Raw genomic sequence first — 144,179 nt, forward strand, 5'->3', positions numbered from 1 at the left:
TATACAGACGTTTTAAACACTTTTATTATGTGTGATGTTAGTGCAACTGGCCTATAATTTTTTGCCAAGGCTTTACTCCCCCCCTTGTGCAACGGAGCTATATCTGCAGATTTAAGTGCTGCTGGTATGTCCCCTGTATCCAGGCTCTTTCTCCAAATTACGCTGAGTGCTCTCGCTACTGGTACTTTACATTTCTTTATGAATATTGAATTCCATGAGTCAGGCCCAGGAGCTGAGTGGATAGGCATATTGTCAATTTCTCTTTCAAAGTCTTCCGAGTTTGTGGTAATATCCGGTATATTATCTGCAGCTTGAATGTCATTCATAAAGATGCTGTCTGGGTCATCAACTTTCATGTTGTTTATTGGTGTGCTAAACATAGCCTCATACTGGCTTCTTAGAATTTCACTAATCTCTTTGTTATCCTCTGTGTACGTACCTTCATTTGTAATTAACGGTCCAATACTGGTCGAGGTTTTGGATTTTGATTTTGCGTATGTGAAAAAATATTTCGGATTTTTCCTTATCTCTTGTATAGCTTTCTGTTCCAATTCCATTTCCTCAGACTCATATGATCGCTTCAACGTTTGTTCTATTTCTTCGATCTCCCTGCTTAGGCTTATTTTCCTTGCTTGTGATAGTTGTGTCTGCCGAAGCATTTCCGTTATTTTTTTCCTTCTCCTGTACAGTTGTCTGTGTTCTCTTTCTTGAGTGGTCCTCTTTCTGCCCCTCCTCACAGGCATGTGCTTCAAGCAGACCTTGTAAGCTTCAGCTGTCAGTTGAGCTATTCCCTGTGTGGGAGTTTTGTCGCTTAAGACCGTCTCCCATTGAATGGTTGCAAGGTCTACATTTATTTTTTCCCAGTCGATCCTCTTATTGTTAAAATTGAATTGATTGAATATTCCTTCTCACTTGTTGGGTCTCTTAGACCTACTACCGTTATTTATGCTAGTTCGCACTTCAATGAGCTTATGGACTGAGTATGAAGTATCTGAGATTGTGATGTCTCTGATTAGTTCATCATTGTTTGTGAACTAATGATGAACAAGAAAACAAGTCTAGAAAACTAGAAAACAACAAAAACACACTAGAAAACAAGTCTAGTGTGTTTTCGTTCCTAGTTGGTTCTGTAATCTGTTGATTGAGCGAGAATTTGTCACAGAATCTCAAAAGTTCTCTGACCTGTGGTTGGTTATTTCCCGGGTCATTCCCTGCTATGATATTTGTGTTTGCCATTTTCCATCTTAGACTCGGTAAATTGAAATCTCCAAGGAAGATTAACTTTTTTGCTGGCCTGGCAAGCGACCTGGCACACACTGCAACGAAGGCTGAGCATTGGCCGTGAGCGCACAAACCACACTCAAATGTTTATACAGTGTGACCTCACTCGAACGAGGCGTAGGCGTTATATGAGGCGAGGCCGATTCGTTTCACTGCGGAATTCGTTCTACCCGTCAGCCCCAGGCTGTCCCTCCCCTTCATGTGAAAAAACCAAAGGTCCTACATCCACTATCAACAAAACAAAAAATCACAGAAAATCTATTTATTATGTATTTATCATTTTGAACATGGCACATGATAGAACAATCAATTGTAAACAATTCCATATTAAAATCAAAACTATGTGACTGTTATTGGTGGCTGCAAATATGATGTATTGGCCAGGATTTCCATAAGCCAACTGTATCAGTCTACATAAATATTCATAAACAATTCATTTATTATGAAGTCTTCATTTTCACTATGGCATTTGATAGAACAATCACTTACAAACAATTTGGATTAAAAATTCTACATATATGAGCATTATTGAATCCAAAAAAGCAAAATCACATAATTTTCTCAACAAACTGAAGAGGAGGGGTGGTTGGCGGGCCGCCGGTGGTAGGGGGAGGAGGGTCAGGGCCGGCCGCTGGTAGTCAGGTGCGGGAGGGGAGGGGAGGGGGGGGGGGGTTGTAGCATGTTGGCGGTATAGGAGTGGGGGGGGGGTTGTAGCATGTTGGCGGTATAGGAGTGGGGGGGGGAAGGGTGGCAGCCAGACTGACAGGCCTTGGGCCAGACCAGGCCTCAGGCCAGGCCTCAGGCCAGACCTAAGGCCAGGCCTTGAACCCAGACCTCGACGAAACTCGACCCAATGTTGACTGCATAGAGGCTAGCCGCCTCCTTACCCCTCCCTCCCACCCCAATACATCCCCTCACCACTGACCCCACACATTATTATGAATTCTTCATTTTGACTACGGAATATGGTAGAGCGATGCATTACAAACCACTGAAATGGTAAAATTTTCTCTCCTAATTTTGTCAAAAGCAGCAAGTGAGCTTAGTATCGAGGCAGGCACGTGCTGTAGCAGTCAGCTGGTGTCTCTACTCACCCTCCTTCTCTGACGCCTTTCCACCCCCTAATACATCCTCTCACCACTGACACCACAATTTATTATAAATTGTTCATTTTGACTATGGAATATGATAGAGCTTTGTGTTGCAAACAACTGAAATGGTAACATTTTCTCAGCTAATTTGGTGAAAAGCAGACAGTGAGTGAACTATCGAGGTGGAGCATGGAGGTGCCAGCAACGTGTTGCCATTTACATGATAACTCGAGCCAGAGCTCTCCACTGACACAACCTGCCTCCCCTGACACCACTGTTACTCCATCTTCCCTGACAACTTCCACCACTGACACAACCAGCCTCCCCTGACACCACTATTACTCCAGCTTCCCTGACAACTTACACCACTGACAACCTGCCTTCCATGAGAATAACTTACACCACCTGCCCCCCCTAACAATAAACCCTAACTACTGACACCACTTGCCCCCCCTGACAACAACTCTCACCAATGACCCTTGATACCATTTTATCATCCTTCAACCATTTATCCCTAGAAACAATGGGTAAGCATAATAAAACACTGTATAACTGTTTACACTTTGGCGAATCATAGATGATGACAGCCACCTCCGACGCTCAGTCTCGGTGACTGCTTGGATGAACAATCTTCGCTTAATCAAACATTTGTATGTTCCACTGAACATTTAGTACCTAATTCAATTTGTTCGGATCTTCTGGGAATTCGCTAGAACGGGGTTCGTTAGTGAGGATGAACTGTACTCTTTTCAGCTTTCTAACCTCAATTTTCATGCTACGTCATTCATTTTGCTATCAAACTGTTCACAATATAAAGGGGCACATTTAAAACCAGTCCCATAATATTCGGACAATAAATGGGATTTTTAAAAATGCATTAATTGATGATGGCATTACCTTCATCAGGGACTCAGCGTGTTTTGGTTTTATGATGTCGATACCCTCATCAGGCCGCGAAACCCCTGATATTATTAGTTGGTTTTTGTTAACCCTTGGGCTGCTCTCTTGCGATTTTAGCCTGCAACACGTCTTATAAAAGTGTTCATGTGTGTTTCCTGATCATGGGAAAAATAGAAAATAATTTGTGACATATTTTGACCACAATAGGGCGAGGAAGTCTGGCAAAAGTGAGGCGTTGACAGAGTAATCATCAGAGGCGGTCAGCTCCACCCGAGCTGTCAGGCGGGAGTTGCCACAAAAATATTATTACTTAATTATTTCAATGTCTGATTTTTTTTTCTGTTTTTTTTCGAGTAATATTATTCAATAGTGTGTAGTGTGATATATTTATATAATAAAATGTGATCCATCGCTATACTCAAAAAGTATTGTGAGCATATTAGTGATTCAATTACAGTACATCCTCACTCTAACGAACCCTACTCTAAAGCATTCCCGGATAATCCGAACAAATTGCATTTGGCGCTAAATGTTCAGGAGAACATACAAAAATTTATTTGTGTTGTTCCACTGATGGTGATGACCTAGGCTGGTATGGCAGGGCTGTGAGAGCTGTGTACTGTACACACTCTCCACATCGTTCACTTCAATATCTGTATCACTAGTATCAGACACCTGTCTTAGGTCTTTTTCCAGATTTGAGTTATCAAAATCACTGGCATGCTCATCTTCAAGGAATATGCCCTGTACAGTATTTCAACATCAGAGAGTGTTTTCTCAAAAACATGGCCAACTAGAGACTGGGAGCTCAATATGGATACATACAAAATGGTTGCTACCTTGAATATGAGCTTGCCCACAACCGTGGGGAATGCTGGGAATTTTTTTCAAGCTGGCAAACACCTCAGGAATCCATCTTGTACCCAAGTTTTGAACCCTACAATATACCTACGAGTGCCTTAACCACTGTGATGCGCCGAGTTTATTGTGACATTCCCTGTGCACATGAAATCAAGTGTTCCCCAAAAAATGTTTTTTTTAACCCTGAACATGTCTATGTAAAAATAAATACAAAATTCCACTTACTTCGGCTGTGGGGACGTGGACAAGGTGCGCTGTGACGTCATCACGGCTGGTCGCCCGTACCAGAAACTCCCAGAAACAAGCGTGCAGGCCATTCAAGCATTGAGAGTTGCCACAAATATATTTTCAATTATTTGTTCTATGTATTTCCAATGCGGTTTTATTAGTTTTTTTATTGTATATGATGCATATTTTTGTTATTTACAATATGTATACAACAGAACGTTCATAATGTTCCATGGAACTGTGATACTGTGTGTCAGTAATGTATCCACAATGTTTATTGTTGCAATATTACTTGCTAAAAATTCACTAAGATTACAATATGTATAGTTTCACACACTATTTACACACTAACACACTGTATTACACAATCAGTACTTCGGAAGTGAGTAATAATCAATGAAGTAGTCCATGGTACAAAGCGCGACTTTGCTCTCGTTGCACCAGGTACAGATAGATTTTCGCTGTTTCTTTGTTCTGTGTGCTTGCAAATAACTCACTCACGTACATCCTTGGCTTTAGTACTTGTAAGTGGTATGTAGCCAAGCTCGTAATGCGTAAGGTAGTCTTGAAAATATCGCTTTGTAAGGTCCCTGACTGGAAGATTCAGTCATTTATAGCAAGTGTCAGTCAATCTAGAAGAGATTGAGCCATTCTGGAAGAGATTCAGCTAATCTTGAAAATATCTATGGAAAACACCACCATGGAAACCGCTAACACTGTTCATCTATGCTACTTGTATCAGATGCATCATCACTGAACCCAGAAAACGATTCATCTATGTATCACCTATATAAATTGGAGATGGCATAGGTGGACATGGGTGGCGTTCACAGCTACAACTGGATACGCTCACTGTATCATCCTAATAGGTGTGGTATCACTTGCATCCGACCTTTGTGTTAGGTCCTTATTGCGCCTAGCTTCATCAATATCATGACCCTTATGTTCTTCAGGCTATAAGGTCTGAATTTTTCAACATCTTTCAAATTTTCAGCGATCTTTCAACACTGCGTCGGACAGGTGTTTGGGAGCCAGAGGGGCGTGCACTACCCCATGGTTACTCACTCAATACTAACCCAGCGAGCAGCCGTAGGACATTCTGGTAATTTTTTTCAAAGAAAGCTGCCTCTCACTGGGGGGTCCCAAGAGTTCATTTTGTATCCAACCTACCACGAGCGTGTTTTGACCATGTACAAAAAAAAAAACTTTTGTCGGTGGGGACAGTTATTGGCGAAAAGCATTTGTCGTTTGGCACAGTGCAGTGGTTAAGGTGTTATGCGCACCCCTTGATCGAGCGAAATTAGGCGCTAATGCATTTCAGAGGGTTAATACACTCAACAAAACTGGTTAATAATACCATGACTAATACAATCAACATCACTGGGTAATGCCAATATGATGAATACACTCACCATCACTGGGTAATGAAAACACCAAGAATAACCCTTGTGTGGCTCCGGGCTATTTAGCATTTGTCACCCACAGGCGCATACCAAAAAAAAAAAAAAAATTTTTCTTCCTAACCTGTTAAGTCGTGTTCCCTGACCATGAGAACAAAAAATTCAGTTGAACTTACCGACGACGTAATTGAGCCGACAAGATGGGCGATGACGTCACACCATGCATGATCGCTCATGCACGGTGTGTCCCAGAGGCGTCGCGCGCGGTCTTCAAGCAGCCAGAGTTGCCACGAATTTATTTTCGCGGCATTATTTACAGTGTTTAGGCCTATTTTATTAGCAATATTAGTCACAATTGTGTTGCACATAATGTTACATCACAGTCATTGTCAATAAATGTTACATACATCGAGTATACACATGTGCACACAAATGTTTTCCATTATGCCATTATATTATGTATCACAATGTTCATTATTATATGTACACACAAGCATGCACTATGTACAGGCTTTTGCACTATTATTGCACATTTAGAATTCTTAGAGAGAGTGGTAGTCGTTGAAGCAGTCGACAGCACACAATGGAACTGCACACGCTTCACACCATGTTTGCACCACTTTACGTTTCTGTACTCTCCTTTTTGTTGTTTTACATACTGGGCATTCACGTTGGCCTATTGCACGCTTTCCAGCTGGTGGCAAATGTTTTAGTCTGTGTTGCTGAAAGGCCTCCATGTGAGCAAGCCTGGGTGTAGCAGCATGCTGCAACACTGGGTTCATGATTGGTCTTTGCATGCCAGGGACATCTTTACCAAACTTTGCTAATAACTGTGTTGCAAGTGTAAAAGCAAACGCACGGAAACTAGGTTTACGTCCAGTTTTCACCAGATACATATTATAGCAGTTCAACATGCTCATGTCAACATGACGGAAAAAATCTTTTTTCGTCCATTTCAATGTTTTCCGCACACACTCGATAGTGCCAACCATCATGTTAGCCTTATCAATCAAACGCATGTTGATATTACAGTATAGTCAAGAACACAATCTGGCTTATATACTGGTTCTTTCGTTACACAGTTCACCTTGCCACTGTTCAACATTGTACCCTCATGAATGGTTGTCAGCATGTTCACTTCTCTCTTGTCTTTCCACCGAACCGAGAGTATTTGATCACATTTCCGTAACTGGCACTCACCAACTGAGAGTCTACCGTCAAACACTGGCATTTCCCTCCTTCGTGCCTTTACTGTGCCAACCAATCCAGTTCTATTTTCAACCAAAAACTTAGTTAGCAATGGACTTGTATAGTAATTATCTGTGTATAAGATGTGGCCCTTGTTCATCCATGGTGCCATCAGTGACTTCACCACACTACCCGAGAAACCATGTTCGTCGTTACCGGGAATGTCTACATCACTAGCTGAATACAGAATCATGTGTAACACATATCCTGTTTCACAGTCACACAGTACAAAGAATTTCAATCCAAATCTGTTTCGTTTGGAGGGAATATACTGCTTGAATGAAACATATCCTTTGAAAAGCACAAGGGATTCGTCAATCACCAGCTTCTGTGCTGGTACGTAAAAATCTCTGAACTTATCAATCACTTCATTCATATAGTGCATCACTCGCCAAAGTCTATCATCCTCTGTCCGGTCCTCATTACATGCAAAATGCAGATACCTGAGGAGTATCTGAAACCTATCTCGGGATATATATTTCAGTAAGAAAGGTGTTGGAATAGTCAGATCTTTGCTCCAGTAATCTGTGATAGCGTGTTTGACACAGTGCTTCATCAACATACATATTGCTAAAACACATACATTTCACCTACATTGGTGGTTTTCCAATGTTGCAATCATGAAAATTCTGTTATCTCTCTTCTAATGAGATGAGCCGCATGAAGGTTCGTTTGGTGTACAATATATTCCATGAGCGGCTCATCATAGAATGCTGTAAAATAAAATAGGATATGAGTGTAAAATTCACTCATATCCTCTCCATTATCAGGAAAAAGCTCGGTAATCCCATCTTTATTGTCAAAGGCAGGAATTCGAGGAATAAAACCAGCACCATCACTCCACACTAGTACACCTGGTGTCCTGCGAGACGCAACAGGGCACGACGGCGAGGAAGTGATGTACACAGCGGACCAGGAGCTGAAGCCCGTTTACGCACAGTACGGCCGCTACGTGCACATAAGGTGGAAGCACGTGAACATCACCACACTACACAGTACCCCATAAAAGGTTGATGCATAAGCTGGAGAAACAGGCAGGAGTAACTGGTAGCGCGCTCCAGTGGATAAGGGAGTACCTAAACAATAGAAAGCAGAGAGTTACAGTGAGGGGTGAGACCTCAGACTGGCGTGAAGTCACCAGTGGAGTCCCACAGGGCTCTGTACTTGGACCTATCCTGTTTCTGATATACGTAAATGATCTCCCAAAGGGTATAGACTCATTCCTCTCAATGTTTGCTGACGACGCCAAAATTATGAGAAGGATTAAGACAGAGGAGGACAGTTTGAGGCTTCAAGAAGACCTGGACAAGCTGCAGGAATGGTCGAACAAATGGCTGTTAGAGTTTAACCCAAGCAAATGTAATGTAATGAAGATAGGGGTAGGAAGCAGGAAACCAGATACAAGGTACCATTTGGGAGATGAAATACTTCAAGAGTCAGAGAGAAAGACCTGGGGGTTGATATCACGCCAGACCTGTCCCCTGAAGCTCATATCAAGAGGATAACATCAGCAGCATATGCCAGGTTGGCTAACATAAGAACGGCCTTTAGAAACTTGTGTAAGGAATCTTTCAGAACATTATATACCGCATATGTCAGACCAATCCTGGAGTATGCGGCTCCAGCATGGAGTCCATATCTAGTCAAGCATAAGACTAAAATGGAAAAGGTTCAAAGGTTTGCCACCAGACTAGTACCCGAGCTGAGAGGTATTAGCTACGAGGAGAGACTACGGGAATTAAACCTCACTTCGTTGGAAGACAGAAGAGTTAGGGGGGACATGGTCACCACATTCAAGATTCTCAAGGGAATCGACAGGGTTGATAAAGACAGGCTGTTTAACACAAGGGGCACACGCACTAGGGGACACAGGTGGAAACTGAGTGCCCAAATGAGCCACAGATATATTAGAAAGAACTTTTTTAGTGTCAGAGTGGTTGACAAATGGAATGCATTAGGAAGTGATATGGTGGAGGCTGACTCCATACACAGTTTCAAGTGTAGATATGATAGAGCCCAATAGGCTCAGGAACCTGTACACCTGTTGATTGACAGTTGAGAGGCGGGACCAAAGAGCCAGAGCTCATCCCCCGCAAGCACAACTAGGTGAGTACACTACCCGAGAACATCACCATCACTACACTACTCTTGGTGCCTCGGCGGCGTGTTCCATGCGGCGGCGCTTGGCTGGGCGAGACACTGCTGACGTAACAAATTCTTGCCCAGTAACACCACTGGTACTGGCACCAGGCTCGGTAACACTATGTTCTGATTCCACTTCACTAAAACCAGAAAAAGAGTCACCTTCCTCTGACTTGTTACCGAAAATATCCTCAGACTCTAAATAATCACATGAACTGTGTGGTCGAGGGTGAATTGGAGTAGACACTGGGCTAAGTGGTATGGGTGAGCATACAGTATAGGCCTCGCCATGGGAGGCGGCTGTATCTCATTTTCACTGTCAGTGCTACTATCATCGGTCAATTGTGTGTAGTCTTTATCAATATCAGTTATCAAAATTACTTTCCTCACCATCAGAAAATAATTCACTGGTTATTTGCTCTTGGACGAGTGATTGCGTGGTGCGCGCCCGATAAGCGTTCGGCCGTGCGCTCGACATGGTGGCTGCTGGGTAACTGATGCCTCCCACGCGATGGTAGCGTGAGCTGGATTTTTTTTTCCAAAATGGTGTCTGTTTACTATAACCCCTAAGCAGCGTATGGGAGTCCCCTCTACCCGCGGGCCTTTCAAATCTTGCGCGGTACTCCAATGCATCATATGATGTGGAGCACAAGTTACTGCAAGTCACTTAACCCATCATATGATGTGTTGCGCACTTAAAGGGTTAATACGCTCAGCATCACTAGTTAATGGCAACATAATAAATATACTTACCATCACTAGTTAATAACAATATGATACACACACACACACTGGTAGTACAGTAAGAATAAAACTGTCCTTACCATCATTAATGGGCAGAAGTTGTGTCTGCTATCGTCCTTGGGAGCCGAGCAGAGATGGAAGCAGTATTACCTATTAGGCAAAATAAAACAAATTTAAGGTTTCTATGACTAAATTTTTCCCACCAAAACATAGTACATTTTTAGAAAAATTTAATAATATTTTTTAGGTATTGTACTTTGAGCAAAAGTAAGGAGAGTGGGCAGGAGTAAGGAGGGTGGGCAGGAGTATGGAGGGTGGGCAGGAGTAAGGAGGGTGGGCAGGAGTAAGGAGGGTGGGCAGGAGTATGGAGGGTGGGCAGGAGTAAGGAGGGTGGGCAGGAGTAAGGAGGGTGGGCAGGAGTATGGAGGGTGGGCAGGAGTAAGGAGGGTGGGCAGGAGTAAGGAGGGTGGGCAGGAGTATGGAGGGTGGGCAGGAGTAAGGAGGGTGGGCAGGAGTATGGAGGGTGGGCAGGAGTAAGGAGGGTGGGCAGGAGTAAGGAGGGTGTGCAGGAGTAAGGAGGGGGGGCAGGAGTAAGGAGGGTAGGCAGGAGTAAGGAGGGTGGGCAGGAGTAAGGAGGGTGGGCAGGAGTAAGGAGGGTGGGCAGGAGTAAAGAGGGTGGACAGGAGTATGGAGGGTGGGCAGGAGTAAGGAGGGTGGGGCAGGAAAGGGGAAGGGGTATGGGCGGGTTCTCGGCTGCCTCCCCTCCCTCTCTAACAGCCTACGTAATACAAACCATGTGCATTAACCTGTAAATGCTGTAAATGGGGGCTGGGCCAAAAATATTTGAATTATGTGAAAATTAATATTAAATGTTAGACAAATCTCCAACTTATTGGCATAAGCATCATGCAAGTTTCATCCCAATATTTTCAAAAATATATTTTAGACAATTTTTTTTGAAAAGGAGAACATTTTGTTGATAAGGAGAACAGCTCCTATTAACTGGAACTGAGGGATAATGCAGTAATAAAGGGATGCAAGCACTTGTACAATGTACAAAGAAGAAGAATAGTAGCAAGAAGTATCGACAAAGTGGAGATGCAGCTGGTGCCTGTATAGCATTGCTGAGTAATACATCATAATACCAATAATAATGAGTATGTTATCATGCTCTACTTTGTTAAATATCATAAAAATGTATTGCCTAATGTTAATATCTGTTACTGTCACCAATATCCAAAAAATATATATATTTTTTATCTCCTTTGTTTATTATCTCATTTTGATGTAACCTCTACATCCTGGAGAGTGCATACCCATCCCTAACTATGTCAAGATAGAATGAAATTGGTCACCCAATAAATCAGTCACAACTGGCAGAACTTGGGACTTTGAATTTTTTTTGACTGAGTTTTTCACAGATTTCAAATTCTATTTTCTTTGTCTCTTTAGGCGGTTTTGATGATCAGGGCTTTATCACTTTTATAAAGTACAGTAGCACCTCGATTAACGAGCGACTGTATCTAAGATCATTTCGAGTAACGAGTGAGCCACTCACAGCAAATTTGTCTCTATTGACGAGCTTCACCTCTATTAACGAGCAAAACCACATGGTGCTTCCTAGCGTCTCGCGGGTTCTCACAAATTCTCGGACGCCTCCGACACCAGTGTTGTTGTTGTATCGCGCATGACAAGCATCCCTCTGCATTTATTTGCGCTTTTCTTTCGGTATTTTGTGGTTTTGTGACAACAATTTGTAACGCAAGATGTCGCCAAAGAAGCTGCTTGTTAAAGATAGTCTTGTCAAGAGGAAGAAACACACAATTACTATGGATTTGAAGAAGGAAATTATAGCAAAGCATGAGCGTGGTGTCTGTGTGGCTGATCTCACAAGGGAGTATGGCAGATCCTCATCAACAATTTGCACCATTAGTAAGGGGATGAGGAGGTAAGGGAGGATGCTGCCTCTTCCAGTGAGATCAGTGAAGTGTTGGGAATGTTTGAAAAGGTAACCGCATTCTTGGAAAAGCTGCCCTGATAAAGCAGTGACAACCTTGTGTGTGAACATGTTTAATGACAATTTGCTGACTCGTTTTAGGAACATCCTAAAACAAAGACAAGAGCAATTGTCAATAGATACGTTCTTTGGAAAAGTAGAGAAAAGAAGAGCCAGTGATAGTGAACCACAATCCGGTCCCAGTGGGGAGAAATTCCCGAGAGAGCCCCCCTGATTCAGAGGTGGATTCTCCTTCCACACCATAACCCCTCTCCTCCTTCCCACCTCCCCATCGTCTCATTCAAGCAAGCAACGACTCTTCATAAGGTAAACATGAAAATAGTACAACAAAACATTCATAAATACATGTGCAGTATTATATTTACATTATAAAATGTCATACAAGTATGGATATTTTTGTGAGTGGAACGGATTAAATTTATTTCCTTTATTTTATATGGGGAAATTTGTTTCTAAAGACGAGTTTCCACATAACGAGCTCGGTGCCAGAAAGGGTTAAACTCGTTAATCGAGGTGCCACTATATACATTTTTATCCCCTAAATCATTATAATTTTCCCTATACAGTATTTAGCTGTTTTTTTTTTTTTGGGGGGGGGGGGGGGTATTTTTTCTTGACATCATTCCAACACATATTGACCTACAACTTTCACATATTCGAGTACGAATGCCAAACAACGTTTATTAAAACATATAAGTAAATTAATGAATTAGAACTACCTTATTCATTGTCGATAACTTTAACTTCAGTTATCTCTAAAACTTTGAGTCAGCTTCAAAAAATTCCGTTTCTGACCGATTCTCACCATTTTTACAAATAATGTGCACAGTTGTCTGTTCTACAATCCTATTAGAATAATATTTTAAATAAAACAAATTGTAACAGTCATTTGATAACTTGTAACATGTACATTAAATTTTGAGTATGCCTATAAAATAAGCACAGGTCATGTCAACGCATTGGGCCTGGATGAGATGGCTGGCACCATGTGCTTCTCCTCTTCCTGGGGTAAAAACGTCGGGTTCACGCGCGATGGATTTTCACGATAAATTTGAACAATTTTTACTGTTTGAACTCATTTAACCCTTAAATGGCGCATAGCTATATACCATTTGACACCCACAGGCGCATACCAAAAAAAAAAAAAAAAAATTATTTTTTCTTCCTAACCTGTTAATTTGTGTTCACTGATCACGGTAAAAATAATAAAAAAATTGTAAGTGGCATATATTGCCCACTATAGGGCGGGGAAGTGTGGCAAAAATCAGGCGCTGACTGAGCGTGCGTCCCAGGCGGTCTGTTGATCGCCAGCTGTCAGGCCAGAGTTTCCACAAAGAGATAATTACCTAATTATTTCAATGTCTCTGATTGATTTTTCGTAGTTTTTTTGCTGTAATATTATTCAATAGTGTGTAGTGTGATATATTTATATAATAAAATGAGTGAATCATCGCTGTACTCAAAAATATGGTGTGCATATTGTTGACTCAATTATGTTCATCAAACAGTGAACAAATACTTTGTCGGTTATTACACTATATACACAGGTTATATATAAGTATCTGCATGTTTTGTTCACCATGACAAACCACTAAGTTGGTATGCTGAGTGGCAGTGGCAGGCAGTGACTGGCTGCCACTGGCTGCCACTCCCTCCCTCACCTCACCTCACCTGACTTGCCACCATTCTCCACCCACCATACTGTTTTTGCTTTTATATACAGACGTTATATATAAGTATTTACATGTTTTGTTCACCATAACTGTACATCTAAGTTTGTATGGTGAGTAAAGTCACAGAGACATAGCTTCTCACACAGTCAGCTGGTGGCGGCCGCCCTCAAGGCCAGACGCACTAATATTTGTCCTACAACAACACTGTGTGGTGTTATTACGCTATATATACACACATTATATATAAATATCTACCAGTTTTATTCACCATACTTGTACAAGTAAACTGGTATGGTGCCCAAAGACCATCGTGGTCATCAGTAAACAACATGATAAGTCCTGCAGACGACGCTCCACCCTCACCAAAATGGCGGCTCCCAACCTCCTACTCTCGCTGTTATCTCACACTATACACACGTTACATATAAGTATCTACATTTGTGGTCATAGCGAACCACTAAGCTGGTATGGTGAGTGCAGTCAATAAAAGGTGGCCACACACACTCAAAAGACAACGCCACCATCCTCCCTCCATGGCGCACAGCGCCAAATATCACCACAATCTTGCTATTATCAGAACCCTGGTCAGTTTTATCACTGTCTGGGGTCTTCTGTAATATCATCGCTACATAATAGCATGAACAAGTATATTATGGCATTTTTAGGCGATGCTGTGGTCACAAGCTGAACAGCAGTGTTGTGAGTTCATGCTGCGTGCGTCAGGCTTGGTAGCTGACTCAATACTGAGGCCCCCTAACACCCGGGAGTTTGGCCCACGATTTTTTTTTAAAATGGCGTCTGTTTACAAGAGCCCTGATGAAGGTCTGGTGAACCCCGTGTATCCGCGGGCCGTTTAAATCTTGCGTAGTACTCCAAAGCATCATATGATGCGATGCGCAATTGAAGGGTTAATCTGTCAAGATGTCTCAGAGCAGCATTCATGGTATTAAAGGTATAAAACAAAAGAGAAAATATTTGTCAATTGATTAGAAAGTTGACTTGATAGAGAAAGTAGGGCATGGATACTCTGTCACTCGACTCGCCCAAGAATTCAACATCGGTAAAGCTACAGTTTGTGATATAAAAAAGCAGAAGGATAATATTAAGAAATTCTTTGCTCAAACTGATACAATAGGCAACAGAAAAAATTGAGGCCTGCTAAGTATACGGATTTGGACTCGTCTGTATTTAAATGGTTTACACAGCATGGTACGAAAGGAATTGCTGTTTCAGTTGATTCTATTAGAAATGCAGCTGAAAGACTTGCTGTAAAGTTAAACATAGACAATTTCAAGGCTAGCATTGAATAAGTATGTCGATTTAAAGAGAGGTATGGCATCATTAACAAGAAAATTTGTGGCGATGCATTAAGTGCAGATGTTGGAAGTGCTAATGCATATAAGCATAAACTTTCTCAGCACATGATATCTAATAATCTAAGCTGGTTTTAAGTGTACAATGCAGATGTAACAGGCTTTAACTGGAAATGACTTCAAAGAAACACTTTGGCCTTCAGGCTTGAGAAGAGTATTCCTGGTTGCAAGATAAAGAAGGAAAGAATTTCAGCATTATTGTGCTCTAACGCAGATGGCAGTCACCAAACAAAGTACGCAATTGTTGGGAAATCTGCCAACCTCAGAGCACTGAAAAACTGCATGAACAGATTACCTGTCATCTACTACAACACAAAAAATGCCTGGTTCACACAGATTATTTTTGAAGATTGGTTCCAGAATCACTTGTAAAGAAGTAAAAAAAGCAGCAGATGTAGAATTCAGAGTGTAGAATTCATCCTACTGAGGTAAAGGTAATGCTGTTGACTGATAATGCCTCAGCTCACCCCATTGCTAAATTAACATCGCCTGATGGCAAAATAACATGTATGGCTTTACCACCAAACACTACATCTGTAATACAGCCCATGGATTAAGGGCTTATCAATGCTCTCAAAAGGCTTTATAAAAGAGCTATGAATTCAGATATGGAAGTTCTGCTCTCTGAGGAAGACGAGATGCTTAAACACTGCACTGCGCAACGCGCTTGTAGGCGCTCGACGGGTGGTGCGTAACACACCTCAGGGATCTTATAGGTATAGCGTATGATTCAAAACTCCCGCGGATACATGGGGGTCACATCAGCTTCCTCAGGGCTCTTTTGTAAACAGATGTCATTTAAAAAAAAAATCGTGGGCAACATTCCTGGGTGTAAGAGCCTCAGTATTGAGTGAGCAACCAAGGCTGGCGCACGCAGCATGAGCTCACAGCACTGCTGTTCAGCTTGTGACCACAGCATCGCCGAATAATGTCAAAATATATATGTAACTGGTATTATTTAGCCATGATAGTATTACAGAAGAGCCTGAGTGTGATAATGACTGTGTACAATGTTCAAATGTCAGTGAATCAATGCTCTTCAAGATGTTCACAGCGCTAGCCACAGCACCACAGCATTATTTCGTCCATCTAGGAATCTTCAAACGACTTCATACGTTCCTTTACAAAATAAATGTGTGATCGATTATTCATTTACAGGATTTAGTGACCAGGATTGTGGTGATAATTAGCGCTGTGTGTAGTATTGTGGGAGGTGGAATTTTGGTGAGGGAGGGAGGGAATCGAGGTAGCGTCAGTATGTGGCAGCCACTCTTGTTTTGCTCACCATACTAGCTTAGTGGTTCACTATTGTGAACACAAATGTAGATACTTATAATAAATAAATAAACGTTTATTTAGGTAAGGTACATACAAGAGATTTTACAAAGTTTGTTGGATTAATAGATAGAGCTAGTACATACAATGCCTAAAGCCACTATTACGCAAAGCGTTTTGGGCAGGAAAAACATTAATGACTAAAGCTTAATACTAATGGGTATAAAGAATAAAATGTGTTGAGAACAAATAAAAATAGAGATAAAAGAGGGGGAACATGGCTGAAAAAGCAGCACAAATACAATTACAAATTATTACAGACAATTACAGACAAACAGCTTTGTTTTAAAAAAACCAGCGTTGAATGTAATGAAACGCCATTTTCTGGGTGAGACCCGGAGGCTCCCCGGAGCTTTACCGGCTGATATGCTAATGTCAGACTTTGGCATCAGTCATGTGTATGGAGTTCTAGGGCCTACCGGGGACCACGAGCCAGAACCTGGCCCCCTCAGAGAGGCAAGGGGAGCAATGGCCTATAGAAACCCCCGTGTGGTTGGAAGCATTCTATGTCTGCCATCGACTGGGTCAAGCATCCAGAAAGGCAAGCATTCCAAAACAAACCCCTATTCTGGTGAAAATTGCTACCTAAAGCCGAACTAGTGGATAGAACTCTTCAACAGAAAACAAGGAAACTAGTATGACGTCATACGTCACCGCGCCGCTGTCTGCGCAGCTCCCCCCTCCCCGGGAGGGGGAAGGGGGAGCCCCAGACCTCCCACGCCGGCTATCCACCCATCAGTTCTGAGGCTGGATGTCAAAACACACGAAAAACGCCGACCGGAGGGAGGGAGGGTTGCCGGGGAGCCTCCGGGTCTCACCCAGAAAATGGCGTTTCATTACATTCAACGCTGCTTTTCTGGGGGGAGCCCTGTCGGCTCCCCGGAGCTAACTACACACAGAGGAAGGTCAAGGGACAGAACCGGGAGGCGGACACCACGCACCCCCCAAAGAGGCGAGACAACCGGCAGCAAACGCCAACCCAAGGCACCACAGCCCCGAAAATCCCAGGAACAACACGAGAACCATGAGCAGCAAGGCCCCTGCACGAACACCAAAAATCCATGCCCGAAAGACCGCAAGGCCACGTCACCCAGATGGCAGCGAGAGCAGCGAAGCCACGAACGCCACAGGCATGAGTGAAGAACACAGGCAGCTTAGCCGCAAGAACACGGCTGACCACCCGGGACACTATCACCCACGAACCAGGAAGAACAGAACCGGATCAACGCAAAACGCGCTCCGGACCCAAACGCCGTGGCACGCAAACAACAGCGAAGGGCCGCCACTGAACACAAAAACGACACACCCCCGGCCCGACCAACGAAGCACCAACAAACCCTGGACCCCTCCAGAATGCAGCAGCCCCACCCCGCGCCAGAAAAGATGGAGACTGCTGCCACCAAACAACCAAAACGCTAAAACTGAAGGAGCAAGAAAACTCAGCGACGCGACCCCCAGAGGCAAAGGCCCAAAGGAAAGAGCCGACGAAAAAACACACCGGAACCGAAGGGGCACTACCAACCGAGGAGAAGACAGAGCACGCTGACCAGAGACCAGGATGGTGCAAGCGGCGCACGAACAGGCCGGAGGTGAAACGACGCACAAGACAGCTGACTAACGGTGCAGAAGCAACACCAAGACCGAAAGCAAGCTGAAGCGGCTCTGCCCGCGCTGCACGAAAAGAGGCGACAGTATGTGGCAAGACGACGGCCCCCAACCCCCACCAGAAAACCAAGCCGAGAGTAAACCAAGCTAACAAGAGTAACCACCTAAGAAGGGACAGGAAAAGGAAGGACCGCCAAAATACCCCATACTGCCGCCAAGAGAAGCACGCAGGTGGGACACCTACCACGAAGCCACCCGACCACCAACCGGAGGTGAGACCGCAAGGCAGAACATAAGCAGCCCCGACAAGGCCCCTCCGAGCCCAGGAAAAAGGCGGAGCCGCGGGAAGACCTCGGGCGCGACCACCGAAACCCAGGCGGCACAAGGAGATGGAACGTCTGCCGAACAGAAAAACTCCCCAAAGCATGCAAGCCCGCCAGGAGTTCAGAAACGACGGGTCCGACGCGAGACATCGCAAGACCCCCCAAAAAAAACAACCGGCAGGGCAAGCTAGGAAACCAAAGAAGGCGGAAGGGTCGCCGCCAGAACAGTACCCGAACCAAGGGGTACGAACAACTGCAATAGACCGAGACAAAGAAGCACATCACAGGACACAGGCTGACCAACGCCTAAGAACACACGCAGAACATCCCTGCTGCAGAGGAAGCAGGAAGAAAGAGCAGAAGCACAAAAACCCCAGGAGAACCACCAGGGGTGGACAATCAGGCAGGGACAGAAAAAAAACCACGCAATCCCCAGGCACAAAACGGCAGCAAAGTGCCACTCCACAACCGGACACAGGAACAAGGACACGCCACCGTGAAACACGGTACCAATGCACACGTGCAGCAGCAGCAACAGGCACCACTGCAACATGTAAATAGCAACTCCCTTCTGCAAAGGCAGAGAACGGAGCAGGCAGACCCCAGACAGGGCCAACGGAGACACAACAAAACCCTGCAGGCCCAGAAACCTGCACCAGGCGACCGACGGCGGAGAAACCCCGCTCGATACCTGCTGGATGAGGTACTGGGAGCTCTTTTACACCTGAAGCCCGGCCCAAGGCCAGGCTAGACCGGCCAGAGGGTGGCCCACCAGGCAGCTGCTAGGAGCAGTCCACCGGCCCACATACCCCCACAACCAGGACGGGCCGGAACTGCCATACGAAAACAGGCTAGTGCGCCCTGGAAGTCCACGGACGAACCAGCAAGAAGGCTTATGCTTGCAAGTAGGTCGTGTAACAAGCACAGACCTCTGATGGTAATACAGTGTTCCTCAAATGTGCCAATAGCACCACTACACTCCACTGGTACTATCCCGCAAGTTCTACCAGATAGGGGGGACCCAAGAGCCAGAGCTCAAAACCTGCAAGCACAGCCAGGAGCCTTACCAGGTGAGTACAGAACCAACCCTACAACCCCCACACCTCACAACATTAAAAAAGGAGGGTCCCCTGAATGACTCCAGCATGGGTTGGACACGCACATAAGGGGGACAGGAAGGGTTGAAAAAGGGACAGTCACTGGTGTGCGAACGGTCTCAGTCGTACAAAAATATACCTAAATAAAGACAGGTATATAAACAACTCTGCATCCAGCGCCCGGCCAAAAGACGCCAGACCGCAGAAACTCACCTGGCGAACGGTGGCACGAACTTGACACGACTCAACCGTGCCCAGAAGAACCAGGGAGCACCGCCAGGTGAAGACGCCAGAGCCGGACCCCGCCGGACCCGCAGGAGAGCAGGGAGAGGCGAAGGAGGCGGTCCACACCCATGACACAGGGAAAACCGCGGTGTCCTCCCCACAACTGGGAACCAGGACACCCCTGGCGCGAAGGGGCACATACCGCAGCCAGGGAGAAGAACGAGAGGCGAAGCACTGTAGCAAAAAGGGCGCAAAACACCAGCACTGAAACACCGCCCAGACCAAAACAAACTCCACGGCGCATGCGCATAACACGCTGGCCGAACCGCACACCCTCTCTGTGGGAAGACGCCAGCCAGGACTACTGCACGAGAAAAGTAGCCAAAAGAGGAAGCAGGAACAATAAAACCGGCCAAAGAAGCAAAGAGCGCAAAAAGGAACCCAACCGGGCGACAAGCAGCCCAACCGGGCGACAAGCAGCCCAACCGGGCGACAAGCAGCCCAACCGGGCGACAAGCAGCCCAACCGGGCGACAAGCAGCCCAACCGGGCGACAAGTAGCCCAACAGGGCGACAAGTAGCCCAACAGGGCAACAAGTAGCCCAACAGGGCGACAAGTAGCCCAACAGGGCGACAAGGAAGAGGAGCCGACAGACGTTCCAATAATGCGGGAAGTAGCGAAAAACCTTCCCGTACCCTCGAGAACACAGAAGCCAACACTAGTCCCGAAGGCACACGCAGGCGCACCCGAGATCAGAAGTCACGCAGAACCCCATCGAACGGGGAAACATGACAAAAACACCATCCCAAAAAGGGGTGGGAGGAAACATCCACCCACAGGACGGAACCAACCGACTCAAAGGCCAAGGAACCGAGCCCGGGGAGGGGCCGACGCCCAACAGCATGTACGGCGAGTGGGGAGGAAAGACCCCACTCCGCGTAACCACAAGCCCCGCCTAGAGGGGGATAAAAAAAACCCACGGGGTCCAACGGGGCCAAGGCCCCCCAAGTCAGCCCCTCCCCAGCCCCGGGAACCAACACGACAGGCCCCGGGGCCGAGCCGTTCCCCCAAAGCCCCGGCCGTACCAGAAAACCGGGGTAGCCGTGAAAACACTAAGGAAGGGAGCCCACTGGCAGATTCATACAACACGGCTGGAGGAACAGGCTCAAATGCCCCCGTCACTACCCCGGAAGGGGAATTCCCCGAGACTGCCCGAGTCTCAACACCACCAAAAACCCCGCCCCGAACCTACAGATGGTAAGGAACCGGACGCAGGCAGGAAGGGTGATCCAGGGGAAAGACAAGGGGGCGTGGATGGAACCGAAGCAACCAACACCCCCATGTCCCAAAACGAACTACAACGGGGCAGCCCCGGGGCTCCCGGGGAGGAAACCACGAGAACGTTGCCACCACCAAGGCTTAAGTGCAACGCCCCTGCTGCCCGCACCCGCTTCGTTAGCACAACCGGGTAACCAAGCCACAACGAGCAACCAAACTCGCAGGACTCCGGGTCGAAGGTGTCACCGACCCCACAGGCAGCAGACGGAGGCAAAACAGAGAGTCACCCAGAGACAAAGGGCGAGAGCAACCCTCAAACTCGCTGGAAGCGAGGGGGGGACTCTGGGGTCACATCCATCGGACCCGCGCGCCCCCAGGGGTTTCCCAGGGTCCCGAGCGTTTACTATAAGAGGACTCGCGCTCAGGTAATCCCAGGCAGGGTACTGCTAACCGGCACCCAAAGCTACCAAACAACTTTCTAAGAGCTGAACCCCTGGGACGTGTAAACTCACGGGGACCTAGCAGGGGGTACCACCAGAAAATACTCAGAACACAAGGGACACAAGGGGCAAGAACGAAGGCAGACCCCCCCCCCCACCAGGTAGATAAAGAAAAAGAAAACCCCGCAAGAGGACAGCGTACCCAAGCGGAACAGAGCCGGCCGCTATGATTGGTAAAGACAAGCTGCACAGCACCCTGCGCCCCTACCAGTGCAAACTGCCCCCTACCCTAAGGCGAACAAGGGAGACAGAACACTCGAGCACACAAAGAGTGGCCGAAAACCAAGCAGTAAACGGCCAAGCAGGGGTAGGACCCAAGGAACTTGTGGAAGGTGGCCCCAAGGGCAGTACTTACAGGGCACCTAGGGAAGGGAACCCTAGGCGCATGCAGCCCGAGTACTGGAGAATCACTCCCGGCTCACGCACCACCTAGAAAACAGACACCACACTCTAGGTACAGTGCTGAAACAACCACTGGAGCCGGAGCACATAACCGTTGCCTATAGCATCAGCCGAAGAACTGATGGGTGGATAGTCGGCGTGGGAGGTCTGGGGCTCCCCCTTCCCCCTCCCGGGGAGGGGGGAGCTGCGCAGACAGCGGAGCGGCGACGTGTGACGTCACACTAGTTTGCTTGTTTTTCTGTTGCGAAGTTTTATCCACTAGTTCGGCTTTTGGTAGCAATTTTAACCAGAATAGGGGTTTGTTTTGAGGCGCTTACCTTTCTGGGTGCCTGTTCCGGTCGATGGCAGACATAGAATGCTTCCAACCACATGGGGGTTTCTATAGGCCATTGCTCCCCTTGCCTCTCTGAGGGGGCCAGGTTCTGACTGTGGTCCCCGGTAGGCCTTAGAACGCCATACACATGACTGATGCCAAAGTTTGACATTAGCATATCAGCCTGGTAAAGCTCCGGGGAGCCGACGGGGCTCCCCCCAGAAATGACAGGTTGGATAACAAGAACTTTTTACACTAGAGATGCTATACCGATGATACATTTCAAAACGCTTGTGCTCTCTAGAGTGGAGTACTGCTGCACAATGACAGCCCCTTTCAAAGCTGGAAAAATTGCTGACCTGGAGAGCATGCAGAGATCCTTTACTGCTAGAATCCACTCAGTAAAACATCTAAATTACTAGGAACGACTAAAGAGCCTAAATCTGTACTCTCATGAGCGCAGGCGGGAGAGATACATAATAATCTACACGTGGAAAATAATTGAGGGGCTGGTCCCAAACCTGCACACAGAAATAACATCACATGAGACCAGAAGACATGGCAGGATGTGCAGAATACCCTGTTGAAAAGCAGAGGTGCAACAGGTACTCTGAGAGAGAACTCTATCAACATCAGAGGCCCGAGACTGTTCAACACGCTTCCACTACACATAAGGGGCATAACTGGCAGACCTCCTCACAGTGTTCAAGAGAGAACTGGATAAGCACCTCCAAAGGATACCTGATCAACCAGGCTGTGACTCATATGTCAGGCTGCGAGCAGCCGCGTCTAAATGCCTGGTTGATCATTCCAGCAACCAGGAGGCCTGGTCGACGACCGGGCCGCGGGGACGCTAAGCCCCGGAAGCACCTCAAGGTAACCTCAAGGAGGTCTGACCTGAGGCCTAATCTGAGGCCTAATCTGAGGTCTGGTCTGAGGTCTGGCTTGAGGTCTGACTTGAGGCCTGATCTTTGGCCTGGGCTGAGATCTGGCCTGGGCTGAGATCTGGCCTGAGAACTGGCCTGAGGCCTGGCCTGAGGCCTGGCCTGAGGCCTGGCCTGAGGCCTGGCCTGAGGCCTGGCCTGAGGCCTGGCCTAAGGTCTGGCCTGAGGCCTGGTCTGAGGTCTGGCCCGAAGCCTCGTCTGAGGTTTGGCCTGGTCTGGTCTGCCCCGAGGCCTGGCCTGGGGCATGGCCAGAGGTCTGGCCTGAGGCCTGGTCTGAGGTCTGGCCTGAGGCCTGGCCTGAGGCCTGGTCTGAGGTCTGGCCTGCTTGATGGGGTTCTGGGAGTTCTTCTACTCCCCATGGGGACTACTATGGGGAGCCGGTCGGCCGAGTGGACAGCACACTGGACTTGTGATCCTGTCATCCTGGGTTCGATCCCAGGCGCCGGCAAGAAACAATGGGCAGAGTTTCTTTCACCCTATGCCCCTGTTACCTAGCAGTAAAACAGGTAGGTCAGCTGTCACGGGCTGCTTCCTGGAGGTGGAGGCCTGGTCGAGGACTGGGCCGCAGGAACACTAAAAAAAAAAAGCCCCGAAATCATCTCAAAATAACCTCAAGATAATACGACATGGTTGCTACCTTGAATATGAGCCTGGCCATGACTGTGGGGAATGCTGGGAATTTTTTTCAATCTGGCAAACACCTCAGGAATCCATCTTGTACCTAAGTCAACACCGCGTTGGACAGGTGTTTGGGAGCCAGAGGCGCGTGTGCCACCCATTGTTGCTCACTTAGTACTAACCCAGCCAGCAGCCCTACGACATTCTGGGAATTTTTTTCCAAGATGGCTGCCTCTCACAGTAGGTCCTAAGAGTCCATTTTGTACCCAACCTACCGCGAGCGTGCTTCGACCGTATACGAAGAAATAAAAAATACTTTTGTCAGTTGGCGCAGTAAATGGCGAATGGCATTTGTCGTTTGGCACAGTGCAGTGGTTAAGGTGTTATGCACACCCCTGATTGAGCAAAATTATGCGCTATTTGCATTTCAGAGGGTTAATACACTCAACATAACTGGGTAATAACACCGTGATTAACCCTTAAACTGCACAACACGTCATATGATGTGTTGAGTAACTTGCTATATATTGGGCAAATGATGTGATGGAATACCGCACAAGATTTGAATGGCCATCGGGGTAGGGGGGGCCCCCATATGCTGATGAGGGGCTATAGTAAACCAGCTGCCATTTTGTAAAAAAAAAAACCAGCTCACGCTACCAATGCATGGGAGGCCCCAATTACCCAGCGGTCACCATGGCGAACGCATGGCCAAATGCCTCCTGAGCACGCACCACGCAATCACTTACTCAAGAGCAAATAACTAGTGAATTATTTTCTGATGGTGAGGAAAGTGATTTTTGATGACTCTGACATTGATAAGGACTACAGACAATTGACCGATGATAGTAGCACAGACAGTGAATATGAGATACAGTACAGTCTCCTCCCATGGCGAGGCCTACATGCTCACCCGTGCCTCCTCGCTCAGTGTCTACTCCAATTCACCCACGACCACACAGTTCTTGTGCTTATTTAGAGTACGAGGATATTTTGGGCGACGAGTCAGAGGAAGGTGACTCATTTTCTGGTTTTAGTGAAGTGGATTCAGAGCATAGTGTTACCGTGCCTGTTGCTAGTACCAGTGGTGATACCGGGCGAGAATTTGTCGCGTCAGCAGCGTCTCGCCCAGCCAAGCGCTGCAGTATGGCACCACATGAGGAACCAAGACCCTCATGTTCACATGATTTCACCTCACGTTCACATAGCGGCCGTACTTTGTGTAGACGGGCTACAGCTCCTGGTCCATGGTGTGCAACGCTTCCTCGCTGTCGTGCCACTGTTGCGCCTCGCAGGACCCCAGGTGTCCTTGTGTGGAGTGATAGTGACGATTTTATTCCTCTAATTCCTGCCTTTGACAATAAAGAAGTTGGGATTACAGACCTTTTCCCTGATAATGGTGAGGACATGTGTGACATGGATTACTTTAGAGCATTTTATGATGAGCCGCTCATGGAATATAATGTACACCAAATGAACCTTCATGCGACTCATCTCATTGGAAAAGAGATAACAGAATATTCACGATTGCAGCATTGGAAAAACACTACTGTAGGTGAAATGTATGTATTTTTGCCAATATGTATGTTGATGAAACATTGTGTCAAACACGCTATCACAGATTATTGGAGCAAAGACCAGACTATTCCAACACCTTTCTTCGGGAAATATGTCCTGAGACAGGTTTCAGATACTCCTCAGGTGTCTTCATTTTGCAAGTAATGAGGACCGGACAGAGGATGATAGATTTTGGAGAGTCAGACACTATATGAATGAAGTGACTGGAAAGTTCAGAGATTTCTACGTACCAGCACAGAAGCTGGTGATTGACGATTCCCTTGTGGTTTTCAGAGGACGTGTTGCATTCAAGCAGTATATTCCCTCCAAACGCAACAGATTTGGATTGAAATTCTTTGTTCTTTGTGACTGTGAAACAGGATACGTGTTACACACGATTCTGTATTCTGCTAGCGATGTAGACATTCCCGGTAACGACCAACATGGTTTCTCAGGTAGTGTGGTGAAGTCACTGATGGTACCATGGATGAACAAGGGCCACATTTTATACACGGATAACTGCTATACAAGTCCCTTGCCAGCTAGGTTCTTGATTTAAAATAGAACTGGATTGTTTGGTACAGTAAAGCCAAGAAGAAGGGAAATGCCAGTGTTTGACAATAAACTTGAAGTTTATGACTGCCAGCTAAGAAAAAGTGATCAAATACTCTCAGTTACGTGGAAAGACAAAAGAGAAGTGAACTTGCTGACAACCGTTCGTGATGGTACAATGATGAACAGTGGCAAGGTGAACTGAGTAATGCAAGAACCAGTATATAAGCCAGATTGTGTTCTTGACTATAATATCAACATGCGTTTGGTTGATAAATCTGACATGATGGTGGGCACTGTCGAGTGAGTGCGGAAAACATTGAAGTGGACGAAAAAAGTGTTTTTCCGTCTTGTTGACATAAGCATGCTGAATAGCTATAATATGTATCTGGTGAAAACTTGACGTAAACCAAGTTTTCGTTCGTTTGCTTTTACACTTGGGACACAGTTATTAGCAAAGTTTGGCAAAGATGTTCCTGGCATACAAAGACCCATCATGAACCCAGTGTTGCAGCATGCTGCTACACCCAGGCACGCTCACATGGAGGTCATTCAAGCACACAGACTAAAACATTTGCCACCAGCTGGAAAGCATGCAATAGGCAAGCGTGATTGCTTAGTTTGTAGAACAAAAAAAAAAGAGATCAGAAACGTAAACATGTGCAAACATGGTGTGAAGCGTGTGCAGTTCCATTATGTGCTGTCAACTGCTTCAATGCCTACCACTCTCTCCAAGACTTCTTAAATGTGCAATAATATTACAAAAACCTGTAAATAGTGTGTGCATGTGTGTAAATATAATAATGAACAATGTGAATACATATTATATTGGCATAATGGGAAAATATTTTTGTGCGCATGTGTATACTCAATGTATGCAACATTTATTACCATTGAACATGAAGTAACATTATATGCAACACAATTAGTGAATATTTGATATAAAGCTATTCACAATTGTAGGCCTAATAAAAAAGGTGGCGGCTCAGCTATATTACCGAGATACATTTATCTGCAACAGTGTCATTTGTGATAGAGATGACTACTGTGAATATACTTTTGCTCAGTTTACAATTAAATCCCTTAAATCCTCCTTGACTATTGGAACCATCTATACATTTCCCAATACTAACATAGCTTCATTCTCAGATAACTAAGGAATCTTATTATAAACAACAATCTCAACAAAAACCATTCATTCTTGGAGGAGACTTCAATATTGACCTGGGTCAGCAAAATTGCTCTCAAGTTTACTATTTCTTTAACAGCATGAACTCCTGTATGCTAATCCCCACAATCACCAAACCTACCCGAGTCACTCAAACATCAGCCACTACCTTGGACCACATATAAACAAACATAACAGTTCCCCTTGTATCTGGTATAATTTACGACAGAATAACTGACCACTATCCTACCTTTCTCATAGCAAACATGGACATAACACCACCAAAAAGCAAGAAACTTACATTCAGGTTACACAGTGAATCAGCTTTAGGCAATCATACTAATGCACTTCACAATATTAACTGAGATTCTGAATTTAATAATTCTCAGGATATAAATTCATTAGCTAACCTCTTCCTCTCCAAAACTCTAAGCCTCTACAACCTTCATTGTTCCCTTCTTACCAAGCAAGTAACTGACAAAAGATTAAACAATCCATGGCTCACAAGTGGCATTCTCAACTCAATCAACAAGAAACATGAATATGAAAAGAAACTTAGGATTGGCCTAGTTACAAAGGAAGTAGTTAAAAGGTGCTCATCAATGCTTACCAGTGTCATAAGAAAGGCAAAACTTTCATATTATGTGAATAGATTCAATGAAGCAAAAGGCAACATGAAAAGCACATGGAAAACTATCTCTAGTATCCTAGGAACTAAACAATACTCACATAACCAAATAAAACTCTATAAGGATGGGTATACACCGTCAGCTGATTTATAAATGGCAAATGAATTTAATAGCTTCTTTTCATCGGTTGATGTTAATCTTGCTAGAAAAATCACACAGACTCAGACACATATTACCACATATCTCTCAGGCAGATATCCAAACTCTCTTCTCCTTTCACCAGTCAGCCCGGCAGATGTTGTGTCCATCATACAATCACTGAAAACCAGGGCAGGGAACACCAGTGAAATTCCGTCTATTGTATACAAGAGCGCCTCCCATGCCCTTGCGCCACCCATACCTATACTGTTCAACAAATCCATAGAGGGTCATACCTTCCCTGATATCATTAAAAAAGCAAGAGTAACGCCAGTCCATAAAGGAGGCAATCTGGCGGACATAAACAATTATAGACCAATATCAAATCTACCCATTCTATCAAAAATATTTTAAAAAATTATCTACAAACAGCTCTATTCCTACCTCCTAAAATTCGACATACTCAGCCCTGTCAGTTTGGCTTCCGGTCCCAAAAGAGCACCAATGATGCAATCATTAGTCTCCTTGACGTAATCTACTCAGCCCTTGACAAAAATGAGTTTCCGATCGGACTCTTCATTGACCTAAAAAAAGACTTTGATACTGTTAATCACAACTACCTCCTACTTAAAGTCCAGCATTATGGAATCCGAGGCCTTGCCCTCGACTATATCCGATCCTATCTTAGTGACAGACACCAGTGTGTAACCTTCAATGATACAACCTCTTCCACTCTACCAATAACCGTTGGAGTGCCACAGGGCAGCATCTTGGGACCTCTTCTATTTCTTATATATATCAATGATCTGCCTAATGTCTCTAATATTCTTAAACAAATATTGTTTGCTGATAATACTTTCCTCATCTATTCAGACCCCAACCCACATACACTAAATATTGTTGTGAATAATGAATTAAAAAAGTCCACTTATGAATGTCAACTAACAAACTAACACTAAACATAGAAAAGACCTACTACATCTTATTTGGAAGCAAATCATCGAATGTAATTCAGCTACAGATAGACAACATTAATTAACATCAGTAATAAAAATGGAAAGTTTCTTGGCCTATTCCTAGACAAGAGACTGAACTTCAGCACCCAAATTCAACACATAACTAAGAAAGTCTCTAAAATAGTTGGTATACTCTCCAAAATCAGATATTATGTTCCTAATTCTACTTTCCTCTCAATATATTATGCACTAATCTATCCCTATCTTAATTATAGTATCTGTGCATGGGGTCTACCGCTGCAAACCACCTTAAGCCCATCATCAACCAGCAAAAATTGCTATCAGAATAATAACAAACTCTGCTTTCAGACAACCCTCGGCTCCCTAGTTTAAATCCCTTAACTTGCTAAATATTTAATCCCTCCACACATTCTCTTGTATCAACTACATTTACAAAACCCTGTTCTTAAATGCAAACCATGCTCTGAAACTCTCCCTGGACAGATGTAATAGGACCCATTACCACCACACCAGAAATAAATATATCTTTGATATCCAAGGGTCAAACTTAATCTGTGTAAACACTCTATGCAAATTAAGGGACTTAGTCTTTGGAACTCACTCCCTAGTGAATTGAAAAGCTGTCAAACTTTTGCCTCATTCAAAAAAAAAATATCAAATTTCATCTTCGTAGTTTCCTACACTGAGCTTTAAATTTGCTCTGTATCTAGTGTTAACCAATCTCCCAATCTTTATGTACTTAATCCAAACAACTTTATCATTGTGTTCATTGCTGTCTTCTTTTATGTTCTAGCCATTAGCTGTATTGTGCCTACTAATTTTTGTTAAACTACCATTCAAGCTGTCATTGCAATCAATCTGAGCTACCTATGTATTCTAATATACCTACAATTTTCTCTCATCTTTTATTTTTTTCTTGCTATGTAACTGTTATCATTTTTATAAATTTTGCACGTATTTACCTACTTAAAATTTTCTTAGTTTAAGGACCTGCCCGAAACGCTGCGTGTACTAGTGGCTTTACAAGAATGTAATTATTATGCTATGTATCCTCACAATCCCAATGTACATTCTTGTATATATATATATATGTATATATATATATATATATATATATATATATATATATATATATATATATATATATATATATATATATATATATATATATATATATATATATATATATATATATATATATATATATATGACCGAAAAAGTAAGATTAATAATTCTAACTCGAATTTTCTCAATCTTTCGTACATTTCTTTTCACTGTTGGAGGTAAATCAAAAATCAATTCTCCAAAATTCATTTTTATTTCTAGTCTGACGCGACACAAGCGCGTTTCGTAAAACTTATTACATTTTCAAAGACTTTAGTTTACAAATACACAACTGAATAGAACTTACGCATCTCCGATTTTATATCTACATTTGAGTGAGGTGGAAGGGGTGATGTGGCATTAATCAACACAAGACAGAACAAGAGGTGGCATTAATAGGGTATTAATTTCATCAACACAAGACAGAACAAGGGGTGGCATTAATAGGGTATTAATTTCATCAACACAAGACAGAACACGAAACAATGGGTATTGAATAGAAGTGTTTGTAGAAAGCCTATTGGTCCATATTTCTTGATGCTTCTATATTGGAGCGGAGTCTTGAGGTGGGTAGAATATAGTTGTGCAATAATTGGCTGTTGATTGCTGGTGTTGACTTCTTGATGTGTAGTGCCTCGCAAACGTCAAGCCGCCTGCTATCGCTGTATCTATCGATGATTTCTGTGTTGTTTACTAGGATTTCTCTGGCGATGGTTTGGTTGTGGGAAGAGATTATATGTTCCTTAATGGAGCCCTGTTGCTTATGCATCGTTAAACGCCTAGAAAGAGATGTTTTTGTCTTGCCTATATACTGGGTTTTTTGGAGCTTACAGTCCCCAAGAGGGCATTTGAAGGCATAGACGACGTTAGTCTCTTTTAAAGCGTTCTGTTTTGTGTCTGGAGAGTTTCTCATGAGTAGGCTGGCCGTTTTTCTGGTTTTATTGTAAATCGTCAGTTGTATCCTCTGATTTTTGTCTGTAGGGATAACGTTTCTATTAACAATATCTTTCAGGACCCTTTCCTCCGTTTTATGAGCTGTGGAAAAGAAGTTCCTGTAAAATAGTCTAATAGGGGGTATAGGTGTTGTGTTAGTTGTCTCTTCAGAGGTTGCATGGCGTTTCACTTTCCTTCTTATGATCTCTTCGACGAAACCATTGGAGAAGCCGTTGTTGCCATGACCTGCCTTACCCTACAGAGTTCTTTGTCGACTTGCTTCCATTCTGAGCTGTGGCTGAGAGCACGGTCGACATATGCGTTAACAACACTCCTCTTGTACCTGTCTTGGCAGTCGCTGTTGGCATTTAGGCACATTCCTATGTTCGTTTCCTTAGTGTAGACTGCAGTGTGGAAACCTCCGCTCTTTTCCATGACTGTTACATCTAGAAAGGGCAGCTTCCCATCCTTTTCCATCTCGTAAGTGAAACGCAGCACGGAACTCTGCTCAAATGCCTCCTTCAGCTCCTGCAGATGTCTGACATCAGGTACCTGTGTAAAAATGTCGTCAACATACCTACAGTATATGGCCGGTTTCAAGTTCATGTCGACTAAGACTTTTTGCTCGATGGTACCCATGTAGAAGTTTGCAAACAGGACACCTAGGGGAGAACCCATGGCGACCCCATCTACTTGCTTATACATGTGCCCATCCGGGCTCAAGAAGGGTGCCTCTTTAGTACAAGCTTGGAGTAGTTTCCTCAGAATATTTTCTGGTATGTCAAGAGGAGTACAGGCTGGATCACGATACACTCTGTCGGCTATCATTCCGATTGTCTCGTCCACAGGTACGTTGGTAAACCGCGATTCTACGTCCAACAAGGCTCTTATCCCTGTGGCCCGTGTGCCCCGCAGTAAGTCAAGAAATTCCTTTGGAGACTTCAGGCTGAAGGCGCAAGAAACATAAGGAGTCAGCAGGTCGTTGAGTCGCTTCGCCAGTCGGTACGTGGGTGTGGGTATCTGGCTAATGATTGGCCAAAGTGGGTTTCAGGCTTGTGTGTCTTGACATTTCCATACGCATATCCAGGTTTATATTCCCCAATGATCTTTGGCAGGTGGAGTCCGGATTTCTTGGCAACATGTATAAGCAAGTAGATGGGGTCGCCATGGGTTCTCCCCTAGGTGTCCTGTTTGCAACCTTCTACATGGGTACCATCGAGCAAAAAGTCTTAGTCGACATGAACTTGAAACCGGCCATATACTGCAGGTATGTTGACGACATTTTTACACAGGTACCTGATGTCAGACATCTGCAGGAGCTGAAGGAGGCATTTGAGCAGAGTTCCGTGCTGCGTTTCACTTACGAGATGGAAAAGGATGGGAAGCTGCCCTTTCTAGATGTATCAGTCATGGAAAAGAGCGGAGGTTTCCACACTGCAGTCTACACTAAGGAAACGAACATAGGAATGTGCCTAAATGCCAACAGCGACTGCCCAGACAGGTACAAGAGGAGTGTTGTTAACGCATATGTCGACCGTGCTCTCAGCCACAGCTCAGAATGGAAGCAAGTCGACGAAGAACTCTGAAGGGTAAGGCAGGTCCTAGTCAACAACGGCTTCTCCAATGGTTTCGTCGAAGACATCATAAGAAGGAAAGTGAAAAGCCATGCAACCTCTGAAGAGACAACTAACACAACACCTATACCCCCTATTAGACTATTTTACAGGAACTTCTTTTCCACAGCTCATAAAACGGAGGAAAGGGTCTTGAAAGATATTGTTAATAGAAACGTTATCCCTACAGACAAAAATCAGAGGATACAATTGACGATTTACTATAAAACTAGAAAAACGGCCAGCCTACTCATGAGAAACTCTCCAGACACAAAACAGAACGCTTTAAAAGAGACTAACGTCGTCTATGCCTTCAAATGCCCTCTTGGGACTGTAAGCTCCAAAAAACCCAGTATATAGGCAAGACAACAACATCTCTTTCTAGGCGTTTAACGATGCATAAGCAACAGGGCTCCATTAAGGAACATATAATCTCTTCCCACAACCAAACCATCGCCAGAGAAATCCTAGTAAACAACACAGAAATCATCGATAGATACAGCGATAGCAGGCGGCTTGACGTCTGCGAGGCACTACACATCAAGAAGTCAACACCAGCAATCAACAGCCAATTAATGCACAACTATATTCTACCCACCTCAAGACTCCGCTCCAATATAGAAGCATCAAGAAAAATATGGACCAATAGGCTTTCTACAATCACTTCCATTCAATACCCATTGTTTCGTGTTCTGTCTTGTGTTGATGAAATTAATACCATATTAATGCCACCTCACCCCATCCACCTCACTCAAATGTAGATATAAACAAATCGAAGATGTGTAAGTTCTATTCAGTTGTGTATGTGTAAACTAAAGTCTTTGAAAATGTAATAAGTTTTACGAAACGCGCTCAAGTGTCGCGTCAGACTAGAAATAAAAATGAATTTTGGAGAATTGATTTTTGAATTACCACCAACAGTGAAAAGAAACGTACGAAAGATCGAGAAAATTCGTGTTATAATTATTAGTCTTACTTTTTCGGTCATATTTAATAATATATGTCTACAGAAAAGACTGCTACCAAAATATACTAATATTAAAACGCACGACCCAGCAGCAAGGAATCAAGCTTTCACGATAAAATATCGCCAGGATCTGATTCGTGATCAGATATACAAGGCAGAAAATAAAATCAAAGACAACAAAACGCAACTTCTTCATGCTACAAACGAATGGAGAAATAGCAACATCGACGAAAGTCTCCGTATCCGCATTGAACAACACCTCGACATCCTCACAGACCGACATCACCTCAGCACTGAAACAAGGATTATCAAGAAACTAACAACGTTATATGGAGGACCTATGGCAATTCCACGACCAAGAGATGGCTTCCTGAACCTTGCAGGAATTAACCTCACTGAGGACCAAGTCACTCTCCTAAATTTGGGTATAAATTGTCACGTTATGTCCAGACCGAGTGAGATGGCCCGGAAAGTGGAGTTTGAAATTCTGTTGGACGACATATTCCACCTCGAGACACAAAAGAAGGTCACTACCAAAGATACCTTACAAGCAGAACTTATTGCGGAAGGAGGAAAGAGTCGAGGCAACTACAGAAGCACCATACTGTCCCCCGAGCTCAAAGCGGCAGCTAAAAGCCTTCGTGAGAACAAGGAGATAGTTGTCAGGAGAGGTGACAAGTCGCCAATATATGTCATTCTTAAAAAAGACGAATATCTGGCGAAAATGAACCTCATACTCTCTGACCAAACTAAATTCCAAAGGGTAACGAAGGACACTACAGCCGAATTGAAAGCAAAGGTCAACAAACTGATCGAAACTGTGAACGCCAAGAAATCCGGACTCCACCTGCCAAAGATTATTGGGGAATATAAACCTGGATATGCGTATGGAAATGTCAAGACACACAAGCCTGGAAACCCACTTCGGCCAATCATCAGCCAGATACCCACACCCACGTACAGACTGGCGAAGCGACTCAACGGCCTGCTGACTCCTTATGTCCCTTGCGCCTTCAGCGTGAAGTCTCCAAAGGAATTTGTTGACTTACTGCGGGGCACACGGGCCACAGGGATAAGAGCCTCGTTGGACGTAGAATCACTGTTTACCAACGTACCTGTGGACGAGACAATCGGGATGATAGCCGACAGAGTGTATCGTGATCCGGCCTGTACTCCTCTTGACATACCAGAAAATATTCTAAGGAAACTACTCCAAGCTTGTACTAAAGAGGCACCCTTCTTGAGCCCGGATGGGCACATGTATAAGCAAGTAGATGGGGTCGCCATGGGTTCTCCCCTAGGTGTCCTGTTTGCAAACTTCTACATGGGTACCATCGAGCAAAAAGTCTTAGTCGACATGAACTTGAAACCGGCCATATACTGCAGGTATGTTGATGATATTTATATACAGGTACCTGATGTCAGACATCTGCAGGAGCTGAAGGAGGCATTTGAGCAGAGTTCCGTGCTGCGTTTCACTTATGAGATGGAAAATGATGGGAAGCTGCCCTTTCTAGATGTAACAGTCATGGAAAAGAGCGGAGGTTTCCACACTGCAGTCTACACTAAGGAAACGAGCATAGGAATGTGCCTAAATGCCAACAGCGACTGCCCAGACAGGTACAAGAGGAGTGTTATTAACGCTTATGTCGACCGTGCTCTCAGCCACAGCTCAGAATTGAAGCAAGTCGACGAAGAACTCTGTAGGGAAAGGCAGGTCATAGTCAATAACGGCTTCCCCAATGGTTTCGTCGAAGACATCATAAGAAGAAAAGTGAAACGCCATGCAACCTCTGAAGAGACAACTAACACAACACCTATACCCCCTATTAGACTATTTTACAGGAACTTCTTTTCCACAGCTCATAAAACGGAGGAAAGGGTCCTGAAAGATATTGTTAATAGAAACGTTATCCCTTCAGACAAAAATCAGAGGACACAACTGACGATTTACTATAAAATCAGAAAAACGGCAAGCCTACTCATGAGAAACTCTCCAGACAGAAAGCAGAACGCTTTAAAAGAGACCAACGTCGTCTATGCCTTCAAATGCCCTCTTGGGGACTGTAAGCTCCAAAAAACCCAGTATATAGGCAAGACAACAACATCTTTTTCTAGGCGTTTAACGATGCATAAGCAACAGGTCTCCATTAAGGAACATATAATCTCTTCCCACAACCAAACCATCGCCAGTGAAATCCTAGTAAACAACACAGAAATCATCGATAGATACAGCGATAGCAGGCGGCTTGACGTCTGCGAGACACTACACATCAAGAAGTCAACACCAGCAATCAACAGCCAATTAATGCACATCTATATTCTACCCACCTCAAGACTCCGCTCCAATATAGAAGCATCAAGAAATATGGACCAATAGGCTTTCTACAATCACTTCCATTCAATACACATTGTTTCGTGTTCTGTCTTGTGTTTAGGAATTTAATACCCTATTAATACCACCTCACCCCATCCACCTCACTCAAATGTAGATATAAACAAATCGGAGATATGTAAGTTCTATTCAGTTGTGTATGTGTAAAGTCTTTGAAAATGTAATAAGTTTTACGAAACGCGCTTAAGTGTCGCGTCAGACAAGAAATAAAAATAAATTTTGGAGAATTGATTTTTTAATTACCACCAACAGTGAAAAGAAACGTACGAAAGATCGAGAAAATTCGCGTTAGAATTATTAATCTTACTTTTTCGGTCATATTTAATATATATATATATATATATATATATATATATATATATATATATATATATATATATATATATATATATATATATATATATATATATATATATATATATATATGAGACGCGAACAAGCCTGAATGGTCCCCAGGACAATATGCAACTGAAAACTCACACCCCAGAAGTGACTCGAACCCATACTCCCAGAAGCAACGCAACTGGTATGTACAAGACGCCTTAATCCACTTGACCATCACGACCGGACATAATGAGGTGATAGCCGAGGCTATTTGAATCACCCCACCGCCGGCACTCGGATAGTTATCTTGGGCATAGCATTTTACCAAATCACCTCATTCTTTGGGGCACACGTGAGGAACACAAATGCGAACAAGCCTGAATGGTCCCCAGGACAATATGCAACTGAAAACTCACACCCCAGAAGTGACTCGAACCCATACTCCCAGAAGCAACGCAACTGGTATGTACAAGACGCCTTAATCCACTTGACCATCACGACCGGACATAATGAGGTGATAGCCGAGGCTATTTGAATCACCCCACCGCCGGCACTCGGATAGTTATCTTGGGCATAGCATTTTACCAAATCACCTCATTCTTTGGGGCACACGTAAGGAACACAAATGCGAACAAGCCTGAATGGTCCCCAGGACAATATGCAACTGAAAACTCACACCCCAGAAGTGACTCGAACCCATACTCCCAGAAGCAACGCAACTGGTATGTACAAGACGCCTTAATCCACTTGACCATCACGACCGGACATAATGAGGTGATAGCCGAGGCTATTTGAATCACCCCACCGCCGGCACTCGGATAGTTATCTTGGGCATAGCATTTTACCAAATCACCTCATTCTTTGAATGAGGTGATTTGGTAGATTTACGAAAGATTGAGAAAATTCGTGTTAGAATTATTAATCTTACTTTTTCGGTCATATTTAATAATATATGTCTACAGGAAAGACTGCTACCAAAATATACTAATATATATATATATATATATATATATATATATATATATATATATATATATATATATATATATATATATATATATATATATATTGTGACGATAATCTCTTTCAAGAGAGATTGAGCCCGCTCTTCCCTACTTTAAGTTACCCCAAAGACACAAGTATAAGATGCTACATTCAAGATACGTCACCAGTAGCACAAAACGTTTTGACCAGGAGGCAAAACGTATTCAAGATCCCCCCACTCCACACACCCTCCTCACGCCGGCTCGTCATCAAACCAGCTAACTACCCTTCACCAGCTTGCCTACTTCTGATTGGCGACTCGCCAGCTGCGCACCTGCACACAGCACCTCAGCGCCCTCTACACGAATCGACGTCTGAGCCTGACCAGCTATCCACTTCAGAATATTCCTTGTGCTCTTAAGGTTGACACCTCTCTGGCATACTCGCTCATTATCTCGTATACGAAGGGAGGTTTCAGCCATAGCCGATATTTTCAGCACCATTTTAACATTGTATTTTGTATTTCACATTGTCTTTGTTTTTTCTTTATAATTGAACTGTAATTTAACTTCCGGAGATTTGTCTTTAGTTTCATTTATGTTTAAAGTAAATATATTAAAGTTTCATTGTTCATATTTTGTGTTTTACATGTTCCTCCCTCTAACTTACCACAGACAACATGCAAGCAGTCTATATTTTTGTTTAAAGTGTGACCAGGCTTTGACACCTGCCATTGGAGGACTGCCGAACATCAACACTCCAACACTTTCTTGTCATAATATATATATATATATATATATTTATATATATATATATATATATATATATATATATATATATATATATATATATATATATATATATATATATATATATATATATTGTGACGGTAAAGTGTTGATGTTCGGCAGTCCTCCAATGCCAGGTGGCAATGCCTTGTCACACACTTACAGAAAAAAAAAGAGACTACTTGCCTGTTTGTCTGTGGTAAGGTAATGGGAAGACACACAAAACACAAAATATAAACAATGAAATTTTAATTACTTTAGAAAACAAGATATGAACAAAGACAATCCTTTGGCTTATGTAAAATTCAAAACAATTCAACAAACAAAACAACATGAATAATTAATAGGTGTGAAATTTACTCTAAAACAAAATAAAGTGCAAGACAATAATAATATTAATCAGGTGCTGAGAATACTGGCTTGAGCTGCCACCTCCCTTAGTACACGACAGCCAGAGAGAGATGTCAACTTCTAAGAGCACAGAGATATTCTGAGGAGTACGGCGTGAGCTGGCCCAGACGTCGACTCAGGTAGAGGGCGTGAGTGCAGGTGCAGGTGCAGCGATACACCAGCCAATCAGGAGCAGGCAGGCGGAGAATGGGTAGTTTGCTCGCTGACGACGGGCGGAGCTGGCGTGTCGGGTGGTACAAGGTACGCTTTGCTTCCTGGGAAAAACGTTTTGTGATACTGGTGGACGTATCTTCAATATAGTATCTTGTACTTGTAGAATGACGTGAATGATATAGGAAAGAGCAGGCTCAATCTCTCTTGAAAGAGATTATCGTCACAACTCTCCCCCGAAGCCTGCGGTTCCGGAAGAAGTTACGTCTTCATGTGGTAGAGTGATAGGTGTAGCTGCCTCTACTTCATAGACTCTGGAGAGGGCGTCGGCTATGATGTTGTCAGAACCCTTGATGTAGAAATCTCCAGGTTGAATTTCTGCAGATATCAAGCCCATCGTAGAAGACGTTGAGTGTGGAATTGGGCTTGCTGCAGGAAGTGTATGGTGTTGTGGTCCGTGTTGATGGTGGTAGACCGAGCACTTTTCAGGTATTGTTTGAAGTGCTGCAAGTTCAGGACGATGAGTAGCTCCCTGTCGATTGTGCTGTAGTTCCCTGTAGCTGTGGTCGCTAACAGGTATATTCTCCTCGCCTCGTTGCTGTATTAGGTCACCCCCGATGCCGGTACCACTCGCGTCGACATGGAGGATGAAAGGCTTGGTGATATCTGACGAAGTGAGAATAAGATTAGAATATGGCAAAGGAGCACTATTATGGTCCTGAAAATGGTTATAAAGATCAGGGAGGATTTCCGAATTGGAAAGCGCTGACTCAGTGTCAGTGCTTTCGGGAGGAGAAGCAGGGAAGGTCTCACTGTGGATGTATGGACTTTTAAAGGAAGAATATGTTATCAATACAGTGTTATACAATACCGTTATATAGCTTCAGGAGGTTGACGTGGCACAACTGGGTCTTCCGCCGCCTATCTGGAGTCTCTAGAACGTAGTTGTGGTTGTTTCTGCACTCCTTGATGCGGTAGGGTCCTGAAAACCTGTTTTGCAAGGGAGAACCTGGGATAGGGAAATAGGCCAGCACGAAGTCTCCCGGTTTAAATTTCCTTACTTTGCTGTTCTGGTCGTAATGAGTCTTCATCCTCTGCTGTGCTTTCAATAGATTATCGTTAGCAAAGTTATGCACCTTCTCTAGAATGTGTTGTAGGTTTTGAAGAAACTGGGGCACACTCTGATGCTCACTGAAGGTGGCATCACGTAGAGAGTCTTTAAAAGCTTTAAGAGGAGTACGGCACTTACGTCCGTAGAGCATCTCATAAGGAGATACTCCTAGAGACTCATTGGGAAGACTTCTAAATATACACATTATTAAATCTATTTGCTTATCCCAATCCTTAGAGGTTTCATTGCAAAACTTCTTCAGGAGTGATTTAATAGTCTGATGACTACGCTCAAGAGAACCCTGTGAAGCAGGATGATAGGGGCTGGACAATACCTGTGTGATGTTGAACTCTTCCAGTGTCCTCTTGAAGAGATCACTGGTGAAGTTGGTGCCACAGTCCCTCTAAACCTCCCTTGGAAATCCATACTGAGTGAAGATCTTCAATAAGTGTTTCACCACCGTAGCAGCCGTAATGTTCTTTACTGGAACTGCTATGGGGAATCTGGTGGTAGGACACAGGATGGTTAGTATATAGGCGTTGCCAGAACTGGTCCGAAGTAAAGGACCAACACAGTCTATAATAAGTCTGTAGAAAGGTTTCGCAGGCTCCTGGATGGGTGTCAGTGGTACTCTGGGGGATAGAGATGTTCGGTTTACCTGCCATCTGACATGTATGACACTGTTTGACGTACTGTTTGACGCTATTTACCATACCTGGCCAGTAGTAGTCTTGACGGATTCCGTGGTAGGTCTTGTTAAATCCATAGTGCGAGAGTGCTCCGTGGGCCAGGTGTAGAATAGTGGGCCGCAGGCTAGCAGGAATCACTAATTGTTCTACGTTGGCCCAATCGTCCTCCTCCTTCAGTTTACTGGGTCTGTATCTGTGGTAGAGCAACTCGTTCTCTAGAAAGAACCCAGGAATACTGCCAGGTTGAGTCTCAGCCTGGAAGAATAATGGTGTCAAGGTAAGATCTTCCCTCTGTAACTTACGGAACTCCAACGTGGTCAGATTCGGGGGTAGTTTCTGAGGGTCTTGAGGGACAGCGGTAGCAGTAGAGTCAGCTGGCTGTGGTCGTGCAGCTTGTGCACGGGTGGTCACTAAAACCGGAGGAGAAACTTCATCACTCTCTTGAACCTTTGCTGGAACATACTCAAAGATGGGATTATCCATTACAGAGGTACACACCTGGGGTTTGTCCATGACGATCAGGTTGGTCGGTTGCAGGTCTTCTGCCAAGTCGTTGCCCAGGAGAAGTTGCACTCCAGGCATGGGAAAAGGCTTTTCCCTGATGGCGACTTGGACTTCACCGGTCACGAAGGGACAATCTAGGTGGACTCTGGCGAGTGGATAAGGAGTGGTAGCAGTGAGGTCAGTGATGAAGACGGTTTCTCCGGTGTAGGCGATATTGGGCACAGCTGATTTCAAAAGGATTGATTGAAGAGCCGCTGTGTCCCTCAAGATCTTCAGTTTGAAACGTCCCTCCGGATCTGAACCGTTGGTAGAGACAGTTCCAGGATACAGGTGTTTACTGAAGAGAGATAGATCATTAACATGAACACCAATATTCATCACAGGCTTACCGGACTTAGGAGGAGTCTGTTTGGGTTTAGTGGATTCAGTATTACCTTTGTATTGAGACTTACCACATTTATCTATGGTATGTCCATAGAGTCTACAACACTTACAGTACAATTGTGAGCCAGCTTGATCGGTACTCACTTTCTCGTAACTGTACCAAGACTTCTTACTGGAAGGTGGTTCTGGTGTCAGCCGGTGGATGAGGCTGTAAGTGTCAGCCGACTTAGCACACTTTAGGTAGTCGGTCTCTTCTTTATCTGCTAAATATAAACGGACAGGAGGAGGCACACGCCTCAAGAATTCTTCAACTAGCATGAGGTTGACGAGTTCTGCAAAGGTAGAGACATGTGCTGCTTCCAGCCATTTCATAAAATATCTCCTTTTGGTATTAGCAAATTCGAGAAAGGTAGTGGTACTTGCCTTCAGGTGGTCACGGAATTTTCTTCGATAGCTTTCGGTGGAGAGAAGGTAGGCGTCCAACACTGCTTGTTTCAGAGTCTGGTAGTCATTCTCAGACGCCAAAGTACTGAGTGTAACTGCAGCTCTACCTGTGAGATGTACTCTGAGAAGGGTAGCCCATTGGTTGGCAGGCCAACTAAGTTGATTAGCAAGGGTCTCAAAGGTGGTAAAAAATACGTCGACTTCTGTCTCTACAAATGGTGGCATTAACTTACTTGCATGTGAGATATTGAAACTTACAGGAAGACTGGCGGTAGCTTGCTGGCGTTGAGCGAGGTGTGTAGTTTCCAACGCGAATTCTTGTTGACGACATTCCATAGCCAGAGCTGCTTGTTGTTTGTCATGTTCGCGTTGCATCTCCAGGTTGCGTTGTTTTGCTTCAAGCTGTACTCTTTCACGCTCACGGAGTATTGCAATTTCACGTTCTTGTTCTTCTTTCCTCAAGGTAGCTTCTCGTTCTTTTATTTGTAGGGCTTCTTTTTGTTGTTCTCGTTTGATCTTGGCAAGCTCTAGTTTGAGTTTCATCGTTGCCAAATCAGGTTTATCTGCAATAGAGTAAGTTTCGTGAGTTTCAGAGTCAATCGTACCTTGCTCTAAGAGATAATCCAGTAACAGGTTATGCAGTTCATTTTTGTTGGCTCCATGGGGAACATTTAGTCGATACTCATGTGCAAGAGTTTGTAATTCGGTCCTTTTGGCATGACTTAAGTTCCCTATTTCACCTGCTGGATCTGCACGGAAAGCTTGGAGACGAAACATGGTGAAATTAGCAAATAAATGTACAACGAATATACTGTTGTGATATGGTGAATGTCAGAAACAGGACAACTTGGCAACTGGTACCTAGCCTGTGGAATTGTTAACAATTAATGTTAATTTCAAGATGGTAAATGATTAATAAATCAAGATCGCAGGAAATCTTGTACCCGGTACTCAATGTAAGAGGATAAGGGCAAGAAAATCCTACTAAGTAAGCGAAACTGAGTTTCTAAAACAAATGAAACATTTAATTGCCTCAAAAGAGAATTAGGTAGTCCAAGAATGTAGGCAAAGACTTGCTGAGGCTTGCTGAGTCTCTATAGGACATAAGCAAGTTTTTCCCACTGAAATGAAATATGATACTTACAGAATTAGCGAACTTTTGTGCTCTGAAAAAAGAAAGCTAATTCCCTACCTAGGTAAATGTCATCATCTCTGACCGACGTGTAGGGGTGCGAGGTGTCAACTTGTGACGAGAACTGCTGCTGAGGTCCCAATTCAGCAACTAAAGTTCGTGCTAGAGGAACTATGGCCCTCTTTATCCTTCTACCGTCGGATTGCAGAAGATTAGGTGCTCTTGACCCGGGGACAGACCACAGTACCAGGGTACCAATATGATGATCTGCCGAAAATATGAGAAATATCCTAGGGACAAAAGATGGTAAACACGAGTAATAACACGGAGGGAGAGATGACCAATTAAGAGAATGACTGAGGCCTACAGTCACCACGTAATCCAAAGTTGTCTCACCTTCACCATATGCTACTCTCGGAATGCACAATACACACAGCACCATATGAAAATAAAATTAAATATTGAAAATAGTAAAAAACTACTGTACCAAAGCCAAGTACGCTTACCACAAATTTACGGTCTGGTACTAGTACCTGAGTGAAGCTCCTTGGACAGGCCCCCATGAAATGTGACGGTAAAGTGTTGGAGTGTTGATGTTCGGCAGTACTCCAATGGCAGGTGGCAATGCCTTGTCAAACTTACAGAAAAAAAAGAGACTGCTTGCCTGTTTGTCTGTGGTAAGGTAATGGGAAGACACACAAAACACAAAATATAAACAATGAAATTTTAATTACTTTAGAAAACAAGATATGAACAAAGACAATCCCTTGGCTTACGTAAAATTCAAAACAAGTCAACAAACAAAACAACATGAATAATTAATAGGTGTGAAATTTACTCTAAAACAAAATGAAGTGCAAGACAATAATAATATTAATCAGGTGCTGAGAATACTGGCTTGAGCTGCCACCTCCCTTAGTACACGACAGCCAGGGCTTAGTCTACCAGAGAGAGATGTCAACTTCTAAGAGCACAGAGATATTCTGAGGAGTACGGCGTGAGCTGGCCCAGACGTTGACTCAGGTAGAGGGCGTGAGTGCAGGTGCAGGTGCGGCGATACACCAGCCAATCAGGAGCAGGCAGGCGGAGAATGGGTAGTTTGCTCGTTGACGACGGGCTTAGCCGGCGTGTCGGGTGGTGCAAGGTACGCTTTGCTTCCTGGGCAAAACATTTTGTGATACTGGTGGACGTATCTTCAATATAGTATCTTGTACTTGTAGAATGACATGAATGATATAGGAAAGAGCAGGCTTAATCTCTCTTGAAAGAGATTATCGTCACTATTTATATATATATATATATATATATATATATATATATATATATATATATATATATATATATATATATATATATATATATATATATATATATATATATATATATATATATATATATATATATATATATATATATATATATATACCTGCAACCCTGAGAGATTCAGCAGGAATACACGATCCTGCTTTCACTGAATGTTCAAATCAGTGGAATGTTCTTGCAGCCCCAGCAACCATTATAGAGCCAACAAAACAACACAAACAGTCCGGCTGGGACCACCCTCTAGTGGAAAAAGTAGCTGATGCCATGCTAAGCGTCGCAACATCAGACAAGGAGAAAGCCCGCCTCAGAGCAGTGGGTGCCCCCCATGCAGGAGACTTCCTCCTGGCAGTACCCATGTCTGCAATGGGCACGCGCCTAGATCCAGAATCCCTTCGTGTAGCAGTGGCCCTCCGCCTTGGTGCCCCAATTCACACTGAATACAAGTGTATTTGCAACAGGGTGGAAGCAGACCAATACGGACTGCATGGGTTGCATTGCGGAAGCACAAAGGGCTGGCATGCAAGACACAACGAGGTCAATGACATCATCAAGAGAAGCCTCGTCTCAGCTGGGTGCCCAGCGGAGAGAGAACCTCGCATCCTAGGGGTCCAAAACCCGGATTTCCTAGCACTTCGCCCTGATGGCATCACCATATACTCATGGAAGGAGGGTAGACAGTTGGTGTGGGACTACACATGTGTATCCACCCTGGCTGACACCTATGTACACTTCGGAGCTGATCAAGCAGGTGGGGCGGCCAACCACAGGGAAACAGCAAAATCACTCAAGTACAGGCGACTGGAAGGTCAATACCTCTTTGTTCCCATAGCGTCTGAGACGCATGGCCCCTGGGGCAAGAGTGCCTTGGGATTTCTCAAGGAATTGGGGTCCAAGCTCATTGACGTCACCAGAGACCCAAGGGCTTCCAGTTTTTTATTTCAGCGTCTCAGTGTGGCGATCCAGAGGGGAAATGCTTGCTGCGTCCTCGGTTCCTGTCCAGAAGCGGAGGAGCTTCAAGAGATCCATAACCTTTAGGCATTTGTCTTGTATGTTTTGTAACCTTTAAATACACAATAAAGGAAAAAAAAAAAGGGAAGGGGGTGGTAGGAGAAAAGCACACAGAAACTGTATTGGAGGGGACCCACATTCCCTCCAATGCGTTATGTGTGGTTTCCTCCGAGGCTATGGGTCCCCCTTCTTCCAGCCAGAGGTGGTACTCCCTTCCCTATTTGAAAAAAAAAAAAAAAAAAAAAAAAAAAAAAAAAATATATATATATATATATATATATATATATATATATATATATATATATATATATATATATATATATATATGGTTCGAGGCTCACTCGGAAGAGATGACACTTGTCATCGAAGGGAAGAGAAACGCCTTGGCAACCTACAAAGCCTGCCCAAGTCAGCGCAACTTACAGATCCTTCGGGCCTTCCGCTGCAAAGTGCAGCAGAGCGCCAGGCGATGTGCCAACAACTATTGGCTCCAGCTCTGCTCCCAGATACAGACTGCAGCGGATACAGGCAATGTAAGGGGAATGTATTACGACATCTCGGCCCAATCTAGAGGAAGACCACTTCTCTGAAATCTGCCACTGGCGAGGTGATTAAGGACCAGACACTGCAGCTGAAGCGCTGGGTCGAGCACTACTCTGAGCTATACGCCAGGGACAATGTGGTCCCGAAGACGCCCTAAGCGCAATTGAGTGTCTGCCTGTGTTAATGGAGCTCAACAGCGAACCGACCCTCGAAGAACTCAGCGATGTCCTAGACTCCCTTGCTTCTGGTAAAGCTCCTGGCAAAGATGGCATTCCTGCTGAGACCTTGAAGTGCTGCAGAGGTAGCCTGCTCATGGAGCTGCATGAAATTCTCTGCCTCTGCTGGGAAGAAGGAGAGGTGCCACAGGACATGAGGGATGCCAACATCGTCACACTGTATAAGAATAAAGGTGACAGGGGCGACTGCAACAACTACCGTGGAATCTCCCTCCTCAGTATTGTCAGAAAGCTGTTTGCTCGAGTCGCATTGAAGAGGCTCCAAGTACTTGCAGAGAGAGTCTATCCAGAATCACAATGCGGATTCAGAGCTGGCAGGTCCACCATCGACATGGTCTTTTCCCTCAGACAACTGCAGGAGAAATGCAGGGAACAGAAGCAGCCACTCTTCGTAGCCTTCATAGATCTGACGAAGGCCTTCGACCTCGTCAGCAGGGATGGCCTGTTCAAGATCCTCCCCAAGATCGGATGCCCACCCAGGCTCCTCAGCATCATCAGATCTTTCCATGAGAACATGAGGGGCACCGTGGTCTTTGATGGCCTAACATCAGACGCCTTTGACATCCGAAGTGGAGTAAAGCAGGGCTGCGTACTGGCTCCAACCCTATTCGGGATTTTCTTCGCAGTTATGCTGCGGCACGCCTTCGGATCTGTCACGGAAGGCATTTACCTCCGGACCAGGTCGGATGGAAAACTCTTTAACCTCGCCAGGCTGAGAGCGAAGACGAAGGTTCGGCTGAGGTGTCTGCGCGACTTCCTTTTTGCCGATGATGCAGCAGTCACTGCCCACCCAGCTGAAGACCTCCAACGGCTCATAACCCGCTTCAGCGAGGCCTCTAAGGCTTTCGGACTCACCATCAGTCTGAAGAAAACGCAAGTCATGGGACAAGGAGTGGACTCCCCACCTGACATCGGCATCTCTGATTCCAAACTGGAAGTCGTTCACGACTTCGTGTACCTGGGCTCCACAATCTCTGACTCCCTCTCTCTTGAAACGGAGCTAAACAAACGCATCGGTAAGGCATCTACTACCATGTCCAGACTGACAAAGAGAGTGTGGGCCAACAATTGGCTAACTGAGCATACTAAGATTCAGGTTTACAGATCCTGTGTCCTGAGCACTCTCCTTTATGGCAGTGAGTCTTGGACACTCCGCGCCCGTCAGGAAAGACAGCTGAATGCCTACCACATGCGCTGCCTTAGACACATCTTGGACATCACCTGGCAGGATAAGGTGACAAACAACAACGTCTTGGGGAGAGCAAGAATCACCAGCATGTACACAATGCTGAAACAGAGACGAATGCGCTGGCTCGGACACGTTGTGCGAATGGGCGACGGCAGGATCCCCAAGGATCTCCTGTACGGAGAGCTGATGCAGGGAAAGCGTCCAACAGGCAAGCCCCAGCTACGGTACAAAGACGTATGCAAAAGGGACCTGAAAGCCATGGACGTCGATCTTGCTATATGGGAGACACTGGCTGCAGACCGTTCAGCCTGGAGGCAGTCTGTTCAAAGAGGTCTCTCCAAGTTCGAGGAGTCACTTGCGAAGGAATCGGAGGCAAAGAGACAGAGAAGGAAAGCCGGTAGCCGGGAAGACAGACCAGAATCGGACTTCGTTTGTGCTAGGTGTGGGATGGACTGCCACTCTCGGATTGGCCTCAACAGTCACACCAGACGCTGCACCAGGATTGACAACTAGGGCGCAACTCCATAGTCTCCCGAGACTGAAGGATGCCTACTACTACAGAGAACTAATAACTCGTGAAACGTTTAGGTTGGGAAAATGTTATAAATTATCTTTAAATAGGATTAATCGTAGCAGTAATTAAATTTCCAGCAACCTTAGGTTTCCCTTTGTTTAAGGCATTATCATTAAACATCAGCATTGTTAATTAACATGCTTAATGAGCTCAATATAGCTCACCTGTTAATTAACGTAATAATTGAGTTCTTTATTGTTCCCCATGCGAATACGAGCTCAATATTGCTCGCCATGATAATTGAACGCTACAATACTCCATCTCGTTGATTCGAGTTCAATATAACTCACCCTGTTAACTGTTAACGAGTTCAATATAACTCACCCTGTTAACATGCTTAATGAGCTCAATATAGCTCACATGTTAACGAGCTCAATATAGCTCACCCTGTTAACTCTGTTAACGAGCTCAATATAGCTCACCCTGTTAACTCTGTTAACGAGCTCAATATAGCTCACCCTGTTAACTCTGTTAACGAGCTCAATATAGCTCACCCTGTTAACTCTGTTAACGAGCTCAATATAGCTCACCCTGTTAACATGCTTAATGAGCTCAATATAGCTCACCATGTTATGGAGCTCAATATAGCTCACCCTGTTAATTCTGTTAACGAGCTCAATATAGCTCACCATGTTAACGAGCTCAATATAGCTCACCCTGTTAATTCTGTTAACGAGCTCAATATAGCTCACCCAGTTAACGATCTCAATATAGCTCGCCCTGTTAACTGTTAACGAGCTCAATATAGCTCACTCTGTTAACTGTTAATGAGCTCAATATAGCTCACAAAGTTAACGAGCTCAATATAGCTCACTTTGTTAACGAGCTCAATATAGCTCAACCTGTTCACGAGCTCAATACAGCTCCTAATGTTAATTTGAGTACATTATTGCTCACAATTTAGCTAGAGTAACTTCACTAAGAATTAGGGAGTTATCACAATTAGCTTAGTCCTCTACTTAGATAGATTTGAAATTTAAACCATTTATTTAGGTAGGTTTAGGGACTTTAGTTAGTGTCAACTGAGTACTAGCCTAGTCTGCACTCACAATTAATTACAGTTGACTATACTTATAGAGACTGATTTAATAAACTCAATTTTCATTTAAAGGTTGAGGATGTATTAATGAGTTTAAAGTGTCAAGCCTATGAGCTGCAATGCAATTAGCTCATAATTCAGAATGACTAGGCTACTAATCTCACTGTCGACTCAGAATCTTCCTTGATTTTAATGAATAAATCTTTTCAGTTATCTAATATTACACTATTTTAGCTAGTTAGCAACTTAGTTATACCATCAGTCAGAATGACTACTGCACGGCAGTACATATTAAATCAAATTTCCTCATTTGATTTTTGGGGTGATCATGATGCTGCGTGATGTTATTGTCTAGTAACTCAATAGTTACAAGTCACAGTGACCTTGCTGTAGTGTCATAGTCTCCTTGATCTTGAATGACCCAATAATACTTTACTGTATAATAATGTAGAATACAACTTATACAATAATGTTATCAGTTCTTAGGAATTTTTTCTGAGTTTACCTACAATTCAGCAACTACAAAATACACCATTACATGTCACTGCGACCCTAGTTGTTGAGTTTATTGTAAGCTTTAGAGAGTTCCTGATTGCAGATAACTTAATCATTTAATATTTCAATGTTTAATTCTTAATTTGTTTGTATAGGCTATCAACAATAACATTATTTCATCTAGAGTATCTATGAGTTTGCAAAACTTTAATACTTAGTAACATAAACGTTACATGTCATAGCGACACCAGTCACAGAGTACATTGTAGGCTTTATTAGTCATTAACTTTAGATGATTCACAATAACATGTGCCATTCAACATGAATTTCTTTACAAAACTCAAATTTCTTGTATGTCCTTGACAATTACGGGACATCCGTTATGTGTGTACTAACATACTAACATTAATACTAACTTCGGGATAGGTATGTCAGAACTCAACATTGCACTGCGACCCGAGAAATCTCCCCCCGGAGTTATGTTGGAGATTTCCAACACTAATACACTACTATTGTATTATAATAAATCATTATTATTATATACTAACTACAGTAGTCACTAAATTTACTAACAGTAGTGTTAACATAAACTAACCATTGTATCTGCGTATTAATGCTAGAATTCTTACGAAATAGAGCACCAACATTGCGTCAGATAATGTCTAGTTAAACACATTTATTACCAATGTGTTAGAGAATTGATTGTGGTTCTCTAAAATCATCAGTATTCCGTGTGATAATTATTTACGGATAACATAACTCCCAATAATTCTAAATCGAGAGTTTTTAGTTACAATTGTTATCAAGTAATAGTTTTTCTGTCACGCGTGAATGCCATGGAGAAAACTGAAATCTTCTCCATTTCCAATTTACCACCATAAGACGAGAAAGCGATAATATTTAAATCCCTAGATTCACAACCCAGTCCTTATTAAAGTATTTCAACCACAATTGCACGAAATAGTAGTATTCGTGATTAATAATTTCTATGGTGAATGCGAGACGCGGGTTGGGGAAGGCGGAGACGCCATTGTGCAGCGAGCGTTCTTAGAGAGAGGAAGGTCTTGGCGTCGGATTGGCGAAACACGTGGCGTTGGGGAGTTATCAGCAAGAATTACACTGATACCCAACTAATACCGAATAATTATTCTTCCACGTGCTCCATAGTGCTCCACCAATCAATAACGCGTCGAGAATTAAGCCAAAACCCACAAACACTTGTACAACGCCGTGAAAGTCTGGGACTGGCAGACGCGATATCGGCAGACTTCAGTAGTTACTGCGCTCATGTTAAGTATAGTTTCTTTCTTGATGCATCATTTAAGATTGTATATTTCGTGAGCAATCTGTCGTTATATAGTAAGACGACCCCAAATCCAACGTTAGTACCGCATTAATGTTTATTTTCTATTTTCATGAATATTGAGAATAAAGTAGCCTAGTCCAATGCTACTTAATATCCTTTAAATTACAGCTCGTATGTGAGGAGTCGACGAGCCGTTAACTACATTCGTGTTATTCACCTCTAAGGGCTTCTATGTGGAGATCCTGAGATCACGAGGACGAATCACGAACGATGTCATAGAAATCGTCTTAAAGCTAAGACTTTTTTTGTATACATTTAATTCTTCCATTTTATTGTTATACAAATTTGCAAGATTATCATATTGAATATTCTTACCATATCTTATTATTGGAAATTTATGTGTTTACTTAGATGATTGCTCTTTAATTTAATAATCATTAATATTCACTATTTGAGTTTACACATTTGACTCTATAACATTTTAGGTCATAATATTATTTACTCAACAATGAACTAGTGACGAACCACACTAGTTCCTAGACGTATATGAAGTTCTAGCAATACCCCCCCCCCCCCCCCCCCCCCGCCAATGTAGGTGTTTGAGGCTCTGACTTTAGTTAATTAATCATACAGTCCATTATTTATTTAAGTGATTATTCTTTCTAATACTTATCCATAGACACTGGTTCTTCAGTGTGTTTTCTAATGATCACTTTTTATTAGTTTCCCTCTTTTCTCAAAAGTGGGTGGTCCTTCGTTATTAAATTAAATAAGCAAGTAATTAAATAATTGAGTCAAGCCCCAGATATCCCATAACTATACCCTAATCTGTGAGCTGTAGTTGACACCATACCCCAACTCGTGAGCTGTAGTTGACCCCATACCCCAACTCGTGAGCTGTAGTTGACCCCATACCCCAACCCTTGAGCTGTAGTTGACCCCATACCCCAACTCGTGACCTGTAGTTGACTCCAAACCCCAACTCGTGAGCTGTAGTTGACCCCAACCCGTGAGCTGTAGTTGACCCCATACCCCAACTCGTGAGCTGTAGTTGACCCCATACCCCAACCCGTGAGCTAAAGTTGACCCCATACACCAATCTGTGAGCTGTAGTTGACCCCATACCCCAACCCATGAGCTGTAGTTGACCCCATACCCCAACTCGTGAGCTGTAGTTGACCCCATACCCCAACCCGTGAGCTGTAGTTGACCCCATACCCCAACCCGTGAGCTAAAGTTGACCCCATACACCAATCTGTGAGCTGTAGTTGACCCCATACCCCAACCCGTGAGCTGTAGTTGACCCCATACCCAACCCGTGAGCTAAAGTTGACCCAATACACCAATCTGTGAGCTGTAGTTGACCCCATACCCCAACCCATGAGCTGTAGTTGACCCCATACACCAACTCATGAGCTGTAGTTGACCCCATACCCCAACCCGTGACCTGTAGTTGACCCCATACCCCAACTCGTGAGCTGTAGTTAACCCCATACCCCAATCAGTGAGCTGTAGTTGACCCCATACACCAATCTGTGAGCTGTAGTCGACCCCATACCTCAACCCATGAGCTGTAGTTGACCCCATACCCCAACCCGTGAGCTGTAGTTGACCCCATACCCCAACCTGTGAGCTGTAGTTGACCCCATACACCAACCAGTGAGATGGAGTTGACCCCATACCCCAACTCGTGAGCTATAGTTGACCCCATACACCAATTTGTGAGCTGTAGTTGACCCCATACTCCAACCCGTGAGATGTAGTTGACCCCATACCCCAACCCGTGAGCTGTAGTTGACCCCATACACCAACCCGTGAGCTGTAGTGTACCCCAAACCTTGAGCTGTACTTGACCCCATACCCCACCCCGTAAGCTAAAATTGACCCCATACCCCAACCCGTGAGCTAAAGATGACCCCATACCCCAATCTGTGACCTGAAGTTGACACCATACCCCAACCCATGAGCTGTAGTTGACCCCATACCCCAACCCGTGAGCTGTAGTTGACCCCATACCCCAACTCGTGAGCTGTAGTTGACCACATACCCCAACCCGTGAGCTGTAGTTGACCCCATACCCCAACCCGTGAGCTAAAGTTGACCCCATACACCAATCTGTGAGCTGTTGTTGACCCCATACCCCAACCCGTGAGCTGTAGTTGACCCCATACCCAACCCGTGAGCTAAAGTTGACCCAATACACCAATCTGTGAGCTGTAGTTGACCCCATACCCCAACCCATGAGCTGTAGTTGACCCCATACACCAACCCATGAGCTGTAGTTGACCCCATACCCCAACCCGTGACCTGTAGTTGACCCCATACCCCAACTCGTGAGCTGTAGTTGACCCCATACCCCAATCAGTGAGCTGTAGTTGACCCCATACACCAATCAGTGAGCTGTAGTTGACCCCATACCCCAACTCGTGAGCTGTAGTTGACCCCATACCCCAATCTGTGAGCTGTAGTTGACCCCATACCCCAACCCGTGAGCTATAGTTGACCCCATACCCCAATCTGTGAGCTGTAGTTGACCCCATACCCCCAACTCGTGAGCTGTAGTTGACCCCATACACCAATCTGTGAGCTGTAGTCGACCCCATACTTCAACCCATGAGCTGTAGTTGACCCCATACCCCAACCCGTGAGCTGTAGTTGACCCCATACCCCAACCTGTGAGCTGTAGTTGACCCCATACCCCAACCCGTGAGCTGGAGTTGATCCCATACCCCAACTCGTGAGCTATAGTTGACCCCATACACCAATTTGTGAGCTGTAGTTGACCCCATACTCCAACCCGTGAGATGTAGTTGACCCCATACCCCTACCCGTGAGCTGTAGTTGACCCCATACACCAACCCGTGAGCTGTAGTGTACCCCAAACCTTGAGCTGTACTTGACCCCATTCCCCACCCCGTAAGCTGAAGTTGACCCCATAACCCAACCCGTGAGCTAAAGATGACCCCATACCCCAATCTGTGAGCTGAAGTTGACCCCATACCCCAACCCGTTAGCTGTAGTTGACCCCATACCCCAACCCGTGAGCTGTAGCTGACCCCATACCCGAATCTGTGAGCTGTAGTTGACCCCATACCCCATCCCATGAGCTCTAGTTGACCCCATACCCCAACCCGTGAGCTATAGTTGACCCCATACCCCAACCTGTGAGCTGTAGTTGACCCCATACCCCAACCTGTGAGCTGTACTTGACCCCATACCCCAACCCGTGAGCTGTAGATGACCCCATACCACAACCTGTGACTGTAGTTGACCCCATACCCTAACCCATGAGCTGTAGTTGACCCCATACCCCAACACGTGAGCTGTAGTTGACCCCATACCCCAACCCGTGAGCTGAAGATGACCCCATACCCCAACCTGTTGCTGTATTTGACCCCATATCCCAACCCGTGAGCTGCAGATGACCCCATACCCCAACCTGTGACTGTAGTTGACCCCATACCCCAACCCGTGAGCTGTAGTTGACCCCATACCCCAACCTGTGACTGTTGGTGACCCCATACCCCAACCTGTGAGCTATAGATGACCCCATACCCCAACCCGTGAGCTGTAGTTGACCCCATACAGCAACCCGTGAGCTGTAGTTGACCCCATACCCCAACTCGTGAGCTGTACTTGACCCCATACCCCAACCCATGAGCTAAAGTTTACCCAATACACCAATCTGTGAGCTGTAGTTTACCCCATACCCCAACCCATGAGCTGTAGTTGACCCCATACCCCAACCCGTGAGCTGTAGTTGACCCCATACCCCAACTCGTGAGCTGTAGTTGACCCCATACCCCAACTCGTGAGCCGTAGTTGACCCCATACCCCAACCCTTGAGCTGTAGTTGACCCCATACCCCAACTCGTGACCTGTAGTTGACCCCAAACCCCAACTCGTGAGCTGTAGTTGACCCCAACCCGTGAGCTGTAGTTGACCCCATACACCCAACCCGTGAGCTGTAGTTGACCCCATACCCCAACTCGTGAGCTGTAGTTGACCCCATACCCCAACCCGTGAGCTGTAGTTGACCCCATACCCCAACCCGTGAGCTAAAGTTGACCCCATACACCAATCTGTGAGCTGTAGTTGACCCCATACCCCAACCCGTGAGCTGTAGTTGACCCCATACCCAACCCGTGAGCTAAAGTTGACCCAATACACCAATCTGTGAGCTGTAGTTGACCCCATACCCCAACCCATGAGCTGTAGTTGACCCCATACACCAACCCATGAGCTGTAGTTGACCCCATACCCCAACCCGTGACCTGTAGTTGACCCCATACCCCAACTCGTGAGCTGTAGTTGACCCCATACCCCAATCTGTGAGCTGTAGTTGACCCCATACCCCAACCCGTGAGCTATAGTTGACCCCATACCCCAATCTGTGAGCTGTAGTTGACCCCATACCCCCAACTCGTCAGCTGAAGTTGACCCCATACACCAATCTGTGAGCTGTAGTCGACCCCATACCTCAACCCATGAGCTGTAGTTGACCCCATACCCCAACCCGTGAGCTGTAGTTGACCCCATACCCCAACCTGTGAGCTGTAGTTGACCCCATACCCCAACCCGTGAGCTGGAGTTGACCCCATACCCCAACTCGTGAGCTATAGTTGACCCCATACACCAATTTGTGAGCTGTAGTTGACCCCATACTCCAACCCGTGAGATGTAGTTGACCCCATACCCCAACCCGTGAGCTGTAGTTGACCCCATACACCAACCCGTGAGCTGTACTGTACCCCAAACGTTGAGCTGTACTTGACCCCATACCCCACCCCGTAAGCTGAAGTTGACCCCATACCCCAACCCGTGAGCTAAAGATGACCCCATACTCCAATCTGTGAGCTGAAGTTGGCCCCATACCCCAACCCATGAGCTGTAGTTGACCCCATACCCCAACCCGTGAGCTGTAGTTGACCCCATATCCCAACTCGTGAGCTGTAGTTGACCCCATACCCCAACCCGTGAGCTGTAGTTGTCCCCATACCCCAACCCGTGAGCTAAAGTTGACCCCATACACCAATCTGTGAGCTGTAGTTGACCCCATACCCCAACCCGTGAGCTGTAGTTGACCCCATACCCAACCCGTGAGCTAAAGTTGACCCAATACACCAATCTGTGAGCTGTAGTTGACCCCATACCCAAACCCATGAGCTGTAGTTGACCCCATACACCAACCCATGAGCTGTAGTTGACCCCATACCCCAACCCGTGACCTGTAGTTGACCCCATACCCCAACTCGTGAGCTGTAGTTGACCCCATACCCCAATCAGTGAGCTGTAGTTGACCCCATACACGAATCTGTGAGCTGTAGTTTGAGTCCATACCCCAACTCGTGAGCTGTAGTTGACCCCATACCCCAATCTGTGAGCTGTAGTTGACCCCATACCCCAACCCGTGAGCTATAGTTGACCCCATACCCCAATCTGTGAGCTGTAGTTGACCCCATACCCCCAACTCGTGAGCTGTAGTTGACCCCATACACCAATCTGTGAGCTGTAGTCGACCCCATACCTCAACCCATGAGCTGTAGTTGACCCCATACCCCAACCCGTGAGCTGTAGTTGACCCCATACCCCAACCTGTGAGCTGTAGTTGACCCCATACCCCAACCCGTGAGCTGGAGTTGACCCCATACCCCAACTCGTGAGCTATAGTTGACCCCATACACCAATTTGTGAGCTGTAGTTGACCCCATACTCCAACCCGTGAGATGTAGTTGACCCCATACCCAACCCGTGAGCTGTAGTTGACCCCATACACCAACCCGTGAGCTGTAGTGTACCCCAAACCTTGAGCTGTACTTGACCCCATACCCCACCCCGTAAGCTGAAGTTGACCCCATAACCCAACCCGTGAGCTAAAGATGACCCCATACCCCAATCTGTGAGCTGAAGTTGACCCCATACCCCAACCCGTGAGCTGTAGTTGACCCCATACCCCAACCCGTGAGCTGTAGCTGACCCCATACCCGAATCTGTGAGCTGTAGTTGACCCCATACCCCATCCCATGAGCTCTATAGTTGACCCCATACCCCAACCCGTGAGCTATAGTTGACCCCATACCCCAACCTGTGAGCTGTAGTTGACCCCATACCCCAACCTGTGAGCTGTACTTGACCCCATACCCCAACCCGTGAGCTGTAGATGACCCCATACCACAACCTGTGACTGTAGTTGACCCCATACCCTAACCCATGAGCTGTAGTTGACCCCATACCCCAACACGTGAGCTGTAGTTGACCCCATACCCCAACCCGTGAGCTGTAGATGACCCCATACCCCAACCTGTTGCTGTATTTGACCCCCATATCCCAACCCGTGAGCTGCAGATGACCCCATACCCCAACCTGTGACTGTAGTTGACCCCATACCCCAACCCGTGAGCTGTAGTTGACCCCATACCCCAACCTGTGACTGTTGGTGACCCCATACCCCAACCTGGGAGCTATAGATGACCCCATACCCCAACCCGTGAGCTGTAGTTGACCCCATACCCCAACCCGTGAGCTGTAGTTGACCCCATACCCCAACTCGTGAGCTGTAGTTGACCCCATACCCCAACCCTTGAGCTGTAGTTGACCCCATACCCCAACTCGTGACCTGTAGTTGACCCCAAACCCCAACTCGTGAGCTGTAGTTGACCCCAACCCGTGAGCTGTAGTTGACCCCATACACCCAACCCGTGAGCTGTAGTTGACCCCATACCCCAACTCGTGAGCTGTAGTTGACCTCATACCCCAACCCGTGAGCTGTAGTTGACCCCATACCCCAACCCGTGAGCTAAAGTTGACCCCATACACCAATCTGTGAGCTGTAGTTGACCCCATACCCCAACCCGTGAGCTGTAGTTGACCCCATGCCCAACCCGTGAGCTAAAGTTGACCCAATACACCAATCTGTGAGCTGTAGTTGACCCCATACCCCAACCCATGAGCTGTAGTTGACCCCATACACCAACCCATGAGCTGTAGTTGACCCCATACCCCAACCCGTGACCTGTAGTTGACCCCATACCCCAACTCGTGAGCTGTAGTTGACCCCATACCCCAATCAGTGAGCTGTAGTTGACCCCATACACCAATCTGTGAGATGTAGTTGACCCCATACCCCAACTCGTGAGCTGTAGTTGACCCCATACCCCAATCTGTGAGCTGTAGTTGACCCCATACCCCAACCCGTGAGCTATAGTTGACCCCATACCCCTATCTGTGAGCTGTAGTTGACCCCATACCCCCAACTCGTGAGCTGTAGTTGACCCCATACACCAATCTGTGAGCTGTAGTCGACCCCATACCTCAACCCATGAGCTGTAGTTGACCCCATACCCCAACCCGTGAGCTGTAGTTGACCCCATACCCCAACCTGTGAGCTGTAGTTGACCCCATACCCCAACCCGTGAGCTGGAGTTGACCCCATACCCCAACTCGTGAGCTATAGTTGACCCCATACACCAATTTGTGAGCTGTAGTTGACCCCATACTCCAACCCGTGAGATGTAGTTGACCCCATACCCCAACCCGTGAGCTGTAGTTGACCCCATACACCAACCCGTGAGCTGTAGTGTACCCCAAACGTTGAGCTGTACTTGACCCCATACCCCACCCCGTAAGCTGAAGTTGACCCCATACCCCAACCCGTGAGCTAAAGATGACCCCATACCCCAATCTGTGAGCTGAAGTTGGCCCCATACCCCAACCCATGAGCTGTAGTTGACCCCATACCCCAACCCGTGAGCTGTAGTTGACCCCATACCCCAACTCGTGAGCTGTAGTTGACCCCATACCCCAACCCGTGAGCTAAAGTTGACCCCATACACCAATCTGTGAGCTGTAGTTGACCCCATACCCCAACCCGTGAGCTGTAGTTGACCCCATACCCAACCCGTGAGCTAAAGTTGACCCAATACACCAATCTGTGAGCTGTAGTTGACCCCATACCCAAACCCATGAGCTGTAGTTGACCCCATACACCAACCCATGAGCTGTAGTTGACCCCATACCCCAACCCGTGACCTGTAGTTGACCCCATACCCCAACTCGTGAGCTGTAGTTGACCCCATACCCCAATCAGTGAGCTGTAGTTGACCCCATACACCAATCTGTGAGCTGTAGTTGACCCCATTCCCCAACTCGTGAGCTGTAGTTGACCCCATACCCCAATCTGTGAGCTGTAGTTGACCCCATACCCCAACCCGTGAGCTATAGTTGACCCCATACCCCAATCTGTGAGCTGTAGTTGACCCCATACCCCCAACTCGTGAGCTGTAGTTGACCCCATACACCAATCTGTGGGCTGTAGTCGACCCCATACCTCAACCCATGAGCTATAGTTGACCCCATACCCCAACCCGTGAGCTGTAGTTGACCCCATACCCCAACCTGTGAGCTGTAGTTGACCCCATACCCCAACCCGTGAGCTGGAGTTGACCCCCATACCCCAACTCGTGAGCTATAGTTGACCCCATACACCAATTTGTGAGCTGTAGTTGACCCCATACTCCAACCCGTTAGATGTAGTTGACCCCATACCCAACCCGTGAGCTGTAGTTGACCCCATACACCAACCCGTGAGCTGTAGTGTACCCCAAACCTTGAGCTGTACTTGACCCCATACCCCACCCCGTAAGCTGAAGTTGACCCCATAACCCAACCCGTGAGCTAAAGATGACCCCATACCCCAATCTGTGAGCTGAAGTTAACCCCATACCCCAACCCGTGAGCTGTAGTTGACCCCATACCCCAACCCGTGAGCTGTAGCTGACCCCATACCCGAATCTGTGAGCTGTAGTTGACCCCATACCCCATCCCATGAGCTCTAGTTGACCCCATACCCCAACCCGTGAGCTATAGTTGACCCCATACCCCAAACCTGTGAGCTGTAGTTGACCCCATACCCCAACCTGTGAGCTGTACTTGACCCCATACCCCAACCCGTGAGCTGTAGATGACCCCATACCATAACCTGTGACTGTAGTTGACCCCATACCCTAACCCATGAGCTGTAGTTGACCCCATACCCCCAACACGTGAGCTGTAGTTGACCGCATACCCCAACCCGTGAGCTGTAGATGACCCCATACCCCAACCTGTTGCTGTATTTGACCCCATATCCCAACCCGTGAGCTGCAGATGACCCCATACCCCAACCTGTGACTGTAGTTGACCCCATACCCCAACCCGTGAGCTGTAGTTGACCCCATACCCCAACCTGTGACTGTTGGTGACCCCATACCCCAACCTGTGAGCAATAGATGACCCCATACCCCAACCCGTGAGCTGTAGTTGACCCCATACCCCAACCCGTGAGCTGTAGTTGACCCCATACCCCAACTCGTGAGCTGTACTTGACCCCATACCCCAACCCGTGAGCTAAAGTTTACCCAATACACCAATCTGTGAGCTGTAGTTGACCCCATACCCCAACCAATGAGCTGTAGTTGACCCCATACCCTAACCCGTGAGCTGTAGTTGACCCCATACCCCAACTCGTGAGCTGTAGTTGACCCCATACCCCAACTCGTGAGCTGTAGTTGACCCCATACCCCAACCCTTGAGCTGTAGTTGACCCCATACCCCAACTCGTGACCTGTAGTTGTCCCCAAATCCCAACTCGTGAGCTGTAGTTGACCCCAACCCGTGAGCTGTAGTTGACCCCATACACCCAACCCGTGAGCTGTAGTTGACCCCATACCCCAACTCGCGAGCTGTAGTTGACCCAATACCCCAACCCGTGAGCTGTAGTTGACCCCATACCCCAACCCGTGAGCTAAAGTTGACCCCATACACCAATCTGTGAGCTGTAGTTGACCCCATACCCCAACCCGTGAGCTGTAGTTGACCCCATACCCAACCCGTGAGCTAAAGTTGACCCAATACACCAATCTGTGAGCTGTAGTTGACCCCATACCCCAACCCATGAGCTGTAGTGGACCCCATACACCAACCCATGAGCTGTAGTTGACCCCATACCCCAACCCTTGACCTGTAGTTGACCCCATACCCCAACTCGTGAGCTGTAGTTGACCCCATACCCCAATCAGTGAGCTGTAGTTGACCCCATACACCAATCTGTGAGCTGTAGTTGACCCCATACCCCAACTCGTGAGCTGTAGTTCACCCCATACCCCAATATGTGAGCTGTAGTTGACCCCATACCCCAACCCGTGAGCTATAGTTGACCCCATACCCCAATCTGTGAGCTGTAGTTGACCCCATACCCCAACCCATGAGCTGTAGTTGACCCCATACACCAACCCATGAGCTGTAGTTGACCCCATACCCCAGCCCGTGACCTGTAGTTGACCCCATACTCCAACTCGTGAGCTGTAGTTGACCCCATACCCCAATCAGTGAGCTGTAGTTGACCCCATACACCAATCTGTGAGCTGTAGTTGACCCCATACCCCAACTCGTCAGCTGTAGTTGACCCCATACCCCCAATCTGTGAGCTGTAGTTGACCCCATACCCCAACCCGTGAGCTATAGTTGACCCCATACCCCAATCTGTGAGCTGTAGTTGACCCCATTCCCCCAACTCGTGAGCTGTAGTTGACCCCATACACCAATCTGTGAGCTGTAGTCGACCCCATACCTCAACCCATGAGCTGTAGTTGACCCCATACCCCAACCCGTGAGCTGTAGTTGACCCCATACCCCAACCTGTGAGCTGTAGTTGACCCCATACCCCAACCCGTGAGCTGGAGTTGACCCCATACCCCAACTCGTGAGCTATAGTTGACCCCATACACCAATTTGTGAGCTGTAGTTGACCCCATACTCCAACCCGTGAGATGTAGTTGACCCCATACCCCAACCCGTGAGCTGTAGTTGACCCCATACACCAACCCGTGAGCTGTAGTGTACCCCAAAACTTGAGCTGTACTTGACCCCATACCCCACCCCGTAAGCTGAAGTTGACCCCATACCCCAACCCGTGAGCTAAAGATGACCCCATTCCCCAATCTGTGAGCTGAAGTTGACCCCATACCCCAACCCGTGAGCTGTAGTTGAGCCCATACCCCAACCCGTGAGCTGTAGCTGACCCCATACCCGAATCTGTGAGCTGTAGTTGACCCCATACCCCATCCCATGAGCTATAGTTGACCCCATACCCCAACCCGTGAGCTATGGTTGACCCCATACCCCAACCTGTGACCTGTAGTTGACCCCATACCCCAACCTGTGAGCTGTACTTGACCCCATACCCCAACCCGTGAGCTGTAGATGACCCCATACCACAACCTGTGACTGTAGTTGACCCCATACCCTAACCCATGAGCTGTAGTTGACCCCATACCCCAACACGTGAGCTGTAGTTGACCCCATACCCCAACCCGTGAGCTGTAGATGACCCCATACCCCAACCTGTTGCTGTATTTGACCCCATATCCCAACCCGTGAGCTGCAGATGACCCCATACCCCAACCTGTGACTGTAGTTGACCCCATACCCCAACCCGTGAGCTGTAGTTGACCCCATACCCCAACCTGTGACTGTTGGTGACCCCATACCCCAACCTGTGAGCTATAGATGACCCCATACCCCAACCCGTGAGCTGTAGTTGACCCCATACCCCAACCCGTGAGCTGTAGTTGACCCCATACCCCAACTCGTGAGCTGTACTTGACCCCATACCCCAACCCGTGAGCTAAAGTTTACCCAATACACCAATCTGTGAGCTGTAGTTGACCCCATACCCCAACCCATGAGCTGTAGTTGACCCCATACCCCAACCTGTGAGCTGTAGTTGACCCCATACCCCAACTCGTGAGCTGTAGTTGACCCCATACCCCAACTCGTGAGCTGTAGTTGACCCCATATTCCAACCCTTGAGCTGTAGTTGACCCCATACCCCAACTCGTGACCTGTAGTTGACCCCAAACCCCAACTCGTGAGCTGTAGTTGACCCCAACCCATGAGCTGTAGTTGACCCCATACACCCAACCCGTGAGCTGTAGTTGACCCCATACTGTTACGAACCCGGATCCAGCGTCCGAGCCTGGAGCAGTGACAACCACGCCATCTGTGGGTCAGCTCCCGAAACCCCCGCCAAACGGACGACGACACCTAGTGAGGACAGCGTGTACTGGCCTCGAGGACCAGTTTCCAGTCTGGTTCAGCGCTCAACACCGCCGCCACTGACCTCTGGTGAGGTGGTGCTCCGACGACAGCGCCATCTATGGACTGGATACGTCAGGTGTTTGTGCCCGAGCCCGTAAGTGAGATGTATTAGTGTCCCGGTTATTGATGACGTGTCTGCTTACAGAGCCGACCTGGGACCACTGTGATGGAAGTGGAGTCAGTCTACCCGAGGCAGCCAGTCTCCATACAGTGAAGTTTGCTGCAGCTGTTGTGACGTCGTTCCCACGGAAGAACACTGTGGTGTGTTAGCCTGCCAGTGGAGTGGCAGTGAAAGGATTTACCCGGGACCGACTGTTGGAGACGATATTCCACTGGGGTATTGAGGACAGGAGAGTGATTTGTGATATCACACGAGACTCCTGTCTAGGGCATACCCATAATATCGTTCGTGGAGTGGCCGTACCAGCCTTGGTGGCTCAGTACCTGCCAGCAGACCAGCTGGACGTGTGGTTGACGGCCTCCACGACGGTGCCCCCAGTGGACCTGTGTTTTGGCTGACCTGTGGCCAGGGTAGGCTCGGCATTCTCAGAGGACACGTCTTGAGGCCACAAAGAAAGCACCGCGGACTCAGCACCTAGCTTCTTGATCCAGAGTCTTCAGCGGAAGACTACATTGTGAAGAATCCCCTTGTCAAGTGTTAATACCCCTCCCCCTTGTGTACTCTTTTATTCTATATATTTAATCGGTGATGGTGAACATTATAATATTAAGTTCTTAACTTTCTTTCCCTACTCCCTTTTAAGTTACTTGCGTCACGGATCTCATCCCTTGATAGCCACTACTGGCTCGGAAACGGATACATATATCTTCCTCTAACAACATCAGAGAAAGGACCCCGTTGCGTCCCGAGAGGGCCGTAACACATACCCCAACTCGTGAGCTGTAGTTGACCCAATACCCCAACCCGTGAGCTGTAGTTGACCCCATACCCCACCCCGTGAGCTAAAGTTGACCCCATACACCAATCTGTGAGCTGTAGTTGACCCCATACCCAAACCCGTGAGCTGTAGTTGACCCCATACCCAACCCGTGAGCTAAAGTTGACCCAATACACCAATCTGTGAGCTGTAGTTGACCCCATACCCCAACCCTTGACCTGTAGTTGACCCCATACCCCAACTCGTGAGCTGTAGTTGACCCCATACCCCAATCAGTGAGCTGTAGTTGACCCCATACACCAATCTGTGAGCTGTAGTTGACCCCATACCCCAACTCGTGAGCTGTAGTTGACCCCATACCCCAATATGTGAGCTGTAGTTGACCCCATACCCCAACCCGTGAGCTATAGTTGACCCCATACCCCAATCTGTGAGCTGTAGTTGACCCCATACCCCCAACTCGTGAGCTGTAGTTGACCCCATACACCAATCTGTGAGCTGTAGTCGACCCCATACCTCAACCCATGAGCTGTAGTTGACCCCATACCCCAACCCGTGAGCTGTAGTTGACCCCATACCCCAATCCATGAGCTGTAGTTGACCCCATACGCCAACCTGTGAGCTGTAGTTGACCCCATACCCCAACCTGTTTGCTGTAGTTGACCCCATACCCCAACCCGTGAGCTGTAGTTGACCCCATACCCCAACTCGTGAGCTATAGTTGACCCCATACACCAATTTGTGAGCTGCAGTTGACCCCATACTCCAAACCGTGAGCTGTAGTTGACCCCATACCCCAACCCGTGAGCTGTAGTTGACCCCATACACCAACCCGTGAGCTGTAGTGTACCCCAAACCTTGAGCTGTACTTGACCCCATGTTGACCCAATACCCCAACCCGTGAGCTGTAGCTGACCCCATACCCGAACCTGTGAGCTGTAGTTGACCACAAACCCCATCCCATGAGCTATAGTTGACCCCATACCCCAACCCGTGAGCTATAGTTGACCCCATACCCCAACCTGTGAGCTGTAGTTGACCCCATACCCCAACCTGTGAGCTGTACTTGACCCCATACCCCAACCCGTGAGCTGTAGATGACCCCATTCCACAACCTGTGACTGTAGTTGACCCCATACCCTAACCCATGAGCTGTAGTTGACCCCATACCCCAACACGTGAGCTGTAGTTGACCCCATACCCCAACCCGTGAGCTGTAGATGATCCCATACCCCAACCTGTTGCTGTATTTGACCCCATATCCCAACCCGTGAGCTGCAGATGACCCCATACCCCAACCTGTGACTGTAGTTGACCCCATACCCCAAACCGTGAGCTGTAGTTGACCCCATACCCCAACCCGTGAGCTATAGATGACACCATACCCCAACCCGTGAGCTGTAGTTGACCCCATACCCCAACCTGTGACTGTTGGTGACCCCATACCCCAACCTGTGAGCTATAGATGACCCCATACCCCAACCCGTGAGCTGTAGTTGACCCCAAACCCCAACCCGTGAGCTGTAGTTGACCCCATACCCCATCTCGTCAGCTGTACTTGACCCCATACCCCAACCCGTGAGCTAAAGTTGACCCCATACACCAATCTGTGAGCTATAGTTGACCCCATACCCCAACCCATGAGCTGTAGTTGACCCCATACCCCAACCCGTGAGCTGTAGTTGACCCCATACCCCAACTCGTGAGCTGTAGTTGACCCCATACCCCAACCCGTGAGCTGTAGTTGACCCCATACCCCATCTCGTCAGCTGTACTTGACCCCATACCCCAACCCGTGAGCTAAAGTTGACCCCATACACCAATCTGTGAGCTGTAGTTGACCCCATACCCCAACCCGTGTGCTAAAGTTGACCCCATACACCAATCTGTGAGCTGTAGTTGACCCCATACCCCAACCCATGAGCTGTAGTTGACCCCATACCCCAACCCGTGAGCTGTAGTTGACCCCATACCCCAACTCGTGAGCTGTAGTTGACCCCATACCCCAGCCCGTGAGCTGTAGTTGACCACATTCCCCAACCCGTGAGCTGTAGTTGACCCCATACCCAACCCGTGAGCTGTAATTGACCCCATACCCCAACTCGTGAGCTGCACTTGACCCCATACCCCAACCCGTGAGCTAAAGTTGACCCAATACACCAATCTGTGAGCTGTAGTTGACCCATACCACAACCCATGAGCTGTAGTTGACCCCATACACCAACCCATGAGCTGTAGGTGACCCCATACCCCAACCCGTGAGCTGTAGTTGACCCCATACCCCAACCCGTGAGCTGTAGTTGACCCCATACCCCAACCCGTGAGCTGTAATTGACCCCATACCCCAACTCGTGAGCTGCACTTGACCCCATACCCCAACCCGTGAGCTAAAGTTGACCCAATACACCAATCTGTGAGCTGTAGTTTACCCCATACCACAACCCGTGAGCTGTAGTTGACCCCATACCCCAACCCATGAGCTGTATGTCGGAAAATCCGACACCATTTAATAATCATACAGATAATAGCTGTATTACCAACAAGTTACCCATAGAAAACGTAACTTGTAGTGGAATTACCATCTAAAGAAAACGGGATATCATCACCACGTACCATTATAATTCACCAGCTATTCTGCTGGGAATTATTCTTAAATACATTAGTCTTTGGACTTTACCATCATAAAACATCTTATATAAATTAACTTAATTATCAATATTAAAGTAGAGTAAATGTGACCCTTCTATCACTTTCTGAAATCTGGACAAAGTAGGCCAGGCGTCAGTGGGGAAGGAGGGCAGCTATTGTTATTGAGACCAGAGGCTCACACGGGAGCAAATTCGGCTCCTGTTAAATTTACTTGGACGTAGTGTTATGGAACCCAAAGGTGTACCATTGTCAACACGCTGTCTACAAATACAAGTTAAGTGTCTATCCGAAACCCGTTTATCATTCATTTATGGCCATTAATGTCAGGATATAGGGTTAGCCGGTTAGAACGCGAAATCGCCTCATACTAAAGGTAATTAAGCCAGGTCTTTAATGTTCCATGTACTGTATAGTGTTTTCTCTGATATAGCTTGTCATATATAGGATTCTGGCTTCACAGCTAGCGCACTTTTGACAGGTCAAGACGAGGATGCAAGATTATGTGCACCAGTTACTGGGTGATAGAAGCTACCTCAAAGAGGATAATTTGGTGTCTACACCCTAGTTATACCTGGTGGACTAACCTGCTGTACTATAAGATAAGGAACCTCTTCAATGTATGTAGTTAATTCCTGTAGTTTGATTGGCTGCATATATATATATAAATATAAACCCCCCCTAATGTGTAGAGGATCGATTTGTGAGATTATTGCAGAAATACAGTCCACTTAACATTATACAAATTGCTATCGAAGTATATAAATTAACGTAAATATAAATTCATATAAATTAAATAAATATAAATCTCACAGGTCGGTTCCCACATTATTTGGTCATCTTCGAACCGGATGACGGATTATTTGGTCCTTCGAAACCGAATTATTTGGACCTTCGGAACCGGAATATTCGGTCCTATGAACCCACATTTGGTCATCTTAGTACCGGATGAACCAGTTAACCAGTGGATTCATTAAATATACTAGTGCAGTGTTATTTAAACAAAGCCAGCAGTCAAGACGGCAGCCTAGCCTCGAGGGAGCTCAGGAGCCTCCCTCAGCCCAGTTCAGCTTCGTCAGCGGTTTCATGCACACCCACAGATATTTGGTGGCGTGTTATTTCGTGAAATGACAGCGCTAATATAGAAACCAGCCAAATTAGTGACTGTGTCGCAAGATTGTTCACGGATTTCGTGGTGTTACATTTCGCGAGAGATTATCTACGAATTTTGTGGACTTTATTTCGCGAGGTCACTAATAATATTTAATACTTCTAGATAATATTAGAAGTTTCATAGAGGCTAATTAAGAGGCTATTATCAATAATTGTGTATATTATTTCTCCAAATAGAGAATTATTTAATATATATTGCACTAGTGTTCACAATATAATATTTACTAATTGCCAACCCACAACAGGGTAGGTTATTAACCATTGACTAGTTGAACTATTATCGTTCATCCTAGTCCCATTATTACCATAGTCAGTTGTACTATATTCAACAACCTAACACCATTAATGAATGGTCCAGACCCTATTTTGGGTGTAATTTTTATCAACTCGAGTTGAGTTGTGTATATATAATAATTTACTTATGATCATTACACCTTTGAGTGATTAATTAGTGTCTCTACCATCCTAGGGTGATATAGAAGAGCTAACCTAAAGGTACTTCCAGTGACACTGGTTTATCACTCAAATCATTAGTGTGGATGATTGTATATATATATATAATGTGTATTAATTTTAAGTGCTAACCTCTAGTAGAGGTAGGATTATTGCCTAGTGAGTTCAGAATTTACCCTAGGCTACCATTAGTGTTTGTTCAGTATTATGAGCAGCCCAAGTACAAGTCCCACAAGGCTTCACCAACGAGCCAGTATGGATAATGCAGGGAGAATGAAAAGAACCCTTGCAGGTCTTAAAGGCCACTTAACAAGACAGATCAAGAAATGTGAAGATTTGTCACAACAATCAACAGTTGATTATGCTGACCTGGAAAGCTATTATCAAGCAGCTGCAGGTAAATTTGAGCAAATCAAATGCCAAATGGCTGTCCTTGTGGGGACAGACTACTACCATCAATTCATTGGTAGCCCTACTAAATATCAGGGCATAACCATGTTAAACTCTGCAGGAGGTAAATTACTCTCAGGCCCAGTATCAAGCCTGAGGAGACCTATGCCTGCAGATAAACAATACCAGTAGAAACCTAAATTTGTCAGCTGATTATATTTCTCCAGTAGCATTATACTAAGGAGATTACAGCTGACTATAGTAACAGAGGTTGATGTTAGTATCATCATTTAAAGCTGGAGATGAGTTCATGAGGCCTCAGTGGCAAATCAGTGAACAGTAGCCTAAAACAGCTACAAGTCACTACGACCAATGTCACTGAACCCACTGCAGTCTCAGAACCATACTTTACTTTAATGATGAGCTATTCAATCTTCTGAATCAATTAACTAAATTAAACCCTAATAAATCTGATGACTGATTTGATACATTTATTATTTAATCAAGATGTATTCCATGGGCCTCAGTGTTTATATATCAGTGACCAGTTACTTGAACAAACTTCAAGTTATATCTAATGTCACTGATCTCACTGCAGTCCCTGAATCATACTTGACTGTAGTACTTGATCACATCCAGTCTTCTGGGTTAAATAATATGTAATAAGGCTTGAATATTAGCCTTTCAAGAGTTGACAGGGAAATGAAATCGCATTAGACTTCTAACCCTTGCAACTCTAGTACGGGACATCCGTCCTGTACGAACAGACACACAAATGTGTGATTACTAACTACTAACATCAAATTAATCTAATAATCCGAAGGAGGAGTATCGGTGTTCGTCTGTTCTAAACAGGACTTCGACCCGTGAGCAGCCCCCTGGGGAATTATGTCGGAAAATCCGACACCATTTAATAATCATACAGATAATAGCTGTATTACCAACAAGTTACCCATAGAAAACGTAACTTGTAGTGGAATTACCATCTAAAGAAAACGGGATATCATCACCACATACCATTATAATTCACCAGCTATTCTGCTGGGAATTATTCTTAAATACATTAGTCTTTGGACTTTACCATCATAAAACATCTTATATAAATTAACTTAATTATCAATATTAAAGTAGAGTAAATGTGACCCTTCTATCACTTTCTGAAATCTGGACAAAGTAGGCCAGGCGTCAGTGGGGAAGGAGGGCAGCTATTGTTATTGAGACCAGAGGCTCACACGGGAGCAAATTCGGCTCCTGTTAAATTTACTTGGACGTAGTGTTATGGAACCCAAAGGTGTACCATTGTCAACACGCTGTCTACAAATACAAGTTAAGTGTCTATCCGAAACCCGTTTATCATTCATTTATGGCCATTAATGTCAGGATATAGGGTTAGCCGGTTAGAACGCGAAATCGCCTCATACTAAAGGTAATTAAGCCAGGTCTTTAATGTTCCATGTACTGTATAGTGTTTTCTCTGATATAGCTTGTCATATATAGGATTCTGGCTTCACAGCTAGCGCACTTTTGACAGGTCAAGACGAGGATGCAAGATTATGTGCACCAGTTACTGGGTGATAGAAGCTACCTCAAAGAGGATAATTTGGTGTCTACACCCTAGTTATACCTGGTGGACTAACCTGCTGTACTATAAGATAAGGAACCTCTTCAATGTATGTAGTTAATTCCTGTAGTTTGATTGGCTGCATATATATATATAAATATAAACCCCCCCTAATGTGTAGAGGATCGATTTGTGAGATTATTGCAGAAATACAGTCCACTTAACATTATACAAATTGCTATCGACGTATATAAATTAACGTAAATATAAATTCATATAAATTAAATAAATATAAATCTCACAGGTCGGTTCCCACACTGTAGGTGACCCCATACCCCAACCCGTGAGCTGTAGTTAACCCCATACACCAACTCGTGAGCTGTAGTTGACCCCATACCCTTATCTGTGAGCTGTAGTTGAGCCCATACCCCAACCCGTGAGCTGTAGCTGACCCCATACCCGAACCTGTGAGCTGTAGTTGACCCCATACCCAATCCCATGAGCTATAGGTGACCCATACCCCACCCCGTGAGCTATATTTGACCCCATACACCAACCTGTGAGCTGTAGTTGACCCCATACCCCAACCTGTGAGCTGTACTTTACCCCATACCCCAACCCGTGAGCTGTAGATGACCCCATACCACAACCTGTGACTGTAGTTGACCCCATACCCTAACCCATGAGCTGTAGTTGACCCCATACCCCAACACGTGAGCTGTAGTTGACCCCATACCCCAACCCGTGAGCTGTAGATGACCCCATACCCCAACCTGTGGCTGTAGTTGACCCCATACCCCAACCCGTGAGCTGCAGATGACCCCATACCCCAACCTGTGACTGTAGTTGACCCCATACCCCAACCTGTGACTGTAGTTGACCCCATACCCCAACCCGTGAGCTGCAGATGACCCCATACCCCAACCTGTGACTGTAGTTGACCCCATACCCCAACCCGTGAGCTGTAGTTGACCCCATACCCCAACCCGTGAGCTATAGATGACACCATACCCCAACCTGTGAGCTGTAGTTGACCCCATACACCAACCCGTGAGCTGTAGTTGACCCCATACCCCAACTCGTGAGCTATAGTTTTTTTTTTTTTTTTTTTTTTTTGAGATATATACAAGAGTTGTTACATTCTTGTACAGCCACTAGTACGCGTAGCGTTTCGGGCAAGTCCTTAATCCTATGGTCCCTGGAATACGATCCCCTGCCGCGAAGAATCGTTTTTTCATCCAAGTACACATTTTACTGTTGCGTTAAACAGAGGCTACAGTTAAGGAATTGCGCCCAGTAAATCCTCCCCGGCCAGGATACGAACCCATGACATAGCGCTCGCGGAACGCCAGGCGAGTGTCTTACCACTACACCACGGAGACTGTGTGACCCCATTCACCAATTTGTGAGCTGTAGTTGACCCCATACTCCAACCCGTCAGCTGTAGTTGACCCCATACCCCAACCCGTGAGCTGTAGTTGACCCCATACACCAACCCGTGAGCTGTAGTGTACCCCAACCCTTGAGCTGTACTTGACCCCATACCCCACCCCGTGAGCTGAAGTTGACCCCATACCCCAACCCGTGAGCTAAAGATGACCCCATACCCCAACCCGTGAGCTGTAGTTGACCCCATACACCAACCCGTGAGCTGTAGTGTACCCCAAACCTTGAGCTGTACTTGACCCCATGTTGACCCCATACCCCAACCCGTGAGCTAAAGATGACCCCATACCCCAATCTGTGAGCTGAAGTTAACCCCATACCCCAACCCGTGAGCTGTAGTTGACCCCATACCCCAACCCGTGAGCTGTAGCTGACCCCATACCCGAACCTGTGAGCTGTAGTTGACCCCATACCCCATCCCATGAGCTATAGTTGACCCCATACCCCAACCCGTGAGCTATATTTGACCCCATACCCCAACCTGTGAGCTGTAGTTGACCCCATACCCCAACCTGTGAGCTGTACTTGACCCCATACCCCAACCCGTGAGCTGTAGATGACCCCATACCACAACCTGTGACTGTAGTTGACCCCATACCCCAACCCGTGAGCTGTAGATGACCCCATACCACAACCTGTGACTGTAGTTGGTCCCATACCCCAACCCGTGAGCTGCAGATGACCCCATACCCCAACACGTGAGCTGTAGTTGACCCCATACCACAACCCGTGAGCTGTAGATGACCCCATACCCCAACCTGTGGCTGTAGTTGACCCCATACCCCAACCCGTGAGCTGCAGATGACCCCATACCCCAACCTGTGACTGTAGTTGACCCATACCCCAACCCGTGAGCTGTAGTTGACCCCATACCCCAACCCGTGAGCTATAGATGACACCATACCCCAACCCGTGAGCTGTAGTTGACCCCATACCCCAACCTGTGACTGTTGGTGACACCATACCCCAACCTGTGAGCTATAGATGACCCCATACCCCAACCTGTGAGCTGTAGTTGACCCCGTACCCCAACCCGTGAGCTGTAGTTGACCCCATACCCCAACCCGTGAGCTGTAGTTGACCCCATATCCCAACCCGTGAGCTGTAGTTGACCCCATACCCCAACCCGTGAGCTGTAGTTGACCCTATACCCCAACCCGTGAGCTGTAGTTGACCCCATACCCTAATCCATGAGCTGTAGCTGACCCCATACCCCATCCCGTGAGCCGTAGTTGACCCCATACTCCAACCCGTGAGCTATATTTGACCCTATACCCCAGCCCGTGAGCTATATTTGACCCCTTACCCCATTCCTTGAGCTGTAGTTGACCCCATAGCCAAACCCGTGAGCTGTAGTTGACCCAGTACCCATTCTGTGGAGGGTAGAGGACGCCATACCCATCCTGTTCTCACCTAATTGTGCTTTCATGTGTTGAGCTTTGGCTCTATGGTCCCACCTAGAGTACCAGATCCCATATGCACTACCGGATGGGTATGGGGCAGTACCGCACCCTTTAGCAATCCTCTGGGCAGTACTTGATCCTGTAGGCAATAGCGGACTCCATAACCATCTTCAGGTGGTAGTGGACACCTGGGGGTCCCATCCCGGGGCGGTAGAGGACCCATACCCATTCTGTGGGCAGAAGTGAACTATTCACCCATCTTCCGGGCGGTAGTGTTCCCCCCATACCTATCATGTGGGAAGTAGTATAACCCATACTTCTCCTGAGGGCCTTGGGGGACCCCATACTCATCCTGTGGGCGGTACTGGCCACATACCCATCATAAAGGAGGAAGTGGACCATACATTCATCCTCTGGGCGGTAGTGGACCCCATACCCATGCTTTGGGGTAGTGGACCCCATACCCATGCTTTGGGGTAGTGGACCTCATAACCATCCAGTGGATGGAAGTGAACCCCATAGTCTTCCTATTGGCGGTAGTGGACCCCATGCCCATGCTGTGGGCAGTAATTCACCCCATGCCAATCATGAGGCTGTAATGGACCATCCTATACCCATCCTATAGGTGGTAATGAACCCCATACCCATCCAACAGGTGATAGTGGACCCCATACCTATCGTTTTAGGTGGTAGTGGACTCATCGTGAGATTTGTTGTGGACCATAGATCTATCCTGTTTTCAGTAGTGTACCCCCATTGCAACTTCGGGTTGTTTTGCCTGAAACGCTATGTGTATTAGTGGCTTTAGGTATTGTATGTACTTGCTCTATCTATAAATCAATCAGAATGTTTGTAACTCTGCATGTATGTACTTTTCCTAAATAAAATATTATTATTATTATTATTATTATTATTATTATTATTATTATTATTATCATTTTCTGTTGACGTTCCTGCAATTCACTCTCTTTAGATTTCAAAGCACACACAATTGTATATTAAATTAATTTAGAGCCCCATAATAATATGTAATAATTTTTAATGCTTATTATAATTTATTTAAAACTACAATGATTTCTCAAAACAAAACTACGAGCCTTCAATTGGATGTAGCGTATCCATGATACTTGAATAACATGGAAAATAGTACGTAAATTTCACATCAGAAGTTTTACTGGAAAAATAAAAGCATCCATTAAAATTTGAGCAAACGGACCCTTATGCTCTCTACAGTGATGTGACGGGTACTATGAGACTATGATACTTGAGGAAGGGTTGGTGCCTGGTGATAGGAGATAGCTGGAAATCTACCACAGATAAACTATGAACATTAGCCTCTTAGGAACTATAAGTCTTTGGCCACATAGGTACTATGTTATAGCCAGAGCGGGTTGCAGTAACATAGAGGGAGCACAGAGTACACACAGCTGGCCCAGTAGTGTGTGATAAATATCACCAGTAACAGAGGGAGCACAGAGTACACACAGACCAGTAGTGTGTGATAAATATCACCAGTAACAGAGGGAGCACAGAGTTGTCTCATTAGTGTGGAAGATAATCTAGAAAGGAACCCATATTTTTGTCACTGGTATCGCTTTTTGTCGCTCAACGTTACGTCCACCTTGATATAGATAAGCGTAGTGGTGGCTTGTGTGCTGTTATCTGGTGTTACCGTTGACGCCAGTGTTGTTGTCAGTAGTGTACCGTTAACAGTTCTCGTGTTACCGTTGGCGCCAGTGTAGTCGTCAGTAGTGTACCGTTAACAGTTATCGTGTCACCGTTGACACCAGTGTAGTCGTCAGTAGTGTACCGTTAACAGTTCTCGTGTCACCGTTGACGCCAGTGTAGTTGTCAGTAGTGTACTGTTAACAGTTCTCGTGTCACCGTTGACGCCAGTGTAGTTGTCAGTAGTGTACTGTTAACAGTTCTCGTGTCACCGTTGACGCCAGTGTAGTTGTCAGTAGTGTACTGTTAACAGTTCTCGTGTCACCGTTGACGCCAGTGTAGTTGTCAGTAGTGTACTGTTAACAGTTCTCGTGTCACCGTTGACGCCAGTGTAGTTGTCAGTAGTGTACTGTTAACAGTTCTCGTGTCACCGTTGACGCCAGTGTAGTTGTCAGTAGTGTACTGTTAACAGTTCTCGTGTCACCGTTGACGCCAGTGTAGTTGTCAGTAGTGTACTGTTAACAGTTCTCGTGTCACCGTTGACGCCAGTGTAGTTGTCAGTAGTGTACTGTTAACAGTTCTCGTGTCACCGTTGACGCCAGTGTAGTTGTCAGTAGTGTACTGTTAACAGTTCTCGTGTCACCGTTGACGCCAGTGTAGTTGTCAGTAGTGTACTGTTAACAGTTCTCGTGTCACCGTTGACGCCAGTGTAGTTGTCAGTAGTGTACTGTTAACAGTTCTCGTGTGTGTGAAGTGTCTAGCTTTTGGTTTTACCAGGATGTATTGATATTATCTGTTGTGAACAGTGTTCATGGTGTCCCGGAGGTACTGACCATTGAGTGACCACAAGGCCTTGACCTGTGTGTGACACTTGGCCACATTCACACATTCACAGTGTGTCCTGGTGTGATGTGATACGTGATTAAAGACAAACTTTCCTCAACAACTCTCCAGCCTACAGCTTTTGGTCAACCAGCGAGCGTTAAGCTTTTGTTAAAGTAAGCAGCAAAAAGCGCTCGGTTAAAGAGGGAGTTTAGAGCTGGTGGCACTTCAGACATCCTCAGGTTGTCATCGTCTACCAAAAAAGAGGTTTGTGGTAATCTTAATTTTTGTTATTTTATAAAAGTATTTGTTTTAAAGTTCAATAAAAGATTAATAGTATTTCATTAATCAAGGAATAATAGAATGTAAACAATCAATACCATATCAAGAAGGGGGGGGAGATCCGCTAGCGTCTAAAATGTTCATCTCTTGGGCCAATCGTTCACCCTTCTAAAACAAACTTTTTTTTTTATTGAGGAAAAACATGTAAAGTTGATGGTGACAGGCACCGACGTCCTCAAAGTTTAAGTCTCCCCTCGAATGTTAAGATCGTTTTCTTTTGAAAAAGATGGAATCACTGAGTGTGGGAATATTTCTTGAAGCTCGGGAGATGCAGGAGAGGTTATGCTGTGAGCTCTTATGCTGCTTCTTGCTGGGCAGCTGAGTGTGATGCTGTTTAGAATTTACTTGTGGAAGTTTACAAATATTGTCTGTATTAAGTAATGAGTAAGTCTCATGGGACAAACGTATCTCTACACTCATCTGAAGACGTCGGCCACAGATACATAGTCTCCACAGTAGTGTCCAGTGTGTTACATATTGTACACACTAATGGTGTTCTCTGTGAGTGATGTTGAAGTTCCACACTACAAACAATTATCAACCACATGTCTACCTCTACCTTGGCATTGTAAGAACTACAACCACTACGCCAGCGTTCACGACCACAAGGTTTACTACGCCAGCATACATGACTACAAGGTTCACCACACCATACATGACCACAAGGTTCACTACGCCAGCATACATGACCACAAGGTTCACCACACCATACATGACCACAAGGTTCACCACACCACCATACATGACCACAAGGTTCACCACACCAGCATACATGACCACAAGGTTCACTACGCCAGCATATATGACCACAAGGTTCACCACACCACCATACATGACCACAAGGTTCACCACACCACCATACATGACCACAAGGTTCACCACACCAGCATACATGACCACAAGGTTCACCACACCACCATACATGACCACAAGGTTCACCACACCACCATACATGACCACAAGGTTCACCACACCACCATACATGACCACAAGGTTCACCACACCACCATACATGACCACAAGGTTCACCACACCACCATACACGACCACAAGGTTCACCACACCACCATACATGACCACAAGGTTCACCACACCACCATACATGACCACAAGGTTCACCACACCATACATGACCACAAGGTTCACCACACCATACATGACCACAAGGTTCACCACACCACCATACATGACCACATGGTTCACCACACCACCATACATGACCACAAGGTTCACCACACCACCATACATGACCACAAGGTTCACCACACCATACATGACCACAAGGTTCACCACACCATACATGACCACAAGGTTCACCACACCACCATACATGACCACATGGTTCACCACACCATACATGACCACAAGGTTCACCACACCACCATACATGACCACAAGGTTCACCACACCATACATGACCACAAGGTTCATCACACCACCATACATGACCACAAGGTTCACCACACCACCATACATGACCACAAGGTTCACCACACCACCATACATGACCACAAGGTTCACCACACCACCATACACGACCACAAGGTTCACCACACCACCATACATGACCACATGGTTCACCACACCACCATACATGACCACAAGGTTCACCACACCACCATACACGACCACAAGGTTCACCACACCACCATACATGACCACATGGTTCACCACACCACCATACATGACCACAAGGTTCACCACACCAGCATACATGACCACATGGTTCACTATACCACCATACATGACAACAAGGTTCACCACACCACCATACATGACCCCATGGTTCACCACACCAGCATACATGACCACAAGGTTCACCACACCAGCATACATGACCACAAGGTTCACCACACCACCATACATGACCACATGGTTCACCACACCATACATGACCACAAGGTTCACCACACCACCATACATGACCACAAGGTTCACCACACCATACATGACCACAAGGTTCACCACACCACCATACATGACCACAAGGTTCACCACACCACCATACATGACCACAAGGTTCACCACACCACCATACATGACCACAAGGTTCACCACACCACCATACACGACCACAAGGTTCACCACACCACCATACATGACCACAAGGTTCACCACACCACCATACATGACCACATGGTTCACCACACCACCATACATGACCACAAGGTTCACCACACCACCATACACGACCACAAGGTTCACCACACCACCATACACGACCACAAGGTTCACCACACCACCATACATGACCACATGGTTCACCACACCACCATACATGACCACAAGGTTCACCACACCAGCATACATGACCTCATGGTTCACCATACCACCATACATGACCACAAGGTTCACCACACCACCATACATGACCACATGGTTCACCACACCACCATACATGACCACAAGGTTCACCACACCAGCATACATGACCACAAGGTTCACCACACCACCATACATGACCACAAGGTTCACCACACCATACATGACCACAAGGTTCACCACACCACCATACATGACCACAAGGTTCACCACACCATACATGACCACAAGGTTCACCACACCACCATACACGACCACAAGGTTCACCACACCATACATGACCACAAGGTTCACCACACCACCATACATGACCACATGGTTCACCACACCATACATGACCACATGGTTCACCACACCACCATACATGACCACAAGGTTCACCACACCAGCATACATGACCACAAGGTTCACCACACCACCATACATGACCACAAGGTTCACCACACCACCATACATGACCACAAGGTTCACCACACCACCATACACGACCACAAGGTTCACCACACCATACATGACCAAAAGGTTCACCACACCACCATACATAACCACAAGGTTCACCACACCACCATACATGACCACAAGGTTCACCACACCATACATGACCACAAGGTTCACCACACCACCATACATGACCACATGGTTCACCACACCATACATGACCACAAGGTTTACCACACCACCATACATGACCACAAGGTTCACCACACCATACATGACCACAAGGTTCACCACACCACCATACATGACCACAAGGTTCACCACACCACCATACACGACCACAAGGTTCACCACACCACCATACACGACCACAAGGTTCACCACACCAGTAGTGGGATTGATGCCATAGAGCGTCCGTTTTTCTTTTTTCCAGGGACGCTCTATGGCATGATGCCATAGAGCGTCCGTTTTGTTTTTTTCCAGGGACGCTCTACGTCGCAGCCCCATAGAGCGTCCGTTTTGTTTTTTTCCAGGGACGCTCTACGTCGCAGCCCCATAGAGCGTCCGTTTTGTTTTTTCCCAGGGACGCTCTACGTCGCAGGGTTATTTTCAACTTTTAGACCGGTCGTTTTTTTTTTTTTTTTTTTTCCGGGGCCTGTCTACGCACCCCTAGTTTCACGAACTTGAAGTACGACATAGACCGTGCGTTTTTGTTTTTTCCGGGCACGGTCTACGCACCCTGGGTTTTCTCGATTCAACTTGCCTAGGGATTAAAAAGCTGGTCCCTGGCATCCCCAAATTTCGTTGGCTTAGTGACCCTGCACAGACATTGCTAATGGTCAATGACGTCACCAGGTAGCCGCTCAGCATTCCTGCACCGGCATGTTCGAGGAGATTAAAAAGCCGGTCGTAGCATCATGGGTTTTGCGATACAACAGTATCCTTGAAACCTAATATAAAATACCATCATCCCTAGTCTATTTTAAATTTCATATTTACTTCCAACCATCGCCCATTACATTCATCAAAGGGAAACAAGTATGTGAGGGAAGAACATAACTTCAGCACTGCAAGAAGTTATGTGTGTATTTTCAAGTTCGTCCCCTGCTCCCTGTATTTACCCAGGTCTTTTTCCTAAATATAAAACTTATCCAATTCATTCCTATTCTGTTTCATGTCGATACGTATAATAGGTTATAAATATTCCCCTTTAGTATGACCATTCAGTCACACCTCTATCATGTCACCCCTATTTCTTCTTCTTCGTCGTCGTTCTAGAGAATGTAATTTGAGCTATGACAATCTTTCTTGAAGGATCGTTTATTATGCATAGGGCAAAAAACAGTAACCCTGAAACCTAATGTAAAATACCATCAACCCTAGACTATTTTAAATTTCCTATTTACTTCCAACCATCGGTCATTGCATGAAACAAAAGGCGAGCACCACTGCAAGAAGTTATTTGTGTATTTTTCGAGTTCTTCCCCTGTTACCTATATTCACCCAGGTCTTTTTCCTAAATATATAAGTTATCCAATTCATTCCTGTTCTGTTTTATGTTGATACTTATAATGGGTCATTAATATTCCCCTTTACTATGACCATTCAGTCACACGTCTATCATGTCACCCCTATTTCTTCTTCATCATCGTCGTTCTAGAGAAGCACTGCAAGAAGTTATGTATGTATTTTCAAGTTCGTCCCCTGTTACCTATATTTACCCAGGTCTTTTTCCTAAATATAAAACTTATTCAATTCATGCCTATTCTGTTTCATGTTGATACGTATAATAGGTTATTAATATTCCCCTTTACTATGACCATTCAGTCGCACCTCTATCATGTCACCCCTATTTCTTCTTCGTCATCTTCATTCTAGAGAATGTAATTTGAGCTTTGACAATCTTTCTTGAAGGATCGTTTATTATGCATAGGGCAAAAAATAAAATGAAAAAACTGCTATCATTCATTTATATGAAAAAACAGAGCCCTGGGCATTGGAGATTTCAATGCGTTTTCAGTAGTAACCAATATTGTCCTTAACCTCATACACGTCTCACATTCGCTCAAAACATACCTCCCACACCTTACTGTGGCAAATAACAAATAAAAAAATCTCATTCAGTAAAAGCAAGCCTCTCATGTTTTAAAATAAGGCCTTCTGCGGCGCGAGGCGCGCTAAATGCGGATCCCAGGAGGTTCACACATAAGTGTGAACTCTTAATCTGGCTTATTACCTCACCTATACTCTGTGCTTCATCAGAGTTAATATTCAGCTACAATAGCTCGTATTTTGGCTCATTGCTTATATTTTCTGTTATTCATAAACCCGATCAAACCTTCCTAACCTAACCTATCCTAACTTATTATATATAACAAACAAATTCATTCTACAGAACAGTTATTGTTGTTGTTTAGTGACATCGTGAAAAGCGACCTCAGGTATAGGGATAAGGTATTGCTGGCCATTAGCACATAGGTGTGAAGGTATTACAGTACCTTACTGGTCAACTATGTATGACGTCACCAGACAACCAATGCGACCTTTGGCGTCCTACTGGCATGAGTATTTGATGTTATTATTCAAAAATGACTAGACTATCCATCCCCACCTAACCTAATCAGAGGTATAAGAATATACATTTTAGTCATCCACAACTGTAATCATTATTCAGTGATAAGTTCAAAAGTATAACAGAATGCCAAATGTCATACTGCAATTTAAGCAGAATCGTACATCTGGCAGCATAGCAGGTGAGCTGAACATAAGAATAAAGGTAACTGCAGAGGTCCTATTGGCCCATACGAGGCAGCTCCTATATATTTCCACCCAATCTCATTCATGTCCACCCTATGCTTAAAACAACCAAGGGATCCCACTTAAAGTATTAGTTTACAATAATAGTTTTAATAAATAGCTCTTATTCTAGTTTTATACACAACAGCAATTATGAAAACCCTATATCTAGATATTCTACTATAATCCACAAGTAGTTACCACACATCTGGCAGTACAGCGGATTAGTGGCTGTGTTCATAGGCTAGTCAACTGTCCTCACATCCATCAAATAGATATCCAAATGTCGCACCTCAATTCATCCATCTAGCAACTCAGCTGGATGTTAGCCACTATATTCATAGGCTAATCATTTCTACACCTCAAAAAATCCTAGTCTTGCTGCGCAAATCAGCTAACTTGTTTCTAAACCAACACTCGCAAATACAATCGTGCATACCTACACATACTTCAAAACCTATGCATTCATAGAGAATAGCCTAGTTTTTGCCACCATTTCCCCATTAATCAGATGTAATTTATGCCATACACACAGAAAATACAGCATTTACACACCAAATATGCCATTTATGCACAAAATATATTATTTACACTCAAAATATACCATCACATAAAAAAATATGATATTTTCATACAAAATATGTCGGTTGCAAACAAAAATATACCATTTACACAATATTGCATGTACACTCAGAGTATGACATTTACACAAAGTACGGTATTTTGCACAAATATATCAAAATGCTTATTCATTTAGACAATAAAAAATGCACTTTAACCAAAATTACACAATTTCACAAACGTAATTTTCACAAAATACCCACACATTGTCTCATAAACCAAAATACACTTACACCATAAAGATCTATTTTATCAAATTACAGAGCTTACACAAAATACACAATTTTCACACACAAATACAGTTTCACCAGTTACACTTCAACATATTAAAAACACAACTTGCATAAATGCACTATTATCACAAAAATTATTACACAGTTTGTGTAATTATTTTACATCTTTGCACAATTAATACAAGAAAACTTGCTATATAATTACTCAGCTTGCACAATGACAATCAATACACAAAGGTATAAATAAACAATTCGTCCATATGCAATTACACAACATGCGCAATTAATACACAACTTATACAATATTACACATCTTTCATATTTATTACACACAACTTGCACAAATGCATATCTAGCACAAATACGTGCAATACATAACTACCCCAAATATGAAAATACACAACTAGCATAAATACACGATTTACACAAATACAATTGCGACATTTACACAACTTGCTCAAAAATATAATCAATACACAACTTACCAAAATATGAACAATACATAACTAGCACATATTCATTAAATACACAACTATGCAATTTCCGCAAATACACATACAAAAACATATACAATTAATACATACAACTTGCACAAAACAATACACAATTTATAGAAATATAATCAATACATAATTTCAATAATCATACAACATATGCAAAATACATAATCTGCACAATTAATACACAAGTATAATAATTGTGCTATATATGTACAAACACAACCAACTGGGTCAAACAATACACAATTTGCATGATATTTTTCTGGGTATATTTAGGACATTAATTATAATATGCTGAGTTTAACCAACTCCCCAAAAGTCAGAATTTCACATATAAAAATGTTTCTTATAACTTCCAATGAGCTCAATATATAACATATTCTTTTCCATTAAGATATCAACATTATTAGTGCTAAACTATTCATCTAACATATGTCCACTGTTTTTATGTCTTATTAATACCTTCCTTGTTACATTCTCTCCAATCAGACCACCATATTTATGTATTTATTCAAACCATCTAACAGACTTATTTGTTCTAGCCTTAGTTATGTTAGGGCAGGTGGGGTTAGGTAGAGTCAGTATTTTCTATGATAATTTTAGACAAATTTGCTATATCTTATCAAAATGCATCCTGTTAAAACTTAAATTCATCTAAATCTATCAAAAATATACTTATACTACGCAAATTTGACTAAATTCTACCTAGCTAAACTTACTAAATATGAGCATCCCATATCCTCACATACAAGCCTATGTCGCCTCTGTCCATACATTATATGAGTCTGCCATATAGCACGAACCCCAAATAGGAAAATTTACACTATTTCATAAACATACTAGTTCATTACCCTAAGATATTATATATGTCCTTCCCGACACGACCTCACCAAACCTGACCTAGCATATCCAACCCTGGATTTGGTTAAAGTTGGCGAAATGTATGCTATGCCACCTAAATTTCACCAAATTTAAGGCAATTTCCACCAAATATACCCAAATGTTGTGTATCATAGCATCGCCAAAGCCCATTTTCTCCTATTCCATACTACCCTACACAACCTCACCCAACCTGACCTAGCATATCCAAACCTGGATGTGGTTAAAGTCGGCGAAATTCATGCTATGCCACCTAAATTTGACCAAATATACCCAATGTTTCATATCACAGCACTGCCAAAGCCCATTTTTACCTACATTTTCTCCTATTCCATCCTACCCTATGCAACCTTACCTAACCTATCCTACCATATCAAAACAAAGATTTGGTTAAAGTCTGCGAAATTTAAGCTATCCCACCTAAATTCTATCTAATTTAAGGCAATTCCCACCAAATATATCCAAAATGTTCTGTATCACAGCACTGCCAAAGCCCATTTTTACCTACATTTTCTCCTATTCCATCCTACCCTACGCAACCTTACCTAACCTATCCTAGCATATCCAAACCTAGATTTGGTTAAAGTCTGCGAAATTTAAGCTATCCCACCTAAATTCTATCTAATTTAAGGCAATTCCCACCAAATATATCCAAATGTTCTGTATCACAGCACTGCCAAAGCCCATTTTTACCTACATTTTCTCCTATTCCATCCTACCCTACGCAACCTTACCTAACCTATCCTAGCATATCCAAACCTAGATTTGGTTAAAGTAGGCGAAATTTAAGTTATCCCATATAAATTTGACCTAATTTAAGACAATTCCCACCAAATATACCCAAAAATGTTTTGGAACGTAGCACGGCCAAAGCTCATTTTAGCTGAGTTTTCACCTATTCCAACCTGCCCTAGACAACCCTACCCAGCCTCTCCTGGCATATCCAAAGTCAGATTTGATTATAGTTGGCGAAATTTATGCCTTTCCAACCTAAATTTTACCTAATTTAAGACAATTTCTACCCAATATACCCAAAATGTTTTGTTACATAGCTCAGCCAAAGACCATTTTAGCCGAGTTTTCACATATTCCAACCTACCCTACATAGCCTTACCTATCCCTGACCTAGCAGATTTGATTAAAGTTGGGGAAATTTAAGCTATCGCCATCAAATTGGAGACAATTTCCACCAAATATGCCTAAATGTTGTGTATCATAGCACAGCCAAAACCCATTTTATCCACATTTTCACCCATTCCATCTAAACCTGGACCTAGCCTCTGATACTCAGAGACGTGATGTTTTTGGATATGAACCTAAATGCCCGTGCCTAACCTGCAAGAGTCTTGGAGCTTTGTTGAATATTTCTTCGAAAACTGAAGTTTTGGATATGAACCTATCCGCACTGTGCCTAACCTGCTAGGATCTTTGTTGAACATTGTAACCATATTCATAGAAAAGTGATGTTTTGGATATGGACCTAACAGCCCCTCTCCTTTAAAACTTGGAACTGTGTTCAATATTGTAGATATAGTGTTGGGTGTGTGTTTTGTTTTTACACATCAACCCAACCGTCCTGGACCTAACCTCCCTTCATCTAACTTCAAATTTATCGTAAATATGGAAGGACGTGTGGTTTGTGCATCAACCCAATCGTCCTTGACCTAACCTCCATTTATCAAACTTCAAATTTATCATAAATATTTGAGGACCGTGTTATTTGTGCATCAACCCATCCTGGGCCTAACCTCCCTTTATCTAACTTCAAATTTATTGTATTTATGGGAAGAAGGTGTTGTTTATGCATCAACCCAACCTCCCTGGACCTAACCTCTGATACACGAATCTTGGTTCAACATTGCATCATACTTGTAGCATATTTTTTTTCACATAATTCAACCATCCTCAACCTAACCTCTATTACCTGGGGGAGGGAGGTTAATGGAAAATATGATAATAATGGGAATTTTCTCTACATCAGTTCAACCTAACCATCCTTAACCTAACCTTAGTTAGAAAGGGATATAACTCACAAAAACTATTTAATTACCATTTACCTTATTTTCCTTATCCTAACCCATAACCAGAGGGTTTAGACCCCCCTTTACCTCGAAATTATACTATATATTTAAGGTAGGAATATATTTTCACACATAAACCTATCATTCCCTAATTTAACCCTGTACTCTAATTTCGAGGTAAAGGGGGGTCTAAATCCTCTGGTTATGGGTTAGGATAAGGTAAATGGTAATTAAATAGTTTTGGTGAGTTATATTCCTTTCTAACTAAGGTTAGGTTAAGGATGGTTAAGTTGAACTGATGTAGAGAAAATTCCCATTATTATCATATTTTCCATTAACCTCCCTCCCCCAGGTAATAGAGGTTAGGTTGAGGATGGTTGAATTATGTGAAAAAAAAAAAAATGCTACGAGTATGATGCAATGTTGAACCAAGATTCGTGTATCAGAGGTTAGGTCCAGGGCGGTTGGGTTGATGCATAAACAACACCTTCTTCCCATAAATACAATAAATTTGAAGTTAGATAAAGGGAGGTTAGGCCCAGGATGGGTTGATGCACAAATAACACGGTCCTCAAATATTTATGATAAATTTGAAGTTTGATAAATGGAGGTTAGGTCAAGGACGATTGGGTTGATGCACAAACCACACGTCCTTCCATATTTACGATAAATTTGAAGTTAGATGAAGGGAGGTTAGGTCCAGGACGGTTGGGTTGATGTGTAAAAACAAAACACACACCCAACACTATATCTACAATATTGAACACAGTTCCAAGTTTTAAAGGAGAGGGGCTGTTAGGTCCATATCCAAAACATCACTTTTCTATGAATATGGTTACAATGTTCAACAAAGATCCTAGCAGGTTAGGCACAGTGCGGATAGGTTCATATCCAAAACTTCAGTTTTCGAAGAAATATTCAACAAAGCTCCAAGACTCTTGCAGGTTAGGCACGGGCATTTAGGTTCATATCCAAAAACATCACGTCTCTGAGTATCAGAGGCTAGGTCCAGGTTTAGATGGAATGGGTGAAAATGTGGGTAAAATGGGTTTTGGCTGTGCTATGATACACAACATTTAGGCATATTTGGTGGAAATTGTCTCCAATTTGATGGCGATAGCTTAAATTTCCCCAACTTTAATCAAATCTGCTAGGTCAGGGATAGGTAAGGCTATGTAGGGTAGGTTGGAATATGTGAAAACTCGGCTAAAATGGTCTTTGGCTGAGCTATGTAACAAAACATTTTGGGTATATTGGGTAGAAATTGTCTTAAATTAGGTAAAATTTAGGTTGGAAAGGCATAAATTTCGCCAACTATAATCAAATCTGACTTTGGATATGCCAGGAGAGGCTGGGTAGGGTTGTCTAGGGCAGGTTGGAATAGGTGAAAACTCAGCTAAAATGAGCTTTGGCCGTGCTACGTTCCAAAACATTTTTGGGTATATTTGGTGGGAATTGTCTTAAATTAGGTCAAATTTATATGGGATAACTTAAATTTCGCCTACTTTAACCAAATCTAGGTTTGGATATGCTAGGATAGGTTAGGTAAGGTTGCGTAGGGTAGGATGGAATAGGAGAAAATGTAGGTAAAAATGGGCTTTGGCAGTGCTGTGATACAGAACATTTGGATATATTTGGTGGGAATTGCCTTAAATTAGATAGAATTTAGGTGGGATAGCTTAAATTTCGCAGACTTTAACCAAATCTAGGTTTGGATATGCTAGGATAGGTTAGGTAAGGTTGCGTAGGGTAGGATGGAATAGGAGAAAATGTAGGTAAAAATGGACTTTGGCAGTGCTGTGATACAGAACATTTTGGATATATTTGGTGGGAATTGCCTTAAATTAGATAGAATTTAGGTGGGATAGCTTAAATTTCGCAGACTTTAACCAAATCTTTGTTTTGATATGGTAGGATAGGTTAGGTAAGGTTGCATAGGGTAGGATGGAATAGTAGAAAATGTAGGTAAAAATGGGCTTTGGCAGTGCTGTGATATGAAACATTGGGTATATTTGGTCAAATTTAGGTGGCATAGCATGAATTTCGCCGACTTTAACCACATCCAGGTTTGGATATGCTAGGTCAGGTTGGGTGAGGTTGTGTAGGGTAGTATGGAATAGGAGAAAATGGGCTTTGGCGATGCTATGATACACAACATTTGGGTATATTTGGTGGAAATTGCCTTAAATTTGGTGAAATTTAGGTGGCATAGCATACATTTCGCCAACTTTAACCAAATCCAGGGTTGGATATGCTAGGTCAGGTTTGGTGAGGTCGTGTCGGGAAGGACATATATAATATCTTAGGGTAATGAACTAGTATGTTTATGAAATAGTGTAAATTTTCCTATTTGGGGTTCGTGCTATATGGCAGACTCATATAATGTATGGACAGAGGCGACATAGGCTTGTATGTGAGGATATGGGATGCTCATATTTAGTAAGTTTAGCTAGGTAGAATTTAGTCAAATTTGCGTAGTATAAGTATATTTTTGATAGATTTAGATGAATTTAAGTTTTAACAGGATGCATTTTGATAAGATATAGCAAATTTGTCTAAAATTATCATAGAAAATACTGACTCTACCTAACCCCACCTGCCCTAACATAACTAAGGCTAGAACAAATAAGTCTGTTAGATGGTTTGAATAAATACATAAATATGGTGGTCTGATTGGAGAGAATGTAACAAGGAAGGTATTAATAAGACATAAAAACAGTGGACATATGTTAGATGAATAGTTTAGCACTAATAATGTTGATATCTTAATGGAAAAGAATATGTTATATATTGAGCTCATTGGAAGTTATAAGAAACATTTTTATATGTGAAATTCTGACTTTTGGGGAGTTGGTTAAACTCAGCATATTATAATTAATGTCCTAAATATACCCAGAAAAATATCATGCAAATTGTGTATTGTTTGACCCAGTTGGTTGTGTTTGTACATATATAGCACAATTATTATACTTGTGTATTAATTGTGCAGATTATGTATTTTGCATATGTTGTATGATTATTGAAATTATGTATTGATTATATTTCTATAAATTGTGTATTGTTTTGTGCAAGTTGTATGTATTAATTGTATATGTTTTTGTATGTGTATTTGCGGAAATTGCATAGTTGTGTATTTAATGAATATGTGCTAGTTATGTATTGTTCATATTTTGGTAAGTTGTGTATTGATTATATTTTTGAGCTAGTTGTGTAAATGTCGCAATTGTATTTGTGTAAATCGTGTATTTATGCTAGTTGTGTATTTTCATATTTGGGGTAGTTATGTATTGCACGTATTTGTGCTAGATATGCATTTGTGCAAGTTGTGTGTAATAAATATGAAAGATGTGTAATATTGTATAAGTTGTGTATTAATTGCGCATGTTGTGTAATTGCATATGGACGAATTGTTTATTTATACCTTTGGGTATTGATTGTCATTGTGCAAGCTGAGTAATTATATAGCAAGTTTTCTTGTATTAATTGTGCAAAGATGTAAAATAATTACACAAACTGTGTAATAATTTTTGTGATAATAGTGCATTTATGCAAGTTGTGTTTTTAATATGTTGAAGTGTAACTGGTGAAACTGTATTTGTGTGTGAAAATTGTGTATTTTGTGTAAGCTCTGTAATTTGATAAAATAGATCTTTATGGTGTAAGTGTATTTTGGTTTATGAGACAATGTGTGGGTATTTTGTGAAAATTACGTTTGTGAAATTGTGTAATTTTGGTTAAAGTGCATTTTTTATTGTCTAAATGAATAAGCATTTTGATATATTTGTGCAAAATACCGTACTTTGTGTAAATGTCATACTCTGAGTGTACATGCAATATTGTGTAAATGGTATATTTTTGTTTGCAACCGACATATTTTGTATGAAAATATCATATTTTTTTATGTGATGGTATATTTTGAGTGTAAATAATATATTTTGTGCATAAATGGCATATTTGGTGTGTAAATGCTGTATTTTCTGTGTGTATGGCATAAATTACATCTGATTAATGGGGAAATGGTGGCAAAAACTAGGCTATTCTCTATGAATGCATAGGTTTTGAAGTATGTGTAGGTATGCACGATTGTATTTGCGAGTGTTGGTTTAGAAACAAGTTAGCTGATTTGCGCAGCAAGACTAGGATTTTTTGAGGTGTAGAAATGATTAGCCTATGAATATAGTGGCTAACATCCAGCTGAGTTGCTAGATGGATGAATTGAGGTGCGACATTTGGATATCTATTTGATGGATGTGAGGACAGTTGACTAGCCTATGAACACAGCCACTAATCCGCTGTACTGCCAGATGTGTGGTAACTACTTGTGGATTATAGTAGAATATCTAGATATAGGGTTTTCATAATTGCTGTTGTGTATAAAACTAGAATAAGAGCTATTTATTAAAACTATTATTGTAAACTAATACTTTAAGTGGGATCCCTTGGTTGTTTTAAGCATAGGGTGGACATGAATGAGATTGGGTGGAAATATATAGGAGCTGCCTCGTATGGGCCAATAGGACCTCTGCAGTTACCTTTATTCTTATGTTCAGCTCACCTGCTATGCTGCCAGATGTACGATTCTGCTTAAATTGCAGTATGACATTTGGCATTCTGTTATACTTTTGAACTTATCACTGAATAATGATTACAGTTGTGGATGACTAAAATGTATATTCTTATACCTCTGATTAGGTTAGGTGGGGATGGATAGTCTAGTCATTTTTGAATAATAACATCAAATACTCATGCCAGTAGGACGCCAAAGGTCGCATTGGTTGTCTGGTGACGTCATACATAGTTGACCAGTAAGGTACTGTAATACCTTCACACCTATGTGCTAATGGCCAGCAATACCTTATCCCTATACCTGAGGTCGCTTTTCACGATGTCACTAAACAACAACAATAACTGTTCTGTAGAATGAATTTGTTTGTTATATATAATAAGTTAGGATAGGTTAGGTTAGGAAGGTTTGATCGGGTTTATGAATAACAGAAAATATAAGCAATGAGCCAAAATACGAGCTATTGTAGCTGAATATTAACTCTGATGAAGCACAGAGTATAGGTGAGGTAATAAGCCAGATTAAGAGTTCACACTTATGTGTGAACCTCCTGGGATCCGCATTTAGCGCGCCTCGCGCCGCAGAAGGCCTTATTTTAAAACATGAGAGGCTTGCTTTTACTGAATGAGATTTTTTTATTTGTTATTTGCCACAGTAAGGTGTGGGAGGTATGTTTTGAGCGAATGTGAGACGTGTATGAGGTTAAGGACAATATTGGTTACTACTGAAAACGCATTGAAATCTCCAATGCCCAGGGCTCTGTTTTTTCATATAAATGAATGATAGCAGTTTTTTCATTTTATTTTTTGCCCTATGCATAATAAACGATCCTTCAAGAAAGATTGTCAAAGCTCAAATTACATTCTCTAGAATGAAGATGACGAAGAAGAAATAGGGGTGACATGATAGAGGTGCGACTGAATGGTCATAGTAAAGGGGAATATTAATAACCTATTATACGTATCAACATGAAACAGAATAGGCATGAATTGAATAAGTTTTATATTTAGGAAAAAGACCTGGGTAAATATAGGTAACAGGGGACGAACTTGAAAATACATACATAACTTCTTGCAGTGCTTCTCTAGAACGACGATGATGAAGAAGAAATAGGGGTGACATGATAGACGTGTGACTGAATGGTCATAGTAAAGGGGAATATTAATGACCCATTATACGTATCAACATAAAACAGAACAGGAATGAATTGGATAACTTATATATTTAGGAAAAAGACCTGGGTGAATATAGGTAACAGGGGAAGAACTCGAAAAATACACAAATAACTTCTTGCAGTGGTGCTCGCCTTTTGTTTCATGCAATGACCGATGGTTGGAAGTAAATAGGAAATTTAAAATAGTCTAGGGTTGATGGTATTTTACATTAGGTTTCAGGGTTACTGTTTTTTGCCCTATGCATAATAAACGATCCTTCAAGAAAGATTGTCATAGCTCAAATTACATTCTCTAGAACGACGACGAAGAAGAAGAAATAGGGGTGACATGATAGAGGTGTGACTGAATGGTCATACTAAAGGGGAATATTTATAACCTATTATACGTATCGACATGAAACAGAATAGGAATGAATTGGATAAGTTTTATATTTAGGAAAAAGACCTGGGTAAATACAGGGAGCAGGGGACGAACTTGAAAATACACACATAACTTCTTGCAGTGCTGAAGTTATGTTCTTCCCTCACATACTTGTTTCCCTTTGATGAATGTAATGGGCGATGGTTGGAAGTAAATATGAAATTTAAAATAGACTAGGGATGATGGTATTTTATATTAGGTTTCAAGGATACTGTTGTATCGCAAAACCCATGATGCTACGACCGGCTTTTTAATCTCCTCGAACATGCCGGTGCAGGAATGCTGAGCGGCTACCTGGTGACGTCATTGACCATTAGCAATGTCTGTGCAGGGTCACTAAGCCAACGAAATTTGGGGATGCCAGGGACCAGCTTTTTAATCCCTAGGCAAGTTGAATCGAGAAAACCCAGGGTGCGTAGACCGTGCCCGGAAAAAACAAAAACGCACGGTCTATTGTAACACGGGTTAGAGGTCCTCTCTCTTTACTTCCTTCTTTCTACTCCCTCTACCCGTATTCTTACTTTTATTTCTAAACCAAGGGACTCCAAAACTTTTACCAAAGCCAACTCCACGCCACGTGGTCCTAAGACGATTGACCGACTTAGGATTCTACACCCAGTATGACGTGACCTAAGCTCTGAACAAAACCCTAGAGTCACCTCTGCTGCCACCACCAGACCAGTAATACAAGAGCAATGATCGAGGTCTGGATCGATCACGCTAATTAATCAACCTAGGGGCTTGATCCCCACTATAAACGATGACCTTGAGTGTGGAATAAATTACACGGTAATGATAATTCCGATTCGATGTTAGAATCGGCGCCCAATGCAACTCTGCCTCATGTGGACCACGTGACCAGGACAAGTATACACATAAAACACATGGAAACAATAAAATGCAAATTAATAACAAATTTAATTTATTAAAAGAAAACTAAAACAAAATCTAAATATGTTCACTCCCTATCACTTTAACACTCCCTACTTGACCTGAGTGGCAAATGAGACTATTTCTATACTTAACAATAGCAACTATACCTTGAGCGACCACAGCTCTAGGTGTTGGGGGCTGTTCTTGGGGAGAGGTAAGATGTTGACCTCTTATCCCAGCTGCTTCCGTGACCACACTGATTTGTCCTCGTCTGGCCTAGCCCAGACTAGAACCTTGTATCCTTCCGCCTAGTCAGTCAAAGTTCTACCAAGTTACTAGCCAGGTTTAAGTTATAACAATTAACCTCTGTTGTACTTAATTGATCCAGACTGGTTGAATTATTTTACTGAATTAAATTACACAAGCCTCTAACGGCAGAGCTGTTCCCGATCACAAAGATGGTTATTAAAACTTTGAGAAATAGTAGACCTGTCAACCCCTGATGACCTATGACCGCCGGTCACTCCGCTTTAAAAGTTAGATCTGATTCGTGACGTCACTGATGGTGACTTAAACTCAATAATTAGAATACTCTTGATATTGTGTCCAGTACTATTATACAATACAATTTTAATGCAAAATGAATAAAGGCTAATTTTCTCTAAATTCCTGAATACTATAGGATGATTCATTATACGCAGATATGAACAAAGCGTCGGTTATTTCCACCGCGAATTCCCCTGGGGGTCAGGTCACCATGCGGCTCAGCTTCCCATTCTCTTTTGTCGATAAACCACTCTGGATAATTCTTACAACAGCCTAGTTTGTTACACTATGTCGTACTTCAAGTTTGTGAAACTAGGGGTGCGTAGACAGGCCCCGGAAAAAAAAAAAAAAAAAACGACCGGTCTAAAAGTTGAAAATAACCCTGCGACGTAGAGCGTCCCTGGGAAAAAACAAAACGGACGCTCTATGGGGCTGCGACGTAGAGCGTCCCTGGAAAAAAAAAAAACGGACGCTCTATGGGGCTGCGACGTAGAGCGTCCCTGGAAAAAAACAAAACGGACGCTCTATGGCATCATGCCATAGAGCGTCCCTGGAAAAAAGAAAAACGGACGCTCTATGGCATCAATCCTACTACTCACACCACCATACATGACCACAAGGTTCACCACACCACCATACATGACCACAAGGTTCACCACGCCATACATGACCACAAGGTTCACCACACCACCATACACGACCACAAGGTTCACCACACCACCATACACGACCACATGGTTCACCACACCAGCATACATGACCACAAGGTTCACCACACCACCATACATGACCACAAGGTTCACCACACCACCATACATGACCACAAGGTTCACCACACCAGCATACATGACCACAAGGTTCACCACACCAGCATACATGACCACAAGGTTCACCACACCAGCATACATGACCACAAGGTTCACCACACGACCATACATGACCACATGGTTCACCACACCACCATACATGACCACAAGGTTCACCACACCAGCATACATGACCACAAGGTTCACCACACCACCATACATGACCACAAGGTTCACCACACCATCCATGACCACAAGGTTCACCACACCACCATACATGACCACAAGGTTCACCACACCACCATACATGACCACAAGGTTCACCACACCACCATACATGACCACAAGGTTCACCACACCACCATACATGACCACAAGGTTCACCACACCATACATGACCACAAGGTTCACCACACCATACATGACCACAAGGTTCACCACACCACCATACATGACCACATGGTTCACCACACCACCATACATGACCACAAGGTTCACCACACCACCATACATGACCACAAGGTTCACCACACCATACATGACCACAAGGTTCACCACACCATACATGACCACAAGGTTCACCACACCATACATGACCACAAGGTTCACCACACCATACATGACCACAAGGTTCACCACACCACCATACATGACCACATGGTTCACCGCACCATACATGACCACAAGGTTCACCACACCACCATACATGACCACAAGGTTCACCACACCACCATACATGACCACAAGGTTCACCACACCACCATACATGACCACATGGTTCACCACACCATACATGACCACATGGTTCACCACACCACCATACATGACCACATGGTTCACCACACCACCATACATGACCACAAGGTTCACCACACCACCATACACGACCACAAGGTTCACCACACCACCATACATGACCACATGGTTCACCACACCATACATGACCACATGGTTCACCACACCACCATACATGACCACATGGTTCACCACACCACCATACATGACCACAAGGTTCACCACACCACCATACACGACCACAAGGTTCACCACACCACCATACATGACCACATGGTTCACCACACCACCATACATGACCACAAGGTTCACCACACCAGCATACATGACCACATGGTTCACTATACCACCATACATGACAACAAGGTTCACCACACCACCATACATGACCCCATGGTTCACCACACCACCATACATGACCACAAGGTTCACCACACCAGCATACATGACCACAAGGTTCACCACACCACCATACATGACCACATGGTTTACCACACCATACATGACCACAAGGTTCACCACACCACCATACATGACCACAAGGTTCACCACACCATACATGACCACAAGGTTCACCACACCACCATACATGACCACAAGGTTCACCACACCACCATACATGACCACAAGGTTCACCACACCACCATACATGACCACAAGGTTCACCACACCACCATACACGACCACAAGGTTCACCACACCACCATACATGACCACATGGTTCACCACATCACCATACATGACCACAAGGTTCACCACACCACCATACACGACCACAAGGTTCACCACACCACCATACATGATCACATTGTTCACCACACCACCATACATGACCACAAGGTTCACCAAACCAGCATACATGACCTCATGGTTCACCATACCACCATACATGACCACAAGGTTCACCACACCACCATACATGACCACATGGTTCACCACACCACCATACATGACCACAAGGTTCAACACACCAGCATACATGACCACAAGGTTCACCACACCACCATACATGACCACATGGTTCACCACACCATACATGACCACATGGTTCACCACACCACCATACATGACCACAAGGTTCACCACACCAGCATACATGACCACAAGGTTCACCACACCACCATACATGACCACAAGGTTCACCACACCACCATACATGACCACAAGGTTCACCACACCACCATACACGACCACAAGGTTCACCACACCATACATGACCACAAGGTTCACCACACCACCATACATAACCACAAGGTTCACCACACCACCATACATGACCACAAGGTTCACCACACCATACATGACCACAAGGTTCACCACACCACCATACATGACCACATGGTTCACCACACCATACATGACCACAAGGTTTACCACACCACCATACATGACCACAAGGTTCACCACACCATACATGACCACAAGGTTCACCACACCACCATACATGACCACAAGGTTCACCACACCACCATACACGACCACAAGGTTCACCACACCACCATACACGACCACAAGGTTCACCACACCACCATACATGACCACAAGGTTCACCACACCACTATACATGACCACAAGGTTCACCACACCACCATACATGACCACATGGTTCACCACACCACCATACATGACCACATGGTTCACCACACCACCATACATGACCACAAGGTTCACCACACCAGCATACATGACCACAAGGTTCACCACACCACCATACATGACCACAAGGTTCACCACACCACCATACATGACCACAAGGTTCACCACACCACCATACACGACCACAAGGTTCACCACACCACCATACATGACCACAAGGTTCACCACACTACCATACATGACCACAAGGTTCACCACACCACCATACATGACCACAAGGTTCACCACACCAGCATACATGACCACATGGTTCACCACACCACCATACATGACCACAAGGTTCACCACACCACCATACATGACCACAAGGTTCACCACACCATACATGACCACAAGGTTCACCACACCACCATACATGACCACAAGGTTCACCACACCACCATACATGACCACATGGTTCACCACACCATACATGACCACAAGGTTTACCAAACCACCATACATGACCACAAGTTTCACCACACCATACATGACCACAAGGTTCACCACACCACCATACATGACCACATGGTTCACCACACCACCATACATGACCACATGGTTCACCACACCACCATACACGACCACATGGTTCACCACACCACCATACATGACCACAAGGTTCACCACACCATACATGACCACAAGGTTCACCACACCACCATACATGACCACAAGGTTCACCACACCAGCATACATGACCACATGGTTCACCACACCACCATACATAACCACAAGGTTCACCACACCACCATACATGACCACATGGTTCACCACACCATACATGACCACATGGTTCACCACACCACCATACATGACCACATGGTTCACCACACCACCATACATAACCACAAGGTTCACCACACCACCATACATGACCACAAGGTTCACCACACCATACATGACCACAAGGTTCACCACACCACCATACATGACCACATGGTTCACCAAACCACCATACATAACCACAAGGTTCACCACACCACCATACATGACCACAAGGTTCACCACACCATACATGACCACAAGGTTCACCACACCACCATACATGACCACAAGGTTCACCACACCACCATACATGACCACAAGGTTCACCACACCACCATACACGACCACAAGGTTCACCACACCACCATACACGACCACATGGTTCACCACACCAGCATACATGACCACAAGGTTCACCACACCAGCATACATGACCACAAGGTTCACCACACCAGCATACATGACCACAAGGTTCACCACACCACCATACATGCCCACAAGGTTCACCATACCACCATACATGACCACAAGGTTCACCATACCACCATACATGACCACAAGGATCGAATGGTGATTATACTTGATAATGATACTCTTATTATCGCATTATTACACTTGATAATGGGACTCTCATTATCGATCCCGCGATCGATAATGACTCCTGAGAATTACGTTACTCGACTGAGCGGTCGGCTGTCACTCCCGACAGCCTTGTCGCTCACCACAAAAATCTATCAAAATTTACATTAACACGTCAGCCACGAACCTACATATATATACAACCACACTTGTCACAACCTTGGGGAACACAACATGAGAAATAACTACACTCTGTTATCATTCCACAATAATCAAATACCAGTAATCCCTGGTGCTACACACGGACACTATTACCTGTGCACTTATGATGACCAGTACTGGATTTCCACACCTGCAAGAGATTACATTACATGGAACACAATAAACATCATGAATGAATTACTATAATTCTACCAGAGTGGAATATAAATATTACTTGGACATCCCTCACAGTACTTGGCTAATCTATGTAAACTGTGTTCCCGTGTGTACTCACTAACACACACACATACAGGGACACCTGTCTACACCAGTCTAAATCCGTCTGGACTGACATGAATGTCAATAAGGGTGAAAATCTCACACGTTCCTATTTCACTTCACCCCACCGGGAGCTTGGAGAAAATGGGACGGAACACCTAACCTCGAATTCAGGCTTAAAGCTAAAATCACCAAAAACACACACAAGGTATTTACTCTCATTTACACAGCCGGCTCACATCCATGCACCCCAGTGTCCCACCCCCTACACAGACCCCCTGCATTGTAGGTGGCTGGTCAGCAATACCAGGGATAGGCTCAGCTGGTATAGCCTCGTGCGTTGACGGTCGTACACGGATAGCTCAGCGCATTTTTCGTAACCTCTCACACAACACACGGCTCGGATCGTACACCCCCGACCCACCGGTGAAGCGGTGCGTTCGTACACAAATGGCGCGTTCACGTCTAGTTCAATTTTTACGAATTTCTAGAGTGCATTCTAGGGCTATGCACTTGTGGGCGGAGAATTCAGAGTACCTGGGGCTATGTACTTGTGGGCGGAGTTAGCTAGTTGGTCCCCAATATATACCAGGGTACTGTACACTCGAGAGATAGACCGATAGGAAGAGACAGACAGAAGACAGGAGAACAGCCAGCAGAGCAGAACCGAGAGGCTGTCAGCCGCACAGGGCGGGACAGTCTCTGTCAACTACAGTCCTCCCCCCCCCCCCCCTCCTCTCTCTATCCAGCTATAGGCAGACACTTGGTGAGTTGAACATGAAAGGTGACGTAGTCGTGTTTACTAGTGTTTCATGACAATCAGGGAGCAGACGGCTGTAATGGTCTCGAATTCTGGTGTAGTGACTCACTTGGTACATTAATAATGAACCTTCAGTTCGATTGCTGGAATTCCAATATTTATCATGCTAAATAAATAATTGATTCAATTGCTTTTAATTTTACTTTAATTGTGTTCCCGAGTTCTTGGAATTACTGATATATGCAAACTAGAGAGTAGAGTACTCTAGAGTTAGTGAGAAGAGAGAATCTTGCCTGGAACATGATTCCAGTTAAATCATGCTAATAATGACCTGTTGATACATCTTTGAGAATTTTGTCGTACCGACAAGTTCTATTCCTTATCTTGTATATAAGGGTCTTGAATGGATGGTGGCAGTCTACCTTCTACTTTTACTATCTACTTTTCTACTTCTACCTATCTACCATTCTACCTCCACCACCACATCCAATTCATCTCTGTACCCTCTCTCCCTTTCACCGGACCACACTCCTCACTAATTACTTCATTATTCATCTCTTTCCTTTCCTTTCTCTGATTCGTTCGTGGCAGTGAATTGCTCTAGAGTTCTCTTGAGTCGCGGGTAGCTGATCAGGTTACAATGCCTTGTGTTCGTGATACCTAGGTAATCAAATACCTAGGTCACAAGGTGTTGAATTATAGCTAACTAACAAGAATAGCTAACTGGGGAGAGGGATAATGGATAAGAAAGAGCTATTTCCCCGACTTCCCCGTTAGAATAGTTAACTAGGGGTGGGATAATGGACTAAAGAGAGATGTTCCCCCTCCCCGCGTTACACCACGAGCACATTGACCGCTAGTATGCAAATTACCCACGTTCCAGATCTCTACTCACTACACTCCCTGTCTTTCTCCCCTTCGAACGGCGACGGCCGTATTGTATTCTGCTACAGACGACGTCATAGTTGAGGTGGAGAGTGGAGCTTGTGGAGTAGTCAGCCGCCACGACGTCTACTTTACTCAATTTGATCGAATTTAGCAAAGCAAGCGTCAGGACAAGGTGGCGGCTGGATTCAGAATGATGGCGTCTCTCGGCGAGCTGAAGCATCTTCCAGGGTTCTCCTCAAAAGAACCAATCAGAGGGAGGCACACAGCGGCCTACCCCTCTCAACCAATCAGAGACTAGCTACTAGGCCTGCAGGACGACTCTAAGATAGCCGACCCAAGGTGGCGTCCAAGGTGGCTTGCCGCCGTTGTCATGGGAACAAGGCTGGTGGTGTGGCGGCGGGTGGCTACCTGCATCACCACTCTCCTCCTTCCCCCACAAACCTGTCTCCCTCAAACTCTACACGGTAAAAGTTGTTGCTGGCTCTATCTCTTTCTACAAATGCGTCACAACAGCCATTGTGACATATTGGATTGCTGATGACTGGAGCTCAAAATCCAAACACAAGATGATTCGGGTTCTGGTTACAAACTTAGGTCCGTGCACTGGCTGCCACAGGCATATAAAACCAGTGGAAGTTTAGTCTGGTGAAACCATCCCCTCTCACTCACTACACCAAACTCACCACCAGCATCATGTGGTCCTCACCATGCCAGGTCCACACCACCAGCATCATGGTCCTCACCATACCAGGTCCACACCACCAGCATCATGGTCCTCACCATGCCAGGTCCACACCACAGCATCATAGTCCTCACCATACCAGGTCCACACCACCAGCATCATGGTCCTCACCATACCAGGTCCACACCACCAGCATCACGGTCCTCACCATACCAGGTCCACACCACCAGCATCAAGGTCCTCACCATACCGGTCCACACCACCAGCATCATGGTCCTCACCATACCAGGTCCACACCACCACCAGCATCATGGTCCTCACCATAAAAGGTCCACACCACCAACATTACGGTCCTCACCACCAACATTATGGTCCTCACCATAACAGGTCCACACCACCAGCATCATGGTCCTCACCATACAAGGTCCACACCACCACCAGCATCACTGTCCTCACCATACCAGGTCCACACCACCAGCATCATGGTCCTCACCATACCAGGTCCATACCACCATGGTCCTCACCATACCAGGTCCACACCAGCAGCATCATGGTCCTCACCATACCAGGTCCACACCACCACCAGCATCACGGTCCTCACCATACCAGGTCCACACCACCAGCATCATGGTCCTCACCATACCAGGTCCACACCACCACCAGCATCACGGTCCTCACCATACCAGGTCCACACCACCAGCATCATGGTCCTCACCATACCAGGTCCACTCCACCAGCATCATGGTCCTCACCATACCAGGTCCACACCACCAGCATCATGGTCCTCACCATAAAAGGTCCACACCACCAGCATCACGGTCCTCACCATACCAGGTCCACACCACAAGCATAACGGTCCTCACCATACCAGGTCCACACCACCAGCATCACGGTCCTCACCATACCAGGTCCACACCACAAGCATAACGGTCCTCACCATACCAGGTCCACACCACCACCAGCATCACTGTCCTCACCATACCAGGTCCACACCACCAGCATCATGGTCCTCACCATACCAGGTCCATACCACCATGGTCCTCACCATACCAGGTCCACACCACCAGCATCATGGTCCTCACCATACCAGGTCCACACCACCACCAGCATCACGGTCCTCATCATACCAGGTCCATACCACCAGCACCATGGTCCTCACCCTACCAGGTCCACACCACCAGCATCACGGTCCTCACCATACCAGGTCCATACCACCAGCACCATGGTCCTCACCCTACCAGGTCCACACCACCATGGTCCTCAACATACCAGGTCCACACCACCAGCATCATGGTCCTCACCATACCAGGTCCATACCACCATGGTTCTCACCATACCAGGTCCACACCACAAGCATCATGGTCCTCACCATACCAGGTCCACACCACCATGGTCCTCTCCATACCAGGTCCACTCAACCAGTATCATGGTCCTCACCATACCAGGTTCCTACCACCATGGTCCTCACCATACCAGGTCCATACCACCATCAGCATCATGGTCCTCACCATACCAGGTCCATACCACCAAGGTCCTCACCATACCAGGTCCACACCACCATCAGCATCATGGTCCTCACCATACCAGGTTTACACTACCACCATCATGGTCCTCACCATACCAGGTTCACACCACCAGCATTATGGTCCTCACCATACCAGGTCCACACCACCATGGTCCTCACCATACCAGGTTCACTCCACCAGCATCATGGTCCTCACCATACCACGTCTATACCACCATGGTCCTCACCATACCAGGTCCATACCACCATGGTCCTCACAATACCAGGTCCACACCACCATGGTCCTCACCATACCAGGTCCACACCACCAGCATCATGGTCCTCACCATACCAGGTCCATACCACCATGGTCCTCACCATACCAGGTCCATACCACCATGGTCCTCATCATACCACCATAGTCCTCACCATACCAGGTCCACACCACCATGGTCCTCACCATACCTGGTCCATACCACCATGGTCCTCACCATACCACCATGGTCCTCACCATACCACCATGGTCCTCACCATACCAGGTCCACACTACCATCAGCATCATGGTCCTCACCATACCAAGTTTACACTACCAGCATCATGGTCCTCACCATACCAGGTCCACACCACCAGCATCATGGTCCTCATCATACCAGGTCCACACCACCACAAGCATCATGGTCGTCACCATACCAGGTCCACACCACCAGCATCATGTTCCTCACCATACCAAGTCCACACCACCAGCATCATAGTCCTCACCATACCAGGTCCACACCACCACCAGCATCATGGTCCTCACCATACCAGGTCCACACCACCAGCATCATGGTCCTCACCATACCACGTCAACACCACCACCAGCATCATGGTCCTCACCATACCAGGTCCACACCACCAGCATCATGGTCCTCACCATACCAGGTCCACACCACCAGCATCACGGTCCTCACCATACCAGGTCCACACCACCAGCATCACGGTCCTCAACATACCAGGTCCACACCACCAGCATCATGGTCTTCACCATACCAGGTACACACCACCACCAGCATCACGGTCCTCACAATACTAGGTCCACACCACAATGGTCCTCACCATACCAGGTCCACACCACCAGCATCATGGTCCTCACCATACCAGGTCCACACCACCAGCATCATGGTCCTCACCATGCCAGGTCAACACCACCAGCATCATGGTCCTCACCATACCAGGTCCACACCACCACCAGCATCATGGTCCTCACCATACCAGGTCCACACCACCAGCATCACGGTCCTCACCATACCAGGTCCACACCACCACCAGCATCATGGTCCTCACCATACCAGGTCCACACCACCACCAGCATAATGGTCCTCACCATACCAGGTCCACACCACCAGCATCATGGTTTTCACCATACCATGTTCACACCACTAACATAAAGGTCCTCTCCACACAAGGTTCACACCACCAGCATGATGGTCCTCACCATACCAGGTCCATAGCACCAGCACCATGTTCCTCACCATACCAGGTCCACACCACCGTGGTCCTCAATATACCAGGTCCACACCACCAGCATCTTGGTCCTCACCATACCAGGTCCATACCACCATGGTCCTCACCGTACCAGGTCCACACTACAAGCATCATGGTCCTCACCATACCAGGTCCACACCACCATGGTCCTCACCATACCAGGTCCACTCCACCAGCATCATGGTCCTCACCATACCAGGTCCATACCACCATGGTCCTCACCATACCAGGTCCACACTACCATGGTCCTCACCGTACCAGGTCCACACCACAAGCATCATAGTCCTCACCATACCAGGTCCACACCACCATGGTCCTCACCATACCAGGTCCAATCCACCAGCATCATGGTCCTCACCATACCAGGTCCATACCACTATGGTCCTCACCATACCAGGTCCACACCACCAACATCATGGTCTTCACCATACCAGGTCCACACCACCACCAGCATCACGGTCCTCACCATGCCAGGTCCACACCACCAGCATCATGGTCCTCACCATACAGGGTCCACACCACAACCAGCATCATGGTCCTCACCATGCCAGGTCCACACCACCAGCATCACGGTCCTCACCATACCAGGTCCACACAACCACCAGCATCACGGTCCTCACCATACCAGGTCCACACCACCAGCATCATGGCCCTCACCATACCAGGTCCACACCACCACCAGCATCAGGGTCCTCATCATACCAAGTCCATACCACCAGCACCATGTTCCTCACCATACCAGGTCCACACCCCTATGGTCCTCAATATACCAGGTCCACACAACCAGCATCATGGTCCTCACCATACCAGGTCCATACCACCATGGTCCTCACCGTATCAGGTCCACACCACAAGCATCATGGTCCTCACCATACCAGGTCCAAACCACCATGGTCCTCACCATACCAGGTCCATACCACCATGGTCCTCACCATACAGGTCCACACCACCATGGTCCTCACCATACCAGGTCCACATCACCAGCATCATGGTCCTCACCATGCCAGGTCCATACCATCATGGTCCTCACAATACCAGATCCACATCACCAGCATCATGGTCCTTACCATACCAGGTCCATACCACAATGGTCCTCACCATACCAGGTCCATACCGCCTTGGTATTCACCATACCAGGTCCACACCACCATGGTCCTCGCCATACCAGGTCCATACCACAATGGTCCTCACCATACCAGGGCCATACCACCATGGTCCTCATCATACCACTATGGTCCTCACCATACCTGGTCCACACCACTATGGTCCTCACCATACCAGGTCCATACCACCATGGTCCTCACCATAACAGGTCCACTCCAGCACCAGCATCATGGTCCTCACCATACCAGGTTCACACTACCAGCATCATGGTCCTCACTATACCAGGTCCACGTCACCAGCATCATGGTCCTCACCATACCAGGTCCACACCACCACTAGCAACTTGGTCCTCACCATACCAGGTCCACACCACTAGCATCAAGGTCCTCACCATACCAGGTCCACACCACCAGCATCATAGTCCTCACCATACCAGGTCCACACCACCACCAGCTTCATGGTCCTCACCATACCAGGTCCACACCACCAGCATCATGGTCCTCAACACACCAGGTCCACACCACCAGCATCACGGTCCTCACCATACCAGGTCCACACCACCAACATCATGGTCTTCACCATACCAGGTCCACACCACCAGCATTACGGTCCTCACCATACCAGGTCCACACCACCACCAGCATCACGGTCCTCACCATACCAAGTCCACACCACCACCAGCATCACGGTCCTCACCATACCAGGTCCACACCACCACCAGCATCATGGTCCTCACTATACCAGGTCCACACCACCAGCATCATGGTCCTCACCATACCAGGTCCACACCACCACCAGCATCACGGTCCTCACCATACCAGGTCCACACCACCAGCATCATGGTCCTCACCATACCAGGTCCACACCACCAGCATCACGGTCCTCACCATACCAGCTCCACACCACATGCATCATGGTCCTCACCATACTAGGTCGACACCACCAGCATCATGGTCCTCACCATACCAGGTCCACACCACCACCAGCATCATGGTCCTCACCATACCAGGTCCACACCACCAGCATCATGGTCCTCACCATACCAGGTCCACACCACCACCAGCATCATGGTCCTCACAATACCAGGTCCACACCACCAGCATCATGGTCCTCACCATACCAGGTCCACGCCACCACCAGCATCATGGTCCTACCCATACCAGGTCCACACCACCAGCATCATGGTCCTCACCATACCAGGTCCACACCACCACCAGCATCATGGTCCTCACCATACCAGGTCCACACCAACAGCATCATGGTCCTCACTATACCAGGTCTACACCACCATGGTCCTCACCATACCAGGTGCACACCACCAGCATCATGGTCCTCACCATACCAGGTCCACACCACCACCAGCATCATGGTCCTCACCATATCAGGTCCACAAAACTAGCATCATGGTCCTCACCATACCAGGTGCACACCACCAGCATCATGGTCGACACCATACCAGGTCCACACCACCAGCATCATGGTCCTCACAATACCAGGCCCACACCACCAGCATCATGGTCCTCACCATACCAGGTCCACACCACCACCAGCATTACGGTCCTCACCATACCAGGTCCACACCACCAGCATCATGGTCCTCACCATACAGGGTCCACACCACAACCAGCATCATGGTCCTCACCATGCCAGGTCCACACCACCAGCATCACGGTCCTCACCATACTAGGTCCACACAACCACCAGCATCACGGTCCTCACCATACCAGGTCCACACCACCAGCATCATGGCCCTCACCATACCAGGTCCACACCACCACCAGCATCAGGGTCCTCATCATACCAAGTCCATACCACCAGCACCATGTTCCTCACCATACCAGGTCCACACCACCACCAGCATCATGGTCCTCAATATACCAGGTCCACACAACCAGCATCATGGTCCTCACCATACCAGGTCCATACCACCATGGTCCTCACCGTATCAGGTCCACACCACAAGCATCATGGTCCTCACCATACCAGGTCCAAACCACCATGGTCCTCACCATACCAGGTCCATACCACCATGGTCCTCACCATACAGGTCCACACCACCATGGTCCTCACCATACCAGGTCCACATCACCAGCATCATGGTCCTCACCATACCAGGTCCATACCATCATGGTCCTCACAATACCAGATCCACATCACCAGCATCATGGTCCTTACCATACCAGGTCCATACCACAATGGTCCTCTCCATACCAGGTCCATACCGCCTTGGTATTCACCATACCAGGTCCACACCACCATGGTCCTCACCATACCAGGTCCATACCACAATGGTCCTCATTATACCAGGGCCATACCACCATGGTCCTCATCATACCACTATGGTCCTCACCATACCTGGTCCACACCACCATGGTCCTCACCATACCAGGTCCATACCACCATGGTCCTCACCATAACAGGTCCACTCCAGCACCAGCATCATGGTCCTCACCATACCAGGTTCACACTACCAGCATCATGGTCCTCACTATACCAGGTCCACGTCACCAGCATCATGGTCCTCACCATACCAGGTCCACACCACCACTAGCAACTTGGTCCTCACCATACCAGGTCCACACCACCAGCATCAAGGTCCTTACCATACCAGGTCCACACCACCAGCATCATAGTCCTCACCATACCAGGTCCACACCACCACCAGCATCATGGTCCTCACCATACCAGGTCCACACCACCAGCATCATGGTCCTCAACATACCAGGTCCACACCACCAGCATCACGGTCCTCACCATACCAGGTCCACACCACCAACATCATGGTCTTCACCATACCAGGTCCACACCACCAGCATTACGGTCCTCACCATACCAGGTCCACACCACCACCAGCATCACGGTCCTCACCATACCAAGTCCACACCACCAGCAGCATCACGGTCCTCACCATACCAGGTCCACACCACCACCAGCATCATGGTCCTCACTATACCAGGTCCACACCACCAGCATCATGGTCCTCACCATACCAGGTCCACACCACCACCAGCATCACGGTCCTCACCATACCAGGTCCACACCACCAGCATCATGGTCCTCACCATACCAGGTCCACACCACCACCAGCATCATGGTCCTCACAATACCAGGTCCACACCACCAGCATCACGGTCCTCACCATACCAGCTCCACTCCACATGCATCATGGTCCTCACCATACCAGGTCCACACCACCAGCATCATGGTCCTCACCATACCAGGTCCACGCCACCACCAGCATCATGGTCCTACCCATACCAGGTCCACACCACCAGCATCATGGTCCTCACCATACCAGGTCCACACCAACAGCATCATGGTCCTCACCATACCAGGTCTACACCACCATGGTCCTCACCATACCAGGTGCACCCCACCAGCATCATGGTCCTCACCATACCAGGTCCACACCACCACCAGCATCATGGTCCTCACCATATCAGGTCCACAAAACTAGCATCATGGTCCTCACCATACCAGGTGCACACCACCAGCATCATGGTCGACACCATACCAGGTCCACACCACCAGCATCATGGTCCTCACCATACCAGGCCCACACCACCAGCATCATGGTCCTCACCATACCAGGTCCACACCACCAGCATCATGGTCCTCACCATACCAGGTCCACACCACCACCAGCATCATGGTCCTCACTATACCAGGTCCACACCACCACCAGCATCATGGTCCTCACCATACCAGGTCCACACCACCAGCATCATGGTCCTCACCATACCCGGTCCACACCACCACCAGCATCACGGTCCTCACCATACCAGGTCCACACCACCAGCGTCATGGTCCTCACCATACCAGGTCCACACCACCACCAGCATCATGGTCGTCACCATACCAGGTCCACACCACCAGCATCATGTTCCTCACCATACCAGGTCCACACCACCACTAGCATCATGGTCCTCACCATACCAGGTCCACACCACCAGCATCATGGTCCTCACCATACCCGGTCCACACCACCACCAGCATCACGGTCCTCACCATATCAGGTCCACACCACCACCAGCATCATGGTCCTCACCATATCCGGTCCACACCACCACCAGCATCACGGTCCTCACCATACCAGGTCCACACCACCAGCATCATGGTCCTCACCATACCAGGTCCACACCACCAGCATCATGGTCCTCTCCAGAATGAAATATGTCACGTTGCTGGGGTCTGTTTTATTCAACCTCCTCTAACTATTGAGCCTTCCCAAACCCCTTCTGGTCAACATGTCAACAGTGTTCTCACAATAAATGAGGCCAAACAATGACCGTCTCATATTGCGCTTGAGGTTACCTCTGTGACTTGCTGCCTCTACTGGAGTCCTGTGTAGCCACACCTTGCCATTCTCCCTGACCGCTGACCCAGAGTGCCTCCTGCCCACTGGCTCCAATCCATTTGCCAACATACTCCTCCTCACGCTCCATCCACTACTTACGCCGCTGGTACGTTGAGAGAGAGACTAACTAATGTTTACAAAATAATGTGGATACAACATTGTTGCCAGCAAGTTATGGATGGTCATGGTGCGAGGATGTACTCGCCAGGCAGGTATTGTGGGTCTCGCTTCATGCAGGTCGGCATTCAATCCCCGACGGTCCAAGTGGTTGGGCACCATTCATTCCCCCCGTCCCATCCCAAATCCTAATCCTGACCCCTTCCCAGCTCTACAAAGTCGTAAGAGCTTGGCGCTTTCCCCTGATAATTAAAAAAAAAATATTAAAAAATTATTTAATTTAATGTAATTTTATTTATGATGTATAATTGATTTAATTATTAATTCTTTCTATAGCTTAGTAGATTGTATGTTTAATTGAGTGGACAGTATGGATTTAAAATCTCCCATAAGTCATATCCCAACACAATTTGGGGGTTAATTAATTATAGTAACCTATCAATCGATTGATAGCTAATTTTTACTAAGAGTTAAAATTAACAAATCCACAATAGCTGTGAAGAGGGTTCGAACCTATGCCTGAGAGGATCCCAGACGCGCCTTAATCGACTAGACCACGACATGGTAAAAAAATTGCAACCGGGAGTTCCACTTGGCCTCATCACGATATTGTGATTTCTGAGTGTAATGAAATAAGGGCGAAGAAGTAGAACATCTTATTGACTGAGCCCGAGTGCATGGGGGATTTGTGTAAAACCCTGATTAGTGTCTCGGAGAGACTGCAGGATCCGTGTGAGGCCAGGTGGAACTCCCGGTTGCAATTATTTTACTATGTCGTGGCCTAGTCGATAAAGGCGTGTCTGGGATCCTCTCAGACGTGGGTTCGAACCCTCATCACGGCCCTTGTGGACTAGTTCATTTGATGCATCATGCTAGTGTGATTTCTGTGTGTATTAAGGTTAGTTTATTATTGTACTGGGGTTAGTTTGTACACGAAGGCCTTAGCTGCTTGAAGACTTCAGTGTGGATATCAGAGGGACACGTGACCAGTGTGCCAGGACTAAGCCTCGTGGCTATGGTGTCTGTTCCCTAGTGACGACAGGTTGCTGACGCTTAATTCCCAGGTGACCACAGATCTGCCGGAAGAATACAATCTAACAACTGCAACTTTACTTCCTACACAGATATGGCGCATTTAAATTATTAGTATTAAGAATATTTCTAGACTGTGAGAGGCTCACCCGGTTTTGGGTGTTCGCCTGCCTCATCACCGTTTCCATTTAAATAATATTCTAGGGCCCTACAAAATAATGTTAGTTTTTTACAGAGCCGGAAACGAGGTACTCCCGTTATTTGAGGTCGCGGCAGCTGAACAAGGTCTAGATGGCTCGGGTTCACGAGCATAAACGTAGCTGCTTTTTTTTTACTAAATCATGCGAGCAGTGTTCGTTCCACAATGGCCGCCGCCCTCCTTCCCCGGCTCAGTCACGTTATTGGAACCGGCTAAATTTTGCCCATTTTTGGACGAAGGAAGAGCGGCGTTAATTTTACTGGTAAATTTATTTGATCCAGTTACAGGGAACAGTTTGTTATTAATTTTAACACTGAACTGGAAGTTTTTAGTGATTATTAATATTTTATTAATATATTTTGTTGTGACGGGTGATATATATCCCACGTTTAAAGGAAAATTCCACTATAATCTCGTTTTCTTTGAATGAGTTACTATATTAACTTGTGTTATTATTGGCTAATAGGTTAGTACAAGAACCGCAGTGCTATTATCTGCATATTGTAACTAGGATTATAGAGGTAGGTCGGTTTTTTCTCGACAGGTATGGATGGTCCTGATGTAAAATGTACTCGCCAGGCAGGTATAGATGGTCATGATGCAAGGATGTACTCAGAGGCAGGTTTGGATGGTCATGTGCAAGGATGTACTCACAAAGTAGGCTGGGATGGTCATGGTGCAAGGATGTACTCGCCAGGCAAGTTTGGTTGATCATTATGCAAGGATGTACTCGCCAGGCAGGTTTGGATAATCATTCTGCAAGGATATACTCGCCAGGCAGGTTTGGATGATCATTATGCAAGGATGTACTCGCCAGGCAGGTTTGGATGATCATTATGCAAGGATGTACTCGCCAGACAGGTTTGGATAATCATTATGCAAGGATGTACTCGCCAGACAGGTTTGGATAATCATTATGCAAGGATGTACTCGCCAGGAAGGTTTGGATGGTCATTATGCAAGGATGTACTCGCCAGGCAGGTTTGGATAATCATTATGCAAGGATGTACTCGCCAGGAAGGTTTGGATGGTCATTATGCAAGGATGTATTCGCCAGGCAGGTTTGGATAATCATTATGCAAGGATGTACTCGCCAGGAAGGTTTGGATGGTCATTATGCAAGGATGTACTCGCCAGGCAGGTTTGGATAATCATTATGCAAGGATGTACTCGCCAGGAAGGTTTGGATGGTCATTATGCAAGGATGTACTCGCCAGGCAGGTTTGGATAATCATTATGCAAGGATGTACTCGCCAGGAAGGTTTGGATGGTCATTATGCAAGGATGTACTCGCCAGGCAGGTTTGGATAATCATTATGCAAGGATGTACTCGCCAGGAAGGTTTGGATGGTCATTATGCAAGGATGTACTCGCCAGGCAGGTTTGGATAATCATTATGCAAGGATGTACTCGCCAGGAAGGTTTGGATGGTCATTATGCAAGGATGTACTCGCCAGGCAGGTTTGGATAATCATTATGCAAGGATGTACTCGCCAGGAAGGTTTGGATGGTCATTATGCAAGGATGTACTCGCCAGGCAGGTTTGGATAATCATTATGCAAGGATGTACTCGCCAGGAAGGTTTGGATGGTCATTATGCAAGGATGTACTCGCCAGGCAGGTTTGGATAATCATTATGCAAGGATGTACTCGCCAGGAAGGTTTGGATGGTCATTATGCAAGGATGTACTCGCCAGGCAGGTTTGGATAATCATTATGCAAGGATGTACTCGCCAGGAAAGTTTGGATGGTCATTATGCAAGGATGTACTCGCCAGGCAGGTTTGGATAATCATTATGCAAGGATGTACTCGCCAGGAAGGTTTGGATGGTCATTATGCAAGGATGTACTCGCCAGGCAGGTTTGGATAATCATTATGCAAGGATGTACTCGCCAGGAAGGTTTGGATGGTCATTATGCAAGGATGTACTCGCCAGGCAGGTTTGGATAATCATTATGCAAGGATGTACTCGCCAGGAAGGTTTGGATGGTCATTATGCAAGGATGTACTCGCCAGGCAGGTTTGGATAATCATTATGCAAGGATGTACTCGCCAGGAAGGTTTGGATGGTCATTATGCAAGGATGTACTCGCCAGGCAGGTTTGGATAATCATTATGCAAGGATGTACTCGCCAGGAAGGTTTGGATGGTCATTATGCAAGGATGTACTCGCCAGGCAGGTTTGGATAATCATTATGCAAGGATGTACTCGTCAGGAAGGTTTGGATGGCCATTATGCAAGGATGTACTCGCCAGGCAGGTTTGGATAATCATTATGCAAGGATGTACTCGCCAGGAAGGTTTGGATAATCATTATGCAAGGATGTTCTCGCCAGGCAGGTTTGGATGGTCATAGTACAAAGTGGAACTTGATAGGAAGGTTTAAATGGTTCCAGCAAGAAATAAGAAATAAAGACTTAAATATAATGCATACGTTATTGCATGGCAATAACTTAAGCATTTGGATTTTATATACAAATTTGATTTTAATTGCAATATTTTATCTCTTTTCTATTACAGTGAAGAACATTGCTAGGAGCAAGAGCAGTATCTGACGAAGACATCAGCTGTAGCAAGATCAGCAGCCAGAGGAGTGCCTGAGAACAGCAGCAGGATCAGAGGAAGAAGCTGCACACCCATCAGTACTCTACAGCAGCAGCAGTTGTGGCGAGAGCCAACGATGAGTCAACACCACAATGGCCACAGAAAATCACACAACAAGAAAGTCAGGATTAACAGGGCGAGGAAGAGGCAGAGTTTGGTGACGACGTCTGCTGTGTTGCGGCTGTTTATTGTGATGGCTGCTACGGCCTACCTGTTTCCAGCTAATCTGTCCTCAGCTTATCTAACTGATGAAGGTATGTATTATCATGCTATGAATGGGGCTGTTCTCCAAAATGTTAAATAGCAAAGGTTCATTAACATAGGCGAATTTGCGCACCAGAGGAGAACATATTACCTACAAAAGCACATGTAGTATGCAAATGGTTAAGTATGCCAATGGAAGCTATGATTAATTAGGTAAACCGTCAGTATATGCAAATTGACCAGTAGGAATATAATGTGATGAATTTAAACGGGAAATTAAATGTTTTAGTTAATTGTTATTTATGCTGGTCAGCAATTTTAAATATGGAGGTATGGATGATCATGGGGCAAGGATGTATTCGCTAGAAAGTTATGAATGGTCATGGTACAAGTAGGGTACTCGCCAGGAAGGTTTGGATGGTCATGGTACAAGTAGGGTACTCGCCTGGAAGGTTTGATGGTCATGGTACAAGTAGGGTACTCGCCATGGAGGTATGGATGGTAATAAAACAAGGAGGTACTCACCAGGAACCTCAAGTTAGTACCTAACTTGGAATAACATACAAACCATGTTATATGTCTATGTAATAATATATGAAGAAACTAATGTTTTGACTAATGACTAAATATAGTCACTAAATAAATATTTTGACTAAATATAGACTAATGTTTTGATTTACAACATACATTAGGTTGTAGTTTCCTTATGATTTACAGACATTGGTGTGATAGATCATATGCAGTTTGTAAGCATAATTACGATACATTAGGAGATATAAAGTAACTGAACAGAGGTACACTATGTCAGAGGTTGACCCTCTGGCTAGCTTATACATGGTTGATAGAAGAAGCAAATTGCCATTTTGACTTAGGAAATTTCAGAGAGTGCACAAAATATGAACTTTTTTGTTATAGTAGCTAGAAGGTCGTAATTGGATGTCTATGGAAAGCAGACACCCTCAGCTTCCCAGAAAACTTGCGATAGTCGCTGTAGCGTTTCTGGATAAATAGTTACAGAATTAGCATAAATTTTAGTTCTGGCTGCCTAGATACAGGGATGGAAGCCAGGCACTGTGAGCTAAGTGTCTCAACGGTTTTCCCCTAGCCCTCGTGTAAGAGTCACAGGCAGGGGATTCTCATTGGTCGCGGCACCATGGGCCTCTATGATGCTGGCACCTGATTGGCCGTCTCAAAAGACTAGGGGGAACATCGCCGGTTCCATTCCAGCCCTCGGCACCTCATTCCGAGGAGCGTTGCTGTGCTGTGTAGACGTGATATCCTGTTTCGGCCAAAAACAGGGTATTTCTCTTGTCTACAGCATAGTTCAGCAAGCTCAAGTATATCTATTCCGTCTAAGCATTATTGTCAAATCCGGTAACCGCTGGGCGCAGGTTCCTCATTTCGAGTAATATATATATATATATATATATATATATATATATATATATATATATATATATATATATATATATATATATATATATATATATATATATATATATATATATATATATATATATATATATATATATATATATATATATATATTACTAGAAAGATACACGGAAGTACGCTCCGCGCCACACGTGATCGCTGCAGAAGCAACAGGACTGTAGCCAGTTGTATCGGTGATCATCGGCGAAAGTAAAGGCGATCTGTCACCATATCGCTAAGTAAACGATGTACAGGGAATCTAGGAATACGGTTCCAAGTGTTTGAGTTCAAATTTTGAATGATTTAATGCGAAAATTGGGGACTGTGTGGACTCTGTTTATTTCGTTCATTGTGCTGCCCACCTCGTTTGCTTATCACGTGGTGGCCATCTTCCTCCCATTAGCGTGTTATCAGTGTACCTTCAGCAAAGCACACTAGTGCAATTCTCACCAGTGTGCACCCAAACACACCCCTGTCTTCACTAGTATCCTGGAAGACAGGCGATTGTAGCCCATGTGGTCCCAGTGGCTCACTACCTCATCCGCCCGCGCGCCACTTCCACCCCACCTCACTGTACCATCACCCGTGTAGCCCCCTGTGCACTCTAACCCAGACTGCCTCTGTGGTGTATGATCTCCAATCAACAACAGGATCATAGTGAGTGTGATTGTAGTGTGGATTGGGGAAGATACCGGTAATAAATTCAAAGTGAGTACTCAAACTATGTATATTTTGTATCATTCGTCTAACATGCATTAATTCCTTATGCTGAATCAAGTCAGCCGACCAGTGTGCCGTTCTTCATAATCCCGATACGGGGAGGAGTTCAATTACCGAGGAAGCACGATAGGTAAGGGCCTATTAAAGCTAATTTGTGTGATAACTGTAACTTGACCCTAGTGTGATTGTTATCTTACACTTTGTTACACATATAGTATTTGTGTGGTTTATGTTAATTGTGTTGAGGTTTAGTGTGGTTTAATTATACCATCACCTTGTTTCTGTTCAACCATTTCCGTGTTGTCTTAATTTTCTTTCGTTCGAGAAGACAAGCAGTGATAAAAGTAAATCTGTTTGGAGTTGAGTGGTGACCACCGGCCAGGGCGGACGCTCCTGAGGTCTCTCCGCTTCTGGCAAGTGTTGACGTTGGCTGATTGCTGGTTTGCCCTGCTGTTGGTGGTTTGCCACTGACAGGGTGACTTTTGACTTAGCCATGGGGACTTCTCGCCCTTCAGTGAAGAGGACATTGTCGGCTGGTCTGGCATTTACGGTGCCGGTAGACCATCCGTTGGTTGGTGTCACCCTAGTGGACGTGCTACATGTGCAGCTGTCGGACCTGATGGGCATCCAGTTGCTTCAGGGCAACCGTGCTGTGGTAAAGTTCTGCCTCCAGGCTGCCTTTCAGGCGTTTCTCGAGCGATGTGAGGGGCGTGTTTACCCCTCTCCCAGATACTGCTGGTTTTGTTAAGGTGGTGAATCTTAGTGTCACCTTGACGTCTGTGGCGGTGCATGGTGCCCCCTTCGAATTTCAGGACGACTTTTTAACCTCCTGTTTTGAACGATTTGGAATGGTGTTAAGTATTCATTGGAACAAGGTCCTTGCTGGGCACTGTGTTGGTATGCTTGACGGCTCCCGCACCCTGACGATGTTGCTGAAGTGTAGTGTACCGTCGTCGATGTCCGTGTTGGGTTACACGCTCTGCTGCCTGTATCGGGGTCAACCGTGCACCTGTTATCGGTGTGGTCACGAGGGTCATCTGGCTGCAGCGTGCGACGTCGGAGCAACTGGTAGGGTGCATGTTTTTCGTGTGGAGGATTTTCCGCCCCTATTGCGTTTGGACGGTTCTGAGGACGGAGTGGGTGCTGTGCCTGAGGTGCCTAGTTGCCTGTCTGCTGCTCCGCCTGTTGCGGCGAGTTCTAAGGCCTGTGCGACACGTCTGGTGACTTCTGTGGCCCCTGGGGTTGTTGAGCCGGTGTGTGTGGGTGTTGGGCCGTCGCCTGCACTGCATGTAGTGCGGGACGTCCCGGTGGGGGTTCATGTCCAACCCCCGCCTGTGGATGTGGTGCCGGCTCCCGGGGATGCGGGTTCTGCTGTTTTGGACGGGGGGGGGGGGGTCTCGGCAGGGGGAGATGCCTGCCATGCCTGTGTGTGTTGGCAACTGTAGTTCTGCTCTTTCCATCCCTTTGCAGAAGCGTGCGCGTCGGTGTTCTGAGGCTGTTTCCCTGGATGATGTGGCCTCTGTGGACTCTTCGGACGGTGCGGATGTGCAGATGGTGGCTGTGCCTGCAGAACGGCCTGCTGGGAGTGATGTGGTGTGGCCTGTCTCGAAGCGTTTGCGGTGGGCTCGGAGTGTGTCTCCCCTTCGTGGTGTGCCTTAGGAGTTGGTGGGGGAGTATGGTGCTCTGGCATCCCCTGCCATGGATGATGGTGCTGTGAGGGGCTCTGAAGTTGGTACCTGTGCCGCCCCCCTCCCGCGTCTCCTGCTGTTGGATCCCTGGAGTGGGGGGTTGCCGCTGATGATCAGGACCTCATCCTGGTGCTGCGGAAAGATGTGCACCAGGGGGCCTTTGCTCCTGTGCCCAGTGGTGGGGTTGATGCCGCGCCTGCATCCCCTGCGGTTCCCCCTCCTTTGTTGCCCTTGTCGGGGGAAAGCCTAGTCCCGACTGATGGGGTCGTGCCCTGTGAGGGTCCGGTGTTGGGACCTTATCGGGATGCCCGGGTGCTTCCGATCCCGTGGTGCTCGTCCACTGTCTGGGTGTCTCGGGTGAAGGAGTTTGTCTATCGGGTGCCGGATAAGATGTCTCAGCCAAGGACACTGCCTGGTGGCCGGGTGTCCCCTGACACGTGGGTGATTTGGGATTCGTACTGCTTGCGCTTTCCGATATACAAGTTTCCGGAGAAATATTAGTTGACGTCTTGTGCACACCGCTACGCCGTGCCTGGATCAGCTCCCGCCGTAAATTCGTCACCCCGCACTACGGTGCGTGACTTTCCCTCTCACGTCCCCCTCTGTTTTCGTCGCTACTCCTCTCTCTACGGCCCAACATATCTAACACTTTTGATTTTCTTCTACTAAACGTCAACACGTCTCCCTACATTTGTCCTGCTGCAGTCATCGGGAGAATAAACCCTTCATGCAAACTGCACCTATTCTCAAGAAGAAGAAGAAGTATGTTTGCTCTATTGAAATTGTATTATCATTGATTTTATAACATTTGTTGTGACGGTTGTGAGTGTTGTTCAGTGCTTGGGTTAAGCACTGTATTTTGCTACTGTAATTGTGTTGGTCTACGTGACCCTGTGTTGTTTTGATTTGTATTAATTTATTGTGAAGTCAGTGTCATTGAATTAATGTAATTAATTACCATCTTTAGTAGTGAGAGGTGATTAGCAACCGTGTTTACTAATCAGTGGTTGTCAAGCAGTCTCAGTGATCGACTAGTGTTAACGTAAATTCTTCGTGAGTTAAGTTTGACTGTCAAGTTTGACAGGACCGGAAGTTCCACCTAAGCAGCCGTAGGGTGAAGACGTGTCGTCTGAACACTCCGGCAGTTTGGGGAGGTTGCAGTTTTCGCCGGCAGGGGATGTGGGGGTGTCTTACCCTCCCTGTCCAGTGTTGTTGCCTGCCTGGCTGCGTGCTGACGTGGCCGTTTTGACATGGAGGGCCTGGCCATTCCTCCTGTGTTGCGGGTAAATTCCGTGGCCCTGGAATTCTCGTGTAAGGCTGGTTATCCGGCCATTGAGTTAGTTATGTGCGACATGCTTCGTGTCCCTGTGGAAGCTGTGTATGGCGTTGAGCTTGTTACGGCCCACCGGGTGATTGTCAAGTTCGTGGGGGGGGGGAGGAGTATCGGGACTTCCTCCGGCGGAACGAGGGGCGTTCATTGCAGTTGCCGGATGGCGCCGGCTCCGTTACGATCTCGGACCGAAGTGGTGCCCTGGCATATGTCACTGTGCACGGTGCGCCCCTGGAGTTCCCTGAAGGCCTTCTCCGGCGCTTCTTCGGGAAGTATAGTGTAGTCATCAGTGTGCGGGTGAACAAGCTGTCCTCGGGGAAGTATGCTGGGAAGCAGACGAACGTCCGTACATTAGGTATGCGCTTGCGGTCGGATATCCCATCTTCTGTCCGGCTGCTGGGCTACTACGTTCGGGTGTATTATGCCCGGCTGCCCCGTACTTGTTTCCGGTGTGGCCAGTTGGGGCATCAGGCTGCCGGGTGCTCTGAGACCCCTGCTGCACCCGTTAACTTATTCCGGGAGGAGGATTTCCCGCCGCTCCCTCTGGGCGTGGATTCCGGGGATGAAGTGGAGCAGGTCCCAGTCGCTGCTGATGCGGCCCCTCCTGCGTCACCCGACATGCCCCCGGTGCTTGTTGTCCCTCAGCCGAGTGCGTCTGCGTCTTCCTCGACTCCTGCTGCTGCGCCTGGTCCAGCACCCTCACCAGGTGTTCCGGCTGTGCTGGGTGTTGGGGGGCTGCGGAGCATCCTGTTGTGTGCTGCTCGGTTCCCCATGTGGTTGAGGCTGCTGCAGTACTGCGACGGGCGTTGGTTCGCCCGGTTCGTGAGGGCCGTGGTTCTGGGTCCGCCTCCGGCTGTGAGGATGTGCGGCCAGTGCCCAAGCGTTCTAGGCGCTCTTCTACTGCTTGGGCTGATATGGAGGACTACGACGCGGGTGGAGCTTCGGGAGATGGTGTGGCAATTCCGAGTGCTTCGTGCTCTACGACGCTGGTGGTGGCTGATGTCCATGTGTCTGCTGTTGACGATGGTTGTGCGTCTAATTTACCTCCTGTTCTTTCTCCTGCAGAAGGTTCTACGCAGTGGGAGGTGGTTGCTCCTACGGGCGTGGATGGTGTGGATCCTGGTGCGAGCCGAGGCATCAAGCTGGTGCTGAAAAAGGATGCCAAGCGTGGGGGGTCCCGGCAGGTGCAACGTTCAGTGGTTGCCGAGGAGCCCTGTGAGGCAGCTGAGGAGGCTCCCAGTGTGCTGCCCATTGCCCGGCCTCATGGGAAGGTGCCTCTCCCTCTCATCTTGGCCTCTGGAGTGGCGATTGATGCTGACCATCCGTTGAATTTTGAAATTGTTGACCGTGTGCGTCCTGATCCGTGGTGCCCTTCTACCATCTGGATTCGTCGGTCTAAGTGTTTTACTGTCATGTTTCGGAGGACATTATGTTACTTTGGGAGGCGTACTGTATTCGCTTCCCGGCGGAAGAGTGGCCGGACAAGTTTGAGATCTTTTCGTAGTCTGTGTGCTTGCTGTGTGTTTGGTGTGGTGTTGTGATGTTTTGTTGTATTTTTTCTTTTGTTTTCTTGTGTTTTTGATGTCGGCCCTTCAGGCCGGTGTTTAGTGACTTTGTATGGTTGTGTATTGATTTGTTTGTTTCTTGATGTACTTTGTTGTTGCATTCTTGGTCCTTCAGGCTAGTTGTTGTGTTTATGCCTGTTTTGTTTTCAGGTGTGTGTGTTTATTGTTATTGTTTATTTTGGCCTCGCCTTTTGTTTACGGGGCGGATGGCATGGTGTGTGTTTTTTTTATTAATGAATTGATTTTATGTTGCTTTACCTGTTGTACGTGTTTGGACAGTATTGTGTTTGCACTGTTCTGTTTCCTGCTATGCCTCTTGTTGTATGTTTTGTTTTTCTGGAGGTGTTGTTTTGTACTGTGATTGCTGGATTGCCATTGTATTCTGTTTTGTGCTTTGATGTATGCTGTATTTTTCATGTTTTTCTTGTGTATGTGTTTTGTTGTGCTATGCTGTCGGCCCTTCTGGCCGGCGGTCTATTGTTTTCCTTTATGTATTCTGTATTTTTATTGTATTTAATTTGCATGCTCTGCATGTAAAAAAAAAAAAAAAAAAAAAAAAAAGTTTGACAGGACCTTGAACAGTTACTCAGAGATTGCTAATTACCTGGAAGTTGTTGATTGACTTCGTTGAGTCTGGTTTAGCTGCTTGGCTGTCTGTGCTGACAGAGTGTATTTAACGTAGTTTACCTTGCTTTAGTTTGACTGACCTGGAGAAAAATTAATGTAATTGGTTTTACTAAGTAACGTAAATGTGTTGTAACTTGTTTAATTGAAATTGATCAGATCAATTGTCATCTGTCTGTTAATGTGTTGTAACGTTATTGATTGCTTTGACTGACGTCTTGAGAGACGAGCCTTAATGTAATTAACTGAGTGTTGCACGGAAGACTCTGTGACAGGTCTGTCTGTTGTTGCTTTTATTGTTTTTCTGCAGTCGTCACGAACTGCTACTTGCATCTGAGTGGTCGCCCACTGTTTCACTGTAATTAATATTGGAACTGTGAGCGGTCTGTACCAGAAGTGCGTTTATTCCAGCTGGTCTAGTGTTGACAGCACCACTACGGACTTTAACGTAATGCTAAATTATTCTTACCTTCTATTATTATTATTAGGTTTTATGAATAAATTGTTATTGTTGGAACTACAAGTGTCTTTCCATTCACACCTTCTAAGATCCTTGTCACCATTTATTAACGCTGCCTTACACTTGAAAGTGACTCCCTGTGTGACTCTGGATAAATGGACGCGAGCTAATTTCATAGCCACACACACCAAAGAAATCATTTGGTATGAGACACCTATGAGCTACTCTGACAACTGCCTTCAGTAGTTACGGAAGCTCCACGACTCAGTGGATTAAGAGTGCCAAGGATCTGAACAGGTGGCTCTAAGCCACCTGTTCAGTCTTAAAGTAAAGCTGTCATTACATAACTTGGTTGTTGCTAGTGCAGTTCTTTCTGAGTGAGGTCACTTGTATTAGTGCCTTCCCCCACAGGCCGACAATCTCACACCCTATGTCCATATAGCTTTAATCGAAATATAATATATACCTGGAGATGTTTCATTGTTAATAGATATACATAATATACGTTATGTTACCTGTTATTTTTAGCTAAACGTGTCTGTTAAATTACACTTGACAACACCGAGTGAGAAAGCCAGCAGCTTGACTGCCTCCCAGAGTTAAAAAGTCAGTTGGTCTATAGATGTAGTAGACACTGAAGATGTACTGCTTGGCAACTAATCCAACAATTATGTAGTCTTTTTACCTGTAAGTTAAATGATTGTATTAGGGCCAGGTATTCAATAAGTGGGTTATAATATAAGATGAAAATATTTCCACTGTTTTCTATAAAGTAATAGAAATTCCATTTTAAATATAAATCTGTGAAACTGCATGTGACAAAAATCTTATAAACTCTCTTCAGAAGTTTCTAAGGAGGATAGTTTCTCCACATGGCAGGGAGAAATAATAGCTAGAGTAAGCTTTACCATTCAATACTATGAACACTATACAATATCTTGAATTAGGATATATTAATGCCAGAACGATAGCCTAGTTAATCAAATAAATTCAACAACTGAATCACGACAGAGACGATTTGTATTATTTGAAATGGTAAACAGTGTTATCTTTCCACATTTGACATAATTCAGTGTTGCACAGTAATCACAATAATGTACATATTAATTCATCATCACACTATAAAGAATGATGTTATCAAGATGTTATCAATTATTAATACGTCTGAGCACAGGTAAAAGTGTAAACAGAAAATGTGAAGAATACAATTTTTTGTATCAGTAACGAAGTGGTGAACTTAACATGTAATTTCCTTAGGCCAAAATATGAAGTACTATAAATCGTTGCGGTTTGCAAAATTTTCGTGATCTGTTTTCTGTTAATGGGTCCTCGTGTAGGTTACTTTCAGGCAATTTAGTTCATCAGTTTAGTACGTTGGGAATGTTTGGGAGAATGGGCTGGAGCCGCTAGCAGCCTTTCATCTCCATCATATAGCTGCTTATATCCCTGTTATTGGGTCGGTATATGAGGGATTGACTGAATACCTGGCCTCTCTTCCTAATATCAACTTAATATACTCATGTAACTACAGTGCTCTCCACCTGACAATTTATAATCATTACCAAATATTGGCACAAACAGTCCTATTTGCCTGACTAAGTCTTGAAGTTTGAGTTTATGACCTCACAGGAACCCTTCAGTTCAACTTATTCTAACCTGCAGTCCAACGTTACACCCGTTGTCAGATGAGTATAACATTATACATGTTATATCTGGATCCATTTATTCATGTATAATTATATAATCTTACTCAAAGGCTGGCTACATAGCATAACATCAACTAAACACTGGTAGTGTTCCGTTCACACTTGTATGTCTACATAACTTCATTGTGCAATTAGCACAGACCTTAACTAATCTAAAATTCAAATCCAGTGTGCTTATGGAAATTCCCTGTTATATGATAATAATTCCATGATAACGTTAAGCAATAAACTCACTTGTCGGTCCCCTTACAGGAATGTATAGTCTTCAACACAATAATGCGTGTAGCCTCTTCACTTTCAAACTGTGAATTATTTTATTGGACTAACCACCCTGAAAAAACAACGTTGAGACTTGGGAGTATTGAGCATTTTGGTTTGAAATTTGGTTTGAAAGCCACTCCGTGGTGTAGTGGTAAGACACTCACCGGGCATTCTGCGAGAGCTTTGTCATAGGTTCGTATCCTGGCCGGGGAGGATTTACTGGGCGCAAATCCTTAACTGTAGCCTCTGTTTAACTCAACAGTAAAATCGGTACGTGATTGTAAAAAGATTCTTCGTGGGGGTCGTATTCCAGGGACCATAGGAATAAGAACTTGCCTGAAACTCTAAGCGTACTAGTGGCTGTTCAAGAATGTAACAACTCTTGTATATATCTAAAAAAAAAAAAATGTCCATTTACATGATGCAGATGAGCTACGTAAAATTTATCCATTAGTCCCATTTTACATTCATACAATTGTGATATAAAATAAATAATTTTTCCCATTCAATTCTTGATCCTTCGAAAACAGATGTACTGTATCTATTCACTTACAAAAATAATCACTCGTCTCGGAATTAACTGGCCCTATTATTAGCCTTTGTAAGGTACACCCGCTCTGACCCCTGTCCTCAAGCCCTCACTCAAACTCTTGTGGGAAGACGACCGCTTTATCTGCACTTGAAGGGAAGTATTAAGGCAACCACCTAACTCCGGTACAATTTTTAGCCAACGGCCTATGTTAGGTATACACAATGTTGCTGGCTATGACCTGCTGTTATCTGCCGCTCCATACAGTTATCAGTGTCCCATACCGAATCTCCTCTTGCTCCCACTATCATTTTTCAGCCCGTTCTCCTGAGACATACCGCTTATAGTGCTCAATCTGCTTTGTTTAACACTTCCTCTGTGGTATACTCAAGGCTCGGGCACAACCAGGGAGCCCCTTGTGGTTACTGACCCTCTTAACCACAAAGCTGCCGCCTCTCAGCCCACCTCCAAGCTTTCCCAACCTGCCTGCCTGCGTTCCAGCTTGCCGGCCTGCTATCCCGGTGGCCTGCCTACCATCATGCCTGTCCTCCGGCCTGCCTGCCATCCTGTCGGCTTACTTGCCATCCTACCAGCCTGCCTGTCATCCTGTCAGCCTTCTGCCATTCAGCCTTCATGCATGTTACCTACCATCCTTCTGGCCTGTCTGCCGGCCTGCCTATCGTTTTGCCACCCAGCTCGCATTCCTGCCAGCCTGACTGCAATCCTGCCGGCCTGCCTACCATCCTGCCCGTCTGCGTGCCATTCTGCCACTCTACCTGCCAGCCTGCCGGCCTGCCTACCATCCTGCCCGTCTGCGTGCCATTCTGCCACTCTACCTGCCAGCTTGCCGGTTTGCCTGCCATCCTCCCTGCAGTTCTAATTGCCTGAAATCCTGCCTGCTAGACTATCTACTCGCCTGTCTACCGTCCAGACATCCTATCTCCCAGCCTTCCTCCCATCCTGCCTCCCAGTCTGCCTACCATCCTGCTAATCAATTATCCCGCCAGCCTGCCTGCCATCCTATAAACCTGTCTGCCGTCCTGCACGAATATCGCTTACAGGGGAGCCTGCTATTCTACCAATCAACCAGCCAGCCTGCTTTGCAGTCAATCAACCAGCCTGCCTGCTTTCCTGTCAATCTGTCTGCCGGCCTACTTGAGAGCCTGCCAGCACTTCTCTCTCCCTCCCTACCTTCCTGCCTGCCTTTTTGCCTACCTCCCTTCCTGCCAGCTTGCCTTCCTGATTTCCAGCCAGGAAGACAGGAACTACCTTACTGTCAGTAATTTAGTTGCTAACTACTAACTAACTTAATATAATAAAGCAGGCAATAACCTACCTTACTACCTGTGATTACAACATCTTGCGATTGTCATTGCAACTTATGGTATATCTACGGCAGTGAAAACTCCCAAATAAGGGATCCCCCCCCCCTTTGAGACAAATTATTAGCCAAATCTCTACACCAATTCCAACCTGGCCCAGCAACTCAACGCCGTTCTGACGCCTTGTGTCCCCACCATTTACACCCTGAGCTGCGTCACAGACTTCGGGGATATCATGAAGGCTAACAAACCTGAGAGTATAACAGCCTCACTTGATGTTGAATCCTTAGTCACCAGTGTCGCCGTAGACACAACAATCATCTTAATTATAGACAAAGTTTACCAAGACCACTCGACACCAAAGTTGGATATCCCAGAGACCGGCCTTACAAGCCTTCTTGAGACGTGCACGAAGATGTCCCCTTTCACCATCCCTGGGAGACTTGAACACACAAATCGACCGAGTAGCAACGGGGTTTCCATTTGGTGTCCTTTTCGCTTATTTTTTTATGGTCTTCCTGGAAGAGAAGATCTTCAGGACTGAGAACAAACACAAGGTTTATTGAAGGTACACTGATGATATTTTAAACTGTGTTCGGGACCTTCAGCAGCTGGATATGATTAAGTGATCGGTTACCGAGTCCTCAGTACTCCAGTTCACACATGAACTTGGTGTGGACGGTGCACTCACTCTCCTCGACGTAAATGTCAAGACCAGAGACTCCACCTTCACCGCTGAAGTCTACACGACACCAACACTCATGGGTGTGTGTGTGTGGATGGTCTCAGTGAGTGCCGCTCCCGATAAAAGACCAGTGTGATGAACTTATACACACCCACTGCACAAACTGCACCCAGTGCAGAAAAACTGAAGAGAAGTGAGCAAGCCCCAGTAATCTATGGATAAACAAAGAAGTGAACACCTGCACTACGAAGTAGCTATATAAATTGAGCAACTCCACCCACACCAGCAGTCGTCCCCCACCCAAGTTAGTCAGTAATCTAGGCCGACATTCAGGAAAATAGACAAGCAGGCAGCCATGCTAACAGGAAGGCAAGATGGTGGGCAGGTTGACAGGAAGACAGGCAGTGAGGCAAGCGATCTGGAAGGCAGGCCATCAGGAAGGAAGGCAGGCTTGCAGTATGGCCAGAAATCAGAAAGGCAAGCAGAATGACAATCAGACTGGTAGATTTGCAAGTGACAGACAGGTTGACCGGATGGCAGTAATGTTGACAGATGGCAGAAAGGTTGACAGGATGGCAGGCAAGACAGCAGGTAGGCTGACAGGACAGCAGACAGGCTGGCAGGAAGTCAGACAGGAAGGCTGAAAGATTGGCGGTCAGTCTGGGTCTCACCTTATAGTCAGTGAGACACGTTGGCATGATGGCAGGCAGGCTGGTAGAACAGCTGTCAGGCAGGTTAGCAGGACAGCAGGCAGACTTGCAGGAGGGTTGACAGACTTGTCTAGTTAGACAAGTAGACGTCATGCAAGCCTGAAGAATAGTAGGATAGAAGTCAGGACAGCAGACAGGCTAGTAGGCTGGCAGGACGCCAGACTAGTAGGTTGGCAGGACGCCAGACAGACTAGTAGGCTGGCAGAACGCCAGACAGGCTAGTAGGCTGGCAGGACGCCAGACAGGCTAGTAGGCTGGCAGGACGCCAGACAGGCTAGTAGGCTGGCAGGACGCCAGACTAATAGGCTGGAAGGACGCCAGACAAGCTAGTAGGCTGGCAGGACGCCAGACAGGCTAGTAGGCTGGCAGGACGCCAGACAGGCTAGTAGGCTGGCAGGACGCCAGACAGGCTAGTAGGCTGGCAGGACGTCAGACAGGCTAGTAGGCTGGCAGGACGCCAGACAAGCTAGTAGGCTGGCAGGACGCCAGACAGGCTAGTAGGCTGGCAGGACGCCAGACAAGCTAGTAGGCTGGCAGGACGCCAGACAGGCTAGTAGGCTGGCAGGACGGCAGACAGGCTAGTAGGCTGGCAGGACGCCAGACAGGCTAGTTGGCTGGCAGGACGCCAGACAGACTAGTAGGCTGGCAGGACGTCAGACAGGCTAGTAGGCTGGCAGGACGCTAGACAGGCTAGTAGGCTGGCAGGACGCTAGACAGGCTAGTAGGGTGGCAGGACGCTAGACAGGCTAGTAGGGTGGCAGGACGCTAGACAGGCTAGTAGGGTGGCAGGACGTCAGACAGGCTAGAAGGCTGGCAGGACGCTAGACAGGCTAGTAGGCTGGCAGGACGCTAGACAGGCTAGTAGGCTGGCAGGACGCTAGACAGGCTAGTAGGGTGGCAGGACGCTAGACAGGCTAGTAGGGTGGCAGGACGTCAGACAGGCTAGTAGGGTGGCAGGACGCTAGACAGGCTAGTAGGCTGGTAGGACGCTAGACAGGCTAGTAGGCTGGCAGGACGCCAGACAGACTAGTAGGCTGGCAGGACGCCAGACAGGCTAGTAGGCTGGCAGGACGCTAGACAGGCTAGTAGGCTGGCAGGACGCCAGACAGGCTAGTAGGCTGGCAGGACGCCAGACAAGCTAGTAGGCTGGCAGGACGCCAGACAGACTAGTAGGCTGGCAGGACGTCAGACAGGCTAGTAGGCTGGCAGGACGCTAGACAGGCTAGTAGGCTGGCAGGACGCTAGATAGGCTAGGCTAGTAGGCTGGCAGAACGTCAGACAGGCTAGTAGGCTGGCAGGACGCCAGACAAGCTAGTAGGCTGGCAGGACGCCAGACAGGCTAGTAGGCTGGCAGGACGTCAGACAGGCTAGTAGGCTGGCAGGACGCTAGACAGGCTAGTAGGGTGGCAGGACGCCAGACAAGCTAGTAGGCTGGCAGGACGCCAGACTAATAGGCTGGCAGGACGCCAGACAGGCTAGTAGGCTGGCAGGACGTCAGACAGGCTAGTAGGCTGGCAGGACGCTAGACAGGCTAGTAGGGTGGCAGGACGCCAGACAAGCTAGTAGGGTGGCAGGACGCCAGACAAGCTAGTAGGGTGGCAGGACGCCAGACTAATAGGCTGGCAGGACGCCAGACAGGCTAGTAGGCTGGCAGGACGCTAGACAGGCTAGTAGGCTGGCAGGACGCCAGACAAGCTAGTAGGGTGGCAGGACGCCAGACAGGCTAGTAGGCTGGCAGGACGCCAGACAAGCTAGTAGGGTGGCAGGACGCCAGACAAGCTAGTAGGCTGGCAGGACGCTAGACAGGCTAGTAGGGTGGCAGGACGCCAGACAAGCTAGTAGGCTGGCAGGACGCCAGACTAATAGGCTGGCAGGACGCCAGACAGGCTAGTAGGCTGGCAGGACGCCAGACAGGCTAGTAGGCTGGCAGGACGCCAGACCGACTAATAGGCTGGCAGGACGCCAGACAAGCTAGTAGGCTGGCAGGACGCCAGACAGGCTAGTAGGCTGGCAGGACGCCAGACAGACTAATAGGCTGGCAGGACGCCAGACAGGCTAGTAGGCTGGCAGGACGCCAGGGAGGCTAGTAGGCTGGCAGGACGCTAGACAAGCTAGTAGGCTGGCAGGACGCCAGACTAATAGGCTGGAAGGACGCCAGACAAGCTAGTAGGCTGGCAGGACGCCAGACAGGCTAGTAGGCTGGCAGGACGCCAGACAAGCTAGTAGGCTGGCAGGACGCTAGACAAGCTAGTAGGCTGGCAGGACGCCAGACAGGCTAGTAGGCTGGCAGGACGTCAGACAGGCTAGTAGGCTGGCAGGACGCTAGACAAGCTAGTAGGGTGGCAGGACGCCAGACAAGCTAGTAGGGTGGCAGGACGCCAGACTAATAGGCTGGCAGGACGCCAGACAGGCTAGTAGGCTGGCAGGACGCTAGACAGGCTAGTAGGCTGGCAGGACACCAGACAGGTTAGTAGGCTGGCAGGACGCCAGACAAGCTAGTAGGCTGGCAGGACGCCAGACAGGCTAGTAGGCTGGCAGGACGCTAGACAGGCTAGTAGGGTGGCAGGACGCCAGACAGGCTAGTTGGCTGGCAGGACGCCAGACAAGCTAGTAGGCTGGCAGGACGCCAGACAAGCTAGTAGGGTGGCAGGACGCCAGACAGGCTTGTAGGCTGGCAGGAAGGCAAACAGGCTAGTATGCTTGCAGGACGGCAGACAGGCTAGTAGGCCTGCATACTGAATGTCAGCCAGGATGGTAGGACGATAATTAGGCTATCAGGATATCTTGCAGGATGGCAGGAAGCTGGCAGATCAACAGGCAGGTTGGGAGTACGGTAAACAGGCTGGCAGAATGGCAGGCAAAACGGTAGGTAGGCTGGCAGAACGACAGACAGGCTGGCAGAGCGACAGACAGGCTGGCAGGCAGGTTGTTAGGATGGAAATTGTGGGGTAATTGGGATGTTTACTACTTATACCACATTTATGGTTATATACTAAGCTATAAACATTTTCCTTACTTGATATAAATTATACCACATATGGTGGCTAATAGACTACATTAGTTAGTACTACTCTCTCTTATAATTATATTGGTGTACAACTAAAGGTGTGTGCCTCAGCTGTGTGGTTGATATGGCCTGATAGGCAGTTCAAATCAAATTAGAGTGTGGCACATGTAGTCTAGTTGTGCGATGTAACAGCGGCTGGCACTCATATTGTGTCTGTGGAGCAGCTACCACAATCATATACACAATTTGTTTTACCAGATACAATACTTCTTGTGGTTGATGTAGACGTCACTGTGTCTGGATCACTATTGGGCGGTCTCATTTCAGACCTCTGCGTTGCCGCAAATGTGAACCTCAGGGAGACACTCCCTTTGTTTTGAATCTCTGTGTATGAGATCATGACGACGCCTATCCGAGGTGGTGTTCCAAAAATAAGTTTGGCTTCAATCTCTGTCTCAAGGATTAGGGCGTCAAGCTATATTTTTCTGGTGTATTTATTTATATTTAGTCCTAGTGATTACTATTTTATAAAGTTTAAACACTAGACTGTGTTTAAAAGAGAATTGTAGATTAATATATATATGTTGTTGTGACGATGACACAAAAAATACCCACTTTCCTTAACTTTGGTAATGGCTAACTATGTTAACATGTTGTGTGGAGGATTTTCGACAAAAGGCATGCCCAAAGGCAGCCTGGGTTGGATTGCAGGTTGACCGACAGGATAGGCACAAGGCCAATAAGGAGTCAGCAAGCAGTAGAGTCGCTTAACCAGTCTGTATGTGGGTTTGGGTATCTGGCTGGTGATTGGCCGAAGTGGGTTTCCAGGCTTGTGGGTCTTGACATTCCCATACGCATAACCAGGTTTGTATTCCCCTACAGATCTCAGTATATAGGCATGACAACAACGTCTCTTATGCAACTGAAAAAAGAATGAGGTGATTTGATAAAATACTATGGCCAAGATTACCATCAGAGTGCCGGCAGGCTGATGGGCAAATAACCTCAGCTACCATCAGCTTTATAAGTCCGGTTGTGATGGTCGAGTGGATAAGGTGCCCTGTACACCAGTTGCATAGTGCTCCTGGCAATATGTGTTCGAGTCACTTCTGGGGTGTGAGTTTTCAGTTCCTTGTATGCCTGGGGGATCATTCAGGCTTGTTTGCATTTGTGCTCCTTACGTGTGCCCCAAAGAATGAGGTGATTTGATAAAATACTATGCCCAAGATTACCATCAGAGTGCCTGCGGGCTGATGAGGAAATAGCCTCGGCTACCATCAGCTTTATATGTCCGGTCATGATGGTCGAGTGGATAAGGTGCCCTGTACACCAGTTGCATAGTGCTCCTGGCAGTATGGGTTGGAGTCACTTCTGGGGTGTGAGTTTTCAGTTTACTTTTGTATTTTTCATGGATTTTTAATTTGTTTTTTAACTGTTTCTTCTTATATTTCAGTGATGGGAACATCAGATCATATGCTGCTCCCAATTTCCAGATGGGAACATCAGATCATTTGGGAATGCATCGGACGAGGGAGTGGGGAATGGTGGTGAGGACAAGGGGATGCTGAAGTGGGGAATGGTGGGCAGGACAAAGCGACTGGGGAGGGGAAATGGTGGGGAGGGTGAGGGAATGAGGGAGTGGGGAATGGTTTAGAAGCAAGGGGGGATGGAGGAGGAATGGTGGGGAGGACTAGGAGACAGGGAAGGTTGCTGTGGCTCAGCAACACACATGCGTTGCTGAGCTACATCAACAAGTGGATGGGTACATCTAATCTATATAAATAAGAATGTAAATGTTCGTTTGTTCAAAATTGATAATCTCCGAAAGTTCTTCACTGATTACTTTGAAATTTTCACACAATGTTCCATTTGCATCTGAGCGGGTTTATATATACATACTATATAGATGTCACGTCTGTGACAGGAAAAAAAACATGCTTATTTTGAAAAACTGTGTTTTTCATGTGACGGGAAATCTTTGAAACCTCTTCACCGATTGCTTTGAAATTTTTACACAATGTTGTATTCCAATATTCGTGTGTTTTTATATACCTTCTATATACATGTCTCACCTTTGACAGGAAAAACAAAAAAACAGCGTCATCTGTTGGACATAAGTGCAACACATGCTGTAATCTCCGAAATTTCTTCACCAATTGCTTTGAAATTTTGACACCACATTCCTTTCGAATATGCGCATGTTTTTGTATACCTACTATATAGACGCCTTACCTGAGAGAGGTAAAAACATGAATTTTTTGAAAAACAGCTTCATCTGTAGCACGCAATAGCAACACACGCTATACTAAATATGTTACCATTCCATTTCAATGTTCTTGATTGCAATGACAAATTGAATTTTCATAGATTTTAATTTATTTTCATCTTGATATTATTATTTTGTGTGACATTGCATTGGAATTATGCTGTATTGTTTACCATGCAATTCATTTTGTAAGTATAAGTATAGATACCTCACCTGTAACAGGGAAAAACATTTTTTTTTTAAACAGCGCCATCTGTTGCACGCTATAATAAATATGTTATGATTCCATTTCAATGTTTCCGATTTCATTGATAAATTGAATTTTCATAGATTTTGATTTATTTTCATTTTTATTTAATTATTTTGTGTGACATGGCATTGGAATTGAGCTGTGTTTTTACCATTCAACTAATTTTGTGAGTATAGTTTATTTTTGTACTTTTCATTGTTTTTCATTTGGTTTTTTAACTGTTTTTCTTAAATTTCAGTGTTGGGAACATCAGATCATTTGATGTTCCCAATTTTCTGATGGGAACATCAGATCATTTGAGAATGCATCGGACGAGGGAGTGGGGACTGGAGGGGAGAACGAGGGGACAGGAGTGGGGGATAGTGGGGACGAGGGGACAGGGGAATGAAGAATGGTGGGGAGGAAAATTGGACAGGGGAGTGGGGGATGATGGGGAGGACGTGGGGACCGGGGAATGGTGGGGAGGAGGGGACGGAGGAGTGGGAGATGATGGGGCGGACGATGGGACGGTGGGGTGGGGAATGGTTAAGAGGACGAGGGGATGGTGGGGAAGATAAAGGGAGGAGGGAGGGGGAATGATGATGGGGAGGTCGAGGGTATGGGGGAGTGAGGAATGGTTGGGAGGACGAGGGGAACAGGGGGAGGGGGGGATTATTAGTTATGATCATATAATTAGTATGAAATTATGAAAACAAAAAAATAACTCAATTAGTATATGACTAATATAAATGAAATTGCAATTAAATTTAAATATAACAAGGTAAGGTTATACATATGAGTAAGATTTTACTAAGATACTGAGATAGATGCTTACATAAGTACGTGGGGATTTTTCTGATTAGTTAGGAACTTTTATTGATGAGAGAACATTATTTAACCAGTAGACAAGAAAAAAGTCCACTACAGGCTCACCATAGCCCGTGCTGCTTGGAACTTTTTGTTCCAAGTAGCGAATCTTTAACAACAACAACCAGTAGAAGGAAGATATCTCCCGTCATGCAGGGTGCAGTCGCACCTCCACAGATCTCCAGTATCAGCTCTTGATCCTGGTAATGGCTCAAAAGGGCCTACCACTTACGGGCTATTCATGCCCGTGCCACCTTTTGGGTGGCTTAATCTTCATCAATCAATCAACCAGTAGAGTTACAGGCTATTCATGTCCGTACCACCTCTTGGGTGGCATAATCTTTATCAGTCAACCAGTAGAGCCAAATACAGCACCTTGGACAGGGTTTGGCTAGGTTAGGTTAGGCCCAGTCACTCATGAGTTATTTTCAGTAATGGCATTGGATGGATTCGAACTTTCAGATATACCACATTCATTAAAGAAGGCCAATAGTTGTTGGTCACACTTTATTTAATATCTTTTTCTTGTTCTTTCCTTCTTTACGATGATCGTTCCATACCTAGTGTAGCACTGTTTGATAACACCTGGATTTTGTTTGCGAATTTGACGCAGTCTGAAGAGGAGGGATCCACGCTCCTTGGTAAGGCACTCGTTTATATAAAGGTTCGTTTTTGCTAAGCAACTGTTTGCATGAGGTAAAACTTAGCAGCGGAATTTGCAAGTTTGATGAGCATTCTCCTAGTGCTACGGGAACTGTTTTTATCTATCCTGACAGCTGATTTGATATCAACGTTGACTTTTATCTTTGAATTAATTAGAGCGTGGGCTACATTACAGCAGTTCTCACCATGCTGTTCATCGGGTAGATCAGCAGTTCTCACCATGCTGTTCATCGGGTAGATCAGCAGTTCTCACCATGCTGTTTATCGGGTAGATCAGCAGTTCTCACCATGCTGTTCATCGGGTAGATCAGCAGTTCTCACTATGCTGTTCATCGGGTAGATCAGCAGTTCTCACCATGCTGTTCATCGGGTAGATCAGCAGTTCTCACCATGCTGTTCATCGGGTAGATCAGCAGTTCTCACTATGCTGTTCATCAGGTAGATCAGCAGTTCTCACCATGCTGTTCATCGGGTAGATCAGCATTTCTCACCATGCTGTTCATCGGGTAGATCAGTAGAGCTAATTATCAGGGAGTCGTGAAGTTGTTGCTGCTCCAGGTCATCGTTGGAAGCTGCCTAGTGCATCTGAAGAATATTTAATTGTTTCCAGCTTATGAGGGATGTCGCTTTGTCCTGGTTGGGTTTCCTCGGCCTTAATCTTGTGTACTGGATCCATTGTGTTATCTGTTACAGCTTGTGAGCTGAGAATTGCTTGATTATTGTTCGTCGAAGATTCGAGGAGGCGGTCTATAGTTTGTTGTTGTTGGGAGACTGTGGCATGGAGAGCCACAATTGCTTCAGATTGCAGGAGCACTAGGTTGTGTAGTTTCTGGAACCATGGATTGCTCCGCAATGGTTTTAAGTTTATACAGGGAGGCATATATAGAGTGACTTCTACAGCCTGAGTTTTGAGTTGAGTCGTAGGCGGCAGCTGACAGAGAGGGAGGGAAGCGGGTGCTGTGTTTACCAACATCGGCGACAATTCCAGTGGTGCCAGTGTTTCACTTAGGACTCTTGATGTTATGAATAATGAGCGAGAGGCAGTCCTACCTTGCTTGTTGCTATGTTTGGGCATATTTACGGTGGTAGATTCTTGATAACGGTTACAGAGGTAGATATTTGGAGATTGGCAGTGGGGTTAGTATTATAGTGCTGTGTGTTGGTGGTGTTGTCGTGTTGTTCCTCCTTTACGGACAACCCAACCCACAACTCGGTAGAGTGCTTATATCTCACTAGGAGATCACACTAGGCGCTTCTGGCTCTTGGAGAGGGGCTCAACGTCACACGTTTAGGGGATGCGGCTCCAACACTTAGCCTCGTTGTCACGTGCACACACCCACTCAAGCCGCTGTGACTCCCCACTCTCTCCTTATGTGATATGATCTCCTCAATCCCCTTTGACTTACTAATCTTCCATCCTACCCTGTCCACAGTGGTGGTTCTTGGTTCTTTCTCTCTCTCTCTCTCTCTTCCTTTACTATTTCCTGGGAAGCCTCACTAGGACAAGGGCAAACACCAGCAAATTGGAATACATTTACTGGACAAAGCACATACAAAATACATACACACATATAATAATTATGAATCCTATACTCTATACTATTACAATCAGGTTGCATTCCAACACCATCAGAACTCTATCATCAGCTTATCAAGTGGTATCCTATCTCCTGGTTCACCTCCTGATACTATCAACCTCCTCAAGTAGATCAAGTCTACATACTCTGTTGCACTGTCAACAAGAGAATATATATATATATATCTATAAACTTGTACAAGGAAAATCAGCATGTGAATGCAATAACGTATATCAGTATAAATGTTCCTTGATACACAGCAATGATCAATCGATCACCCTATCAGTCCTAGAACACATACATCTGTAGGTAATCCAGCCTACGACTGTAACTCTAAACTTCAGTATAAAACACTCCGTGACATAAGAATTCAAATAATCACTCACCTCTCACTGCGTCTTGCACGCTAATGACAACCATACACTACCAACTCCCTACAAGTAATCCACCAGAACTTCCCTTCCACCTCTCGAAGTTCGCTACCCTGATATCTTCAGGTTCTTCCGGGCTTCACTACCAGGATCCTCTGCAGCTCCTCCAGGCTGCTACCATGAAGTTTCCTTGCGCAACTACGGTGCTTCACCCTTCTGCTAGGTTCCTCCACAGCTCTCTGGGCTGCTACACCATGAAGTTCCCTCGAGCAACTATGGTGTTTCACCACCTCTACAGAAGCACGTGACACTCCTCTTCACTGCTTCTCCTCACAGCTCGAGGTCCTCTCCTCCACTACCTTGGAGTCTCATCAACTACTCCCTCTGTGCTGGCTTCGAAGTTCTCAGCTACTTCTTCCCCAAAGACAAACCTGCAACCCATCGACACTCCAATAAAAATGTTTCCCCTTTAACACATAAACAAAAATAATCACACAATATGTTTGCCTTGAACCTCTATCTGTCCTCTACATACTTTGAGAGTGGACTCCCCCGTTGGGCGGGTCCATGCTCCACCTCGCCCGGTGGGCCTCCACTCTCCTCCGCCGCCCCTCAGTCAGTTGGCTTCAAGCGGTCGAAGGGAGAGGACGCGCTGCTCGTCCCTCCAGCTGTCTCTCTCGTCTCTGTCCTCTTATTTAGGCTTCCTGCCTTACCAAAACATTTCTAACTCATCAATAAACATTGCTACTGTCGCTGGGCACACGACCAACTACAAGCAATCACTATGAACTGGCTTAAATCGTGCTTACCACAGATTGTCTCGTCGAGGTCGCTCCTCCCTCTGACGGAGCCTTGTCAGGGCGCTTCCACAACCCACGAAAATGTCTCTGGGGGCCTAATACTCTCCTCGTCGTCCAGGACTTGAGACCACAACGTTCCCAGCTCGATTCTACAGCTGGCACGTCTGCACACTTCTCTTCTCTTGGAGATATATCACTACCCAGCAAACACAAATCATCTACACAACGTTCGCCTATCTCTTCCCATAGGTGTGGGAATGATTTGCATTGAGAATGGTGCAGGAGAGCCTTTGAGAAACTTTTACTCAAAAAATCCAAACACAAAGGTTTAATTATAAATTGTTTTTCTACAATTATTTTCTTCCAAATGTAAAACAAATAGTTTTTACATGTTTAAATATAAAATTTATGGTGTTTTTTTGTAAAATTCATTAATAAATTGTGAATGATATATATTGGCTGAGTGAAACCTTTAAAATCCATTTAGTTATAATATGAACAAAAAAAAGTAGTTTTCCAAATTTTCTAAAAATCGCTCTTTTTAACACAATTTGACTCCTTATGCATTCCACTAAACACTAATATCATGTTTAAATATATAATTTATGTATTATTCCCTAAGATAATTTATATAAATTATAAAAGTTGCTGGAAAGTGGTGAGAAAGAATCTGAAAACGTTTTGTTGTCTTATATTGGCGTGTTCTTATTAACTAGAGTGAGTAAGAGTGAGCGAGAGTGGGTAAGAGTGAGTAAGAGTGACTGAAGGTGAGTGAGAGTGCCAGAGAGTGTGTAAGTGTGAGTAAGAGTGAGTATAAGTAAGAGTGACTGAGAGTGAGTAAGAGTGACAGAGTGAGTAAGAGTGAGAGTAAGGGTGACAGAATGAGTAAGAGTGAGAGTAAAGTGATTGAGAGTAAGGGTGAGTATGAGAGTAAGAGTGATTGAGAGTTAGAGTGAGAGTAAGAGTGATTGAGAGTTAGTGAGAGTAAGAGTGATTGAGAGTAAGAGTGATTGAGAGTAAGAGTGATTGAGAGTAAGAGTGATTGGGAGTAAGAGTGATTGAGAGTAAGAGTGATTGGGAGTAAGAGTGATTGGGAGTAAGAGTGAGAGTAAGAGTGAGTAAGAGTAAGAATGAGAGTAAGAGTGATTGAGAGTAAGAGTGATTGAGAGTAAGAGTGATTGGGAGTAAGAGTGATTGGGAGTAAGAGTGAGAGTAAGAGTAAGAACGAGAATAAGAGTGATTGAGAGTAAGAGTGAGTAAGAGTAAGAATGAGAGTAAGAGTGATTGAGAGTAAGAGTGATTGAGAGTAAGAGTGATTGGGAGTAAGAGTGATTGGGAGTAAGAGTGAGAGTAAGAGTAAGAATGAGAATAAGAGTGATTGAAAGTAAGAGTGATTGGTAGTAAGAGTAAGAGTAAGAATGAGAGTAGGAGTGATTGAGAGTAGGAGTGAATGGGAGTAGGAGTGATTGGGAGTAAGAGTGATTGAGAGTAAGAGTAATTGAGAGTAAGAGTATGAGAGTAAGAGTGAGAGTGAGTATGAATGGGTAAGGGTGACTGAGAGTGAGTAAGAGTGACAGAGTAAGAATGACAGTAAGAGTGATAGAGAGTAAGAGTGACAGAGAGTAAGAGTGACAGAGAGTAAGAGTGACAGAGAGTAAGAGTGACAGAGAGTAAGAGTGACAGAGAGTAAGAGTGACAGAGAGTAAGAGTGACAGAGAGTAAGAGTGACATAGTAAGAGTGAGTATGAGAGTGAGTTAGGATGACTGAGAGAAAGAGTGAGTAATAGTGCATAAGAGTGATTGAGAGTTAGAGTGAGAGTAAGAGTGATTGAGAGTTAGTGAGAGTAAGAGTGATTGAGAGTAAGAGTGATTGAGAGTAAAAGTGATTGAGAGTAAGAGTGATTGGGAGTAAGAGTGATTGGGAGTAAGAGTGATTGAGAGTAAGAGTGATTGGGAGTAAGAGTGATTGGGAGTAAGAGTGATTGAGAGTAAGAGTGATTGGGAGTAAGAGTGATTGGGAGTAGGAGTAAGAATGAGAATAAGAGTGATTGAGAGTAAGAGTGAGTAAGAGTAAGAATGAGAGTAAGAGTGATTGAGAGTAAGAGTGATTGAGAGTAAGAGTGATTGAGAGTAAGAGTGATTGGGAGTAAGAGTGATTGAGAGTAAGAGTGATTGGGAGTAAGAGTGAATGGGAGTAGGAGTAAGAACGAGAATAAGAGTGATTGAGAGTAAGAGTGAGTAAGAGTAAGAATGAGAGTAAGAGTGATTGAGAGTAAGAGTGATTGAGAGTAAGAGTGATTGAGAGTAAGAGTGATTGGGAGTAAGAGTGAATGGGAGTAAGAGTAAGAGTGAGAGTAAGAGTAAGAATGAGAATAAGAGTGATTGAGAGTAAGAGTGATTGGGAGTAAGAGTAAGAATGAGAGTAGGAGTGATTGGGAGTAGGAGTGATTGGGAGTAGGAGTGATTGGGAGTAGGAGTGATTGGGAGTAGGAGTGATTGAGAGTAAGAGTAATTGAGAGTAAGAGTATGAGAGTAAGAGTGAGAGAGTGAGTATGAATGGGTAAGGGTGACTGAGAGTGAGTAAGAATGACAGAGTAAGAGTGACAGAGAGTAAGAGTGACAGAGAGTAAGAGTGACAGAGAGTAAGAGTGACAGTGTAAGAGTGACAGAGTAAGAGTGACAGAGAGTAAGAGTGACAGAGTAAGAGTGACAGAGAGTAAGAGTGACAGAGAGTAAGAGTGACAGAGAGTAAGAGTGACAGAGAGTAAGAGTGACAGAGTAAGAGAGTGAGAGTGATTATGAGAGAGTTAAGAGTGTGAGGTGTGAGAGGGTAGCAGGCCAGGGAGGCAGGATGTGTGGTCACAGGCGAGGCCTAGGCCTCGTGATCTCTAATGTTGGTTTTTATATATATGTTGGATTTTTTGTCCTGTTTCAAATTATAATTATTTAGCAGGAATGTAATAAGATATTGCACATTATTAATGTGACAATAATATATGCATTATTTCCTTGATAATCAAACTTGTTGTTCAAAGATAATATACAATCTTTGAAGGAAACATTTTGAGAGCGCGAGCTGGCAACACTAGGTTGGTGGTGGTGAGAGAGACATATGGTTAGTTGCTCTCAGACCTTCAGTGGTGAAGGGTGTGTCCCAGCTGGCCGCCACCAGCCGCCACCCGCCGCCCACCACCAGCCGCCCACCACCAGCCGCCACCCGCCACCACCCACCACCAGCCGCCACCCGCCACCACCAGCCGCCACCCACCACCAGCCGCCACCCGCCACCAGCCGCCACCCGCCGCCACCCGCCGCCACCCACCACCCGCCGCCACCCGCCACCCACCACCAGCCGCCACCCACCACCAGCCGCCACCCGCCACCACCCACCACCAGCCGCCACCCGCCACCACCCACCACCAGCCGCCACCCGCCACCACCCACCACCAGCCGCCACCCGCCACCACCCACCACCAGCCGCCACCACCCACCACCAGCCGCCACCACCCACCACCAGCCGCCACCCGCCACCACCCACCACCAGCCGCCGCCACCCTCCACCGCCACTCACCACCCGCCGCCACCACCCACCACCCGCCGCCACCCGCCACCCACCACCAGCCGCCACCCGCCACCACCCACCACCAGCCGCCACCCGCCACCACCCACCACCAGCCGCCACCCACCACCAGCCGCCACCCGCCACCACCCACCACCAGCCGCCACCCGCCACCACCAGCCGCCACCCACCACCAGCCGCCACCCGCCACCAGCCGCCACCCGCCGCCACCCGCCGCCACCCACCACCCGCCGCCACCCGCCACCCACCACCAGCCGCCACCCACCACCAGCCGCCACCCGCCACCACCCACCACCAGCCGCCACCCGCCACCACCCACCACCAGCCGCCACCCGCCACCACCCACCACCAGCCGCCACCCGCCACCACCCACCACCAGCCGCCACCACCCACCACCAGCCGCCACCACCCACCACCAGCCGCCACCCGCCACCACCCACCACCAGCCGCCGCCACCCTCCACCGCCACTCACCACCCGCCGCCACCACCCACCACCCGCCGCCACCCGCCACCCACCACCAGCCGCCACCCGCCACCACCCACCACCAGCCGCCACCCGCCACCACCCACCACCAGCCGCCACCCACCACCAGCCGCCACCCGCCACCACCCACCACCAGCCGCCACCCACCACCAGCCGCCACCCGCCACCACGCACCACCAGCCACCCGCCGCCACCCACCGCCACCCACCACCAGCCGCCACCAGCCGCCACCCGCCACCACCCACCACCAGCCGCCACCCGCCACCACCCACCACCAGCCGCCACCCGCCACCACCCACCACCAGCCGCCACCCGCCACCACCCACCACCAGCCGCCGCCACCCTCCACCGCCACTCACCACCCGCCGCCACCACCCACCACCCGCCGCCACCCGCCACCACCACCAGCCGCCACCCGCCACCACCCGCCACCAGCCGCCACCCGCCACCACCCACCACCAGCCGCCACCCGCCACCACCCGCCACCAGCCACCAGCCACCGCCACCCACCACCGCCACTCACCACCCGCCGCTACCACCCACCACCAGCCGCCACCAGCCACCACCAGCCGCCACCTGCCACCACCCACCACCAGCCGCCACCCGCCACCCACCACCAGCCGCCACCCGCCGCCACCCGCCACCCACCACCAGCCGCCACCCACCACCAGCCGCCACCCGCCACCACCCACCACCAGCCACCACCTGCCACCACCCACCACCAGCCGCCACCCACCACCAGCCGCCACCAGCCGCCACCCGCCACCAAACACCGCCACCCACCACCGCCACTAACCACCCGCCGCCACCTCCCACCACCAGCCGCCACCAGCCACCGCCACCCACCACCGCCACCCACCACCGCCACCCGCCGCCACCACCCACCACCACCACCCACCACCACCAGCCGCCGCCGCCGCCACCACCACCGCCGCCACCACCCATCACTGCCACCACCGCCGCCGCCACCACCCATCACCGCCGCCGCCGCCACCACCCACCACAGCCGCCGCCGACACCACCGCCACCACCCACCACAGCCGCCACCACCACCCACCACCGCCGCCACCACCAGCCGCCACAAGCCGCCACCGCCCGCCACCAGCCGCCATCACCACCACCACCACCACCAGCTGCCACCACCACCAGCCGCCACCACCACCACCACCACCAGCCGCCATCACCGCCACCAGCTGCCACCACCACCAGCCGCCATCACCGCCACCAGCTGCCACCACCACCAGCCGCCACCACCAGCCGCCACCACCGCCACCACCACCTGCCACCAGCCGCCACCACCGCCCGCTATCAGCCGTCACCGCCCGTTGCCACAGTCGCCACCGCAAGCCGCCACCGCCAGCCGCCACCAGCCCCCCCCACCGCCGATCGTCACCACCCACCACAGCCGCCGCCGCCCGCCACCGCCCGCCACCGCCCGCCACCACCCACCACAGCCGCCACCACCCACCACCACCAGCCGCCGCCGCCACCCACCACCCGCCGCCACCACCACCAGCCGCCGCCGCCACCACCACCCACCACCACCGCCGCCACCACCACCCACCACCACCAGCCGCCGCCGCCACCACCACCCACCACCACCGCCGCCACCACCACCCACCACCACCAGCCGCCGCCGCCACCACCACCCACCACCACCGCCGCCACCACCCTCCACCACCAGCCGCCGCCGCCGCCACCACCCACCACCGCCAGCCGCCACCACCCACCACCGCCAGCCGCCACCACTCATCACAGACGCCGCCACCCGCCACCGCCCGCCACCACCGCCAGACACAGCCGCCAGTGTCCGCCACCGCCGCCACTGTCCGCCACCGCCGCCACTGTCCGCCACCGCCGCCACTGTCCGCCACCGCCGTCACTGTCCGCCACCGCCGCCACTGTCCGCCACCGCCACCACTGTCCGCCCGCCGCCACCACTGTCCGCCCGCCGCCACCACTGTCCGCCCGCCGCCTCCACTGTCCGCCCGCCGCCGCCACTATCCGCCACTGTCCGCCCGCCGCCACTGTCTGCCCGCCGCCACTGTCCGCCCGCCACCACTATCCGCCACCGCCGCCACTGTCCGCCCGCCGCCAACCCTGTCCGCCCGCCGCCACTATCCGCCACCGCCGCCACTGTCCGCCCGCCGCCACTGTCCGCCCGACGCCACTGTCCGCCCGCCGCCACTATCCGCCACCGCCGCCACTGTCCGCCCGCTGCCACTATCCGCCACCGCCACCACTGGCCGCCACCGCCACCACTGTCTGCCACCGCCACCACTGTCCGCCCGCCGCCACCACTGTCCGCCCGCCGCCACCACTGTCCGCCCGCCGCCACCACTGTCCGCCCGCCGCCTCCACTGTCCGCCCGCCGCCACCACTGTCCGCCCACCGCCGCCACTGTCCGCCCGCCACCACCACTGTCCGCCCGCCGCCACCACTGTCCGCCCACCGCCGCCACTGTCCGCCCGCCGCCGCCACTGTCCGCCCGCCGCCGCCACTGTCCACCACCGCCGCCAAAGCCGCCACGGTCCGCCCGCCGCCACTATCCGCCACAGCCGCCACTGTCCGCCCGCCGCCACTGTCCGCCCGCCCGCCGCCACTGTCCGCCCGCCCGCCGCCACCATCCGCCACCGCCGCCACTGTCCGCCCGCCGCCACTATCCGCCACCGCCGCCACTGTCCGCCCGCCGCCACTGTCCGCCCGCCGCCGCCACTGTCCGCCCGCCGCCGCCACTGTCCGCCCGCCGCCACTGTCCGCCCGCCGCCACTATCCGCCACCGCCGCCACTGTCCGCCACTCTCCGCCGTCCAGCCTCCCCTCTCTCCGTTAGTAAATAATTATAATTGTTAGTAAATAATAAAAGAAATATAAATTATTAGATTTTTTTTACCCTTAAATTGGTTTTAATATTTAAATTGAAAATAATAATATAATATAAAATATAATATAAATAATATAATATAAAATATAATTTAATTTCAAGAAATTTAACTTTAAACACAAAGATGTGAAAAGGGTTCAGATTATTGGCTCAAACCTTTCATAAGAGATTCATATTGGTGTATGAATGGATTATGAATGACTCATGTTAGGAGTGTAAAGTTGCCACAACATCTCAAATTAGTGTTAGATACATATGTCTTGGTTATAAGTTTTGGAAACCTATTTAAGTCCACACACAATATCGTATCTGATACGATAAAACAAACGTTTCCAATACTTTCAAATACTTTCCAGATATGTTGTGGCAACCTAAAATTGTTTGCTGGGTAGGGGGTTCCTTTCTGACGGGAGCTCAAACAGAGCGCAGCTTTCCCCTGCGATGTCTGGCGCTCAAGTGAGCTCAAAGCCCTCCAGAAGCTAGCGCCACGCCTCCAGCAAAGTATCTACATCTAACCAGTCATTTATCTATTTTCTTATTCACTGCCCATAATCTTAAACTGTTTTTTAAATCCAACCAACTATTTTACATATGTGTTATCACCTCCATATTTCCTAGACCTTCCGGTTAGGTCAGGCTTGCTGAATAACTCTCAAGGGGGAGACTCGTTTCTCCTGCAGGCTGAGATCATAACAGTTAGGCGTATGGTTACGTTTGGCAGAAGGGTCGTCGATAGGCAGGGATAATGCAAATTGGTTAATTATGGTTGATTACTGTCAATCGACTTGATAATGGTCGATTGAACATAATCGACTTGATAATGGTAGATTGATCATAATCGACTTGATAATGGTCCAAGACGGACGAAACGTCGTCGTCTCTTCACTTTCTAGTGTGTGTGTGGTTTGGTCAACATTCCACACATAGACCTTCTTTGATTGGATTTAATTTAGATGTGTCTATAATATTTAGATCATGAATCCATCCAAATTTTCTACATCCATTATCCCAAGCAAGTTTAGTCGTGGGTTGAGCACAATGCTTTCCACTAAATAGTCCACAAGTTGAACACTCACACTAAATTGGTAATCTTGCCATATTAATTTACCTAATGTGGTTGGACATACAGGAACTGTAGGTATTATTGTGGGAGTAGTAGGAGATATTTTAAACCAATATCCATCCTGCCAGGAGGCACTAGCTGGTAATATTTCATTACTTTCATTGGAGTATAATTGAGAAGGTAAATATATACAACAGTGATTTAGTTTCATACCTTCCCACACTTTACAGGCTTTATGATGATTGTCATATTGATGGAGTCCAAATGGTGATAAAATTAATACGGGATTATTATCTAACTCGTCATCGCTTTCAGCCTGGTCAATGTACCATTCAAATGACGATATATTTTTTTGTCATGTTATACTATAGTGAAATAACTTTCTTTTTCTTCGTAATGTCTCGCCTTCAATAATTACAGAGCATATTAATAAGAAATTAGCAAAAGAAAATAAATTATGGCTATAATTTTTCGTGGTTATTCATAAGGTGGGTTCAGAAATATATAGCGAACGTCTCAATCTCTAAAATAAAATGTTATACAGATTTATTTAAGTGAATAAATATATACATATACTATACTTTCTTTAAAAAGTAAAAAACAAATAATATATGAGTTAATTATATATACACATGATGTCATGTCATGGGCTTGTCTCATGTGATGTCTCTACAGCAGTCAAGCGTTGTATACATGTACACTTGCCCCCACGAAGGATGTAACCTTC

The 144,179-nt window shown here is 46.3% G+C and overlaps 2 protein-coding genes across 2 annotated transcripts in view; one reads left to right on the forward strand and one right to left on the reverse strand.

Annotated features, from left to right (window-relative positions):
* LOC123749856 (tripartite motif-containing protein 5-like) overlaps positions 1-10,041 on the reverse strand; it is a 20,100-nt gene extending 10,059 nt beyond the window's left edge. The window contains exon 1 of the mRNA XM_069321507.1: positions 9,976-10,041. Coding sequence (XP_069177608.1) covers positions 9,976-9,981 — 6 coding nt within the window. The 5' untranslated portion in view covers positions 9,982-10,041. The remainder of the gene's footprint in view (positions 1-9,975) is intronic.
* A 64,023-nt stretch (positions 10,042-74,064) lies between these two features.
* LOC123751074 (uncharacterized) lies at positions 74,065-120,511 on the forward strand. Its single transcript, XM_069321531.1, has 4 exons — positions 74,065-74,115; positions 74,843-75,125; positions 112,340-112,677; positions 118,865-120,511. The coding sequence occupies exons 3-4, from the start codon at positions 112,500-112,502 to the stop codon at positions 119,338-119,340; spliced, it is 654 nt and encodes a 217-aa protein (XP_069177632.1). The 5' UTR covers positions 74,065-74,115; positions 74,843-75,125; positions 112,340-112,499; the 3' UTR covers positions 119,341-120,511.
* The last annotated feature ends 23,668 nt before the right edge of the window (positions 120,512-144,179 follow it).

This window comes from Procambarus clarkii, chromosome 9, assembly GCF_040958095.1.
Source record: "Procambarus clarkii isolate CNS0578487 chromosome 9, FALCON_Pclarkii_2.0, whole genome shotgun sequence".
Taxonomy (NCBI): Eukaryota; Metazoa; Arthropoda; class Malacostraca; order Decapoda; family Cambaridae; genus Procambarus; species Procambarus clarkii.

What these genes read in the sequence shown, in the direction of transcription:
- LOC123751074 (XM_069321531.1), top strand. Translation starts at nt 112,500, where the DNA reads ATGAGTCAACACCACAATGGCCACAGAAAATCACACAACAAGAAAGTC. An exon ending in AGCTTATCTAACTGATGAAG is followed by an intron (nt 112,678 to 118,864) that starts GTATGTATTATC and finishes TTTCTCCTGCAG; the next exon opens with AAGGTTCTACGCAGTGGGAG.